Genomic DNA, 142,914 nt, shown 5'->3' on the forward strand with positions numbered 1-142,914 from the left:
GAAGCACAGCGCAGCAGCAGAATCAGAACAGCTGTTTTGAGATGATAGTAAGATGTGGGGTTCACCATCTGTAAATACATGATTGTTAGAACAGTAAGTTTGAATGAAGCTTTGTTTCATGTGTTGTTGACTTGTACATGTATGCATTTATTGTGATGCTAACATTTATACATTCTTTTAATCATTTAGACCCGTTTCTTGTTGTCAGTAAATAAAATATAAATATTTTATCTATTCGTGTTTTAATTGCTTGACTGAAAACTGATGCATTCACATCAACTGCATTAGTGTATATTCATGTATAGCTATGTCACGACAGAAAATACATTTTGCTTCTTTTACTAAAATGTAATTTTAAGGAAAAAAATGTATATAATTATTGGTTGGCATTTATCATTATTATTGCATGTAAGTGTTGGGGTGGGCAAAGGATGCAGTTCATTATGGGGTAATCTTCATTTTTGAGTAGTAATACTTACATTTTTAGAGTATAAAATCATCAGTCTTCTCCAAAGGTGAGATCTTCGAGCAGTTGTTCGGCGTGTGCAGACATTGTAGAGTCGCTGAGAGAAACTGTACTGGACTGTGGAGTTAGTGATGCTGTAAAGTGGTAGTGCACCTGTACCTCTTTTTATTATTATTGCCAAACTTATAACATAAAAGATCAGGGTAAGACGGTTGTATTTAACAATAACAATCATAACGCCATAAAACAGTAAATAAAAAGGTAATGTGTTCATCATATGAGATCCTATACAAGAAAAAAAAATCACATAAAATAATTGAAAAAATATTATAGAGATAACGATTTGGGGTTTTTCTAATTCTATAGAAAAAAAAATAATAACATTAGTGGAGTTAAAAATATAAAAACTTCAGGAGCATTGAGCAGCAAAGAGCGCCCTCTCGTGGCTGTAGACGGTCATGTTTTCTCTTGGTTCATGTCAAATTAATTTTGATAAGTCGCAGGACCAGCCAAACTATGAAAAAAGTGCGACTTATAATTCGGAAAATACGGTAGTCATTATCACGATAATACATGTCCAAGAGTCAATTTCCTCGGATGAGATGATTTTTATTCGTTCCTTATTTAACACGATGCTATAAACACACACTGACCTCATCGAGCTTTTATTTTGGCACTTCCGGCATTTTGAATTTGCATATTAGCTAAATATTTAGTTTCACCCGAAACATTTAGATTCAACATTTAGATTTAACATTTAGATTTAACGTTTAGATTTAACATTTAGATTTAACATTTAGATTTAACATTTAGATTTAACATTTAGATTTAGATTTAATATTTAGATTTAACATTTAGATTTAACATTTAGATTTAACATTTAGATTTAACATTTAGATTTCGATTTAACATTTAGATTTCGATTTATATTTAACATTTAGTTTTAACATTTATCTTTAACATTTAGATTTATATTTAACATTTAGATTTATATTTAACATTTAGATTTAAGATTTAGATTTCCTAATTAATACTGTCCAGTTGCTTTGACACAATCTGTATTGTAAAAAACGCTATATGAATTATGGTGACTTGACTTGACTATTTTCCAATCTTATTTGCATAATCCCCACCTTCCAGCGAAATATGAGCACTCTGACCTGTCCACAAACACTTCCTCTGGTTAATGTCTTTACATCAGGTCGAGAAGACACTGTGTTTTCAGCCACACTGGGCATACTAACACAGTTCCCACACGTGCACCTAAAATAAGTAATTAATAAGAATAATGAATGTAATAAAACTGCTGTGACATCACATAAAGTACCACATACAATGTTTAAATTTACCATTGAGAAACGTTCTGATCAAGTCGAGCTTGCGATGGAGTTTCTGGTTGAGTAACCTTATAGTGGGGCTGCACGATTAATTGAATGCAATTGTCATGCACATATTTTTAATAAAGCCAGTTCTGTGATCAGCAGTAAGTCATCATCACGTGCTTTCAGATGGAGCAGCATTTACTACACAGAGCATTAGTTCACTGACAAGTTACGTATAAAAATCACAGACAATTTTATGATTAGGAAATTGAATAAATCACTCGCGATAATGACAGCTGTCTGCGTAGCTTCTCACTGAACTACGGCTCTGTGTAGTAAATGCTGCTCCATCTGAAAGCATGTGAAAATACCACATTTAATGACATATTTTTACTTCAAACTCACTTCATAACTTCAGATATAAGGCACACAACATTTCATAGTATTCTAAGCAGTGATAAAGGCATTGCATTATAGATATACTTTATTTTAATGAAAATTATAATAATAACTCATATATAAGCATATATTGTCATAATTGTGTGTTTATCAGACAAGCTGAATCAATAAAAGCAGTTAATCTTCTGTTTAGCCAGCTACCTCTATAGGCATTTCCTGGGTTTCTTCTGCAAGGTGTATTTGGAGTGGCATGAGAGGGCCCTCTGGACTTTGGATGGTGATTTACTGCTGATCACAGAACCGTGCTTCACTGAAAGATAATGACAATCGCAGCTTCTGTCAAATCGCGATCTCAATTCCTTTTCGATTTATCGTGCAGCCCTACCTTATGGCATCTTTGTTTACAAGTAACTCTGCTGAGCAAAAAAATAATAATGTTAATGGGTGTTTCGTTGTCGACATTTATTGTATACGGAAAGACCAATCACAACAGACTTGGCCAGCTGACCAATCAGAGCAGAGTATGCTTATGGAAAGGAGGTTACAGACCTTAAGCTCAGAACTGTTTTGAACAAATCGTTTCGAAATCATTGAAAAATTATTGTAATATTAAATGTATATTCTGAGAAAATTACAATGTTTTCTGACCTTAGATGCATTTAAACATTTTGTAAGGGACTCCAACACAAGATTATGACCTGCTCTTTAATACTCTTTAATGCTCACATGACCTCATTTTGGGTAAAAAAAACAAAACAAACACATATAATAATACTAAAGGACTTTATAACGCAGTAACTTTCAGCAAAAGAAAATTTGCTCTAACTTAACTCATATTATTTTTACTTTTATAAATACTTTTTACTTTTACTGTACTCAAGTAAATTATTCCTTCATTAGCCATACTCTAACCTAAAGAGTTAGTTCACCCAAAAATGAAAATGAGTCCATGAATTACTCACCCTCAAGTCATCCTAGGTGTATATGATTTTCTTCTTTCAGACAAATCCAGTCAGAGTTATATAAAAAATGTCTTTGATCTTTCAAGTTCTTTAATGCCACTCAACAGGTGTCGCATGCATCAGTCCAAAAGAAGTTACATAAAAAGTGCCCATCCATTACAAAAAGGGTCTCACATGACTGTGTACAAAGGGTGAACAAAGGTCTCCTGTAGCAAATCGATACGATTTGTAAGAAAAAATGTTCATATTCAAAACATAATAATCACTTGAATGTATCTTTAATATCTTATATCATTGGAATCGTTGGCTTGGATTCAATCGTCAACCCAGTTAAATTTTGTATTTTGTATTTTTTGAAAAACCTACTTTTGCGAAGTAGTCCTAGGTTTTTCACCCAATTGGAATCAAACCAGTGCAGAAAGATTCCCTGGAGGGTGAATGTAAATCATTATCAAAAAACTTTGTAGGCTACTTTTGACTCGCTGTCACGATGGGACATCAAAAAGTTCATAAGAGGCGGAGGCACTTTTACTAAAACTCAAATTCTTCTATCAATCAATTGTTTGTAAAATGTGTTATATTCTTGTTATAGAAATCATGTCTAACTCAAGACAAACTAATTTTGCCATGTCTCCAAAAGTCAGACCTCATCTGTGCCTGCCACCAAAACTTCAACCAGCCAACATGACTCGTTTGTTTATATGTCTTAGATCTGTCCACTAAAGTCTTAATAATATTGAAAAGTGTGCTTACAATTTTAACACAACTCATTCAAACACGCCCAAACAGGTCTACGTCACTATTGCCGCGTTTCCACCGAAATTACCCAGAACATTTGTACCAGGACCTTTTTTTCCCAGGAACTTTTTTCCCCCCAGACCTGTTGCTTTCTGCATTTCCACCGCGGTGTAAAGTACCGGGAAGATTAGGCAAATAGACTGGTGACGTAGCTCTGCGCGCGTTTCTCAATACAAAGTACGCTGATTTTGGATGTGCATCCTCCTCGGTAGTTCAGACTTTGTGCATTCGTCTCGGGAGTGTGATGTCCGCGACGAGCAAGTCCGGTAAATCTGTAAACAGCAGTGTACTTGATAACTTCAGTCAGCTGACCATGGCTACTGCAATTTTCCTCTCTGTATATTTACAATAAAAAGAAATAGGATATCAAATATCACTGCCTCCTTTCGTTTTCATTTTAACATAAGAACAGCTGCAGAAATGTACTTAGTTCAGGGATATGTGTATATATATACAGCCATTACAATGAAACGAAATATTATATAAATTTGCCTTTATTATTTTCATTTTAACATATAGATAAATTGAATACAGACCAAAGAAAACCTGTTAGATTTACCCCGCAGCTGAATTATATTTTATGTTTAACCACTAAAGAGAAATCAGAGCCAGCGGCACACATCAGAAGGTCTAGCCGAGGTGAGGCTGCTTCTCGGCGCATAGATGATCACTGAGCTCTCGCTGATTGCGTGGAGCTGATCGTCTCTGAGATCGGCGAAAATAGGCGCTGTCTTTATAAATAAACCACAGATTTGAGTTTTAAACAACTACATTCTCGCCTGAAATACTTTTAAAATTACATTTCATGACACAATAACACTAATATTTTGAAAATGATCCGAATAAATGCTGCTTGAACTCAGCTACATGGCTACTGCAATTTTCCTCTCAGTATAAAACGAAATCGGATATCAAATACCACTGCCTCCTTTCGTTTTCATCTAAACATAATAACAGCTGCAGAAATGTACTTAGTTCAGGGATATGTGTATATACAGCCATTACAATGAAACGAAATATTATATAGATTCGCCTTTTTTATTTTCATTTTAACATATAGATAAATTTAATACAGACCAAAGATAACCTGTTAGATTTACCCAAAACGAATTATATTTTATGTTTAACCACTAAAGAGACATCAGAGCCAGCGGCACATATCAGAAGGTCTAGCAGAGGTGACGCTGCTTCTCGGCGGATACATGATCACTGAGCTCCCGCTGATTGCATGGAGCTCAGCGTCTCTGAGATCGGCGAAACACATTTTTAAATATGCGCTGTCTTTATAAATAAACCACAGATTTGAGTTTTAAACAACTACATTCTCGCCTGAAATACTTTTAAAATTACATTTCATGACACAATAACAGTAAAATTTAGAAAAAGTTGATCCGAATAAATGCTGCTTGAACTCAACCAATGCTGCTTGAACTCAACCAATCAGGATGTTTAGCGGCCAAGTCCCGCCCCCGAAAGTTCCGGAACTTTGAAAAAGTACCACCTCGCCAGCAGGGACTTTCTGAGGGGCATTTTTTTACCCGGAACTTTATTTAGTTCTTGGTTCCTGCGGTGGAAACACACCGAGTACCAGGCCAAAGTCCCCAGTTCCTGGGTAAAGTTCCTGCGGTGGAAACGGGGCATATGTGGAAATATGTACATAATTCTGCCCAAATGTTCCACAAAGAAAGAAGGCGTGGTTTCAGTACCCGCAGTTAGTGTTGAAGCAGCAATGTTAGGGAGATGCTTTGTGTATCTAGGCGAAAGCAAAAGCACTTTATTTGGCCTTCCAAAAGTAGATGCATTTAAGAATCTTTAAGATTGCATACAACAGAACATCAACGCATTTCTTGGACAACCGTTTTGTGAGCTAGGAGAGGAGGTAATTCTGAATTTTCTACAACAATCTGGCACTTCTGAATCAGCTATTGTAAGTATGCTTTGTTATTAAAGTATTTGAATGTTCAAATGTGGAATTTTGCGTGTGTTTGTGTGTGTGTTTGCATGCATGCTTGTGCTTGAGAGAAAGAGAGAGACGGTCAGACAGTGGAGTCAGCTGTCTTAACCATCAGTGGCTTGTGTACTGCAGTCACATATGAGCTTCATCACTGTGACTATCACTTGACTCTGTTCCCCTCTAGGGCTTGAACTGATGGTAAAACTAAGGACATTATTAACTGCCTTTACATTTATTTTGAAAGATGTAGCTCGCAATTATGGAAAGGGGTTTTACATTTTTGATGTGTGCTTGCAATGTTTGGCCAATAACAATGCACTGGGTCAGTTGGCCAATCAGAGCAGTCTGAACTTGTCCGAAGAAGGGACGACACATTTGAAAGAGTACAGTACAGTATTTTAAAAAATAATGTGTTTTGTGAACGTTAAAGGATGACAACATATTTTGTTACACCAAATACACAAAATAATGATATTTTAAAAAGCATCATATGACCCCTTTAATATCCATTGCAGAGTTGATGATATACGGCCCGTTCATTGAATTGCTGGCCGATTCAGTTGATCAGCTGTAAAGCAGTGACTCCAAATTCCCTACAAATACAAACCCGATTGCAAAAAAGTTGGGACAATGTACAAATTGTGAGTAGAAAAGGAATGGAATAATTTACAAATATCATAAACTTAAATTTTATTTAACATCTAAAATGTTGAAAGTGAGACATTTTGAAATGTTATGCCAAATATTGGCTCATTTTGGATTTCATGAGAGATACACATTCCAAAAAAGCTGGGACAGCTAGCAATAAGAGGCCGGAAAAGTTAAATGTACATATAAGGAACAGCCGGAGGACCAATTTGCAACTTATTAGGTCAATTGGCAACATGATTGGGTATAAAAAGAGCCTCTCAGAGCGGCAGTGTCTCTCAGAAGTCAAGATGGGCAGAGGATCACCAATCCCCCTAATGCTGCAGCGAAAAATAGTGGAGCAATATCAAAAAGGAGTTTCTCAGAGAAAAATTGCAAAGAGTTTGAAATTATCATCATCTACAGTGCATAATATCATCCAAAGATTCTGGGCCAAGGCTCATTTAAAATGGACTGTGGCGAAGTAGAAAACTGTTCTGTGGTCAGACGAATCAAAATTCGAAATTCTTTTTGGAAAACTGGGACACCATGTAATCTGGACTAAAGAGGACAAGGACAACCCAAGTTGTTATCAGCGCTCAGTTCAGAAGCCTGCATCTCTGATGGTATGGGGTTGCATGAGTGTGTGTGGCATGGGCAGCTTACACATCTGGAAAGGCACCATCAATGCTGAAAGGTATATCCAAGTTCTAGAAAAACATATGTTTCCATCCAGACGTCGTCTCTTTCAGGGAAGACCTTGCATTTTCCAACATGACAATGCCAGACCACATACTGCATCAATTACAGCATCGTGGCTGTGTAGAAGAAGGATCCAGGTACTGAAATGGCCAGCCTGCAGTCCAGATCTTTCACCCATAGAAAACGTTTGGTGCATCATAAAGAGGAAGATGCGACACAGAAGACCTAAGACAGTTGAGCAACTAGAAGCCTGTATTAGACAAGATTGAGACAACATTCCTATTCCTTAAACTTGAGCAGCTTGTCTCCTCAGTCTCCAGCCGTTTGCAGACTGTTATAAAAAACAGTGGTAAACATGGCCTTGTCCCACTCTTTTTTTAGATGTGTTGATGCCATAAAAATTAAAAAACAACTTATTTTTCCCTTAAAATTATACATTTTCTCAGTTTAAACATTTGATATGTCATCTATGTTGTTTTCTGAATAAAATATTGAAATTTGAAACTTTCACATCATTGCATTCTGTTTTTATTCACAATTTGTACAGTGTCCCAACTTTTTTGGAATCAGGTTTTTCCCGATTAACATATAGATAAATTAAAATAAAGGTAATTCCCTTTATTAATTCATTTTATAGAGGATGTCATGGATTTTTTGGAACTGGCACACCTGACACAAATGGACAAGGGCTATCTGAGCTGCTCATTTCATTTATGTCTCTGTGGCATCCTGACTGGACACTGGAGCATTATATTACCATGTACTGTAGCTGAGCGGTTCTGCATTTATACTGTGGGAATCATCGAGGAGGAATGCAGTCCTGCAGCCTCTGCACTTTCAAGCCCCACAGATAGTTGTCCCATCAAAGCCATGGAGGCAGTGCCTAAACCCTCAACCTGCCCTGTTACAACCACAGAGGATGTCCTGGAAAACTCTGCCTGTCCTGTCACAGCCATGGATGTGATCATTGGACCCTCTGTCTGTCCTGCCTAGGTAAAGGAGGTCATCTCTAAACACTCTGCCTTCCCTGCCACGACCAGAGAAGCCATCTCTGAGCTCTTTCCTGTCTTGGCAAAGGAGGCCATCCCTGAACCCACTGTCTGTCCTGTCATGGTCAAAGAGGCTATCCCTGAACTTTCAGTCTGCCCTGTCATGGCCAAGGAAGCCATCCCTGAACCCTGTACATTTTAAATCAGACCAGCCTCTCATCACAACACTGTGCAGTTTAAATGTTTTTTAGGAAGACAAGAATAAATAGAGTAATTTCTGAAAGCAAGAGGGGCATGTCCTAAAAGTTATAATGATTTGCACACCCCTCAGTACAGTCCAAATCAGGATCACTTACTTCAAAACGAGCAATAAATGGCTCAAATGAAAGATTTAGTGAAAAGTATTGTGAAAAATGGAAACTTGTATTGTAACTCCTATTCAACAATTACAAAAAGAAAAAGAAATTCAGTATTTCCTAAATGGTATATTACTGGAGAGACTGATAGTTGTGATTAAAGGATTTAAAATAAAGTTTTGTTGCTTATAAGGACTTTTCTTTTTTTTTTTTTTTGAGCAAAATGTAAAAACACAAGTGCCACATCCTGTCTCTCTTGAAAAGGAAATTATACTCGTTTTTTCTGCACACAATAAATAGCCTACATCTTAAATTTGGATAATATCAGTACCAGATGTTTATAACAAATAAAAAATGGCCAAAAATCTGAAGTACTATATAGGATTCCCATATGAAGCACACATTTGTTTTGTGTTTTGGTGTGAGGATCAGAAACGGTTGCTTCTTAGCAACTTGTGGGCACTGAACCACAAGAGGTGCACATTCCAGATCGAACCAGAAGCACTAAACAAGAAAGTTCAACCAGTTAAATATATCTTGCTTAAAAATGCAAGTCTTTTATCAATTATTATGTTTTTATGTGTTATCACATTAACAGTGGAAATGCAACATGATTTATTTTGGTTTCATTGTTTACATTTGGGTTTTACAGCTGTTGCATACTGTAACTATCAACTCTGTTTCATGCAGCTATATAAATTATGTACAAATGTATAAAATAAAAGTATATAATACAGGTATATCATACAGGTGATCTAAAATACTACAAATAATACTTGTTAAGCCAACAGTGACACACTGCTCACAAAGCTGTTAAAAAAACTTTGTGGTTAAAAGCAATGAACCGGATTCTGGTTAAAGAAGTCAAGCTCACATGCAAACATCCACACAATGAATTTTGGAGAGATTTCACAACACACATAAGACAACAACACTGGAGAGTGAACAGCTGGCTTTGAATAAAACACCTTACAGCTACAGTATTCTTATTGCTTTTTCAGGGAATGTTTGTTGTGGGTTTAGAAGTTCAGCATGGAGACTGCAGATTGCTGGTTTTATAAAACACCACCAAGATATCCAGGTGAGCTTTACATACAGCAAAACAGTGCCTATTGTACAGTATGTTTGAGTAATTTTATGTGTGAGCACTTTTTACTATTACTTGTATACGTTTGTATCTTTTTAAAATTAGTTTGCAAGTACAACTTAAAATGTTGTTTACATGCAAATATTTGCAGTTTGATTTAAAAAGGTGCTGCAATTTTGTATTTAAATAAGATAAATTCATCATAGATCGATAAATAAGGATAAAAAATTTACATGAATATACAGCGTGATATAGTTCATGTATCCCAGCATTTCAATACAAAATGGTTTTCACTTTTTAAAGCCCATTGTGTACTTATGCAATGTGAACTTTGGGTTTGTTTGTATTTGGAAATATGATATGTTTATCAACCTGTACCAATCCCCCCCAATGTATTACTTGTGTGTGAGAAATGCTGTAGCTCTTGCTGTAGGAAAGGCCAGACCTATGTGACTGTTTTTTATCTTCATGCAGAATCAGAGAGAACATGTCACTCACCTGAGCTGAGAATTGTGCTGCTAGGTGTTTCTGGTGTTGGAAAGAGTGCAACAGGAAATTTAATACTGGGCAGAAAGGCTTTTAAAGAGACAAGAACCAGAGTGAGTGAGATACAGAGAGGAAGAGTAGAGGACAGAATCATCTCAGTCATTGACACTCCGGGATTCTTCACCACTGAACTGACTGATGAAGAGCTGCATCATGAAATGATAAAGAGTGTTTCTCTCTGTCACCCTGGACCTCATGTGTTCCTGCTGATGATCAATCTGGAGAACATGAAAGAGGGGGAGAGGATCCTTGTGGAACAAATTGAGAAGAACTTTGGACCACAGGCTTTTAAGTTCACTCTACTTCTGTTAATTGGAAGAGAACAAATGTCCAACAAAGAATGGATGGTCTTTATGCTTAGTACAAAATTTCAGGAGCTAGTCAGACATTGCAGGGATAAATATCATGCAATCAACAGTATAAATGAAATTAACGCAACTCACATCTCAAAGCTTCTACAGAAGATTCATGACATCGTCAAACAGAATTGTGACCAGCATTACAATACTGACATTTACTTAAAGTCCCCAACAAAGATTAAAAAAGTAATGCAAAAATTGGAAGAAAAAAAGGAGGACCCAAGAAAACACACAGAGAGAGACAAAACAAGAACAAGTAAAACTGTGTGGAAGACGTTTAAAAGTGTAATACAGGAACACATAACACATAATTTCATCGAACCAGAAAAGGAAACTCTTATTTCTCATGTGAGAAAAACTCATGAAGATGAAGAATGGGTTTTTCAAGAATGTAAGAATGTTAAAGTGGGTGATAGTGGATCATTAGTAAGATCAGTGAAATTCTCATATGAACAAATGGAAGAAGTAAATGAGATCCAAAAACAAACAGAAAGCTGGGAAATAAGCTGTATAGGAAAATGTGACTTGAGAAACACCCAAGCAGGTGAGAATCTAGACAAATGTCTCTATATCTTAATAATATAATATATCTTGACCCAGAACCAAAGAATTCACTACTTTGTGTATGTCACATCTATTCATAAAAATATTATTGTTGACAATTATAGAATATGTGACGTTATATTGAAATTACAGAGGCAAATAAAGTAATGGGCTAGTTGCATATCTCAGCCATCTTAGATTTCCGGTCTTGCGAGTGTGTGCTTTGCAGAGAACCGGAGAAATCCAAATATTACCTTCTATATAGGTTTACAGGATTTATAATATCACTTCCAATGCAAATAAGATCTACACTGCTATTATTACTATTCTATAAATGCTGAGCCAGTGCGTTTGAAACTGTGTATGTTTGGGTCTGGTGTATGAATTAAAGTGTAACTAAACCCCTGGTCAGAGCCTGACTCCACCCACTGGCAATATTTGAAAAATGCTGAAAAGTGGGCAGAGCACAGCGGAGACAGAGGGGACGAACCTAGGGCGGGGCTGAGCGAGTGTGGCGTGATCCTGAGACTCGCAGTGACGGATTGATTGACAGCTGCTGTCAGAGTCGATAAAAAGGGGAGTGACTGTAGTGACGCAAGTAGCTTTGCAACAGAGCATTCATTTGAAGAAGAGGAGTTTTCTCCCCCACCTTCACCTGAAGTGGAAGATGTCGAGGTGTCTGTTCATATCAATTCGAGCCGCTGGCTCAAACTGCGGTCTTAACTCCCGCACTGCGTCGCTTTTCAGAGCGAGCTGTGTGGAGAAGCCCATTTCCACCTCCATTGCGCTGGAGAAGCAATCCCGCGTAAAATGCAGTTTGCACACTCAAGCAATAGGCGGGAACTTGTGGTCTTCCAGCAACACTACACATACGTACCATCCTGACCACTGTACTAAATACAGATAAATCTACGCCAACTTGAAGCTATCCTAACTGATGCAATACTATGCTACTAACTGACTATGCTTCAAACAATACTAACGTTACACTAACAACTATGCTAATTAACTACATAGGCTACACAAAATAATCTAAATTACTATATAAATGCTATGCTAAATACATGCTATAATAGTTTATCCTGGTCGTTTTGAATACTCGCAATTCCAACTCCTGACTACAGTGATTTCTTCTTCTTCTTCTGTTGTTTTAATGGCGGTTGGCAAACCACTACAGTGATTTTGACGGAACAAGATGGTTTTATACTGCCAAGGGTGTGGTAGCTCATAGTCATACCAAGGGGCATGGTGAGCTGGAAACTGCTTAGGTCACCTGCCACCGCAACATCCAATAGGAAAAATCAACTGCAGTAGCCACCGTTCAACCTGAAGAGGGCAGCACTCAGACGTTTTTACACCATATATTGTAGAATCAGAATCAGAAATCAGAATCAGAAAGAGCTTTATTGCCAAGTATGCTTGCGCATACAAGGAATTTGTTTTAGTGACATAAGCTTCCAGTAAACAGAGACAACAACACACAGACAAAAAAAAAAAAAATTTACAGGAGATTTACAAATTGGCAAATAAATAAGTGTATAAACAATTGTGCTATAAATGATAATGGAATAGGATTGAGTGAGATGCAGGAATGTTCTAGGATGGAGGGGTAACAAATAAATATAAGGATATTGCACATTTTTGCATAAGTTTAAGTGGGAAACATTTAACTGTTCATGAGGTAGATTGCCTGGGGGAAGAAACTATTCTTGTGCCTTGCTGTTCTTGTATTTGCGGCTCTGAGGCGCCGGCCAGATGGCAAAAGTTCAAAGATGGGGTGACTTGGATGTGAGGGATCCAGAGTGATTTTCTGAGTCCTTTTCCTCACTCTGGATGTGTACAGTTCTTGGAGGGTGGGCAGGGGAGCACCAATAATCCTTTCAGCAGTCCGAACAGTTCTCTGTAGTCTTCTGATATCTGATTTTGTAGCTGAACCAAACCAGACAGTAATTGAAGTACACAGGACTGACTCAATGACGGCTGAGTAGAACTGTTTCAGCAGCTCCTGTGGCAGGTTAAACTTCCTCAGCTGGCGAAGGAAGTACAACCTTTGTTGGGCTTTATTCACAATGGAGCCAATGTGATTGTCCCACTTCAGGTCCTGAGAGATGGTGGTTCCCAGGAATCTGAATGACTCCACTGCAGTCACAGTGCTGTTCATGATGGTGAGTGGGGAAAGTGCAGGGGGGTTTCTCCTAAAGTCCACAGTCATCTCCACTGTTTTGAGCGTGTTCAGCTCCAGGTTGTTAAGACTGCACCAGACAGCCAGCTGCTCAACCTCCTGTCTGTAAGCAGACTCGTCACCGTCCTGGATGAGGCCGATGACTGTAGTGTCGTCTGCAAACTTCAGGAGCTTGACAGAGGGGTCTTTAGAGGTGCAGTCGTTGGTGTACAGGGAGAAGAGCAGAGGGGAGAGAACACATCCCTGAGGGGCACCAGTGTTGGTGGAGCAGCTGTTTGACATGAATTTCCCCAGTCTCACTAACTGTTGCCTATCTGTCAGAAAGCTGGTGATCCACTGACAGATAGATCTAGGAACAGAGAGCTGGGTCAGTTTGGTCTGGAGGGTTGTTGGGATGATGGTGTTGAAAGCCGAACTAAAGTCCACAAACAGGATCCTCACATAAGTCCCTGTTTTGTCCAGATGTTGCAGGATGAAGTGCAATGCCATGTTGATTGCATCATCCACGGACCTGTTTGCTCAGTACGCAAACTGCAGGGGGTCTAGTAAGGGTCCAGTGATGTCCTTCAGATAAGCCAGAACCAGTTTTTCAAACGACTTCATGACGACAGACGTTAGAGCCACAGGTCTGTAGTCGTTAAGTCCTGTTATCTTGGGGTTCTTTGGAATGGGGATTATGGTTGAGCGTTTGAAGCAGGAAGGCACTTCACACAACTCCAGAGATCTGTTGAAGATCTGTGAAAAGATGGGGGCCAGCTGGTCAGCACAGATTTTCAGACAGGCTGGTGTAACGCCATCTGTGCCTGGTGCTTTTCTTCTTTTGTTTTTCTTGAAGACCTGGCGCACATCATCTTCACAGATTTGAAGAGCAGGAGGTATGGAGAGGGGGATTGCAGGAGGTGTTAATGGTTGTGTAGGGAGATGGTCAGAGTGGGTGTTGGGGGTTTCAAATCTACTATAAAACTCATTCAGGTCGTTAGCAAGTCGTTGATTAGCCTCAGTGCAAGGGGATGGTGTCTTGTAGTTTGTGATGGCTCTCAGTCCTCTCCAAACTGAAGTAGAGTCGTTGGAAGTAAACTGGTCTTCCAACTTTTTAGCGTAGGTCTTTTTAGCCGCTCTAATCTCTTTGTTCAGTGTGTTCCTGGCCTGATTGTACAAGACCCTGTCCCCATTTCTGTAGGCATCCTCTTTGGCCTGACGAAGGTGTCTGAGTTTTACTGTAAACCATGGCTTATCATTGTTGAATGTTAAATAAGTCCTGGTAGGAATGCATATATCCTCACAGAAACTAATATAGGATGTTACGGTCTCTGTGAGTTCGTCCAGATCGGTGGTAGCAGCTTCAAAAACGCTCCAGTCTGTGATGTCAAAACAAGATTGTAAATCCTGCTCTGTTTCGCTGGTCCATCTCTTCACAGTCTTTACTACAGGTTTAGCAGATTTAAGTTTCTGCTTGTAGGTCGGTATAAGATGAACCAGACAGTGATCAGAACGTCCCAAACTGCTCGTGGAACAGAGTGATATGCATCCTTTATTGTGGTGTAACAGTGATCCAGTATATTACTGTCTCTGGTGGGACAGGTAACATGCTGTCTGTATTTTGGCAGTTCACGGGAGAGATTGGCTTTATTAAAGTCCCCAAGAATGATTAAAACAGAGTCCGGGTGTTGTTGTTCTGTGTCTGTGATCTGATCAGCGAGTTTCTGTAAAGCCAGACTTACTTGCGCTTGAGGAGGGATGTAAACACTAACCAGAATGAACGAGTGAAACTCCCGCGGCGAATAGAACGGCTTGCAGTTGATAAACTGCGTTTCTAGATCAGGACAGCACATCTTCTTTAATACAGTTACATCTGTACACCACCGTTCATTGATGTAAAAGCATGTCCCGCCGCCGCGCGATTTCCCCGTTGATTCTGCTTCGCGAATTAAAACACTCAAACTTTATACTCAAATGTCAAAAAAGTTACTCGAATCAATGAACAGCACTAATAAAGCCCCAATCTTACAGATCATTAACTAAAAAAAGTTGGTTTAGGGTTTAGTTACTCTTTAAATACACTAATGTTCTCTACTGTTCACGAAATGAATGGTGTGTACACACAGATAAATCATTTACTTTTACCTTACCAATTATGTAAATGTAAAAATTACTTATTTCTCGAAAATGTTTGTATTACATTGATTATTATTTTTTTGTTTAATGAAATATTCACCTTGTGAGACATATGGGCTGTGATTTATCATCACATTTCTCAATTGTGCACATTAGTTTGTTTCATCATCATTTTCACAACATATTTTATTATTTGACATATTCAACTTTGCATCAGACATTTTGAAATGAAAAAAAAAACGGGCTGTAAAATAAAACAACTAATACATGACTAATTTTAATATTTGTTTTATCTGAAGAATTCGTAACAAAATACATGCGCTGCTTATAGACAAAATTATTTATGCTGCATATTTTACAAAATAGATAAACATTGATAAAAACACACATGAATGCAAACAGCGATCTTTTAATTAATGCAAACCTACCATAATAGCATTACGTTAAACTGTACACAGTTATAAACTGTTATAAAATAAAGTTAATACATACTTAATCAGAAATATCTGTCTGTCTCGTTTGACAGTCAGAAACCTTATGATCTTATAGATAACAGTCAGAACAAAATCAGCTCTCCGAAAATGTAAAGTATTGCATATTTGAGTGGTTTGTGTTTGAATGAAGAAATCCCTGTGGACCTGACGCTGATCCGCATAATCAACAGAAGAATAAAGCAATCTTCGCGTTGTATCTTGATGAATTTCCACAGAGGTACGCAAAAATCTAGGGAGGATGTTTCCTCGTGTCTTTGATATACCACTATTCGCTGTTAAATTTGAAAATCATTAATTATATCCATCTAGTCAAGTTTAAATGCGAGCGTCGGAGGACCGGAAATAAGTATGCACACACTCGCGTGGCTGAAGCTCACCCGCGCCATCTTGTGCACCTAGCCCATTGTAATAAATTAACTTCAGAAATTTATTTAGACTCCAATATCTGTTCCTTGAGTTTAAAGTCATTGACACCATGACAGAAAACAATAACAATGCATAACTCTGCAAGCATTGAATAAAAAAATAGTGGGCAAATCAATTAATTTTAATGCACATTGCATTTGTTTACACAAGTTATCTTCTTCAATCACGTCAGATCTCAGAATTGTGATGGTGGGGAAAACTGGAGCTGGAAAGAGCGCAACAGGAAACACCATCCTGGGACAAAAACCTTTTAAAGAAGACTTTTGTTCTGAATCTGTGACTGGAAAATGCCAACAGTATCAGGGGAGGGTAGAAGGTCGAATTATCTCAGTGATTGACACTCCAGGGGTGTGTGACACGTCAATGTGTGAACGAGACTTGAAGGTCGAAGTAGTGAGATGTGTAGAAATGTCTCTTCCTGGTCCTCATGTGTTTCTATTGGTCATCCGATTGGATGTGAGATTCACAGTTGAGGAGAAATACACAGTTAAATGGATTCAGGAGAACTTTGGAGAAGATGCTTTACATTACACCATCATTCTTTTCACTAGAGGGGATCAGTTGAAAACATCTATAGAGGAGTTTCTGACAACAAACAAGCAGATGAATGAGCTAACCAAACAGTGTAAAGCTGGTTATCAGGTTTTTGATAACACAATTGAAACTCAAGCACAGGTTAGTGAGCTGTTATGGAAGATAGACACAATGGTGAAGGACAACGGAGGAGAGCATTACACAAATCAGATGTACCGGGAAGCTCAAAGGAAAATCTGGGAAGAAGAAGAGAGTCGGAGAAAGGAGGACAGGAGATTAAGGCAAGAAGAGGAGACCAGTATAAGGAAGGATGAACAAAAGAGACTTGTAAAGACTGCTAAAATGGGAGCCTTGGTGGGAGCAGGTGTGGGAGGAGTGATTGGAGGTGTAGCACTGGCAGCGGGAACTGGATTGGCTCTACCTGCTGCTTTAATCACAGGAGGTGCAACCCTTGCAGGAGGAGCGGGTGCAAAACTTATCGCAGACACAATTAACAGGAAGCAGAGTAAAACAGCAGCAAACAAGAAAAGTTAGTTATAGCAACACTTTGAATGATTTTATCATTTTGCGTGGTTTAATGCAGGAATACAGGTACAGTATATCACGCAGAACGGGTGAAGAAATCTAAAGCAGCTTAGTTTTATTCCAGCTTTATTTGTGGTTAGTAAAAAGATATAAGGATCTTGACTAGAGGATATCCTTAATAATAATAATTAAAAGTTTAGTAAATCACTGATGTTAACTGTAGGGAAGAGTTCTCAATTCTGCATAAGCTTAACTCTGTGCCCTTTTTAAAATAAAGGTTCCAAAAGGTTCATTGTATTGCAATAGAAGAACCAGTTTGGGTTCCCCAAATAATCTTTCTGTTAACAGTTCTTAAAATATTTTTTTTTTATACTTACATTAATTTTTGGACTGGAAAGGTTCCATGGATGGTAAAGGTTATTCATAGAACCATTGATGCTAATATATTTGTGTGTGTGTGTGTGTGTGTGTGTGTGTGTGTGTGTGTGTGTGTGTGTGTGTGTGTGAACCATCATAGCCAGCATCCAAGATTTGCTCAGTTTCTGACTTCCCTTTCTCTGGTGCACTGGTCGCAGAATTTCTTGCCCAGTAATGTTCCAGTAATGTTCCAGTAATGTTCCAGTAATGTTCCAATGGGCCTAATCAAATTCCTTGAGCCTGGAACAAAGCCTGCCTGGTCCCATAGATCTCTTTCTATGACATTCCTTGGGTAGCTGTGATCAGACTGACCTTGTTCATAAAACAGTATTATTAATAATTTAAAAAAACAATACAATGAAAAAACAAGTAATAAAGATAATTTAAACAGAGGATAATATCAACAGATAGTTGCATTCATTCAATAGTAGTGTTATCACAACGGGTTGTATAAATTTTGTAATTTGTCAGAGAAACAAAAAGAAATTTCAGAAAAGAAGCACACATTTTTGATTACTGTCTTTTTACTGGCTTTAATGGCATGAATGAAGATCGTTATAAATGTTTTGTTATTCACTAGAAATAAAACAATTTAAAAGGCACACCTTTCCATTTATAACAAAATGTCTTTAAATTAAATTCTCTTAAACACAATATGTAAAATACTACTGCTAAAAATATATTACAGAGATTTTCCTTTTATAATACTTTTCAAGAAAACAAATGTCATCATTATGAGGTGATAAGTAACAAAACTTGTGTTTGCAACAAAAATGTATCAATAAATATACAGGGTTAATATGATTTAATTTTACAAAAACACAATATAAGGCAGTCATATGTAGTGCATCACTTTAAAAAAACTGCTCATTCAGAGAGCTGAGGTAAAACATTAACTTGATCTAATGTTCACTGCACACACACTCCATAATCTCACTCACGTGTGCACACACATGCACTCACACCATGACTCAGTGTTGGGATCCAGGATGTTTTGTGATCAATTCAGTTTTGTGATCCAAATAAATGGTCCACACTTATTGCAACAAACAGTGCTGCAATGCAAGAAAGAGGAGGAAAAGGAGAGTGTGAGATATATAAAGAGTAAAATATAGTAAATAAGTATGCAGGGTTTGAGTAAAGGACTGCCAGATGGACCTGGGACAGTGTCAAAGATGCGAGGGACAGTTGACAGAATTGTCAAGGGCCAGATTGGCCAGTGTTTTTAACTTTTGCTAGTTTAAACACTCAAGCAATTTTAAACCACTTCAAGTGCACGAAGACACTCACACGCTGTCTGAAAGATGTGCAATCAAAGTGCACATAAAAAGTTGCCTCAACAAATTCTCAATGCATTCTTTTTCTTATCGCTTCTGAATAAACAAATCAACTCAAAAATCCTGTCTTGGCAAGTATGCTCACAAACACAGCTGGTTATATCTTAAGTGAATTTATACAGTTGGTATAAAATTTGATGTGTTTCATTTTATTGTATCTGTGCACCAGGTCACAGCAGCCTAATATACAATAGTGAAGTGAAGTGAAGTGACATTCAGCCAAGTATGGTGACCCATACTCAGAATTTGTGCTCTGCATTTAACCCATCCGAAGTGCACACACACAGAGCAGTGAACACACACACACACACACACTGTGAGCACACACCCGGAGCAGTGGGCAGCCATTTATGCTGCGGCGCCCGGGGAGCAGTTGGGGGTTCGATGCCTTGCTCAAGGGCACCTAAGACGTGGTATTGAAGGTGGAGAGAGAACTGTACATGCATCTCCCCACCCACAATTCCTGCCGGCCCGGGACTCGAACTCACAACCTTTCGATTGGGAGTCCGACTCTCTAACCATTAGGCCACGACTTCCCATACCTGCTGTGGAATATGTCATTAATATTAATAAAACAGCAAAATAAAAAGTGAGAATCATTTACTGCTCTTGACTGAATAACTTTTGTAGCTTTAACAATGATTTATTACCATTTCACTTATAAAGTGAAGATTGTGAAGTGTTGTTTCACATTTATTTGTTTTACATGAATTTATACCTACTGGAAAAATTAAAGGCACCAATTATTTCAGTTTTATCTTTGCTACATTATTTTACTTGTAATGTTTTTATTTGTTTATATTTTTCATTGACTGTACACTTTTATTTAATAATGTTTAAACTTTCTATTGGTAAGGTTAGTCGTTTCAAAGTTTTGTCAAAATTGGAAGGTAAGATTACACAGGACAAAAACAATAATACAAATATAGCTGCAAGCAGCAATAACGGGGCCAAGCACTACAGAAGCAAGCTTCAGACGAACAGCAGGAATGAGTAATTAAAAATGTTTTAAGATTATTTTAGGCAAAATGGCTTGAAAACAATAAACACAACAACTAGTAATAGGATTTATTGGCTTATCACGTGTAACCAATAGGGGGCGCTGTTACCAAATTAGTGTGGAATGGTCAGTGTGAGGTGACCATGACACATACAATGTTTGGTGCAAAAATGTCAAAGCTTTGCTGAGATACAGCCTCAAATGCATTTTGGCATCCTTCCAGCAAATTCGTTGATGCGCTAAATGAGAACCATTTCGTAAATCGACACGAAATCCATAACTTTTAGTTGGCTCAGTCTGAAGATGAAATGATTCGATTTTGGTGAAAATCGGACAAACTGTCTAGGAGGAGTTCGAAAAAGTAGGTTTTGAATGAAAATCAAGATGGCGGACAGGAGGTTCGGCCAAATAAGGAAAACTTGGCATCTATGTTCTCGGCTTGACCCAAGGAATCTATTAAGATACATTCAAAAGTTATAAGCCTTTTTGCTAATTTTGTCCTAACTTTTCACCACTAGGTGGTGCTGTTTCGAAATATTTTGAGTACCTTCAGGGAATGATGTTGTTGGCACATTCTGAGTTTTGTAATATTACACCAATGCATTTGTTTAGAATAGCATTTTATTTCACAAAACTGTATTGAAGTTAATGGGAATTTCATATATTGTTCTATTATAGCGCCATCAAGAGGCTCAGTCCCACCATTTTTTTTTTGTGTCCTTAGAATGAGCCCATACATATGTGTGTCAATTTTGGTGTAAATATCTCAATTTACAATTTACTTCAGACATTTATATGAAAAAACACGTAAAAAATGACTGACACATGAGTTTGATTGAATTTTACTACCCCTTACTATCAATATTTTTGCATTTGGGCATTAAAGTTTAACTATCGACCTATGTTTCCGAACTTCTGACGGTGGTTTTGTTTCGATCGGAAAAGCGGTTTCAAAGATATAGCTAAATGTTTTTTAAGAGCTAAATCACAACGCTACACAAACCGTAAGGTAAAACCTAGCATGTTTGGTATCGTAGGACTCGGTAAGGTTTCAGGAGTCTAATTAGATGAGTCTCGTGAAAATAAGACAACCACACCCAAAGTTATAAGCATTTAAAAAAAGAAATTCACCACTAGGTGGCGCTGTTTCGAAACTTCTCATGCTCCTTCAGGACATTGTCCTGATGACCCATACCATGTTTCGTAACAATCCGTTGATGCGTTCTTAAAATACAGCATTTTAGCACAAAATTCAAAATGGCTGACAGTCAAAATAGCAAAATTGGATTTCAGTCGACTCGGCATGTTGTCCTGAATCTAACAAGACCAATTTTATGGTTTTTGGACAAACTGTTCAGAAGTTATAAGCAAAAATAGCAATTTTTCATATCTCCGGACCAGTAGGTGGCGCTGCGCATGTCGTAGCATGTAGCCTCAGGTCATGCTTGTTATGACATGTACCCAGTTTGGTCTGAATACGATAAATCGTTGCAGAGATACAGCCTTACGACTGTTTTTGCAAGCTCTATGTAAAATTAGTTTGAGCGTTTATTGAAAACGGTTTGACGAATCAATTCGAATTCCATAACTTTTGGTCAGCACTGCCTGAAGATGATCTGGTTCAATTTTCGTGTAAATCGGACCAACGGTTGAGGAGCAGTTTGAAAAAGTAGGTTTTCAATATAAATCAAAATGCCAGACCGGAAGTTCAGCTTAATCTGGCATATTAGGTACCTATATTATCGGCATAAACCAGGGAATATTTTAAGACCAGTTCCATTGCAATAGACTAAAGCAATAAAAGGTTTTTTAGCATTTTAATAAGTGTGATTATTAACCGTTAATGAATGGTTACTACTCTTGACCAATAGGTGGCGCTGTTACCAAATTTATGTGGCTTGGTCAGTGTGAGGTGTCGTTGACACATACAAAGTTTGGTGCAAATATGTCAAAGCTTTGCAGAGATAAAGCATCAAAGCATTTTGGCACTCTTCCAGCAAATTCGTTGATGCGCTAAATGAGAACCGTTTCGTATATCGACACGAGATCCATAACTTTTTGCCAGCATGGTCTGAAGATGATTCACGTCAAATTTGGTGAAAATCAGACTAACGGTCTAGGAGGAGTTAAAAAAAGTAGGTTTTCAACATTAATCAAAATGGCGGACAGGAAGTATGGCCAATTTTCGCATAATGGGTATTGATACTCTCAGCATGACGCACAGAATTTAGGCAGACCATTTTCATTACAATTGTCTAATTTATTCAAAAGTTATTAGCATTTTTGTGATATTTCATTATAACTCTTGACCACAAGGTGTCGCTGCCACCAAATGTTTTGAGTACCTTCAGGGCATGGAGCCAAATATTTTTGTAATTATTATTGTAATGATACGATGCTGCGTTCAAAAAATATAGCATTTTAAAACATAATTCAAAATGGCCGACGCCTAAAATTGCTGACACAGAAAAATTAGATATCATTCGACTCAACATGATTCGCTGAATCTAAAGAGACCAGTTTTGTGATTTTTGGCCATACCATTCAGAAGTTATAAGCAAAAATAAGATTTTTTCATATCTCCTGACCACTAGGTGGTGCTGCATCGAAACACTGCAGGTAGTCTCAGGTCTTCGTTATTATAACGCGCACCAAGTTTGGTCTCAATATGCCAACCCGTTGCCAAGATATAGCCTCACATGCATTTTTGCGTGCTTTCCGTCAAATTTGTTCACGTGTCATTGGAGAACGGTTGGACGAATCAACTTGAATTCCATAACTTTTTGCCAGCATGGTCTAAAGATGATCTGAGCCAATTTTCGTGAAAATCGGACTAACAGTCTAGGACGAGTTCGAAAAAGTAGGTTTTACGAACAATAAAACATAGCAAAAAAACTAAACCTTGCGATTTTGGAATTTTGGTGTTAATTCGACTTGGCATAAGCCAAGGATTCAGAGGAAAAATAATTGTACTTTTGTGGCTTACGGTTCAAAAGTTATTAGCATAGAAACTTTTAATCTTTGGACAAGTGGTGGCGCTAGAGTGTTGGAGTCAGAGTCTCTAAACATGCTGTGGTTAATGTTGATATTGTCTTCTATCAGTGTACCAAATTGCACAACTTACCCGCAAGCGGTTCTATGGGCTGCCATAGACTTGCGGCGGAAGAAGAAGCAGAATAATAATAAGAATCCTAACGGATACAATAGGTGCCTACGCACCTTCGGTGCTTGGCCCCTAATAATAATAATAATAGGAACAATTACAATAGGTGCCTACGCACCTTCGGTTCTTGGCCCCTAATTAAAAAAAACGTGATAAATTGGTACCAGCATGCATAAGGAGGGCAAGAAGTCAGGCTACGAGGACGTTTGCATCATGTGGTTTAAAGAGATGTTTTCTTACAAACATACATAATATTCATAGGTTTGTGTGTTTACGTTCTCTACCTGTGGCTTCAGTGTAGAGTTTGGACTCATCAGTGCTGGTCACTTTGCAAGTGATGTATTGTTTCTTTCTCTCTATCTGATCCAGAGCACTGTGGATTAAAACCACACTACCCAGAGGCATTGGACTGTACAGGAGAATAGAGTTCAACAGGTGAGATCACAAATAATCAAAGCAAGTCTCAACTGGAAAAAAAATTATGTAAACCGCCTTTAAAAGACTTAAGTATCATTTTATCTCACTTGCGGTAGTTGATGTTGAGATTGGCAGTCATAATAGGTCCTGAGAGGAAACCGGCAAGAGTGCCTGTCACTGTGTCAATCATGGTGGCTATAGCTCCACCATGTACATACCTGCCAAAAAGGAAACAGGTGTAACATCATTTCCTGTTCTCCCATTCTTCACAAATGTAAATGTGGCATTTAATTTCAGGTATACTTTCAGGCAATAAATGTAAAAGAGCAACTCCTTACCCAGGTGCACCTTCTAGTAAATGTCCTGCCTGAAACACACAAACGCATCTCTTCTCCTCCTTATTGACAAACACCACATACTCAAACGTTGCTCCCTGCTCTTTAAAATTTCTTGTGAAAAGTCGAGCTTGAGCCTTGATCATTTTGCTGAGGTGTATGCCGCCTACAGGACAGAAGCAATGTGTCTTTTGCTTTTACTCTAAATTGCATTATCACATCATTTCACTGATAACGACTAGAAGAAACTATGCAGATACAAATTTATTGCTTACCAGTAGCATATTTAATGGAACGATTGTAGCTGGGCAACTTCCTCCAAGGCACCCTTTTTTTCTCTCCATTTTCGGTGTCAGTGTCACACAGTGCGTTATAGTGGTTGTAAACCTTGCACATCTCTGGACTCCATGTGGAGTTGGGCTGGCTGAAGTCCCGTGGCTGCGATGATAACGGCCACAGTGGCATCATCTGCATAAAGAGTGACATTAAAACATTGTTTACATTAATATCCTATTCTTTTAGTTTAGAACGGTGTTATTGCTTAAAACTTAAGGGTAACACTTTAGATTAAGGTTCCATTAGTTAATGTTAGTGTATTAATTAACATGAACAAACAATGAACAATACATGTATTACTGTATTTTTTTTTTATGTTAGTTAATGAAACTACAGTTATTCACTGTTAGTTCATGCTAATTCACAGTGCATTAACTAATGTTACCAAGCACAACCTTTGATTTGAATAATGCATTAGTATATGTTGAAATTAACATTAACTAAGATTAATAAATGCTGTTGAAGGATTGTTCTTCCTTAGTTCATGTTAACTAAAGTTGTTAACTAACATTAACTAATGGAACCTTATTCTAAATAGTTACCAACTAAAGGTATTCAAAACTGTTATTGTTCATTTAAATTAAGCTGAAATAAAATGAAATACAAATATTAGAGGAAAATTGAAATGTTGCCTTGACAACTAATTGAAATAAGTTTACATACTAAACTTATTAAAACGGAAATAAAACTGTTAAAATGTAATTGTTAACTAAAACTATTCACAATTGTTTTCATTAAATAAAACATAAATTTACTTCAAAAACTATTGCCTTGGTAAAAATGTTTGGACTAAAACTGAAATTAATAATAAAAAAATAACAAAATCATATAAAAAATAATAAAACTAAAATAAAAATAATTATAGGAATTATAGGAGTGCATGAGCCTGGTAAGATTGCTCAGTCTTATCTAGAATTAGTTGAAAAGGATTTGATACGCCTGACACAAATGTAGCCATACCTTCATGGCAGCTCCACACAGGACCTGCCTATTAACATGACTACAGAATGAATATGAATGAACAGCAATGTAAAACAAATGAAAGTGATGAATCCTGTACCGAGACGGGTCTGATGGAGTGGAGTGAGGACTGGAGCAGCTTGGGGCGGCCGAGGCTTCTCGCTATGTGTCCCAACATGATGACCGCACACAACTGTCTTCACTGACCTTCTTCTTCCAGAGGAATGCTGTGGCTGACTCTCCGAAAGCAAATGCTACATATGAACGTTTTTATTGATTAACTAACGAAAGAATGTTGTATAAAATTATAGCCAACTTTAAGGTGAAGTGCAAGATCAGCCGGTGAACAGCGTTACTTTCAGATTCACGTATGTCATCGGTGATTGGCCGATTCGTGCACGTGGCGTTGAAACGCGTGTTCATTCTAACCACGTGACGCAATACGCATGCATGCACGTCAAGACCAGGGCCCACAGCAACCTCATGGTTCCAGTATTTTCAGCTCACTGCTGGAATTTGCTTTTTGTAATTGTACTTTGAGTAGATAGCGGATTTAGATTTAGCGGCACAATGTTCGGTCGAGAGGCATAGCGTTCAAAAAACAAGCGCGCAGAGAGGGACAGAGTAAGGGTACAGAAATGCTGTTTATCTTTTATAACTGTACATTCCCTTGCTTAGTACTAGTAACTTAGAGTCAATAATAATAACAATGTACTTTTTTTTTCAGCAAGGAAACATTCATTTGATCAAAAGGGACATTACATTCAATTATTTATTTATTTTTTGTCAGAAAAACATTAGGCAGCTCAACTGTTTTCAACTGTGATGATAAAAATAATGTTTTTATTGAGCGCTAAAACATAGTAACATAGTAGAATGCAGTAACTAGGGGAAAGTTACTTTTAGAAGTGATGCATTACAGTATGGAAAGTAAGGCATTGCGTTACTTTTGTGTTACGTTTTGTCCCCTGGCTGGTCTTGCTTATTTGTTATATATATATATATATATATATATATATATATATATATATTGGCAAATGTAGGACAGAAGTGAAATTAATACGTTTCAGGCTGAAGGAAGTGATTTTAAAATGTAAAATATATATTTTGTAGTACGTTACTTAAAAAAATAAGTAATCTGATTAAAGAATTCGGGTTAATTGTAATGCATTACTCCCAACACTTAATAATTTCTATAGGATCATGTGATACTACAGCTTTGCCATCACAGAAATACATTACATTTGAAAAAATATTAAATTGAAAAACACTGCTTTCAACCGTAATAATATTTTGCAATATTACTTGATTTCTAGTGTGCATACTTTTGAACAGTATATAGTACATAATTAAATGTTTAATTCAAGTTAATTTTGATTTATATCTTACTGTGAAGTACCTGCACAGTTCCCCAGGTTAAAAACTCTTTTGTACGACTGAATGTGTATGCTTATGTTTAACAGCTTCCCCTTTTCTAATAGAAAGATGAAGAGATCACTGACAGAACTGCTGAACTAGACAGGTGTGCTTAACCTGATTTACAATCTTTGCTTTTGAGATTGCATCAAATTTAAAATAAAGAAACATTATGACATAAAATGAATAGGAAATATTGCAGTATTTTGTGTATGGAGCATTTCAACTCTTACATTTAGTGTTGCAACGTTGAATGCAGTGAACTAATACTATGTTCTTGTTCCAGAGTCAAGAGTGTGATGTTGAAAGCTGAATTTGAGGGTCTTGGCCTTAATTATTATGAAAAAGTCCTGAAACGCAGAGAGAGGACCCAACAGAGAGAGATTGTGGAACACCTCTCTCACTGAGATCAGTACAAACATGACTTTCCTATAAATAACTACTGTTTGACTGAAAACATTGGCATTTTCATTGGGAATATATGATTTAAATGAGTGTGTAAACAAATGGCATGTCTACATATGAACTTTTATGATACAGTTTATTAAGAATGACTTTGTTCCTTTCGTTGCAACAACAGTATTTCATCTGTAGGGGGTTGTATAAGAACATGAGTGTGTAAAAATAAAATTTAAATGGGAATACAGGAGTTTCTTTGGGTCTTTGAAATTCAAAGGTGTCTTCTTACGGAAGCCGTATTTTGCAAACGTGTACAGCCTCAGGTTCCTCAAATTAAGTTTCAGTGATCAGGTTTATTTAGTCCTGCTATAGAGAAAGACATAATACATACTGTAGGCTACACAGACACAAGAAACCCTGCATTTCCGTCACAAACCATCAAAAACATCCAAACCATCACATAAGACAAAGAGCAGCTGTCAAATGAGTAACAATGTTTGGAAAGGATGATCGTTTGAACGCCAGAAGGAAGTTAAAGATGATCCCGACAGAGCCCTCAAGTGTATTTAATGCTATCTCTACACTCTTAATTCCATAACAAATAAAGTTATCTTGAGGGTTTATCCTTATAATACCAATCTAGCTCATATGATGGTAAACTCTCAAGAATAACTGAAAGAAAGGAGAGCTCGAACAAATGGAATGAAATATGTCACATATTTTGAGTGGAATGTTAAATATAAAATAAAAATGTGGAAAATATGGAAACGTATAAATACAAACGCCACTGAATTATACTATATGTGAAGAAATGTGAAATATGGTTACAAAATAAATAGAAGCATAAACCTTTAAAACATAAGATTTTATCCAAAACAATATTTCTTGAAAAAGGGATGTCGAAAGGGATGCCCCCTCAGTCCCACTCTTTTCGCCCTCTTCATAGAGCCTCTGGCACAGGCAATTAGAGAAGACAATGATATAACGGGGGTAGTAATAGACACACAACATAAGCTATGTGCATATGCGGATGACATACTCGTGACACTTACCAGTCCTAATGGAAGTTTGCCTTAATTAGTATCTCAAAGAATTTGGTTCATATTCCGGCTATAAACTAAACCTGATTAAAACTCAAATGCTTACTTTCAACTATGAACCACAATAAAATATTTAAAAAATCTGTCAATTTAAATAGAAAAGTAATACAATTAAATATTTAGCGGTACAAATACCTAAAGAGGTCTCTGCCATTAATGATCACAATTACATTCCTATAACACAGGGGTGGGGAACGTTGATCCTGGAGGGCCCGTGTCCCTGCAGAGTTTAGCTCCAAAAACCTACCTGTATCCTGAAATCCTTGATTAGCTTGTTCAGGTGTGTTTGATTAGGGTTGGAGCTAAACTCTGCAGGGATACAGGACCTCCAGGATCGACGTTCCCCACCCCTGCTATAACAGCTGATATTAAAGCAGACTTAAACCGTTGGTCATTATTACCAATTAATATGTACAACAGAATAGACGCTATAAATATGACTATACTATCCAGGCTGCTTTTTCTTTTTCAATCTTTGCCTGTTGAAGTGCCTCCCAAGCAATTCAGTGATTGGAATAGAACCATCTCATGTTTTATTTGGGTAAAACAAAACCAGGGATTAGATTTCAAATATTACAACACCCCAAGGACAAAGGTGGTATGGCTCTACCGTGCTTGGAAGATTATTATAGAGAAGCATGGTTACGTTCTCTGGTCTGTTGGTGTGACACTATGTGTTATGCAAAATGGAAAGAATAGAGCAAAGTCAAATAAGCATACCTTCCCAATCTATACTGGGTGGGAAAATCTCCTGAAAAATGATCTGATAAAATTACGTAATTGGATGGCAGTATCCCTTAAAATCTGGCACAAGCTACTTAAAAATAAGGAATTTGAAAGAAATGTACGAATATTACGTTGGGTGAAATATGATACAGAATTCGCACCAGCTGGACTGGACGTTAGTTCCAAACATTGGACTAAGTCAGGCATCACTTCGTACTGTATAATATCCTCCACTGACGGTTTGGATACTTTCAAAAAACTTTCAGATACCTTCAAACTGAGACACCACTTTGATAAACATATTTAAACTACCGGAGAGAAGGGAAAAGACCCGAGTGTTCATTGATGCATATAAGGATAATACTAACAGAAAACTGATTTCCAGGTTATAGTTAGACAGGGGATTTTCAACAATATATGTAAAAAAAGAGGTGGGAGAAAGAAGCTAAGATAAAGATAAGCGAAGATGACTGGTCCAATATATGCAGGAAACAATCTACCACTTCTCGCTCAGGTTTGTGGAGGGAATTCACCTGGAAAAACACTTTAAGATTCTTTATAACACCTAATATAAAAAAGACACAAAGTAACAATCCTGAACATGGTCAGTGTTGGAGAATGTGTGGTAATATGTCTGATGGTCACTTCGATGTCTTTTGGGAATGCTCTATTATTTCTTTGTTTTGGATAGAGATGAAGGTAATTAGGTCAATATTCGGATCAGAGCTCGAGTTTAATTTCAGTGTTATATATTTAGGAAATCTACCAAAAGGGCTGAGAAAGACAGATATGTATCTGTTACAAATACTTTTAGCAAGTAGCAAGGAAGCAATAACTAGGAAATTGCTAAGTAAAGATTCCCCGACGATTGCTGAATGGATAGAAATAGTTTATGGAATATTTGACTTTCTCTCTGAGACATGCCGAAAAAAAGATTGGGGAAAAATTTATATTTTATCCGAATACAAATTGAGATGTATATGCCTTTTATTTATTTAAATTTTTTAATTTATTTTTTCCCCTTTTCATTCCCTTTTCTGTTTTACATGATGTTGAGCACTTGTTAATCTATGATGATTTTGCCTGATGTCCCTTATGTTACCGTTTACGCTGCCGGATGGAACACGGAGCCGAGGATACACGAAATAAGGCTTTTATTAAATCCAACACATGGAGCACAGAGGTAGACACACGTAAGTTGATAGTGAGTAGACCCGACAACACTGAACTCAAAGGACACAGTTTAAATACATGGGATAATGGGGAAACACAGGTGGATGGAATCACTAAATCAACAGGGACATGGAACACATGGGGAATAGAATAAACACACCTGGGAACTAATCCAACCAAACACGGAAGACAGAAACTGGGTCACAGGGGCAAAAACACACTAAAAAAGTCCAGGTATGTAACACCTTAGTCCCTTAGTCTAAATTAAATAAAGTAAAAGAAAAAAAACAATAAGATTTAACCAGTACTATTTTGATCAATGGGAATTATCGTTGAATAGTATGTACTTGGCAAAGTTAGCATATCAATCTAATTTTGTTTAAATGTTTTTATTGTTATGTATTTTATTGTTTTATATATGATTTGTTTACCAGCATTCTAAATCCAATAGACAACATAAAAATACCTTTGGGTTTGTTGTGAATCAGCTTTAGTCATCCAGTTGGACCAGTGTTTCTCTGTGCTGACAAAAGCTCCATTATATGCCACACCTCCTCGGTAGTTGTCTCAGCTTTTCTGTGGTATTTGCTTTAAAAAAAGATTCAAATCTTGCTTTGACTTGTAAATGTTGTTGATATGGCAGCAGGTAAAGGTTGTTATATCATGTTTGTTTTTCAGGTCCCGTGAGAAGGGTAATGCAGGATGCTGGAACAGGACAGACAGCTGCACATTAGAGAGATAAGTGAGATCGGCAAAGCCATTTAACAACAAAGATCATAAATCATAAACCACTGAAACCATTCCAGCACTGAGCCTTCACATTCACAGATTTATAATATGGTTTATACAGTATGAAGTTCAGAATAGTTTAGTTATTTTATCCTGAAGGTCACTTTGAAATTGATTCATAAATTATATGAATCATATAAACAACTCATGTGGACATTTTTGGTAGTTCCTAGGATAGTCCACTAAAGGAGGTAGAGCTTTTTCGCACGTGGCTCCCAAACTCTAGAATAGCCTTCCTGATAATGTTCGGGGTTCAGACACACTCTCTCTGTTTAAATCTAGATTAAAAACACATTGCTTTTTCCAAGCATTCGAATAATGCATCTCATAAATTGTGGCTGCAGTTTTATCTGATCAAATGTGCATTCTTATTCTTTAACTTGGGTTAAACTAATTAATTTTACTTTGTTGGATCAGCAGCTATGCTAATGGTGTCTCTAGTTGTTTCTATGTTTTGCCACGGGATTTACACAAGCTCCAGTCTGGATCCAGAGCACCTGAGAAGAGATGATGCTGACCCTCAGAGGACCCCAGATGATGCTAACCCTGAATCAACAAACAGAACTAACAACTATTGCTACAAGTGTGACTGCATCATATAATAATTGCTGTTAAAAATGTTCATCATCTGGCTGACTACGTCTTGTATAAATTTTTCTGAAAAATCCTGTCTTATGCGCATATTTTTTTATTAAGCATTTCTTATTAATATTGAAAACCATATAGTACTACTTAATATTTATGTAAATTTTATTTCAGGATTCATTGAAAGTGCAAACATTTATTTAAAAATAAAAATATTTTGTAAATGTCACTTTTGATCAATTGAATGCAAACTTGCTGAATATTAATTTCTTGAGAGAAAAAAATCTTACTGGTTTTTAACTTTTAATTGGTAGTGTAAACCCAAACTTTTAAACATATATATAATAAAACTACAATCGTTATACATCACATAATTCGTTTTCACAAATTAATAATTAATTTTAGGCTACTTAGTGAAAACAGGAAAGGGGGGGGGTATAAAAAGATTAATGAATATGAAAAACTAGACTTAAAAAAAAAAAGCTAAATCCTGAATAAACAGGAACAATGATCATTATAGAGACATATCAATTACCCCAAATTAATTTTTCAGAAATGAATTCAAAGTTAACTTGAAACAAGTATGGCCATCTGAAAATGTTTGTTTTTAATATTCAGGTTCCTCTTGTTGGAAAGTCTATTATAGATATTATTTTAAAAGGGTGGGTAAACACTGTTCACATTAGAGCACATTTCCTGTTCTAACAATCCACAGTTAAATTAGCTGTCATGAAGAGAGATAAGATCATTTGTACTGTAAATATGTACATACTCCCACCTCGAAGATCCCTATAACTGCATTATGCAACTTCTACAATCATAAAATTAAAGGATGAATTTCAAAAAATCCTTAAAGAGTGACGTAGAGACTGACTTGGGATTAACAAGTTAACAAAACTGAAGAATGGGACTATGTGGCACCTAGACAAATACACATTACATTTAGTGCTACTACAAAGCTCACACATCAAGTAGCTGCTAATAATTCAATTAAATCTGCCAAATACATGGCAAAGACTAATGGTGGTTCGTACTGTACATGACCTTTAACATTCTGACAGTAAAACATTGCTTATTGTCTTTTTTTAATGATCAGAACATACAAACACACCCCATCCTCCAACCCTCACGGATCCAGTTTAGCCAATTGTGTGCAGAACACAACACTACACACCTAATTCTCCAAAGAATCTTTAGTTTAAGCCACAGATAATTGCTCAAGTTAAATGATGTAATACATCAAACTTAGGTTTAGCACGCTACAAGGTTGAATTACATTGTATGATGAGCAAACAGACAATTCCTTATGTCTGTACAAGTATATATAATGGAGGCACAAAGTGAACGATGAATTCAAATAATAAAAGAATAAAAAAAATTCCTTAAAAAAATTTGAGTTTTTGCAAATGTGAGAATTTTTATAAAAAAAAAAAAAAGAGGCTTTTTTCACATCTGTCTTCATTACACATTTATTCTGTGCTTTGTTTATAAGGAAGCGTGCCTTATTTTTTGAAATAACATATTTAACAAGTCAAAAGAGGGGTGTGAAGAAAAAAACAATTCCATTCAGTTCCATTTTTCCTGAGCACTCCACTGGAGTTCAGAAGATCCTTCAGATGGCACCTGCGCACAACTTCCTGTAAACAGACAAGCAAAATAACTTGTGAAAAAGATTCTGATTTGTGACCTTTGACATTAAAAACTGCCAAACTATAGACCCTTTTCACATTTCCAGGGATCTCAATAGCAGAAATCCTCATAGTTAACTTCTATAGTGGTGAATGGAAACAAACAAAAAAGCAAAAGAAGACAAGTCCATGATTAGGTTTAATTGGGGAGAAAGAGGGAAATTTTATTTTCATCACTCTCTCAGTCAATATATTAAGGTGTATTTACAGTATGTGCCTGCTTGAAATTCAGTGTAAAGTTATAATGCCGCTTAAAAGCCAGACTAAATTATGCCTTACTTCAGACCCGAAGTAAATACACCTAGGCATAATTAAGTCTGGCTTTTATGCAGCATTGCAGCCTTAAAGGCTTTGGAGTGTTAAGCTCTTGGTGCATAAAGAAGATCTGTAAAGTTGCAAAGACTAAAGACTCAAATCCAAATAGATATACTTTATGAAAGTTAAGAGTCATCCACTCCCCCCTAAAACTGCTCATTCAAACACGCCCCCACATGTCTACGTCACTATGTGGGAAGATTTGCATAACGGCGCCCAAATGTTCATGCAAAGAAACAAGGCATAACTTTTATTCTCGCTGTTGCCGCCGTTTTGTTGTAAAAGCGAAGCTACTTTGTTTGGTCTTCCAAAAGAGGACACAATTAGAAATCAGTGGTTAAGTTGTATTTACAACACTGTTCCAGAACCGTTCAACCCAAATATTCAGATGTGTGCAGCACATTTTAAAGAAGACGAGGACTGTTTCCTGAACCAGCCTACAATGTCTGTGTCTGTTTCTATAAAGTAGGGCAATTCTAATTTTGCAAGAACAGTCTGCCGCTTCTGACTCACTTCTGTAAGTACATTTTCATATTTAAAGGATTTGCCACTGACGATTCAAACGCAAGTTTTGAGCAGTGTAGAGTAGCGGTTGCTTGTTTGTCCTTTCTCAGATCACAAATGCAGACATGGTTTTATGTTTTATGTTTATGTTTTTTTTGTGTGATGCGCACAGGGCTGAGGAGTAACGAAATACATGTAACGGCATTACGTATTTAAAATAGAAAATACGAGTAACTGTATTTTGTTATAATTACATTTGAAATAAGGGGTAATCAAATTACAGTTACATCTGAAAAGTATTTTAGATTACCAGTGATTACTTTTATTTTGATGTCATTTATTTTTTTATATTTAACTAAACAGTTTGGGGATTTCAACCAATAGGCTAACGCGACTGATTTTCCATTGAAGCAAAAATAAGCTGTGTGCAGCAGCCTGTTCATTTAGCAGCTCCTGAGCGTGCATACTTGCTCATCATCACGACACAATATTCTCCTAGAACTCACACTTTACATTCAGTTAACAGATCCATACGAATCATGCATGAAAAAGTTTATGAAGTCAAACGATTGCTTTATGTGCTTTACAGATGAACTTGAAGTCTTTATTCATTCGAAATGTTCAATAATAGATCATCTTTGACTGGGTAATGCAAGTCCATGATCCGATTCGTGAACACGTGATTCTTTTGAGTCAATCTTTTAAAATAATCATTTATTTTGTTTAACGAAACCAGTGTGGAAACCAATTCCTAACTTGATTCGCGTTGTTCACTCGCTTGTAGGGGTGAAACGGATCCTAGTTGATTGTTTGCACTTGTTTCTAAATCGTGCCAATTAAAGCACATTCTGAGCTTGCGCGCACACATATAAAGCACGCACTGAGAGCAGCGTTTCAGACAATGCGCTTAAACAGAATTGATTCCTCTTTTGCGTATCCTAGCTTCTGAATGAACACTTACACACAAAATTATTTAAAAATTATTGTCTCTGCAAGTATCCTTTTAAACACAGTCGGTTATGTCTTAAGTGAACATATACAGTGGAAAAATAAATCTCCTATGCATTATTATATTGGATCCGTGAATTCGGTCTTAAAGGGGCAGCAGCCTTTAAATACCTGGAGTTCCAGTAGTGGCACCTGCTGTCAGAGAGTGACATCGGACCATTCTGTTTTTATTTTTTTATTTTTATTATTATTAAACATCTTTTTTTGGAAAGTAATTCAAATGGTTTCCTCTGATTTAAAATAGAGCACATTTTTGAGATATTTAAGTTTGTGGATTTTTTTAATTCAAATTGAATTAATATTGATTTAAAGATTTAAATGAAATAACAATAGTGTGTTAATAGAAATTCTGTGGAAAATTGTTCTTAAAAATAAAATGCAAATAAAACAAATCTTATGGCTGGTAGATATCAGAAAGCGTAAAAACAAGACAAAGTTAATATGTTCCTTTGTGTTGCAAAGCTTAAGTATTTCAAAGTATTCTAAAGTATTTAGATTAAGTTACTAAACCTGAGTAGTCTAACGAAATACATTACTGGTTACTTTTTAAAGCTTGTATTTTGTAATCTGTAGTGAAATACATTTTAAAAGTAACCTTCCCAGCCCTGGATACGCAACACGTAATAAGACAGTATAATTCATTATAATCAGTAATTATGTCCCCACTGGATGTAACAAATCCCTTGTTTGTTATAGGTTTTATTGGTTTTGTGTCATCATGCCGGGACACACATTACAGTATGGTGAGTGGTGTAACATTTCCGTTACACGCTTGAGGTATTTGGCCAATCAAAACGCACTGGATAGCTGGTCAATCAGAGCAAACCTCACTTTTCAAAACAATGAGCTTTGTAAAAAAAATCTAAACGTTTTAGAAAGGCGGGGCATAGAGGAGAAACAATAATGTGCAGTATGTGGAAAATAATGTTTTTTTAACCTTAAACCGCATAAACACATTGCATTACACCAAATACATAAAATAATGTTCTTTTTAGCAACGCCATATGACCCCTTTAACACAACTATGTAAAAATACTTTCATTTTCTAAAATTTAAATGGCAAGACAAGGTAATTAAAAAAATTATAATGTTATAAATGTACTAGCCTGGTAATACCAAACTCCGCTACTTTGCTTTGCTACGTAGACAGAGTCTGGAAGGGCATAATTGACCAGCGTTTACTTTCTCGTGGGGGGGTGGTGCTTGTCTGAAGTTTAAAATCATTGGTTACCCGTAATCACATAACGTTTGGTTATGACGTGTGTTATGTGCCGGCTTAGCCGCTTCGAACTTCCACTCTAAACACAGGAATGCTGCGAAAACAAAACCATCGAGCAAGTTTTGCTTCCTCCTTAACCTGATCCTGCATGAGAGCAACCAGGGGGAACACAATCACAATTATCGCCTTGCCGGACTTTGGCCTCCCCAGTTCCTCGCTGACGATCGGTAACAGTTGATAAATTAAACTTTTCCCAAAACCTGTCGGGACTCAGGAGTAGGGCCACAACTTCACCTCAATTCAAAATGTGAAACAAACACTCTTCTTGTTCGGGCTTCAGTTGGCAAATGCCGGGAATATTCTCCACAACTAAGAGAATAGCATCCTGTGTCTCCATGTCCACTGTCGATTTCCCTAACCTAAACTACAATCTTACATTCAGCGCTTAGCGTCTACGTCGCGGCTCTCAGCCCCCCCTCTGTTCATTGATTGGCCGTCTGTTTTGAGGCTGGAGGAAAACTGGGAGATAGTTCGCTAACTCAGACGGAGTACAGAAGCTAACTGAAATTGAGCGGAAGTACGAAGTCTGAACTAGTCAGGCTATAAATGACCATTGATACAAAAAACTAAAATAAAAATAGAAAGACTTGCTAGATTAACAATGTTAATAACTGTGGAAACATGTCATCACAGTTTGTGAAAACAGTATTAGGGTTCATTTAGGTAACCATCATATTCAAAGGAATAACTTCAAATCAACCACTCTTACTTTGGCTCATCCAATGTAACATCCACATATTTGCAGATCCTTAAATCTCTCTCCAGAACCTGCCGTTTCAGACCCTCAATCTCCTCCTCAGATTTCTTCCTCTCAGCTTCTTGGCTTTCTGCAGAACAACATGAGAAAGCAGGAGAAAAAATGATGGCAATGAGCATTAATATCCACAAACCTTCTGCCACTAGATCCAACCCAAGAAATAAGAGTAATATTTACCCTTTAGTTTCTGAAGTACATCTTTTGCTTCGTTGTTCGTCTTCTCTAATTTACCCTGAGACAGAAAGAAAGAGAGATAGAGACAGAGGAAGACTGTGTTAAAGCACTAACATGCTCGAGGGATACATCATTGGGCTCAGTTTAACAGAGAACACTGTAATAGATCTGTCACAACACTTGATTTGCATAAAAGCAGTCAAATGTCCACTGCAGGAATGTCAAACAACACTGTAAAGAATCCTGAAACATTGTTTCATAAAACTCAGAAATGAAAGGAGTCATATACAGAGCAAATAGAAACCTAAAATCTAAAAACGGTTCAAAATTGTGTGGTGGATACATTTTTTGTTATTAATGCTATTGAAAGAAATCTCTTACACTTAATAAGGCTGCATTTATTTGTTCTGTATTAATAATATTATGAAATATTATTACAGTTTAAAATAATGTTTTTCTATTTTAACCTAATTAAACATGTAATCTATTCCTGTGATTTTAGCAGCCATTACTCCAGTCTTCAGTGTCACATGACCCTTCAGAAATCATTCGCTGATTTGGTGCTCAGGTAACATGTCTTATTACTATCAATGTTGAAAACAGCTGTACTGACCCAAAACTTTTAAACGCTATGTGTGTGATCAAACTAACATACTCTAATAAAAATATGTCCCCCTTTTTTAAGTAATACTTCCTTACCTGTCTACTGGCAACCGGTCTATTGGTTCTTTATTACTCATGAAAAGATGCAAAACTGGAATAACAATTTTCATTTTGCTTCTGGTACAGTGAGTGTATCTTTTTAATGTTTCCTAATCTTTTTAATCTTTTAGGGAAAACTTGTGTTCCTAAAACACTGTTTTCATTGCTTATGTGTAGGGGTGATTGAATAACTGAAGCATAGATTAACATTTATTTGAATGTATAATCAAGTTTTTCATCATTTTACCTTTTGCATTCACTAGTTCATTTTAAACAGTCCAGTGTTTGACAAATTAATGATATACTACAAGCCACACAAACACTACTTTTCAAATTTGTAAAAAAGTATTTTATACTTATATTCAGCAAGGATGCATTAAATTGATCAGAAGTGACAGCAGAGACATTCATAATGTTACAAAAGATTTCGGTTTCAAAAAATGTTCTATTCATCAAAGAATCCTGAAAAATACCAGTTTCCACAAAATTTTAAGCAGCAAAACTGTTTTCAACATTGATAATAATATGAAATGTTTCTTGAGCATGCACCAAATCTGCATATTAGACACTGGAGACTGGATTACTCTTTGAAATAATGACATTTTAAAATATATTAAAATAGAAAAAGGTTCTTTTAAATTGAGATATTATTTGACAATATTTAATATACTCTTGATCAAATATGTGTAGCCTTGATGAGCATAAGAGACGTCTTTCAAATACATAAAAAAAAAAAAATATATATATATATATATATATATATATATATATATATATATATATATATATATATATATATATATTTTCAACTCCAATTTTTTTTAACTAGTGTAAAGTAAAATTGAATGGAATATAGCATGTCCCGTCACAGGATCAAACTAAACAGAGTTTGTGATCAATCGCAAATGAATGAATATGGAATATGGAAAGATGATCAATGTATAGTTCTACTGCTTTGAGATTCACACTACTGTACCTTGTCAGAATTACAGGTGCCTAGCTCCTTTTCAGAATCAGCATTGCCTTTCTTAAGCTCGTCCTTCTGCTTTTTGAGTTGATCCCTCTGTGCGATCAGAGGATTTAGCTGTTTATTCATCTCTTCCACTTTCACCTTGGCTGCCATGATCCCATCCTCCTTCAACTTCACCTGTTCACCGGAAACAATAATGCGTGTTTTCAGGGTGCGGATGTTGAGCTCCTGCTGTACGGCCTGGTAGATTATAACCAGCAGGGCACATAAGGCCAGGAAAACCATTGCCGATATGGCTCTCATCCTGAGGGAGGAAGAAAGAAGTAGAGTAGACCAAAGGAGCTCCTCAGGGAAAGGTTGATTTTGTTTTTTCCTTCTTTTTTTATCTCTACTCGATTCTCATAGCAGCAGCGTCTATGCTGTTGACTGAAACAGACTTAACTCCGTTTCCTGTCTCTCTGAAAAGCTATTGCTTTAAGGCAGTAACAGGTAAGCCTGCCTTACCTGTACAACTGGATGTCTGGGTTAAGCAAACAAGAACGTGTGTGTGTGTGTGTGTGTGTGTGTGTGTGTGTGTGTGTGTGTGTGAGAGAGAGAGAGAGAGAGAGAGAGAGAGAGAGAGAGAGAGTGAAACTTGAACTTCCTTGATAATGTTGCTGTGATCTCTGACCAACTTTTCCACTCTCTCCACCCACCTTTGTTTTATCAAAGCAAACTAGAAAACCAATATAGCAGAATACACATCAGCTCTGAATTTAGGAGGCAGTTCTTTATCTCTTTCACAAACTCAACTAGGGGACTGAAGGTGTGGCATTATAAAACTTTAAATTCGTCAGTCATTAAAAGGTGGTTAAACAGGGTAGACAAGGATATTCTTATTTGAATGACACAGCCAACATGCCGTGAAAGTGCATGTCATCTTAGCATTGAAAAAAACCTTATCGACCCATAAAAAAAACCATATCGAACAGGTAGCCTATACTCACTTAGTACGTTGAGGTTTCATTGCCCTACTGTGAAGGCTTGGCTCGACAGATGTGAAAATGATTTTGTCCATCATCGTACTTGGATTTAAATTCAAGCTGAAAGTTTCAAACGTAGCTAAATAGAATTTCTTCGATGTCTTTCAATACTTGCATCATTGGCGACGTGAACGTGCGACGTGATGGTACCGGGTTCACAGAACCAGTCGGCTCGGCACCCACGTCTCGAGTCCATTTTTAATGAGCTGAATCATAGCTTAACTTAGCCACATGAAATTGATGAAAAACTTTATAAACAGTGACGTGGCCGCCTACATATGGATACTGTAGTAGGCTAATGATGTAAAATAATTGCGGAAGCATTTTAACTTTTTTTTTAAATGAACCGTTCGAAAGAACCGATTCAGAGGAGTGAGTCAGACGCACGTCATACGTGTTCGTAGTTTGACGTCAGTGCAAGTGTACACCAATGATACACCTGAATGAGCGAGAGAGAAAAAAACACCTGAATGGGCGTGGTTTTCTATAGTTGTGCTGTTACCTGTAGCTACATTTCTCTTCACTCTTTCAAGCACCGCTCAGGTGAGCAGAAAAAAAAACAGAAAGGAAGCGAATTAACTTGTTTTAATTAAAATATTTTAAAAATCTGTGTTAATATCACGGAGAGAACACAGCGCTTGCTCTTCGACATAATGCTAGAGTCTTGTAGGATGTGTTAGTTTCAGCGACAGGTAACTGATCATCTGTACACCTGCACGCGAAAGACAGTTTGTGAGTGTCCGGTCCAGTCCTCCATCATGAAGTTTCCTGCACTGCTGTTGGCTTTTTTCTTGGTGTGTAGTCTGGGTATCGCTGGCTACATCCATTCCAGACGGAAACCGGAGCTGCAAATAAGTAAACAGGCTTCATTTCAAGATATTAAGTTCAGAGTGACCAGAGATGTTCTGGAAGAATACAAGGATCAGCTGATCCAGGGCAATATACTGCTAAATAAGACTAAAACAGAGGTGGACACTCTAACCAAAGACGTGTCCGTAGACAAGACATTTGCAGAGAAGAAAAAAGGTGACGTTGATACATGTAAAGGAGACAAGGTGAGTTATAGAAGGTGAGATGTTTGATGTTTTTATGTACTCTCAACTATTTACATCCATCATAACTTTTAATATCCATCTGAGACCTTACATAGCCTAATTGCTTCATTGTATTACCACTGGACTTAATGGTCCAGTGATTGTAACTGACTGAATGCCTTCAAATCCAGTGCCTCAAATCTATATGACACCTGTGATTATCATAACTATTCTTCCATTTCACTTCTTCAGAAACGATTAACAGATGAAATAGCTGCTGCAGAGTCAGAGAAGAAACATATCGAGAGTGAGTTTCCATATCTTTGTCTTCACTTTTAACAGGAAGACCATTTTTAAAAACCATATTGACTAAGAAGTAATTATGGAGGTAGAAACAGAGCCACTGACTGTAACTCATATTAGCAAGATTTATAATAAAGCCCATGAAAATATACTGCACCTCTGTGGCAATAAATGCAAAGCCTGGATAAAAACAGCTAATGATGCATATTGTAAGTCATTAAGTATTGGAATTGCACAACTGGGGTGCAAGATGTTACATATAAAATTGCACATTGTTACTTGTTATTTGCTTTGACCTCCTTATATCGCTGTACAAGAAATCAAATCTATACTATAATAATAGTATAATACTAAAAAAAAAAAAAAAATATATATATATATATATATATGTATATATGTGTGTGTATATATACCTTTTTCTGTTTGCAGGTGAGTTTGTCAAGGAAAAGTCCCATTGGGCAACAGAGGTTGATTCTCTACAAAATCAACTGGTGCAGCTGAGCACACTTTGCAAGTACATCGACAAGACCTCCGAGGAGGGAAGGTGAGTACATTTGTATAATAGAACTATTTGGTATGGATCTCCAAACTCATGGAACTGTCAGATAATGTTAGTTGTGATTAAATAGGTGCAGAATCTGTTGTTAAAGCTCTGGATGCTATGTACTCTGTATGCTGAGGTTCTGGGTTAATTTATGTATTTAAACTTTTAAAATGTAAAATTAATACAAATTTTTAATTATTTAATTTAAATGGAAAATAAAGAGTATTTATGCTGAGCATTACCATTTCTTAACAATACTCCTTTCCTTTTCCAAGGAAACTGTGTAACATTACCCAAGAGCCACAACAGCCAGAGGCAAAGCCTAAGGAATCACAAGCAGAAAAACCCAAGGCAGAGGAACCCAATGCTGAACAGCCGAAACCTGAGGAACCAAAAGCTGAACAGCCAAAAGCAAATGTGCAGTGAAGAAAAACTGAGTGGATGAGTATGTGTGTGTTAGGAAAATGGAGAACAATACCACATCAGCGTCAGCTGGAGAACTGTATTTGATGATTAACTAACCTGAAACTCTTGCTTGGGTTGATCTCCAGCATTCCACAGGCGTCAATTGAATGAGACACTTTGGGCTCAAGGTTTGACTGACAATGTCATATGTGTGGTCTGTCATAATGTAAATAATTGTGTTTGAGTAATATGGGATAATGCATGTATCAATCAATTACAATTTGATGTCAAATTTACCCACAATAAAATGATGAAATTTAGGGGAAATATTTTTTTATTTTTTTTTATCAGGAAAAAAAAGAGTGTTAGGTTTATTTGCCTTCTGGGAGTGTTTGACTTTTTTTTATAGTTCTTTATTTTTTCCTCCCTGTAGTTTACGTTCCCTGTGATAGTGTCATTCTGACTCTCCCTCAGGCTCATGCATAAGTCCCGCTTGTATCGACCAATGGGAAATCTCTGACCCTCTTACTGTCACTCCTAATCATCCTCACTCTGTTACCCCGGTTACTATTATTATGCAGTCATGAAGTTCTAAGAAATTCTTGCTCTTCTTTGTTATAAGTTTTGGTTTTATGCTGAAATATTGTGATTTATGATGGAAAATAAAAAAAGTCAGAGTACGGTTGGAAACTTATGTATTCTTTCATTAAATGGGCATTTACCACTTTGCAGTGTAAAGCCTAGTCCATCTAATCTGCACTTAATCTTTCTCAAACACAGGAGCTTGACTGTTTAATTTGACTGGTTAAAGGCTGTTTAACCAGTTTGAAGGATATGTAAAAATAATGTTGGGTGTTTCAGGGGCAATGCTTTTTGAGACAAAACGCAACAGCAGTTTTAATATTCTGTACAGCACCACCTTCTGACAAATCCATCACAGTATATTTTAGAAAACATTACATTTTATATGAATATTATAATTTTATAAAACCACTGGGTTAGGTTTGTCTGTTAATTTGAACTGGACAGTTATTTAAATTAACAGTTCACCAAAATTGTACTTATATTTTCTTCTGTGGAACACAAATATTGAGATGTGTCTAGTGTTAAGACCCTAACCCTAACAATGAAACCAAGAAGTCTTCAAAATCTGTTTTGCAGAAAAAAATGCATACAGGTTTGGAACATTAGTTAACATGAACTAACAATGATAAATACTTCTAAATCCTTTATTATTATAGTTCATTAATTCCAAAATTTGCTAATGCATTATATATGATAATCTAATGGACCAGAGCTGATGCGAACTGACATGGACTATATGTAAAGTGATTTAAAAATAATGTAACAAATTTACTGCTTATTGTTAGATAATATGGGTTAATGCATTAACTTTAACTAATTGTAACTTACTGTAAAGTGTTAACAAATATCCATTTAAAACATTACTTTTATGGTTGTTTTAAGGTTTACATTATTATGCAAGAAATCTGCACCCATATAAAATTGAATATACACAAACCTAATACAAAAAAGGTTAGTAAGCTATTTTTCATTTTAAAATCATATTGTATATGTCTTGTGGCTACACTATTGAAACAGTGAGTGTTATAATGTTTACGAATTGGCTGGATTAGCTTTCAATGTAAGTGCCTCACAATAACCCAATTTTTTGCATTTTTTAGAAAAAAAGAATTAAAAAGGAGAGAAAAGTGGAAAGTAAGTGCATATGGGATATTCTTGTAACATTGCTGGCTTTATGAACTTTTTATTTTAAGTTGATTTTGAAATGGTAAAGATAACGAGAAAGCCTCTACTTTCTACTTTTCTACATTAAATCATGCATGCTGCTCACTTGCTTAGTACCTCCCCTCTCTTTTTTTCTCTTTCTCTCTCCGTGATTTCTCTTTCTGTTGCCCCTCAGGCTCACAATTAGGGAAAACAATTTGTGCCTCTCTTCCGCCCCATCTGGTTCAGAAGGTCACCGCATACAGCAGGACTCGGAGGGAGGGGGCAGAAAACCGATCATCTGCTTCACTCCTGAATTTCCGATGACCCAGTAGATTTTTTAAGCTTGTCTTATGTAACCTATTTAATGTGTTTGATGTGAAATTTATCAATGGCAAACATGTGGCATTAAAAATTAAAACGGAAAAGATTATATTTTAATTGATTTTTCCTTAATTTCCAAGAAATTGGAAATAGATAGATGGATGTAAAATGTGTAGAGAAATATTAAGCATATGTCCAGTAAAAGAAAGAAAGGGAACATGGGTTTACAAATCAAAATACAAATATCTAATATGATCTCAGGTGTCAAATGCACAAATAAACAGGATGTGATCACGAGAACTGAACAGATGGTTTGTAGAGAGCCGTGTACTGTATTGGGTCACCTTGAGAAGTTACAGTATGTCAGTGACAATGCAAATGAATGTCAAATTAGAGTGGAAAGGACGTTTAACGCTCAGTGTTCAGGGTCAGGTCAGCAAAAACGGCTTGGGTGTCCACTGAAATTAGCCTTTATATTTATTTTGGGGACATTTAATTATGATAAGTCAAAGAGTTGTGCACAAGAACGTCTCACTTTACAAAAAAATGTCATCCCATCCAGTCATAAAAGAAGTTCTTAACCATTTACAGCCTTTAAAGCTTGCAGCTCTATCAACATCATAAGCAAGATTTCACCAGCAGTATTGTATGCTGACCGGCAGGTATGATTCACATCAACATTATAAATATAACTAATCCTTTTATTTATTTTTTTGATGATGATGATAATGCCAGACCATGTGTTACAAGGCATTTGGAATATTATTTGCATTAGTGTAAAAGGCTTCCTTGCAGTAACTTTTTATTTTACAACAATGTTCTCCATGCTTCATAAGGACACGTCTGCAAGTATTTCAGATTGGTCTGGAGTTCGATATTTGCATTTATAGTATGGTTTCATGTGATTTGAAAAAATACATTTACACTGATACTTTTGATCAAATTTATACTACATATTTTTAATTATATACATTTTTATTCCATACACTACTGTTAAAAAATAGACATGCTCACCAAGATTGCATTTCATACTGTGAAATATTATTACAATTTAAAAATAAAAGTCATTGCTCTCAGAGTCACATGATCCTTCAAAAATAATTCTGATTTAGTCTCATATTTTTTTTTTTTATTATCAATGTTGAAAACATATGTGGTGCCTAATTTCAAAGCATTGAAGCATTTTTTCAGGACTCTTTGATGAATAAAAAGAACAGCATTAATTTTTAAAGAGAAGCCTATTCTGTCACTTTTGATCAATTTAATGCCTCCTTGAATAAAAGTACTGACTTCTTACTGAACTCAGACTTTTGAATGGTAATGGTAAAATCTTAAATTTGAAATGTGAGGCACACAGTCAAGTAACACAAGTCAGTAATTGACTGAAACATGTTTTCTTCAATATTTAATACTCCCCATCACTCTAATAAACATTAAAGCTGAGCATTTTGGATTTAAAACCTTTTTTTTTGCAATCACGTAGATGATTGATGATTTTGATAGATATCTTAAACAGAACTATAGGGAAGTAGCTTGTTTGCTTGGTTGTCTGACTGACCTCCCTGTTGCCCTCTGTGTGAGTGTATGTGTGAAATCACATCTATTGATCAGCCTAATGCAGGAGGAAGAGCCGGCGGCATGATGATCAATGCGCTCTTAATTAACCCCTGTGAGAGAGTGTGTGTGTGTGTCTGTATGCTGGGGTTTAGGAAGGGTGCTAAACTTTGGTTGGGGGTGTATAAATACACTCATCCCAACTGAAACTTGTGACATTCATACACACTACATTACATGCTACATTACATGCAACAGAACACACTCTCCAGCTAAAAATTTCTAGCTGATTTCAGTCTGGAGTCTCAAAACAGTGAGTATTTTGTGTGAGTCTGTGTGTACTAATGCTAAATGTTGTATGTTTATGCATATGAACATGTTCTGGCTGTTACATGAACAACCTGAATGACTTCATTTTAGTTTAGTTTATTCTTTGGAACTTCTTAATTTTCCCTATGTGTATGTTGGCCAGGCAAAATATCTTAATATTACTAAAATGAACATACTAAATGATCGAAATGTAAAGAGTGCATTTAGTTGTAAGTATTGCCATTCCACGCTTTTTCCTTCTATATTGTCTCATATTTTCTAACTTAATTGCCATTTCAAAACATATCTGTGTTATCTTACAGATGCTGTATGAGAGGATGGTGAGGTTCTGACAGGTCAGGGACTGTGTGATATGTTTGATATTCGGTTGCTTTCCTTATATCATGTCAACTAAATATCAGACATATTCCTACAGAATCTGGCACAAATCTTCACATCCGTGGCCTCTCTTCATTCACCACCTGGGTTCATCAAAGATTTGATTTATTATTTTCTTGATTGTTTCTTGAATACGTTTATAGCATTTGAGCAACATATAAACGTTATACATAGTAAGACGTCCACTAACAGATTAATTTGTTTTTTATGTATTTGCTCTCATTTCTTTGCATGCTGATGGTAAATCTTTTTGATCATTTATGTTTTAACAATTCTTTATGATATCTTTTCAAAGTTACTTTAATTCTGAATAAAATAAAAGTCTTGTACAGTTTATGTAAAGTTTAGTCTAATCAAGTAATTAATTATCATAACTTTGTGTCATTTGCAACTGTGCAGGTTTAACTGCTCAGGTATAGTTTGAAAGAAGGTTTTTTTTTTTTTGCAGCAATGGTATGAAAAAAACTATTTTAGTTTCCCTAAATAACCCTTCAGTGAAGATTTCTTCAAAGAGCCTTTTTTTCTTTGTGAAAGCAATTTAATAATCTAAAGAACCTTTTCCAAAACAAATAACATTTTGTGGAATGGAAAGTTGAAATGAAAAAAAAGTGAAACCAATAAAGAACCTTTGTTAATAAGATTGTATTTTACAGTAAGTCCTCAAGATCCAGTTTTGAATTAGGTGTTCTTAATACTTAATGCTTTCTGACTGCAACTAAATGGCTAATGGCGTTGTAAAAACTTGCATTTACTCATTAGTTAGGCATTACAAAGACACATTGTCACACGTATATCAGGCTTTAAATGGAGAAACTCAAATAAAATACATGACACAAAAATATTTGACAACTTTTTGGTCTACTCATTAACAAAAAGAGTAAAAACAAAACAAAAGAAACATTAAATAATTGTTTAATATAATAATATTACATTTAAAAAATAAAAAATCAGGGTTATTCAACTTGATTTCCACTCTAGCAAAATAAAAATAAAATGATAATCGACGGGCAGGCAGACAGACAGAGATTTTCACCTAATTGGCTCTGTCAGTTTAATAGGTTTGGTCTAATTTAACAATGCTCACACTATTGGCATACACAATTTAACAGGAACATTATCTTATACCAACACTCATCAAATTTCACAATACATAGTCTGACTCAGATCAAGGGTAGTGACTCTCCTTCAGACAATCTTTCGTTGGTTCTCAAATCATTTGTATCACGATCAGATTTGGTTTGTATAAGGTATAACCAATAGCCAGTATTCACGCGCTCAAGTTACGTCAGCTATATGCTTTTATAAGGAAACGGAGTTTGATTTCGTACTATTTCAATCTAAATAGTGTAAATACATGACACAGAACGTACTGTATATGCCTCAAATTAGATTGGTCTCTGCTATTTTGACATCATGACTGTAACGAGGAAGCTGAAGCCGAGTGAGAATCCATATGCAGAAGTTTATTTAAAGGGCAATCCAGAATCAGTGTCAGAAAACAAGCAGTTGTCTAAACAGTCAATAAGTCCAATCGGCAGCCAAAACAGAGCGAAAATCCAAGTCATTAGTAGAATCAAACAGGCAAGAAGTCATACACAACATCAACAGGCAATGGTACTAGAACACTCTGTAAGGCAGTGAGACTGGCAATACTTCACACACAGAGAGTGTTTGGGCAAGCCATGCTTTAAGGCTGCCAAACAGGAAGTCACCAACTAGGCAGAAGAGGGAGCCCTCGCACAAGGATTGACTGTCATGCTCCCTCTGCTGCCTCATTGGTGACTTCCTGTTTGCTGGCCTGGCATTACAATGAGATCAGTAAAGATTATTTAATCATTTAAGGTCTTTTTTGCCAGTTTTACTCAGCTGTCTGCACAAACATGAGACTGTAAATAATGATTTGCATAAAGCAGCATGTTTAACCTGTTTAAGGTCCCATTTTTCTTGCTTTTTTGAAGCTTTGATTGTGTTTACAGTGTGCAATATAACGTGTTCATGTTTCGTGTGTAAAAAAATACAGTTTTTTCACACAATTTGTATACCGCTGTTTTCACTGTCATAAAAACGGGCTGATGACTTCCTTGTTCTATAAAGACCCTCCTTCAGAAATACATAACGAGTTCTGATTGGGCCAGCGGTTCCTGTGTCGTGATTCGACAGCAGCTGAGCGCACGCTGCCCTCCTGGAAACGCGATTGGGCTAGTTTTGAGAAGCAAGTGGGTAGGATTTGTTTTGAAAACCTGGCAATCCTGATCTGAACGCACATGCTGGAGATGTACTTCTAATCACAGGAGCGTTTTTACTGACGAGATGCGCATGAAAATTGCATTCGATTTTTTGCACAGCCCTAACATCTTAACAAAGCTAAACAGCGTTGCCCTTTGTGTAATAAGTTACAGAAACTGTTAAAAGCACCAACTTAAATAATAAAATACACTTACCGGTTGTGGTCCATAAACAACGCCTTCTCCAGACAAAGAGGGAACTGCTCCATTTTTCAAGAATAATCTTTGTGCGAACCCGGCATTAAACTGAGATTGAGGAAGCTGTCCTCAGCAAAATGTGCTGCACATAGTTTTACATGTGGATTATAATTTTCGGGAACCGAGTTAAACATGAATTGTAACCATTAATCTCTAAGTACAGCGTCCCAAACAAAGGTGATTGGACTCCGAGATGAAAATAACGCCGTTTCGACAAACACTAACGCAGCTTAAATAAATAGATTAAAAAATCTTTTTGTTTAAAAAAATAAGTAATTCTAGTATGTTCCTAAAATGTCTTTACTGAATTTTTACTGTTTTTGGGATTATTAAATAATATTAGGTTTTAACCCTGAACATAGGTGGACGAGGCTGTTAGAAAAGGATCTGTGCAAGTATTTGTTATTGATAAACACAAAGCTGAATTTATAATCTGTTAAATCACTGCTCATGCAAACAATAAATAAATAAATAATAATACACAAAAAATGGGCTTCCTGTCATTTAAATTTTATTTTCATTGATAAGATATCAATGTATCAGTTTTGACTCCAAGTAAGAATTGCCATACCATATTTAGCAAGCTTGATTTTTCATGTGTTCATGTCCACAATTTAACTTGAAAGCAACTATTGATATTTGTTTAACTACTGTAATTAAAAAAGCCTTTACTCTTATACTTTTATTGCTGCAACCTCCAGTTTAATGTAAAAAATTATATAATATAATACACACTGTTTCTTGAAGCAACATCCATTTAATGAATTTCAATGCAAACAAATAGCTGTGTGTATAAGATCATGCTTAACCTATACGTGTGTGTTACGGTCAAGTAGGACGGTAAACTGCACAGAAGTTTAAATATCAGAATCATATTAGCACATCCTCACAATAAAACTCAAGGTACTCTTAAGGAAACCACAGGAGAAAACCCACAGAAAACAACACACTATACAAGACAAGATTCACAGGTAAAGGTCAATTCTTTATTTCATTTCAGGTCTTAAATATGTTACCTAAATATGTTTTACTTTAAGTTATAAGTTTTACTGTACAATAATAATACAACTAATACCAAAAACAAGATTCAAAGGTAGAACATTGTACATTGTATATTTGTAGTATAGAGTGGCGCTTTCCAGTTTAATTATATTCATATTAATTCACTATAAAATTTAACAAAAATAGTTACTAAGTGAAAAATTTACCATTACTATATTTCAAGAGAGATAAAAGAAACAGTTAGTTATGATGTATAATATATTCTTTCTGATTAACATCATGCATGAATTCTTTCTAAATACTGTGGTGTTCAAAACATTACAATTCATTCATTCATCCACAAGATTTAAACAAAGCTTTGAAACAAAGTGATGCATACTAACATATATTTGACAAAATAATAATTCATGAGGTGGGTTTTTACAGATGGGTTCAAATGTCCACACTGGTCATATACTGCTGATTGCAGCCTGTGTGCTGAGCACAGTTGCTATAAGTCTATCAGTGAACAGAGGTGAAGGGTGCACATTCAACACTGCACTTGGTAAATGGCCTTACTTATATGTGGCACTAATGTGTAAATACATAAACCGTAAGTATTTGTGGTACTTATAGGCACCTGTTTATATCAAGGACAGGTCTTCTGCATTGGAGAGAGGTTGCTGCGATAAGTAAGTCTGCACTTCTGCGCCTACAGGAAGTAATTTTTTACATTTATAGTTTTTATGGAACCTTTCCAAGCTTGTTTGAATGTTCTGGAGCATATATGCCTGCTAACCTGCACATATTGAGTGTGTGTTTTGGGGTGGTGTTGGCGCAGTGGATAAGACACATGCCTTTGGTGTGAGAGACCTGGGTTTGAATCCACTGTGAGACACCAATGTGTCCCTGAGCAAGACACTTAACCCCTAGTTGCTCCAGAGGCGCGCGACCTCTGACATATATAGCAATTGTAAGTCGCTTTGGATAAAAGGGTCAGCTAAATGAATAAATGTAATGTAAATAATGTGTTTTCTCAACCAGACAGCAACTCCCCACCAGTAGAATAACCTGAGTGGTGTGAGGTCATCAGAAAGCCCAACTCCTGCATCAGTGTGGCTGTGTTGAGAGCCAATTACAGACTCCTTTGTCTTAATGGGAAGCAGGGCAGGAAGCCACCTGAGACATGGAAATCGGATAACGATTTAATGTAAATATTAAATTTTAAATATCACTAATTCAGGTTTGCAATAAATGGTCTTTTCTTTTCTTTTCTTTCTTTTTGAGGAATTAAAAAGGATCTGGCATTGTTACCATTCTGCTTTGGAGAATAATTGGTTCCTGTGTCAACATATAACTGTGTGTTCAAACACACTAAATGTGCTATGCACGTCATTTACTTCATGATATAATTCTCAGCCGAGAAGGTTTGCTTATTAATGGAACATACCACTTTATAAAACTGCATATAATAACAATTATCATTGTCATAATCATATCTTTATGTTCTCAATATTGATATTGGGAACATAGTAAACATACAGTAATTAGGATGGACCTTTAGTGTATGATTCCATAACTGTTGATGCTTGAAAATTTGAATAATTAAACAATTGATTAATTTAAAGTGTTACGTTTGTATTGTTTTCTTTTGGCTGGTATTCATTTTCTATTTTTTTTAAAATGGTTACCAAATTTGGAAAATGTTTAAAACGGTTTAGCATTCAACAGAAAACAAAGTATAAACTGAAAAACACCGCATTTTTTCATGAATTAGTTTAAAACCGAAGTTTTAATGCAATGAATTTTAAGAAGAAATCTTTTCAAACTCTTGACAGCTGTTGTAGAATTGTTGAATTTGTGCCAACAGTATTACATTGTACCGTGTTCTCGTCTTGAGTCGGTGTCTTCTCCTTTCGTCAAGCAAGCATGTGGTGAAAAAACCATAGACAGTAAAGGAAAAACTGAGCCTGTCAAGTACGTGCCAACGTTCAGCTTTTAAGAAAGTTCTCGTTACCGCCCCCTCTGCATCATTATTGGTTCCTACTCAGCGCTCTTCTTTTTGATAGGTCCAGACTGTCGTCACTCAAATTGCTGGCGCTCTAGCCACGCCTTCTCCTTTAAACTTGTACTGGTTTAGAGTAATTAATATCGTTTCGTACGCGAAGGGCTTGGATTTCATTCGTGTGAACTCATAGAGATGCTGTCCGAGCCACAGTAATGCTTAAAGGTGAGTTGATAAAACTGCTAAAACCACAATAAATAGTCGTTTGCTTGTAAAATGTATAGTAGTAAGTGTCAGTGCAGGCAAAGGCAGACAGCGTTGAAGGTGTTGCCGACGTCAAGTTATTTATTTTCTGTTGAATATGAAAGTTTATTTTTGTGTTTCCTGTTTACGTGGTAATGTTTGGGTTTGTCTGAGAGACGTGTTGTCTTCATGGGGCTTTAAATATGTTTGTGTTTGTATATGCATGTGTGTACAGTAGGCTATGTGTACAAATTAACATGACGTTGTTATATATTGGCCGATAAAAGGACTTATTCACTAGCTTATTCACTATTTAGGGTGAACTAGACTTAGAGTGACAATAGAAAGCTGTATAAAAAAATAGTACAAAGAACAAGCATTACATTGGGCGAATTAAAGAATTTAACAACAAAAAAGGTTAAACTGTATGATGTTAATGTTATTTTTAAAACATTCCATCTAAAACTGCAATCAAACATATTTGAGCTTAACATAATTTGAAGTAGTTGAGTAAGAAGATGGACACGATTTATGTATGTATTTTAACTGGTTTCTCCATTTAATGGTTTGCTTAAATAGTCCATGTAGTCTTGCTGTCAATATGGAAAAAATAAAATAACATGTATGCATGACAGGCTGTTCAAAATGGTTTAGATGTACTACTAATGCATGTTTCTACCCTTTTTTTCCACCAAAATGGACACCAAAACATCTCCAGACATGAACAGCGCCGACTAACCCCAATGACTTCGGTCAGTTTAGTTTTTGAGAATGAACGTGAAACAGAAGACAAGAAGCATGGAAGAGGGGGAATTAACTGGAAATACCAAATGGCTTAAGAAAATAGTTCTGTTTCTCTTGTAGTCATTTATAAGAGCAAGAAGAGATGTTTTAGTATACGCGCAAGCTGTCACTAACACACTACCACATTATTTTCATGCTTGTTTTGGTACACACTGAAACCATTTTAAGGTAGTGAAAACAGTGTGATAAAAAGGAAGAGTTTTGTGTTTAATATCAAAGTTCAGCGGCAAGACAGCCAGAGAAAGAGAACTGTGAAACATGGATTATGGTGAAAGTGCTCTTTGTGGAAGTGGAGAACTGGAGCTGGATCTAGACATTGTGAGCGAGGAGGCGGGGAAACTGTACTCAGAACTGCAGGTAACCAATCAAGATTATCCACGTTTATTCAACCACCAATCAAAAAAACCTTAAAGCTTTAAGGCCTGTTCACACCAAGCATGCTAACTCTCATGGTAATGAATAAAGATAATGACATGAAGGAATTATATTGTTGGAATCACTTTTAGAATTCTTTTTCCAGCTGTTAAGCAATAACAGCCAATCAGAATGCACTTGGCTTTAAGGAGCTCACTAATATCATTATACAGTCGTGGCCAAAAGTTTTGAGAATTACATAAATATTGGAAATTGCAAAAGGTGCTGCTTAAGTTTTTATAATAGCAATTTGCATATACTCCAGAATGTTATGAAGAGTGATCAGATGAATTGCATAGTCCTTCTTTGCCATGAACATTAACTTAATCCCAAAAAAACCTTTCCACTGCATTTCATTGCTGTCATTAAAGGACCTGCTGAGATCATTTCAGTAATCGTCTTGTTAACTCAGGTGAGAATGTTGACAAGCACAAGGCTGGAGATCATTATGTCAGGCTGATTGGGTTAGAATGGCAGACTTGACATGTTAAAAGGAGGGTGATGCTTGAAATCATTGTTCTTCCATTGTTAACCATGGTGACCTGCAAGGAAACGCGTGCAGCCATCATTGCGTTGCATAAAAATGGCTTCACAGGGAAGGATATTGTGGCTACTAAGATTGCACCTAAATCAACAATTTATAGGATCATCAAGAACTTCAAGGAAAGAGGTTCAATTCTTGTAAAGAAGGCTTCAGGGCATCCAAGAAAGTCCAGCAAGCGCCAGGATCGTCTCCTAAAGAGGATTCAGCTGCGGGATCGGAGTGCCACCAGTGCAGAGCTTGCTCAGGAATGGCAGCAGGCAGGTGTGAGCGCATCTGCACGCACAGTGAGGCGAAGACTTTTGGAAGATGGCCTGGTGTCAAGAAGGGCAGCAAAGAAGCCACTTCTCTCAAAAAAAAACATCAGGGACAGATTGATCTTCTGCAGAAAGTATAATGAATGGACTGCTGAGGACTGGGGAAAAGTCATATTCTCAGATGAAGCCCCTTTCCGATTGTTTGGGGCATCTGGAAAAAGGCTTATCCGGAGAAGAAAAGGTGAGCGCTACCATCAGTCCTGTGTCATGCCAACAGTAAAGCATCCTGACACCATTCATGTGTGGGGTTGCTTCTCATCCAAGGGAGTGGGCTCACTCACAATTCTGCCGAAAAACACAGCCATGAATAAAGAATGGTACCAAAACACCATCCAACAGCAACTTCTTCCAACAATCCAACAACAGTTTGGTGAAGAACAATGTATTTTCCAGCACGATGGAGCACCGTGCCATAAGGCAAAAGTGATAACTAAGTGGCTCGGGGACCAGAATGTTGAAATTTTGGGTCCATGGCCTGGAAACTCCCCAGATCTTAATCCCATTCAGAACTTGTGGTCAATCCTCAAGAGGCGGGTGGACAAACAAAAACCCACTAATTCTGACAAACTCTAAGAAGTGATTATGAAAGAATGGGTTGCTATCAGTCAGGATTTGGCCCAGAAGTTGATTGAGAGCATGCCCAGTCGTATTGCAGAGGTCCTGAAAAAGAAGGGCCAACACTGCAAATACTGACTCTTTGCATAAATGTCATGTAATTGTCGATAAAAGCCTTTGAAACGTATGAAGTGCTTGTAATTATATTTCAGTACATCACAGAAACAACTGAAAGAAAGATCTAAAAGCAGTTTAGCAGCAAACTTTTTGAAAACTAATATTTATGTAATTCTCAAAACTTTTGGCCACGACTGTAGTTACCTTTATAGTTATTGTTCTTGGTGTGAATGGGCCTTTAGAGGCATTTTTATCATTTGGCACTTGCTCAAGCACAGCATAAGTTGAAGTTCAGAGAGCAGATGTTTTGCTGACTTTTCATAAGGGAAGTCAACCGTAGTATCTATACCCTGTCAGAAGTGCAAGTCATACATATCACGCTTCCTGTGAGTGCAGCTGCCCATGAAGATAAGAGCATGAAATGTGATGAGAGAACACCACTGGAAACAAATACAATTCAAAGTTTTTCTTTGTAGTTGGTGGTGGAGACCCATGGAGCTGGTGTGGTGGAGTCCCTTCTGCCCATCCTCGTCTGGGTTCTGGAAAGGCTGGCGAACTGCAGGGCTCAGCTGAGAGAGAGAGAGGAGAAGGCCGAGAAAGACAAAAAAGACAGAGAAGAACTGCTGGAGAGGTATCAGAATGAGAAAACACTGAGGAGAGAGAGCCAAGAGGTGAGAAAAAACTGTGTGATGAATTGAAGGTCTTGAATTTTTCAAACCTTTTAAATGTGGGTTTTTAAAAAATAATATACAATTACATTTTTTTCATATTTTTCCTCCAAAAATATTTCAACTTGAAATGTGAACTCAGGTGCGTGGATTTTATATTGACACACTTCGTGCTCCTGTGCTGTAGAGTTATCGGTTTATTGGAAGCTTAATACTTAATACAGAATTAATACAGAATTAAACTATGCTCTCCAAATGAATGCTGCAAAACAGACAAGCTATTGTGCAGCTCAGTGAGCTGGATCAGTTGTTCAAATTGGTCACATTCCCACTTGAATTCTCCTGAGATTTTTATGTTTTTAAATATCCGTTTCCATCCTTTAATTATTTAGTTCAATTATTATTTTATAATTCGTAATTATTAAAACCCTATTTATTTAACTCATTTGGGTTTAACAATAATAATAATAAGTGTTCTTGTTATTTTTATTATTTAAACTATTAGTATGACCTTTTCTGCAACATTTTGACATTTTGGCTCTTCTTTGAATTGCCACAGCTGACACCTGTCGATTAGGGGTGGAATGGTCCACAGATGTCATGGTTCGGTACATACCTCGGTTCGGGGCTCACAGTTCGATACGATTTAGGTACAACAGCGGAAAAAAACAAATCTACTATGCTCTTTTTTTTCTCTCATTTATTTTGAACAGACAGTAGTACAAAAAAAAAAAAATCCACCTAGATATGAAAATAATAAATATGATTACATTGTTAAATATATGTAATATGCACTACATATATACATACGAGGAATAAATTCTTGAAATATATTTGATTTAGTTTACAGCTAAACAAGGGAAAAAAAGTGCCCTATATATGCTTCAGTTCAACATGCTTAATTTGTTCACAGAAAGGAAAAGCGACATCCTATTTGTTTTCTTTAATTTACAAAAGCCCAATATTTTATTTAGATTGTGAGTGTACAGAAATAAAAGCAGAACTTTTTACAGTGATGCATTATTAAGACAATAAGTGTTTAAAGTTGATTCTGTGGGTATAAGGAAACAGTTGAAGTGATTGCGCTGGCACACACACAAACACACACACACACACATACAAAACACATCAGTTCCAGCATTGCTAACTTAACAGTGCAGTTTGTAGTTTATCAAACTAAAATACAGTAAACCAAACATCAGCGTGCCCGCCTCTATGTCACTGTTGGAACTGAAGTGCAAAGCCTATAATTTACATAATAAATAATAGTTTAGCATTTTGCTCTGTTACATCGCAAATATGGAAATATTATGGAATATTTGTATTTGTGCTGAATGAGAAAGGTAGGAGACATGAACACAAAGCTCCATTTCACAAACAGTTGAGAGCATAAGCCCTTAAAGTATACTCTATCGTCAGTCTGTGAGAGACGCATTTAGAGTCAGTACATGGTCACTGTCTAGTGGGCTTTGTTTTCAAGTCTGCAACTTACGGCATTCACTGTTCTTCTGCTGGCAGCTGGTTATAAAACAGTGTTGCATTAATGCGGGCGCCCCTTCTGGATTGGGGGAGAATTGCCTGTATCTGTTGTATTCCTCATGCACCAAAAATTGAGATGTCCGTTCAGTGTACATGTATCCTTCCACCCCTACTGTCAATATGCAAACAGATATATTCTAAAGCAAATATTTTCAGTTACCTATGCAGTTGATCCTTCGCAAACACCCACCCCATTTCGTTACTGTCGCTGTGTCCGACAAGACATGGTGCTCTCACGCCACACATCATGATCTCATGCAGTGGAAAATACATTGTGGAGCAAAGTGGAAACTTACAGACGAGACAGAGCAGTATACTTCCGGCATGAAACAAAGTCTTGGCTTTCAAATTTTCAAAAGACTTTTTTTTTTTTTTTTTAGAAATTCAAACAATAAATACTGGTAAATGTCTGGTTTGTTTGTGGGACAAAAATGGCAGATTCTGCATTATGATCAGTTGTAAAATTGCAGTCAGCCATGAGTAACGTCATCTTTTGCGTGTGTGCATGATTTTAAACATATTTCTTATGTATTTCTTTATGTACAACCTTTGTAATGAGGAAAAAAGTTGCTATGTTGCACCTTTTAAATGTAAATACCTTTTTTAAAATTAAACTTGTCTACATACCAGCGCTATTTGGAGTTGGATGACCAGTTTGAGCAAGAGAGAAGGGCAAAGCGTGCAAGAGAAATGGAGAGAGAACAGAGAGAAAGAGAACTGGAGAGAAAAGCCAGGGAACAAGCTGATCAATGTGAGTCTGAATAAAGCCTTTCACCCTTCTGCCCTCTCTCTGCCCGTCTAGTCTGGAAACACATTGGCACAATATATATAAATGTATGTTTTAAATATATGGCAATGGTCTTTTCTTTGTAGTAATGATGTTGGAGGAGCAGAAAGCAAATCTGACACGAGAGCTAAACTCAATTAAACAGACACATAACAAGGTCTGTCACCTCTCGAGTGATTTAGTTTAGCTTTAGCTTGTTGGTTACTTTAAATTTCCCTTTTTTAAAATCTTTTTAAAATCTTCTCTTTTAATATCCAGTCAGTACTGACACATCAAGTTCTGCTGGAAAAGAAAAAGGAGATGGAGAGCGAAGCCTTCACTTTGAGGTAACCCACACTTCCCATTTTTGAGTTAAGCTGAGAGGAAATTGAAGCCTGTATTGTGGTACATTTCTTGCTTAACAGCTTGTAATAACGCCTATAATTTCTTCTGGATTTGAGAAGTTACATTTTACAGTATTACTCTTTGTTTGCAGGAATCATGTGCATAGCAAACATTCAGAAGCTGTTTCTACACATGGCCAAACAGAGACCTCCATCACTGAAGAGGTGCATTTATTATTAATTCAGCGGACACAAACAATACTCTTTCCAAAGATTACTTTGCATATATATGCATTAATGTCTAGTATATAACAATAAATATGAGTTTTCACAACAGCATCTCTTTTCCTCCCCCTTCTTTCCACAGCATGATCCAAAACCTTGCAGTGCCCCTGATTCCACTGCATCAGAAATTACTGTAACCAGCAACAGCAAAGTGACTGATGCTGAAGTTAACCATAATAACGATCAGTTCTTTATCAGTGACATCATAAGCTCCACCCCTGAGCTGGCTCATTTGAAGGGCTTTGTTGAAACAAGGTACAGAAATTTATCAGGAGGTACTGTAATATCACATTGATTTGTCCGAGACCAACTGTAGCAGTTTTGACAATGTTGAATATGAATTTTCAATTTTTAAATTTATAGAAAACAGTTTTTTTTTAACAAAATACATAGTTGTTCTTCATAGTGTAAAGGTACTTTAACCCTGTGCTTTTGTTATGCTAATTATTTTCTATTTTGTGAGAATTTAATGATACTAATTCATATGTATGCAATATTTTCCCTAATATTGTTATATTGCTTTTCAAGAATGCCAGTATTTCATGTTATAATGTTGACAATGCCTTTAAAATCAAATTTTTTGTTGAATTTTTTGTTGTTGTTGGTTTGAAATGTCAGTTTTTGTACTACAGTCAAACCTAAACACAGAAAATTAATTTTGTTACAACATCAAAATTCAACAAAAATGTAAAAAAAAAAACAATAAAAAAAAATGCTTTGAGTGTGAATGAGTGTGTCTATTTTAGAGTGTCACCTCTTCATTGCTGTGCACTTTTTTTATTGTACACAAAATAGTCTTGGCATTTTCGTATTTTTGCATATTTTCCATTCATTTCCATTTTTGACCATGAACAACACAAGTGTGACTTTTTATTTTATTTTTTCAACCATTTAGCTTTTTCGAGTCCACAATTAGTTTTTGTATTTTTTTGTGTGTGTTGTGTTCACATGGTGACTCCCATTAAAGTCATCGGTTTTCATACCAATCCAATGAAGTAGCGATTTTTTACATTTTAAAAACACTTTTTTTTTCTGGTCTAAAATGACCGAACAACACCAGAGGGTTAAAACTTAAGTAACTTCATATCAAAAGCTTTCTGATTTTCTTTTCTTTATTTTTCTTATCTTCCACTTTTTCTCCTACTGAGTCCAGGCAGTGTGTGTAACATCCTGTTAATGTTCTTATATTTGATTATTTTAAGTCATGTTAAATGATTCATTGTGATTTTTTTTCTTCATGGAAAAAAGGGAAGAAATAAAATCCAAGTAATTTTTTTTTATGATATTTGATGTATTTCCTTAATACAAGTAACTAATGTATTTCCCATAAACAATTTATCTTTGTGTTTTCTTTTCTGTTGATCTGTCTCTTTGTCTATCTCCAGCTCCCCTGTTTGTTCAAAGACAGCCTCTGAATTAAACTCCAGTTTGTTTGATGAAGTGAAACAAGCCCAGGAGGATGAGAGCGAGGTGGTTGAAGACCAGAAGGTGGAAGATGGAGAGAAAACAGAGGAGAAGGAAGAGATATACAATGACTCTGAATGCTTGGAGTGGGAGTTGAGGAATACAGACTCTGTGTTTTCAGAGTTATCTGAACTCAGCAGGGAATATGTGGAAAACGTTGATCATGGGGCCAGTATCAGAGGTATGATCATGTATTTTATTTGAATGTTTGTGTGTTGTTTAGAAAAAATTGACATTTCAATGAAGGAACGGGGAAAAGAAAAGCATAAAATCCCTATTAACCACAAACAAAAATGTTTTCATTCAGATCATATTACTTCAGGTTGTAACCACGGAGAAACTTATTATCAAATCTTTACTCCGATGCTAAATGCATTTATTATACAAGTGTCTGGAACACTTGATTCTGATTGGTCAAATGCAGCTGTGATCAAATATTGTTGTATAGTTAAACTGTAAATTTGACCGTTGCTCTCCTACACTGTGCTAGTTTCATTTATCACTCCGCTTTCCCTTTCTTTTCATATAATAAAATGATTTCATCCCAAGCTAATATTTAATACATTTAATATTGAATACATATTTCATGTCAAATCATTTTTTTTTTTGCATTAAAATGTACAGTCGTGGCCAAAACTTTTGAGAATTACATAAATATTGGAAATTGGAAAAGTTGCTGCTTAAGTTTTTATAATAGCAATTTGCATATACTCCAGAATGTTATGAAGAGTGATCAGATGAATTGCATAGTCCTTCTTTGCCATGAAAATTAACTTAATCCCAAAAAAACCTTTCCACTGCATTTCATTGCGGTCATTAAAGGACCTGCTGAGATCATTTCAGTAATCGTCTTGTTAACTCAGGTGAGAATGTTGACGAGCACAAGGCTGGAGATCATTATGTCAGGCTGATTGGGTTAGAATGGCAGACTTGACATGTTAAAAGGAGAGTGATGCTTGAAATCATTGTTCTTCCATTGTTAACCATGGTGACCTGCAAAGAAACGCGTGCAGCCATCATTGCGTTGCATAAAAATGGCTTCACAGGGAAGGATATTGTGGCTACTAAGATTGCACCTAAATCAACAATTTACAGGATCATCAAGAACTTCAAGGAAAGAGATTCAATTCTTGTAAAGAAGGCTTCAGGGCGTCCAAGAAAGTCCAGCAAGCGCCAGGATCGTCTCCTAAAGAGGATTCAGCTGCGGGATCGGAGTGCCACCAGTGCAGAGCTTGCTCAGGAATGGCAGCAGGCAGGTGTGAGCGCATCTGCACGCACAGTGAGGCCAAGACTTTTGGAAGATGGCCTGGTGTCAAGAAGGGCAGCAAAGAAGCCACTTGTCTCCAAAAAAAACATCAGGGACAGATTGATCTTCTGCAGAAAGTATAGTGAATGGACTGCTGAGGACTGGGGCGAAGTCATATTCTCAGATGAAGCCCCTTTCTGATTGTTTGGGGCATCTGGAAAAAGGCTTGTCTGGAGAAGAAAAGGTGAGCGCTACCATCAGTCCTGTGTCATGCCAACAGTAAAGCATCCTGACACCATTCATGTGTGGGGTTGCTTCTCATCCAAGGGAGTGGGCTCACTCACAATTCTGCCGAAAAACACAGCCATGAATAAAGAATGGTACCAAAACACCATCCAACAGCAACTTCTTCCAACAATCCAACAACAGTTTGGTGAAGAACAATGCATTTTCCAGCACGATGGAGCACCGTGCCATAAGGCAAAAGTGATAACTAAGTGGCTCGAGGACCAGAATGTTGAAATTTTGGGTCCATGGCCTGGAAACTCCCCAGATCTTAATCCCATTCAGAACTTGTGGTCAATCCTCAAGAGGCGGGTGGACAAACAAAAACCCACTAATTCTGACAAACTCCAAGAAATGATTATGAAAGAATGTGTTGCTATCAGTCAGGATTTGGCCCAGAAGTTGATTGAGAGCATGCCCAGTCGAATTGCAGAGGTCCTGAAAAAGAAGGGCCAACACTGCAAATACTGACTCTTTGCAAAAATGTCCTGTAATTGTCGATAAAAGCCTTTGAAACGTATGAAGTGCTTGTAATTATATTTCAGTACATCACAGAAAAAACTGAATTCTCAAAAGTTTTGGCCACGACTGTACAGTCAGTTGGTCATTTTTGTAAAATAAACCATTTCAGGATCATTTCAAGACCCCTTGTTTATTTTAATGGGTTTATTTAGCACTAATAACCATTGACTAACTATACATTATGCTTTACTTACTTTTAAACATTTAGCAGACGCTTTTATCCAAAGCGACTTACAAATGAGGACAATGGAACCAATCAAAATCAACAAAAGAGCAATAATATGCAGGTGCTATAACAAGTCTGTTAGCTTAATGCAGTACACGTAGCATGTTTTTTTTTAACTCGTATAATAAATAGAAAACCGATAGAATAGAAAAAGACTAGAGAAGCTAGTGTTGTTGTTGTTTTTTAAAAGGGTCATATGACGTTGATAACATTATTTTGTGTATTTGGAGTAATGCAATGTGTTTATGTGGTATAAGGATAAAAAACACATTATTTTCCTTATATTGTACATTATTGTTGCTCCTCTATGCCCAGCCTTTCTGATACGTATTGATTCTTACAAAGCTCAAAATTGTGATAAACAAGGTGTGCTCTGATTGGCCAGCTATCCAGTGCATTGTGATTGGCCGAATACCTCAAGTGTGTGATAGAAATGCATCCAGTGGGGACATAATTACTCATTAAAATGACTCATACGGTCTTTTTATGTTGCGTTGCATATTGCGCCATGTAAACATAAAACCATGTTTGCACTTGCGATCGGAGAAATGACAAACAACAAGCGCTACTCTACACTGCTCAAAAATTGTGTTTGATTAGTCAGTGGCAAATTCTTTAAATATAAAAACTAGGGGTGTACAATAAATATTGGCCAATAATTAATGCGCATCTCGTCAGTAAAGCCGGTTCTCTAATCAGCTGTAAATTCCATCACGTGCATGATTTCACATAGAGCAGCGTTTACTACACAGTGCTGTCGTTAACTGACAGGCTGTGCAAATCACAATATCTCTTTGGGTTTTAGCGATGTGGTTTAAGAAATACAGCTGATCATCAATCATAACTCCAAGGTTTCTGGCTGTTTTTAAATGAGTTATGGTTGATGTGCCTAACTGGATGGTGAAATTGTGATGAAACAATAAGTTTGCTGGAACCACAAGCAGGTCTGTTTTGGCAAGGTTGAGTTGAAGGTGATGGTCCGTCATCCAGCAAGAATTGTCTGTTAGACATGCTGAGATGCAAGCAGCTATTTGATCATCAAGATGGAGTGGGAGGTAGAGTTGAGTGTCATCAGCATAGTAGTGATATGAAAAGCCATGTTTCTGAATGACAGAACCTAGTGATGCCATGTAGGCCGAGAAGAGAAGTGGTCCAAGAACTGACCCTTGAGGCACCCCAGTAGTTAGATGTTGTGACTTGGACACCTCACCTCTGAAAGATATCTTAAAGGACCTATCTGAGAGTTAACACTCAAACCACTGGAGTACGGTTCCTGAGATGCCCTTTGTCAGTAGGGTTGACAGGAGGATCTGGTGGTTAAACGTGTCAAAAACGGTGAACAGATCCAACAAGATAAGTATTGAAGATTTGGAATCTGGTCTTGGCAGTCTTAGGGCTTCAGCAACTGACAGCAAGGCAGTCTCGGTTGAACGTCCACTTCTGAAACCAGATTGGTTGCTGTTGAGGAGGTTGTTCTGTGTGAGAAAGGCAGAGACTTGGTTGAACACAGCTCATTCAAGTGTGTTTGCAATTAAAGGAAGAAGGGAAATCAGTCTGTAGTTCTCTAAAAGTGATGGGTTAAGGGTGGGTTTCCTAAGTAGTGGGTTTATATGAGCCTGTCTAATAGCTGAGGGGAAAACACCAGTGTTAAGGGATGTGTTAATGATGTTAGTGAGTGCAGGTACAACTGCAGAAGAAATACTTAATATAGTTAAGTTGTTTATAATTAAGTTGTTACTTAATATAGATTCATCACTGTCTAAATAATGGCTGGCATGTGTGCTTGAATCTTTTTGTGTTTTTGTTTTGTTTGCAGATAGCACAGGCCAGTTTGAGCAGATTCTTTCTCAATATGAAGAACTAAAACACACTCAGTAAGATAGAATACAATTTTATATATAAATCTGTTTATTGTCATTGTTGAGTGTTTAATGAGCCTCTGATCATGACTCATATCAACAATTTAATTTTATCTCTATCCATGGTGTATCCCTCTCTCTGTGCCTGTCTTTGCCTCTGTCTCAGTGAAATGGTGGATACTGCTCGTAAGGCCCTTATATCCCGTGTTGAGGAGCTGACCAGTGAAAGATCTGCCCTGAATATGGAACTTTATTCTTGCCGTGAAACCATCAGCCGACTGGAAGGAAAAACCAAGGAGATGGAGGATGAAATCAAGCGGTAATGTGAATTACAGATTTTCATGTAAAACCTGGAATTTACTCCAACTTATTTCAGTTTCAGCAGTTTACTGAATACTTTACGAAATCGTTTTTATATAGCATTGGAAATAACATAGTTAAAGGTCGAACTTGTTTACATAAAATTACACTGCTTAGTATGTTTCTGGAAAAAAGAATGATGAACATTTCAAAGGATTGAGATTAAGAAAAATATTCACATTAGCATTCAAAAGCCTTGGATTGGAGTTGGTATTTGGTCAAAAATTACAGTAAAATTATGAAATATTACAATAAAAATCTGAGTTGAAGCTGAAAAGCTGAATTTTCAGCAGCCATTAGTCTAGTCTTCAATGTCATGTGATTCTTCACAAATCATTCAAGAAACATTTCATATTATCATGTTGAAAACATTCATGATGATTAATATTTTTGTGGAAACAATGGTACATTTTTTAATTCTTTGGTGAATAAAAAGTTCAACAGAAACAGCATTTATTTTTAAACAAAAACACTCTGTACCATGATAAATGTCTTTATGTTTCCTTGCTGAGTAAAATGATTGATTTATCAAAAATAAATAAAAAAATAAATAAATAAATGAACCAAAGCTCTTGAATAGTAATTTTAACAGTTCAAGTTACTAGACAACAGTTTGTGTGTGTTTGTTTGGTTATATATGTATATGTGTGTGTGTTTTCTTATTAAATAGTTTTTTATACTTTAAAACAGATTACAAAAACAGCTTGAGAAAGTCCAGTCCCTGGACCCTGATGTAAGTCTTTATGAAAGATTTCAGTTGCAAAGCATATTTTCAGAGATGTTTATGGAAATTCTACTTTACTGTTTCCAAGAAACACTGAAATCAGTCTGAAATTCCTGCCTCATTCTCTCTGGTTCTCTCCAGGCTGTGCTACCTACTTCCCTCCGTCGCTTCTCTCGTTCTGAAATGGCCCGGGTGGTCATGGAGAAGAATCAGTACAAAGAGCGACTGTTCGAACTGCAGGAATCTCTGCGGCATGCTCCGCTTCAGAAGTGTGTTAAACTCCCTCTCCCAAGTCTTTAACAGAAATGTTCATGTGGCTTGTCTGTTTATTTGCTATTATGATTTAATCCAGTAAATAACTTCGCAACAAAATCTCATAGCATTGCGCTAAAAATGAGCACAAACACATTTTTGACCACATTGTGACACATACTCACACCCTAGGATTGTGACTTGTGCACAGACCAAATTTTTTTTATACAGAACATATATATATATATAAAAAAAAATCTAGTATACACACTGATCAATGTATTCTGTCCTGCTCTAGAGTTATAAAAGAAGAGCAACCCCCTGTGGAAGAGAAGGGTAGTGTCTGGAGCAGGTGAGGTTACTGTGCAACCAGTCTCTAACAGTCAGTTTGTGGTATTTTCTACTATGAACCACTTTTTTTTCTTGCAGGTTTAATAATTTTCTAAGTCTGACAAAAGGTCAGTTAGCTCCAGCCACAGCTCCAGCAGTAACCCTCTCTCCTACACCAGCTTCTGCACAAACACCAGTGGTGTCTCCACAGCAACTCTCTACAAAATCACCCCAAACAGAGTGAGTCCTCTTGCTTTTAGCAGTTTCAAATACCTGCTAATTGATAGTCTGTCTGCTAATTTTCCTTTGTATTATAGTGTTACATGATAAGTGGGGATTACTGGTCTCTAAGGGCCATCACATAGTCAATGCATCGGTACGCGTACGCGTCAGCAAGGCTACGCATTGCTACGCTTCGGCCGCCATTATGCATCGGTGCGTAGCCAAATGTGTCGTCCTAGTTTTTGATACGCGACGCGCCGATGCACGCAACACTATGAGTTGTCGGTGGATGCGACATTGTAAGTATTGTACATTAATTCAAGTATATTATGTTTACAGAAGAAGGTTTGAATACAATGGCGGATGAAGAGGAAAAATTATGTGAGCTTATACATACAGTATACATCCACATTTATATGATAGTTCATCGCAATTACAGCCCAATAAAATAGTGTTGGAAAATGCCTGGAGAGAGGTTGCAACCGCGATGGGTAAACCCTTAGATAAAGTGAAAACAGACTGGAAAAGTGCCAGTGACAAATTCACTAGGGCGCACAAAAAGTGGAAGGTGGCATGCAGAAGTGGTGCGGGGCAGCTAAGTTTCGACATCCTAAAGTACTGGAAATGTCTCTCCTCGTCCAGGCTTCGAATGGGAAGCAGCAGAGACACAAACTCCCCATCCTGATCTCTTCATCCATTTAAAGGGTGAACATACCACCGCCTATTTTTGCGCTGCCTTTGTTGCCGCCGATGTAAAATCAGCAATAGAATGCACTCCTCTTCAGTTGCCATTTTGATCTGAATATCACGTGACCCGACTCTGCTAATATCACCCGACTCTACTACCCCCTGTTGCGTGAGCTGTGTATTGCATACACGCATCACCCGTGACTAGAGATCGACCAATATCGTTTTTTCTATTGCCGATGTTTAGAGTTCAGGGTCAGCCGATGGCCAATATGTGCTGCTGATTTTTAGGGCTGATATCTTGAAGTTTTCCCCTTCATTTGCATGCTAAAATGTCACACTAATAATAAGTGGATGCACAACATTTCTAAACTTATCATCATTTATTGAGCACAGACAGAAGTCAATCAGAAAGTCAATCATTTACAAAAAAGTTTTAGAGCATTTATCAAGCATAATTTTTCAAGTTTGTTGGAACATAAATGTAAACTTAAATATACATTTAAATAAAATAAATAAAATGTTATAAATAAAAATCTAACTGAAAAATATAAAAGATATTAAAAAAAAATAATAGTAGTGCTGCAAACACACTAGCAACCAGCAACATTTGTGTTTGGTATAAATGACACAGAACATCTAAAGTGCATTCTAATTTCAAACTTAGATCGCAGTCTGTTCATTATTAAAATAAAGTACAGTCAACCAAACATATAAAAGGTTACACTGGTCAGTTTAAATAGACCGTAGTATACCGGTCCACTCTGCTGTTATGCCAAGGACGTTTTTGCTCATGTGAAGAGGATGATCTTTTTCATCTAGTTTACATTAAAAAAATAAAAAAATATTATAGTTTAACATTCAGATGCATTGCGAATGTGGAAACATTTGGATATGCGCAGAACCAGGGGCATAGCCATCTTTTCAGAAGTGAGGGGGACAGAAATCACACACACACACACACACACACACACACACACATACAAATGTTATATATACACATATATATATAACATTACGATATAACATTTCCGTTATCTATATAGCCTACTAGTCAACAGTTTTTTAACAGTAAGATTTTTAATGTTTTGAAAGAAGTCTCTTCTGCTCACAAAGCCTGCATTTATTTCATCCAAAGTACAGCAAAAGCTGTAATATTGTGAAATATTTGTACTTAAAAATAACAGTTTTCTATTTGAATATATTTGAAATGTATTCTTGTGATCAAAGGTGAATTTTCAGCATCATTCCTCCAGTCTGCAATGTCACATTAATCAGAAATCATTCTAATATGAGGATTATCAATATTTAAAACAGAAGGGTAATTTTTTTTTCAGCATTCTTTGATGAATAGAAGGATCCACAGATCAGCATTTGTGTGAAATAAAAAGCTTTTGCAACATTATACAGTAAAGCTTAGTCAGTGTATATATATATATTTTTTGTTTTGTTAAATAAATGATAGAAATTTATACTTGTATTTAGCAAGGATTCTTTAAATTGATCAAAAGTGATGATAAAGACATCATTTTACAAGAGATTTCTATTTCAGATAAATGCTGCTCTTTTGAACTTTCTATTCATCAAAGAAACCCTGAAAAGATTATACTCAGCTGTTTTCAACATTATCATAATACGAGTTTTTCTTTTTTAGCAGCAAATCAGAATATCAGAATTATTGGTAGCACTTTATTTTACAGTCCTGTTCCTCATGTACATACTATGTACTTATTATAGTAATTACAATAACTATGTAATAACTAGGTACTAACCCTGAACCTAACCCTAAACCTAACCCTACCCCATGTAGTTACCTTGTATTACCAGAACTTTCTTAGATAAATACACTGTAAGTACACTATAAGTACATGTTAGTACACGTACTGTAAAATAAAGTGCAACCGAATTATTTCTGAATTTTTCTCTAATTTCTAGCTTTTAATTGGCTTAGAAATCTATAACTGCTGGACAATAACAAATAATAATGATTTGTTTATATACTACAAACACTTTTTATCACATAATAAGGCAGAATAGTTTCTATACTGTAATAAATGCTATGTCAATTAGCACTGCAATTAGGGCTTGGCCTTAGTGCGCTCCCTCACTTGGAGCAGAGTCTCGCGGGCTCTGGTCCAGGTGCGGTGTTACCACTGGACAAACGCGTGAGCGGAGGGGACCGCGACTTCAGATTCCAGATTAGGAAAAACAGGTGGCTGGTACCCTATACTACACTGAAATGGAGAAAGGCCCGTGGCTGACACTGGTAACGAGTTATGAGCGTACTCAACCATAGAGAGTTGTTGGCTCCAGGAAGAAGGATTCTTGGAGACTAAACATCGCAACGTTCTCTCTTAATCCTGGTTGGCTCGCTCAGATTGACCGTTACTCTGAAGGTGATAACCCGACGTAGGGTGACCACCCATCCCGCGTAGCGCGTGCGCGCACAGCGTTTGAAGCCCAATTCATGCGTCCCGCAAATTGAGACTGTTTCACGCATAATCAATGCTTGCTCAAAAAAAGTTGGTCGCTCTATATCCTCGAGCCCCAGGCAGCCAAACGAACTTTACTTGACAGTTCAGCACGCTACTGTTGCCACACCCACCCCTCAGTTGAACTGCTGACTAGGTTGTTGTCAACTTTTCCGTTGTTGTCATGACAGCGCACGCACGTGCATACTTTAGATGCACGCTTTCCATTCAAAAAATGGAGAAAGAGACTCTGAGGCACCGCCATCATCAATTAAAAAAGAGAAGGTGTGTCCTGTTTCAAACTTTTTTTTTTATGCTCCTGCCTTTACTAACATGCGAGTTCACCATCCTTCCTCCCCGTGAACCTCTGGAGTTAACTGTTCCTGTGGTGTTGAGCAACTACAATTCATTTTAATCCTATAATTTTATATTATAATTGATTTAAATTGAATAAATTGTAATGAAAAATAAATAAAATGTAATAGCTAAAGTAAATCATAAGTGGAAGTGCATCTGTCAATTCTGTCATGAGCATACATCAGCAATTACACATGTTCAGGGGAATAGGGCATTATTAATATACCATGTAAGGTGGTATGTGCTAGAAATGGATAAACCACTATCAGTGAGTCTGCCCATGGGGTTGGGGGGCAACGCCGCGCAAGGCAGTGTCCTAGATTGTCCCTCAGAAACATACCCCTTGTCCCCCCTTGGGCTTATTAGCAGGTGGTCACCCTATAACCCGAAGACAGACTAACCGTTGCTCCTAACAATTTACAAAATTCCATCAAAAATTTGGATATAAATTGGGATCCCCTGTCAGAAACCACGTCTACCGGGAGGCCATGTAACCAAAAGACGTGATCAATAACAGTGACTGCTGTCTCCTTGGCTGTAGGTAATTTGGGCAAGGGAATGAAATTTGCTGCCTTCGAGAACCGGTCCACTACGGTCAAAACGACCGTCATGCCATTAAAGGGCGGGAGGGCGGTAACAAAATCTAGAGCAATATGTGACCAGGCTCTCGAAGGGACAGACAGCGGTTGAAGAAGCCCATCCGGAGGTCGGTTAGACGACTTAACACTTGCGCAAACTGAGCAAGCCAAAACAAAATTGTGATCGTCGCAAGCCATAAGTGGCCACCAGAATCGTTGCTTTACTAAACCCTTGGTGCGGCTTATCCCTGGATGACAAGCTACATTAGAGCAGTGACCCCACTGAATAACGTCGGACCGTAACTCCTCCGGCACAAATAAACGATTCGGTGAGCATCCGGGTGGAGGCGTTACCCCTTCTAAGGCCGTCTTGACCTTCGATTCGACCTCCCATATGAGTGCTGAGACGACTATATTCTCAGGCAAAATACACTCGGGAGTCACCGGGCATTTGGAAGGATCAAAAAGACGTGACAAAGAATCGGGTTTGATGTTTTTGGAACCCGGGGGGTACGACAGAGAAAAATCAAAACGACCGAAATAAAGTGCCTGGAATTGAGTCTTTTGGCAGTTTTAATGTACTCTAAGTTTTTGTGATCGGTTCAAACAAAGAAAGGTACCCCTGACCTTTCCAACCAGTGACGCCACTCCTCCAATGCTAATTTGACAGCCAACAATTCACTGTTACCAATGTCATAATTACGTTCAGCAGGAGATAAACGATGTGAGAAAAACACGCAGGGATGCATCTTGTCATCTGAGGCAGCACGTTGGGAAAGAACTGCACCTACTCCCACCTCAGATGCGTCGACCTCCACCACGGATCAGGGGCTATTAATATGGGAGCCGAAACGAAGCGGCTCTTGAGGTTGGAAAATACAGTTTCAGCTGTATTAGACCACCTGAACGAAGTACTGGGGGGGAGGTCAAGGCGGTCAGATGCGAGACTAGTTGGCTGAAATTACGAATAATACATCGATAAAAATTTGCGAACCCCAGAAACCGCTGTATGGTCTTACGGGAATCTGGACTTGGCCAATCTATCACAGCCTTAACCTTGTCAGGATCCATATGTATTCCCTCAGACGAGACGAGATATCCTAGGAAGGGAACCGACTGTGCATGGAATACACATTTCTCTGCCTTGACAAAAAGACCATTCTCAAGTAATCGTTGGAGCACTCGTCTGACGTGTTGCACATGTTCCTGGAGAGATGAAGAAAAAATCAGTATGTCATCCAGGTAAACATATATAAACTGATCTACCATGTCTCTCAACACGTCATTCACGAGTGCTTGGAAAACCCCTGGCGAGTTGGAGAGCCCGAACAGCATCACCAAATATTCAAAGTGCCCTCTAGGGGTGTTTTCCAATTATCCCCCTTCCTGATGCGGACCAAATGATAAGCATTACGTAAATCCAATTTTGTGAAGATGGATGCTCCCTGTAACCTCTCGAACACTGAAGACATCAACGGCAAAGGATAACTATTCTTTACCGTGATGTTGTTTAGTTCTCGGTAGTCAATACAAGGTCGCAGAGAACCATCCTTCTTACCAACAAAAAAGAATCCCGCCCCCACTGGAGAAGAGGAAGGACGGATGAACCTTGATGCCAAAGAATCAGAAATGTATTTCTTCATGGCCTCCCTCTCAGGAATAGAAAGAGAGTAAAGCTTGCCTTTAGGCAGAGACTTACCTGGAACTAAGTCTATGGCACAGTCATAGGGATGATGCGGAGGGAGAGAAGCAGCACGGGACTTACTGAACACTTCCTTCAGGTCCAGGTACTCCGCGGGCACGTTTGACAAAACCATGGTCTCCTCCTGAAAGACAGAAACAGACACAGCAGGACAAGCAGAAACCAGAAAAGACTCATGACAACTTATACTCCACAATGTGACAGTGTTGGAACCCCAATCCACTCGTGGATTGTGTTTGACCAACCAGGGATGACCTAAAATGATGGGAGCTACAGGGGAGTCCATGAGGAGTAATGAGAGGGTTTCGGAGTGATTGCCTGAGGTGAGCAAGGTTATGGGTTCAGTGGTGTGGGTGACGTGTGGCAGTTCCTGGCCATTGAGTGCGGTGACGTGGATCTGATGGGACAGAGGAAGGACAGGAAGGTTCAGGTGACGTGCAAGGACAGTGTCGATGAAATTACCTTCGGCTCCAGAGTCCAGAAGGGCGTGACAGCTGTGAGTGTGGTTGTCCCACCTCAGTTTCACCGGAAGGAGAGTGGAGGATGTAGTTGAGGACTTCCCGGCGGAGATCCCACCCGATAGTAGCCTCAAACTTACTACCAGGCTGGCTCTTTTACCGGACACGTACGAAGGATATGACCCGAGCCACCGCAGTATAAACATAGTTCTCGGGACCTCCGCCTCTCTCTCTCCTCTTGGGATAGTCGAGCTCTACCCACCTGCATGGGTTCGTGATCGATGAGGGGACCGACCATGTTCTCTCGACTCGAGTTACCACTCTCCGGAGAGTTGAGAGGACGTTAATGACTGGCCTGTGCCCATGCAGAAATCGATCCCACTGTGCCTCCTCCTCACGAGGTACAGCAAGGATGGTGGTTCCCCCACACCGCCGTCCCCCATAACGCGGCCCTGCCGGAGAGTAGAGTGAGAGCAAAAGCTACCTTGGACTCTTCCGTAAGTCCAGAACAATTTGACATGGAAAAACTAAACAACGCTCTGACAAACACAAGACGCTAGACAGGGCAATATATAGGGAGAGGTAATGAGTGGCAGCTGGCAGTTTGCAAATTTTTTTGTCGCAAACGTTGATCTTCCTTCAAAACAGCCAGTAAAAGAGTCGCACGATAACGTGCATCATCACTATGACACGGCATTAGATCTGGCTTTTGATCTAGTTTGTACAACATGTTCCTTTTCATGTTGGTTTTATATATGGTTTTATTTTTATTTAAAAAATGTTTTCTTTTTTTATTTATTTATTTATTTATTTGAAACTTTTATTTGTAGTACAATAAATTTGTATAGTTTGTAAATATAGTTTAAAAATTTGTAAGTTGCTTAAAAATTTGTTGACTTTGATGCACTATAATGAGGGTGTCTGTCATTTCCTATTTTATGTATTTTTTTCCACATGGTGGTTGCTTTATTTCTCAGAATTGCAACATTATTTCTTAGAATCGCGAGTTTAAATCTCGCAATTGCGAGTTTACATCACACAATAGTAACTTTATTATTCGCAACTGCAAATTTATATCTAGCGATTCTGACTTTATAACTCGCAATTGTAAAATTATATCTTGCAATTTCAAGAAAAAAAGTCAGAATTGCGAGAGAAAAAAAGTTGCAATTACCTTTTTTAAATTTTTATTCAGTGGCAGAAATGGGCTTCCATACCGCATGACCTTGGAGCTTGCTCTACTTGATTGAACTTTTTCATGAACGACCAAAAAAATAAATAAATCAAAATGTTTAATAATTTTGAAATTAAAATAGAATAATAACAACAGAAGAGATGTATATAAGTAATTGTGTGTGTGTGTGTGTGTGTGTGCTCTTGTTTTTGTGACATATCAGGACACAACTCTGTATAATGACATGGGTATGACACAGGTATTACAAGGAGATGGTGACTTATGAGGACATAACCCATGTCCCCATTTTTCAAAACGCTTATAAACCATACAGAATGAGTTTTTTTCAGAAAGTAAAAATGCACAAAGTTTCCTGTGAGGGTTAGGGTTAGGTGTAGGGTTGATGTAGAGTGATAGAATATACAGTTTCTACAGTATATAAACCATTATGCCTATGGGATGTCCCCACTTTTCACAAAAATAAACGTGTGTGAGTATGTGTGTGTGACTAGCATTTTTAATATACAGTCATGTTCAAACAATTGGCACCCTTGGTAAATATGATCCAATAAGGCTGTCAAAATTAATCTGCATTGTTAATCCTTTTGATCTTTTATTTAAAAAAAATCACAAAATGCTAACCTTTCATTGGATCATAATAATTTAAAATGGGGGGAAATATGAAATAAATGTTCTTCTCAAACACATGTTGGACACAATTATTGGCACCCCTAGAAATTCTTATGAGTAAAATATCTCTGAGGTATATTCCCATTCATATTCACAATTTTGAGCACTCCAGGGTGATTATGAGCATGAAATGATCCAGCCATGGATAAAAGAAATATAAATAGGAGGGAAAACAAAGCCAAAAATCCCTTAATCATCCATTACAATGAGAAAAACCAAAGAATATATTTCTGATGTGCAGCAAAAGATAATAGAGCTTCAAAAATTCGTGAGCAGTGAAAATTCTCATTTCCACCATCAGGGCAATAATTAAGAATTTCCAATCAACATAAAATGTTATGAAACTGCCTGGAAGTATGTCTATATCGTCCTAATACACGGTGAGGAGAGTTTGAGTGGACAAAGACTCTCAAAAGACCACAGCTGGAGAATTGCAGAAAATAGTTGAATCTTGGGGTCAGAAAACCTTTGACAAAAATTGTCAAACAACACCTACATCACCACATGTTGTTTGGTAGGGTTTCAAGAAAAATGATCCTAGCTTATCCAAAAACAATCCCCAGCATATTCATTTATCAGACATGACTCGAACATCAAATGGGACTGGCTTCTATGGTCAGATGAAACAAAAAAATTAGCTTTTTAGCAGCAACCACTCAAGATTTTAGTGGGTTTGAGATGGTTTTGGTGCACACAAGGATAAAAAGTAACCCATGTGTAAAACGAAATATACAGCTGTATTTTTGATGTGGGCCTATATTTCTGCTGGAGGTCATGGAAATCTTCATGACATCTTTGGTACATGGCATCTATCAAATACCAAAAAATAAACAAAATCAAAAAGGGAATGACTCTGTTGGAAATTTCATAATAGGCCGTGTTTGGATCTTCCAACCGTACAATAATCCAAACACAAACCTCAAAAACAACAAAAATGGGTCACTGGGCACAAAACCAAGCTTCTGCTATGGCCATTCCAGTCCTCTGACCTGAACCCTAAAGAAAGTGGAGTGGAGTGAACTGAAGAGGAGAAGCTGGGAATCTAAAGGGTCTGGAGTGATTCTGGATGCAGGAATTGTCTCTGATCTCTTGTGAGCTGTTCTCTAACCTCATCAGGCATTATAGGAGAAAACTCAGAGCTGTTAAACTGGCAAATGAAGGTTTCAAAAAGTATTGAATAAAAGGGGGCCATTAATTGTGTCCAATGTGTATTAGAGAAAAACATTTATTTCATAATGATATTTCTCCCCATTTTAAATTCTTATTATCCAATGAAAGGTTAGATTCTTATAAATGTTTTAAATAAAAGACCAGAAGGATTAACAATGTAGATAAATTTTCACAGCCTTCTTTTCATATTTACCAAGGGTGCCGATATGTTTTGCCATGACTGTATATTAGTGTCAATTTTAATGTAAACTTATTCAAATGTTTGACATTTAAATTTAGTCATTTAGCAGATGCTTTTATCCAAAGCGACTTACAAATGAGATTGACAATCATAATCAACAAGAGAGCAATGATATGCAAGTTCTATAACAAGTCAGTACATGAAGCAAGGTTTTTGTTGTTGTTGTTGTTTTTGTTTTAAATTATATAAGAAATAAAAAGAAAACCGATAGAATAGGAAAAGAATAGAGCAAGCTAGTGTTAAAGACCTTTTTTATTTTGTTAATTGTATAATAAATAAAAAGAAAACTAATAGAATACAAAAAGATTAGAGAAGCTAGTGTTTATTTTTTTAAAGAATAGAATTACAATTGTTAACAGCTGTGAACAATCGTAATAAATACCAATGAATAGAAATGTCATTCACTCAAATAAACACTACCATTCAAAAGTTAACCCTCTGGAGTCTAAGGGTATTTTTGGGGCCTGGAGAAGTTTTGTCATGCCCTGACATTTGTGCTTTTTTCAGTTTCTTATAAATATCTAAATGGCTAAAGTTTAATCTCACTGTAATCAGCACAAACTGGGCTATAATAATATGTGAGCAGCATGTATGTACATGATTGTGTTTTTGAGAAAAAAAAATGTTATGCATGGTTAGTGAAAAAAATAACGAAGGTAAAGAAGGTTGGTAAGATCTGTTAATATTTTTGAAATAACTTTTTATTGTTGTTGCACGAATCATGCATGCATTTATTTGATACAAAATACAGTGAATCAATAACATTATAAAATAATAACTTTTATTTTACATTTTTTAAATATAATTTATTCATGTGATAGCAAAGCTGAATTTTCAGCAGCCATTCCTTCAGTTTTCAATGTCACATCATCTAAATATTTTTTGCTGCTAAATATTTTTATTACATTTAGATTTGATACATTTATATTTTGATATTTTTGTTTTCCAGATTTGTCAATGAATCGAAACAGCAGCATTTCTTTGAAATATTAAAATTATTAAAATTAGTCTTTACTCTGACTTTTAATCAATTTAATTTACTAACCCAAACTTTTCAACGATAGTGTGTATTAAAAGGACTATGTATAGCATTGGTTACTTTTGCTTTTTGTTATTACTCTTTGCTCAAATGAATAATTTTATTCTCACAGAAGTTCTCCATCTCTCAGCTTAAGGAAAAGAGAGTTGTACAGGGAGATCCGTACTCATGTGTGGACTGCTCTGGGTAAAAAACAGTTCAGTGGCTGGAGCATGCCCCTCGCTGTTACAGACATGAAGGTAAACACATCTATATTTTGTTATCTTTAGTAACAGGTAGTGAGCCATCTACACCTCAAAGTGCATCTGAAACATATATTATCCTAGAGTTCTTATAAACAATATTTACAAATATCTATGACATTTGCACATTTAATATTGCTTAACTAAAGTCCGCTGAGTGTAATTATAAATCTGTGTGTATTTGTGTGGAGCAGGACTCAGAACTCCCTCCTGAGCCCAAAGACGTGCCCGTCCTCATCCAGCTGAGACTGCTGGACCAGAGAGATGCTACAGCGAAGGTGAGAATTCCTGGCCAGTCATTCCATGTTGTTTTAGTATTTTTTTTTATATACTATTATAGTATGTATTATTATTTTGAATTAGCATTTTTTATTTTTATATTTTCATTTTTTTTATTATATGTATATTGTTTTTTTCATTTTCAGTAGTTTTTGTTTGTTTTTGTAAATATTTATATCAAGCTATTATTTATTTTATTTCAATTTAGTCTTATTAATTTTAATATTTCAACATTTAAAGGGATAGTTCACCCAACTATGAAAATGCTATATTTAGCTGCTTACCCCCAGGACATCCAAGATGTAGGTGACTTTGTTTCTTCAGCTGAACACAAACAGACGTTTCAGTCTGTCAGTCTTATAATGAAGGTGAATGGAAATCACGCACACACAAATAAAACTAAATTAAACCCTGCGGCTCGTTACGATACATTGATGAGTAAAGACAAAAAACATCAGTCTGTGCTAGAAACTGAACAGCATTTATATAATTTTTTACCTCTGATTCACGCAATGTCCGAACTATTAGGAAACTCTCCTGAGCACATCTTCTTGAGCGCGTTCTCAGCAGCTCGTGAGGCTTCTTCTTCTTGCTTTACTGTGGATTGCAGACTTAAGTTCAAACTTAAGTGCATTACCACCTATCTCTCAAATGGACCATTGACACTATCTACAATCTCAGTTAAGAGTGTCAATGGTCCATTTGAGAGATAGATGGCGGTAATGCATATATAAGTCTGCGTTTCCACAATAAAGCAAGAAGAGTTGTGTGTTTAAATGATGGGAGTTTTACAAGGATAAATCATTATACAGGTAGTGAGTCAAGTTTAAGCTTAACATTAGTGTCACAGTCATTGGCAGGTATTTGTTTTTGGGGAGTCATGAAACAAACATGTTATTTAGTAGTTCATCTACTATTCACTTTTTATTTTATTTTAGCTTTATTTCAATCATCAATGTTTTTTGATGGTTTTAGGTTTAGTTAACAATAAAAACATTTCACTTCATAAAGTTACTCTGTGTCCCAGTTAGAAAAGATTAGAAGGTTAATTCAGGTTAGGATATGGTCAGTAATTCTACTTGTGTTTCAAGTTGAACATATTATAATAGGTGCTTAATTTTTTACGTTGCCATAATTTCGATTTTACTTTGTTTATTTTACCAAGAGTCTAAGTAACCCGAAGAGGAAGTGATCTTCGTTCCTCTGCTATGCATTTCCACTGAGTTTAGCCAGTGGAGATTAAGGTCAGGGATCTAAAAGATGTTGATTAATAAATATTTAATCTTTCACAGCTCATTTGTGCTGCTGCAGTTCCTCCAGAGATATCAGGAGAGCAGACGGTACGTTCAACAAACCTTCACAATCTTTTACAGCTAATTAACATGTATGGTTCCCACACCATCTGACCAATGCATTTCCATGATTTTTTAAGTCATTTGTGACTACTGGTTATTAAAAATAATTTCATACATTTTACACTCATGCAACTTTTAGCCGATTAAGCAATTAATCAAGCAATTTTTTAGCCGATTAAATATTTTAGAGCAAAGCATAACTAGTAGTGGTCGACCGATACATCGTTCGAGGTGGGACCTTTATTTTGACGGCGCTGAGCACACATTGCTCACACTCTCCCTCTTGTTTACTGTCATTGTTAACAGTTCTGTCTAAGGATAGAAGTCTGTCTAATAATCAGATAGAACGGTAAAACAAAGGAATGAATGTTGGAATATAATTGAATGAATTAGGAATATAAAGGCAAACATTATACTTTCGTGTTTGCCTTTAGCATTAAGCAAATACGCATTTATATCATTTAAACTTTAATTAAATCTTTGAATGACTAATGAACATTTATTTTCACAAACCTGGCAAACTTAGTCTAATCCAGCTGTGAGATATTGTGAAGTGTGCATTTTTGTCATCTAAACTATATGTTTATTTTACACACTATTTTTTAATCCATTGTCAAATGATTTCAGATTTCTTAAATATTCATTAAAATATAAAATACAAATTATATCGGCTTTATATCGGCTATGGGCCGGCCACCCTGCTTTCCAAGATATCGGCATCGGCTGTCAAAAAAAACAATATTGGTGGACCACTAATAATTAGAATTAAATGGTACTCACTATAGAAATTTCCTCATTTTCAGGTTTTCCTTGAATGTGGGAAACTTGTATTTCAAAACAGGTTGTTTTCTTGTACAAAAATGCATTTAACCTCCACCTTCATCTGATTACCACGTTGCATCATGTCATTCATTGCTGTAAACATTTCACACCCCGCCTCCCATCCTCAGTGTTTTGTGTGGGCCATCACTGGACCTGCTTCCAGCAGTGAAGTCACAGTGATTGACCCGGCTCGCTCCAATACCATTCTGGATCAGTTCAACCTTCCACCCACATCCCCTGCATTATGCATCTGTGCTGTACCCCCTACTGGTCAGTCTGAGCACTGCAACTTTGTAGAGTTGACTCTGGTGTTCTGATGTCAGAGGTGAAATGAGTAACAGTAATTAAGTATTATTTTAATGGGATAGGTCACCCAAAAACGAAAATTTCCCCATGATTTACTCAGCCTCGAGCCATCCTATGTGTATATGACTGGAGTTGTAAAACAAAAAAAATGTCCTGGCTCATCCAAGCTTTATAATGGCAGTGAATGGTGGTTTAGATTTTGAAGCAAAATGAAGTGAATCTGTCCATCATATAAAGCACTTCACACGGCTCTGGGGGATTAATAAAGGCATTTTTAAATGAAGCAATGCATTTGTGTAAGAAAAATATCCATAAATACAACTTTATAAACTGTAATCTCTAGCTTTCACTAACTGTCTTATGCGTGTTCATGAGAGAGCAATGTTCCAGCAGATCATGGGGTAATATTCATTTTTCGGTGAACTATCCCTTTAAGTATAATTTGATATTTTCTTGAGTATTTCTCAAACTGAATACCTTTAAAATACTCGTTTAAAAAGGTATTTCCCACCTGTTTACAAGGTGGGAAAATGCTGCTTTTTACTTCTTGTGGTTTCAGAGTACACTACCATTCAAAAGTTTGGGGTTGGTAATGTATTTGAAAGAAGTGTCTTATGCTCGCCAAGGCTGCAGTTACATGATAAAAAACACAGTAAAACAGTAATATTGTGACATATTATTTCCATTTTTAATAACTGCTTTATATTTTAAGATGTAATTTATTCCTGTGATGCAAAACTATATTTTCAGCAGTCAATACTCCAGTCTCCAGTGCAGAGTTTCCGCTAGAAAAAAATGGTGCCGGAGTCAGATAATCCTTTAGAAATGATTGTTGATTTCGTTCTCAAGAAACAATATATATATATATTGTTTCAAAAAAAAAAAAAAAAAAAAAAAAAAATATATATATATATATATATATATATATATATATATATATATATATATATATATATATATATATATATATATATATATAATTTTTTTTTTTTTTTTTTTTTTTTTTACAATTGTCAATATGGAAAACTGTTTTTGCTGCTAAATATGATAATAATGAACACAAAACTCAATTTGATCATATTTTCCAGATCATTGTAACTTAAATCGAAAACATACTTGGTCTTACTGTGATAAACCAATCAAATAATTTTATATAAAGCCAGCAAAATCCATTTTTGTGTAAAATGCACTTGACCACAGCATGGGTCAGCGGACCTCGTGAAGAAACCTCTCATCACTTACTGCAACATAGTATTTGACGATGAATTAATAACTTTATATAATGCATATATAATTTATATAATTTTGTCAATGAATTTATTTTCGTCTTAAAGACATAGAAAATCTGGACAACTGAGAAAACTGATCAAACTATTTTTTTTTTACAGAGTTTACAGTTAAATGAATGGCAAAATCTCCTCTGCCTCAATTTCCAGTTGAGGAAAATAAAATTGCACTTTAGAATGTATTTTAAGTATCTAAGCTAGACCCTTTACCCATAACTTAAAATAGTTAATAGTTTAATATTTTCTTTATTACATTTAGCTGCATTATTTTTTACGTTTTCATGGCATTTTTCTTCAAATTCTAGTAATATTAACTAATCTAGCAGTGGGATTTTCTAAGAGTTACTGAGTGTTAATGTGTTTCACTGAGTTGTGTTTTAACTATATCTCCACTTGTGTTAGGAGAGACTCCGGGGACTGTGTGGATTGGAACCCAGGATGGAGGGTGAGGGCATGTCATTTTTATTCATTTCATCTTACTTTAGTAAATGGGCTATTCTACAGAACTGCTCCAAAGTCAGAGTTTAAAACGTCTTGAATTTTTCTTTTCTTCAAAATATTTGTATGTATGCAAATTGTATAATAATCCAAGGTTCACATTTCTATTAATTGTGCAGTTAATTCTAGTATTGTATTTTCAGAAGGTTTTGGAATATTTTTCTCTCCCTAACCACCCTTTTCATTTAAAACCGATTTTTTAGGTAGCTTTGCAAGTAGGTTTCTTCAAAAATCTTGGAGACGTTGCCACAGTAATAATCAGTTAATGGCAAAAAGAATGTTTGGAAATGTAAACTGATGTTACTGACACATTACATCAAAAGATAGAAATAACTGGCTTATTTATTTATTTATTTTTGTATTTATTTATCTATCTTCATGGGCGTATCATCTACTCGTGTTGTCCTCTTGCAGTGTGCTGATTCATTCATCCTCCAGCTCCAGGTGCCGCTGTTTGCAGTCTTTCAGTCTTTCTGAGGGGGTTCACTCTCTGACGTAGGAGTATTTTGATTCACTGTCAGTTTGTCATCTTTGATGTGAATGAAATTCCTGAGGTTTCTGTTGGATTCCTCCTATATGTAAAGGTATTCTGAGGGCGAGGTGATCGCTGGCTTGGCCAATGGGATCTTTGCATTCTTCACCCATAATTCAGGTGTGTTTGCGGTTTAGTCTGCTTGGGTGTATTTTTTTTAGATATGAGTTGTACTTATGGCTTGTAATGATAATTTTTCTAGGCATCTGGAATCTCCAGTCTCAAGAGATGCTTTCGCTTGGCACACCACCTTTGCAGCCCATTCGCTGTTGCCTTGTTAAGGATGGCTGTCTTTGGGTGGGATACTGGAATAAAGTTTACATCATCAGTGTGAAAATTCGGAAAGTAGAGGTTGGTCTCGGATTGAAAAGGTGTCATTGATTGTTCATCTCGTGCTTCAGAACCCTCACTGGTTTACATTTCCCTTTCTGTCCATTTAGAAATTGTTCACAGTGTCTGAGCGAACTGAGCAGCAGGTGCGTTTTCTGTGCGCAGGAGGAAGTGGCGTTTGGGCTGCATGCCGTTTGGATCCCATTCTTAGGCTTTTTGATTGGACAACTGGCCGCCCTCTACAGGAAGTAGATTTATCATCCATAGTGACTAAAGCTTTAGGTATTTGAATTGTATTTATTCATTAATATGGGTAATCTATGGAATTTTATTTGCATGGGTGTGTATCATTTAAAATCTTTTTTTTTTTTCTTGAAAATAAATGAATAAATGTATTTAACGAGGATCCGTTAAAAGTGAATCAAAGTGACAGATGATTATAGGGATGCACCAATATGAAATTTTTGGCCAAAAACATTAACTGATAATTCTTTATATTTGAAAGTTGGTAACTGATATGTTGGCCGATAAATCTAAATCCAAATTTGTATATAATTTTTGAGACCCTGATTACAAAAGTCTCACTGTTAAAAGCCATGTCCCAAACACTTTAACATACATTACAGCAGCCTATTACCGATATAGATAAACTGAAATGCTTTGCTATCAGCTTATTTAACTAAAGGAAACACAACCTATATTTATACAACATCACATAAAATTACAACTTTGTATATGTACAAAATGACACAAATCCACAAGTGAACAATAACTACTTGTTACCATAATGTGTAGGTTAACTTCTGTTGTGGATGCAATCTTCCTGTAACAACGCGCTGAAACACAGCAACTAACCCAAAAAATTCATAGCGTTTTATCATAATCGTGTTCTCATTATAATGTTGCATATATAAGACAATATCTCAATCATAGTTTTTAATGTTGTGCACTGCTGTTTGAGCTGCATGAAAAAAAATTTCCAGGTAAACTGAAGCCATCCATTAACTTAACCAAACGCATTCTATGTGAGCTAAATCAGATATATATGCATAAAATAAGCACAATATTACAATGTACAATTGCACAAAAGGCCGCAAGTGCTCAAGAAAACGAATCTGTGCTAGTCATGAAGGTGTAGCTCCATTGCGGATGCACTCTTCCTGTAACAATGCCCTAAAGCGGGCTAAAAAAGATGTCATAACATTATTTAACAGTAACGTTCTCATTATAGTTTTATATAGCCTATATGACAGACTTCCTTTTTGAAGTGATTCCAGTCATATTTCAAGCAGTTTAAAACTATCATGGCGAACAGGGCGCATTTGGAAGCGTCTCTGAAGGGAATAAAGCTTTAAAATATTGGCCAGATTTTCTTATTAGGTTGATAACGATAACAGTAAAAATTTACATTTATCGGGCCAATACTGATATGGTGGCTGATATATCTTGCTTCCCTAGATGATTTTATTGTATCAGGGTTTCCACAGGGTCTTAAAAAGTCTTAAATTTAGTTGTATCAAATTTAAGGCTATAGAAAAGTCTTCAATTGTACAAGAAAGAATTTCAGGAGGTCTTAAATTTGGGGACAGAAAGACCAGAATTGCGATATGGCTTAATGTGACGATTGAAGTTTAAAAGGCTATGATTTCATTAAATAAATACCAGCGCAGGTTTCAGAGTCTGTTGGTTCAGAGTCGGTGTTGCATGGCTTTGTGTTCTGCTGTTACCGGGAAACAGTTTTATTCCTGCCGTTCTGAAAGCACCTCCTGCTGGCAGAGAATGAATGTGCATTTTCAATAAGCCTGTTTTATTGGGGTAGGCAGGGTATTCTTACACACACACACACACACATATATATATACAAATGAGTGTTTATTAGTACATTAATAAATGTAAAATAATTCAAATCCTAGTTTACAATATCCAGCAGCACAGTGAACTGTTTTGAACAGCTAAATGTGGTAAATGGAGCTTGCTGACATCACCTCACACATTCAAGTTCATGCCAGCTCTTACATTAAAAATAAGATGGAAAGAATGAAACTGCAGCCTCTGGTATAGAGTGATGGAACTAAGATGTCACTTTGTAGGTAAACCTTGGAAGCGAGTTAGCCTTTTATCACTTCCGGCTCCATCGTCCCAGAGTCAATGGATATTTTGAATGGGTTTTTGGTTAAATCCCTTAAATAAGGTCTGTGGTTCACACAGGCTCAAGATACACTTTTTATTCTACGACATAAAACACACCAGTTACATCCCTCATGATTTTTTTTTTAAAGCTGTTACGTTTCTTTAAAAAGTCAGTTGCTAACAAGTTGCTAAATGGGACGGAGACATTAAACATCATCACGCCGAACAGTTTATCAATTTACAGTTTTTTCTACTTGTAGTATAATTTGTAATACAATTAATTAAAGAATAACCAATTAATAACTTAAACGATGCATAGTGCTTAAAGCCACGTTAAATTTAAATTTTTACAGCCACATGCGTTTATGGAGCATATAGATTAAATAAACCCCACCCCAGCAGAGCTAAAACCTGTTACTTTATTCACTAAAATAAGTTTAATCTTACCATATCCAAAAACTTGCTGTTATTTAATAGAATAAATGCACTAGGATTTTATCGAATAGTTCATGGAGATACGTTTTTAATTAAAATATTCATAATAATCAAGGATTTATTTACTTTTAATGCACCTTATTTCGAAATGTACAGAAAAACTTGCTTTCATATGTTCTTTAGTTTTGATTATTTCATTTACATGTGAACTGGTGGATCAATAAGAACAAAATGCATTATAAAAATCTAAACAGTAAAATATGTAAAATATTTTATGTTAATATAATAATTTATTGATATTAATTGTTTAAATTTATATAATACACATTTTTGACTCGTCCATTCTATTAAAAATGATTTAAAGGCTGAAATGTGAAGTGTATCATTTTATAAAACTTTTTGTTTTTGTGAAAACTTGTATCTGAACTGTATATCATGCATTTCACTGTCATTTCATGGTTTAATATTAAATTTAAATGAAATTAAATTTATGCATTTAGCAGACGCTTTTATCCAAAGCAACTTACAGTGCATTCAGGCTATCAATTTTTACCTATCATGTGTTCCCGGGGAATCGATACGATAGACATTGCCCTATACCCCTCTCATATGGAATTAATTTTATTTTTGCAGGTCTTTAAAAAGGTCTTAAAAATCCTGCTGAAACCGATGTATTGTGTATTTAATGTTTATTTATCCGTCTCAATTGGCAGGCTCTGCGTTCCTGTCTCTCTCTCCTCTTCAGATCACAGCCTTGTCTGTGGCCAGTGGGCGGTTGTGGGTGGGAACAGGAAGTGGTGCAATCTTCTCAGTTCCCCTGTCCCTCAGTGAGTGCTGTTTTCCCCGCTAAGAGTAACTATCCTTGAGTGGTTTTGAATCGTGACACTTCTACTTTTTTTGGATATACATTGTCTTGTTTTTTGGCAGGTTCAGAGTCCCGCTCTATACCATACTGCTCTCTTGCTTCAGCTCAGCTCTGTTACCATGGCCATCGACAAGCAGTTAAATTCATAATTTCTGCTTCAGGTTCTAAACAAATATTGTTTACTTTCAGTAAGAGTAGATGGAAGACCAGTATTGGCAACAGTATTGGGAAGAAATGTATTTTTAACTGCTTTGTTTCTTTTTGCTATTTTTGTAATCAATTCAGGCTGCCGTAGTTCCTCCAGTTCACCAGATGGCGCTGTTACTATCTCTCAGCTCATTCTCAGTGGCGGAGAAGGATACATCAACTTCCGAATTGGTGTGACTTTCCTTTTGGCAGTTATTATACTGTGACTTTATATATTTTTTTATTCTCCCATTGAGAATGTTAGTTTTTTTTTTTAAAGAAAAGCAGATAATTCACTACTTTTTTCCTCTTTAGGAGATGATGGAAGTGATGGGGCCAGTGAGTCTGTCCTACAGAGATCAGAACGAAGTCACATGATTATTTGGCAGAGCCCCACCCCCTCCGTTCCAAGCCCCGCCCTCTGAAAGCACTAAAAGCTGTTCAATCAAACAGTCCTTGAGCTTTATCAGGATAAGATTGTCATGCATAGTACAATGGTATTTCATTTATAAAGAACTGCTCAACAGGATCTCTCCAGTGTTAGTCTTAATGTATGTTTTCAAATTCTCTTATTCTGTATTTGATCAGTGATTTTTTTTTTGTTTGTTTGTTTTTGTACACAATTATCCTAAATGCCATAACAAAGACAGGTTTTGATTGTAATGCTAGGCCAGAAATTATTAATATAGTTTTTTTCTTATTTTCAAATCATGAGGAGTGATGCATGCAAACTGATATGCTGCTGGTCATTACATTAAGTATTTTTGAACACAATCAGTTGGTTGCTTGTCGTGCATTAGATCAACTGGAAGCTTGCACAAAGATAAATAATTTCAAAATGACAAGAAACTGACCATGTTTGACACACTACCTACGTTGTAAAATTTACATCTATAGTGCATATACTTCAATCTGCATTGTTTATTGTGAGGTTTTATAGTAAATTTTTTGTTGTAAAATGAATATAGTCTTCTGTATGACATTTTTGCAGTATTTTTTGAATGGGGGAATGTGTGGCTCTTCCTATTTAATGAGTGAGAGAGAAAGTGACTAAAGTTGCGTTAATGTTTTGTCAACTGGAAGATGTGTTATGAAAATATGCAACTTTGTAAAATACATTCACGCTATTATTATAAATTGAGTTTTGATCTGAAAAGTGATTCAGTATTATTAAAATAAAGCACTAAAGTGGCATTAAATTTTAAAATACGAAAACTGTGTCAGTGCTTGAAATTTTATCACCCATGTTTTGTACAACAAAATGTTCTGCTGCAAAGAGAAATACAGAATTGTATAATAACACATTGTATAGTCGAGGTGTCAGACAGTCGACTGCAGCCATCGCTATATCGTCCAGTACGGTAGGTGGCGCTGTCACGAAAAACTAGAGTCCTAGAACTGCGGTCCTGAATCTGCAGCCTCCGGTTGTGCAGGAACATACTATTGCTGTATTCTGCGAGCTCAGTTCATCTTCAGTTCTCGTGAATTCAGTTCATAATTCATTATTATTTATTATTATTATTTTATCTTGCAAGCACCACTAGCAAAGAATCGGCAGGATTAATAAGCTCTGCTGTCTGCCGCTTCTCTGCTGTTGAAGATGAACTGAGCTCGCGGTTGCCGCCTGTCGGTGCAGTACAGAAGCAAGAAAGGGGCGTTTCAGCGCCGCCCACACATTCAAACAAATATTAAAGCATCATCTCATCTTTTACCCACAAACAAAAATACGAAAAATCCAGCTACATTTTCGTTTTGCGTTTCTTAAACAAAACGAAAATCAAACCGTTTCTCATTTATCTTTATTTATTTTTAAATAGAAAATCAAATGACCAAAAGATACACGGACCCAATGCATTCAGAATCCACGATCAGCGAAAACGAATCTTTGAAAAACATTAACAAAAATGAAGCATATTTGAAGAGCCTGTTACATTTGTGCGACTGAGTTCATTTTTTTCATTTTCGTTTCTTTTACTTTTGTAATGGCATATGTTTGATAGTTTCAGAAAAAGTTACGTTCAGTTTTATAAAGTTACGTTCATCATTATTGAACTAAATGTAATTCCATACGTTTTAGGCTAAATTAATTTCTATGAAAGTTAAGCCCCATCCTCGCGAGCTGCGACCCGTCATCAAGATTCTTAACTTGTCGCGAATCGTCCAAGCCTGGCCCGAGGGGCTCTAGTTCTGCTACATCAGAAATACATTTCTCAGTTATGAGGAGAATAAGAAACTGGCTCTGATCTAGCACACATTATGATTAGACTGAACATTTGTCAGAAGAGATGAAAGAAAAATAGTGGTCATCTACACAATTCGGGAAAGAATTAAAACGCTGCATATTATATTAAAACGTTGCATAGCCTATTATATTAAAACGTTGCATATTATATGTTTATTGTATATAGTATATGTCATTTACGCGTTCATGAGAAGGCCCTGGTAGTCTCTAAAAAATGCATGGTTTAAAGGCTCAAATTTGAGGTTTATTATTTTATAACTTATTTTGTTTTTGTGAAAAACCTGTATCTCAGCTGTAAATCAATTGCTATTTCGCCGTCCCAAACATGAAAGAAACCCATTATACACTGGACACAATTGGGGCACTATTGTGCAGCAGCAAGCATCACAACAACAGAAAAAGGATCCTCAAAGTTGTTCCAGGTAAATGTGTGTAAATGTAGAGCCCCATTCCAATATTTTGCCCGGGGCCACAATTCACTAAATCCACCCCTGGTTATTTGCCAAATTCTCTGAAAATGCCATCTGTAGCAGTCACACTTGTCTGAGCTTGTGCGTGTGTATGTGTGTGTCTTACATTGCCTTTATGCAATACCATTTATGGTGTGGAAATTTTCAGATTTATAATTGATTAATTAATAAAAAAAATATGATATAAGTGATGGTTTTTTCTTTTTTCGAGCAATCAAATCAATACAAAGTATTGTGTGTGAAAAGATAGCTACTGTTCACTTATAATATATATATATATATAATAAAATAAAATAACACCCTTGGTTTTACTACGATTAGGGAAGTCGTGGCCTAATGGTTAGAGAGTTGGACTTGCAATCGAAAGGTTGTGAGTTCGAGTCTTGGGCTGGCAGGAATTGTAGGTGGGGGGAGTGCATGTACAGTTCTCTCTCCACCCTCAATACCATGACTTAGGTGCCCTTGAGCAAGGCACCGAACCCCCAACTGCTCCCCGGGTGCTGCAGCATACTGCTCCGGGTGTGTGTTCACAGTGTGTGTGTTCACTGCTCTGTGTGTGTGCACTTAAATGGGTTAAATGCAGAGCACGAATTCTATTCGAGTATGGGTCACCATACTTGGCTGAATGTCACGTCACTTTCACTTTCCATGGTATTATTCCATGGTAACCACAAATTACCCATAGTTAAACTATAGTAGGATTCGTGTGGTTATAAAAATGGTAAACGACATGCCAAGCACGATATAGTTATTTTAAAGGGATCTATTTAACGATCGAGCAATAAAGCTTTTGAAAACAATAAGTTAAAGCCTGAATGCAATTGCTAATTACCTAACAAACATGTAGGCTAACGCTGACGGAGATAAAGGTATGGGTATAACATTATAAACTTTCCCCAAAATCACAGCAAGCCTTAAACATTAGCGGATGTGACGCTGGGTTTTTTTTGCGGTTTCATTCCACACCATTCACTCCGATTCAAGAGATTTCCTGAAAACCAGATAACGTTTCTCAAAACTAAAACCAAAATTATTCACGTAAAAGTGTACGAGGATTAACTCACAAAACACTCATTGACTCATTCAAAAGTGTGTGAATCTCAAGTCAAGTTTCAGTTAGGCTCTTGTTTGAGGAAATAGTCTTTTTCAGGAAATTATGAAATGTAGGCCTAGTTCTTGAAAAAAAAGAAGCTTTTTAACAAGCTTACATACAGGCTAAATGAACACTAAAATAAGAAAAACTGTATCAGTCAGAAATAAATTTTTCTTTCTTATATTGAACCTAAATATTTAGACTATATGGCTATAGTATAGGCTATTTGGAGCTCACACCTGAGGAGGAAAAAAACATTGCTGTTTTATGTAGCTAGATGCCAAATCTGCAGAAGAAATATACACGAAAAAACATGTAAATATCAGTTTACACTCTTTATTTAAAAAATATATATGTATAATGCAATGGATTACAAAGATGAGTGACATATGTACAAACGTTCTTCACAATTCTTTTTTTATCATATTCGATACATTTTCAGTCAACTTTTGACCATGTTGATAATTTAAAAACTCATTTAGGCCTATTAAATATATGACATTGTGTTTTATAAGGCAACTTCAAACATTCAGCTGAAAATAATGGGAAAGTATAGCCTAGTTCCCATAGGATCCGGACTCATCTTGCCTCAAAAAGAATCCCACTTCTGTCAGAGGTATTTGTTCATGCTGGAGGTAGATCTGTGATCTCTAGCAATACTTCAGGGTAGCATTCTCATAAGGTAAACTAAGGTTTCCCTGGCTGTCTCAGTGTGTGTGTGTGTGTGTGTGTCTGTGTGTGTGTTTATGCCAGTTCACCTTACTATATGTGTGTGGACCATGGCACTAAATACATTTCTCCAGTAAAGCATAATGATTAAGGTGGAGGCTCACACAGCAGCCTAGGGGCACCTGACCACCTTAATCCACCAATGCATGCCCCCCTGTCCCCTACATTCCTGACTTGTGTCCGTGATAGCAGCTTACTTCATATTTTACTTTAGCTACAAACTCGAGCCCGACCCGACCCGACTTGAACCTGAGCCCAACATGGGGCTCGGGCTCGGTTTGGGTAGCAGAGCTCTAATAGCTACAGAAACAGTCCTCTTAATGGGCACACAATCCCATGAAATTTGATCAAAGACCCTTTTGTAGTATCCAGGCTGACATCCACAAACTGTGTTTTTTTGGGGTGTACATGGTGAAATCACCACAGCATCTGTCAGAGAAACAGCCCCAAGAAAAAAAAAAAGAGTGAAGATCTAAACAAGATCAACACAGCAAGATATGCATATACCTAAATGACATTTTAAGTTCATCACTGTAGCTGTCAAATGGAAATTAAATTGTAATATGCTTACTCCGCTTGGTGCATTTCTCGCATCTGAAGCAGTTTGGGAAATAGTTCATCTTTTCTAGGTATGTCCCTTCCGAACATTTCTCACATTGTGATGCCATGATGCTATCGCATTTCCTTATCAATTTATACCCTGAAGAATAATAAATGAAGAGATTAAACAGTATATTCCTCTGAAAAGCTGTTGCTCCGATGCTGATTCAACATTTCAGACATTGTACCTGGAGCACATTTGTCACAGCAGAGCCCGTTGTTCCAGTATTCGTCTTTAGAACAATCCCTTTTGCTGCTGACACTGCGCTGCTCCGTCAGAACGCCTACGATCTGTGGTAAAAGATTAAGAGTTTACAACTGCAGTTGAACTTATGGCTTGTTATTGCTTAACTGGATGATGTCATCACTGAGCTAACCCTTGAAACTGTGGTTTAGCCTCAAAACAAAAGCCAAATATCTGTTCTGTGACTGATAACAGAATCACTATGCACATACATGGGAAATCTGAAAACTGCTCACCAATGATAACAAAACACAAGGCAGGAGTTTCCTCAAATGTTGTCCTTGGCTGTGAAACATGGCTCTTATAATGTGTGTAATCAACCCTTCTGGTAAAAAGATAACTGAAATTCTGAAAGAAAACCAGTGAAGTATATATTTCATTGAATTGTCATAAACAAAACATACAAGATACATAGGCTTTCAGTACATACAAATGTTTAAAATCTGTAATTATATATTTTTTTAATCAAGTTAAATGTTACATTTTGTGTGAGATATAGTTAGTATATAACTGTATCTCAATATAATATGAATATATTTGTAGAACTATAGAAATGACATAAAGAAGAGCCCATGACTTTACCTCTGTCCACCAGGATCTAATGTAGAGTCGCTCCTAAATGCCTCAAATGCCTGAATGGAATGGAAGACCTTTCAGGTTTTTATATTAGACGACAGCATTAGTCATCGTTTTACTATGATCATGCAGTTTGGAAAAGATTTCACAATAACAAAACAGTAAAACCACTTCTGATTTAGACATCACTGCTTAGAAATTGAATGGGAAAAAACCTTCCCTTTAAAAAAAGAGGAATTTAGCACCAGTAATTTAAACTTTCAGTGAATCACGTCTAGTTTTTATGTGACTTAAATTGTGTAAAAAGGAATCATGAGCCATCAAAACATTTCATTGTAAACGTTGTGAGATTCATTATTGTACACTGTTGCAAATTAAGGATAATACATTAAAACTTCTGTTCCACTAACATCTCTGTAACGATAAAAACTTCACAATCATCGGGAAGAAGGAGGCGGGAACCGGCGGACAATCCAAATTAAACTTTTAATAATCAAAATAAACACAAAACAGCGCACAAACTAAACTAACTATTAAATTAATAAAGAGATGTATAGAAACGCTAAGATTTGTATTTATTTTGACCCCATGATGGTTTTGTATTGTAACTGGCCTCAGACATTTCATTCCCAAAAATGCCATACATTTTCAGTAAATTTTTTTTTTTTTTTTTTTTTTTACAAGTTTTGGCCAAAGGGAATGTACTGAATATGCCATATACCAAATGTGACTTCTTCCAGTAAAATGACGTTTGAAGGAAGTCAATCTCTCCAGCAATACCACAAAAGTTCCTGCTCAGAAATGATCACTTTTCGTCAAGATCTTTTTGTCAACAGTAAATACTAATTTGTTTTAAACTAAAGGCAGATCTTGAGACATTGTGGATCATTGGTCTCATCATATTCATGAAAATTAAAAAAATAAATTATTTTCATTGACAAGAAGCTGCATTTTTTCATTCATTTGTGGATAGACCTCAAAGTCACATTAACATTTATTTTTCTAACATAGCTTATTAACTGACATTAATCTTTTTTCTTTCTCTCTCCATTATTAACATCAAATAGGGTATTTATATTTTATATTTTAATTTTTTTGCCATAGTAGCTTGCACACTAGGGGACTATATAAAATATTATGGCATGAATTTCAAAACTTCCTGTTTAAAGATATCTAATGTGCTAAATGAAACAACGTCTATTGTGAAAGGTGCTAAACAAATAAAATGGACATCACAATAAAACATCAAGATTGAGTGTGATACAGAATTAATAAATTGTTTCAGAAATAAAATATAATTGTAGCGATTTTGCTTTTGCCACTTTTGAGGTCCACTAGTGTTGTCAGAGAGGGACCCCAGCGTAAACTGGGCCCTGGAGTCTGCTGTTAATTCACTACATCATTTTAGAATTTACTAATTTTACATTTTTTTTATTTAATAGTGTTGAGTTTTTTTAAACTATATATTTATTGATTTTCCACACATTACAAATCACAAATAGACAAAACCATCAACAACATTCATTAATTTGGAACTTAAGAATAGAAAAAAAACAAGAACAAGCAATAAATAAATAAATTAAAATAAATTAAAATAAATTAAAATAAATTAAAATAAATTAAAATAATTAAAATTAAAATTACACAACTCAACAAAAATATAGTCCAATTTCAACAGAAGTTCTCATCAATTAAATCCAAACAGTATAATGCTGGCCACCCCAAGGTCCAAATAAACAACAACAATAACAAAAAATAATAATTTAGAACCTCTTTTAAGTTCCACAGAAAAAAGAAAGTCACACAGTTTTGGAATGACATGAGTAAGTAAATGATGACAAAAGCGGTTCTGTTGACTGTTTTACTGTATACTGTATGCCTGCAGGGACTGTAGTGATGTTGTGATCCATCTTTTCACACTGAAGACAATTAAGGGACTCAAACACCGGTTCAAACATTCACTGATGCTCCAGCAGAAAACACAATGCATTGACTGCTCAAAAGAGCACTCACTTTGAAGATCAAGGTAAATTGTACTTTATTTGTCTTCCCGGGAAACATACAATCTTTTCTGTAGCTTCTGATATATATATATATATATATATATATATATATATATATATATATATATATATATATATATATATATATATATATATATATATATATATTTATGTATGTAAATAAATCTAAATCTAAAAAAATGTAAAAGTTAGGAACATGAATAGTGTGGATTTAGTGTACGTTAAGGGCACTGTGCTTTGGCGTTTTTAAGATCCTGGACAGTCTTGCGCACTCATTTCCTTTAGTTCCCTTGATTAGTGTCTGTGTATATAAAGAGGTCATATGATGCGATTTCAATTTTACCTTTCTCTTTGGAGGGTTACAAGCTTTTGGTGAATAAAGAAAATTAAGGGGTGTAACATTTCCGTCACACGCTTGAGGTATTGGGCCAATCACAATGCACTGGATAGCTGGCCATTCAGAGCACACCTTTTTTTCAGATCAATGAGCTTTGTAAATATCAACGTGTTTCAGAAGGCAGGGCATAGAGGAGAAACAGGGACTTATAGTTGTGTATGCTGCTTGCGTTAAACTGTGTTTTGAAAAAATCTTCATCATCTTGGATAATTTAAATGTTATTTGGATTACCTTCATCTTCGTCATCTTCAAACTAAGATGACAAATGGAAAGAAACTGCGCATAGAGGTGGATTTATGACATCATCAGTCTACAGCAATTTGGGCTTGACTTAGTAACCTATGTTTATTTACCATGACAATGCCATGACAATGCCAAAATACTATATAATTACTAAACCAGAATCCGTCATTTGGATTAATGTCTTTAGTTTCCAGACATCCTAAAAAAAGCACATTTATGTTTTCTTTGTGAGAATACCTAGTGAATGTTGCATAAAGCTCTGACAAAGAATGTTTTAGCAGACGTTTAGTATGTGTGCATTCAGGATGATAGCACCTTTTATTTCACAACTTGATGCTGTTCCCCCTTTTCATAATTTACTTTAATGTAAAAACCTGACCATGGAGAGGGGATAAAAAGTTACAAATCTGCTGCATAAAATGTATTTTACCTTTTTTTTTTTTTTTTTTGGTACAATTTTCACAAAAAGTTGTACATGTCAAAACTTTTATCACTCATCTATCTACTCTCACAAAAGATAAAAAATGCACTTTTTTATTCAACATTAGCGATGGTTCTAAATCACAAAGTATCCCTTTGACAATACAAAGTAAGTGTCTTATCTGTCTGACTGATCTTAATGGTTCATCAGTGAATCATTTTGTTAGTCTATACATTTCTGTAGAACTGCACCTTTTTCCGAAATGGATAACTAAGTATAATAAATAGAGTGACAGGGCGAAACTACAGACTGTGCCAAATGTACAGCAACACCATTTACTGTATCAGCAGCAAAGTAATCTACAAAAAACCTCATGGCTGTGTCATTCCCCATCTTACACACTAGATTAGGCTCGTACTAAATTGAAAGAAGATCATACTGTTGCGTTTCTGTGATTAAACCAAAATTGTCCTGATTACATATTACAAATATCTTGTGTTTTGCAACAATGGTTATTTGGACAGACGTTTCATCAGTTATTAGCTATTGCTATACACAGTGTTGGGTAAGATACTCTAATAATAATAATAATAATAATAATATTAAATTAATTACTAGCTACTCATCCAGTTCATAAATTATTCTTGAACTGACCAAAGTATTTAAAGATAGATGTAAAATTCACTATTGTTTTACAATTGTTCTATATAATGCAAATGCTAAATTACTATTGTGCATTCAGTGTGTGCACTTCAAAAAAAAAACACACACTTGTGTGTGACTTCCCAAAAAAAAATAGTAATAATAATAATAAATAAATAAATCCTCTAGGCTTTTATTTTGAACGTGCTGGGCGTACAGTAATGTTGTCTTCCTTCACGTTGTTTTTAGCTCTGCTGCTGAGAGGGATTTAAATGTTATTGTTAGTAGACAAACACAGACAGATGAAAGTGCATTAACACACGCTTCAAATACGTGACGAGGAAGCACGTTCACAAGTGAGCGACGGTTTGTACGTGTTTCATGCTACCACGTTACAGCAATGCTGCGTTTATTTGTCTTTATTTTGGTACATTCTGTCTTGGAAAGGTCTAAAGATTAGCCAGTTTGCTAGTCATCTCAATTCAAATAAACAAATGGTGCATTATCCTTCCAGCACTATACCGACCATGAATACTTTTCATTTTAAGAAGAGCACAGCTCATGTCATAACGTGTTTATGTATGTTAGTTGTTATCAATGTTTTGGTTGTGGATGGCTGGTGTTGGGGTGATAGAAAGATAGTGACAGTCAGTTCTCAAGGAAGAGAGGGACATTTGATCTGATAAATAACGCTAGCTATCAAATTATGCTGTATTTGTATCCTGTAAGGGTTGGGATAGGTGTAGATGTTAATAAAGCCTCAGACCTTATTAATATCACGCTGGAAGCAAGATCTCTTTGATAGCGCTTTTAGCTATCGAATTATGCTACCATCTGTTTTAATGGGAGGTAGAAAAATCTGACGATGCCTCTGTTTATTTTGTAACGTGTTGCCGCATCTGCATTCGATGCTCTGCAGAGACACGAAATAGATGTTGTGAGTATTTTTGGGGTGACGGCCGCTCTCTGTCTCGATCCAGATCAAATCTGAACAGGCGGAGATATGAACGATGCGGATTCAGCCTCGAGGAAGCATGCGAGCTCCCGAGAGCTACAGAGTGAGTGCGCGCGCACACGCTCTAATCACAGCACAATCAGAATTGATCCTGAAGTATTAATCAGTATAAATTTATCATCTTTCTTCAGCTCCGAAGAATGAGGATGCCTATGAAATCTCCATTCCTTTTGAAGACAACCACTTTGATCAGCAGGGAGGCTTTTACAACCAGAATGACCAGAACTTTGATGGTCAGTTGAGTTTACATTAATGATCAACGTATGATTATTTAATTTAAATTGAAATTCAGTTCATGTGATCTTCATTTGTTGGTCTTTGTTTGTTGTGTAGACCTTTAGTTACAGATCTTAACAAATAATCTGTTAATCAGTTGTTCATGTTTTTGCAGCACCCAATCTAAAGTGGAAACTATTCATTGTTTGCAAATGTTTATAAATGTTTACTAATCATTAATACCTTTATTAGCATTCATCTCAATAGCAGAATAGTCCCATAAGACCTGAACTGACCCTATTCACACATTCACACTTCACTACTCATTTATTAATCATTTGTTCATGTTTTTGCAGTAGCCAATTTAAAGTTGAAACTATTTATAATTTATAATGTTTATAAATGATTACTAATCATTTAATATCTTTTTGGACTTATGTAACAAGGTTTGTGTAAACGGTGGCTGGTTAAGTTTAGCTAAATGCTTGCTAGATTGTAAATTGGTGCAATTATTAATTCATCGCCTATCATTAATTGCTATCATTAAACGGAATATTCCTTAAATCATAAACCTTATTCCCTTATAATAATGAAATTGATGTTATTGATTAAATTATGTGATGTTTAAAACATTTATTACAAATATTAATAAGCACATTTTCTCACATTTATATATATATATATATATATATATATATATATATATATATACACACACACACACACACACGTTAACTAATGATCTGATAAGCATTATATAATGTTTGTTAATGATTTATTAATGAAAGTTATTATAAAGTGTTACCTTATAGTAGCTAGGTTTGAGGTATGTGCAGAAATGATGAGAAGATATTTAAAATATCTCAATTTTGGTTTTAAAGATCAACAGAAGTTTTATGGGTTTGGGACAACATGAGGGCGGTGAAATATACAATATCATTTTTGGGTGAACTATCCCTTTAAGTGCTGTATTTGTCAACACTTGATGATATTTGCTTGTGTTGTGATACAGGTAGTGATCCGCCGGCACCGAGCAGCTCGTACTTGTTGATCACTAACTTGCGCACACAACTGCAGATCTCACTGGAGAAAAATTCATGGCTGCAGAAACGCATCGAGGACCTGGAAGAGGAGAGGGACTTCCTGCGCTGCCAGCTCGATCGGTTCATCTTCTCAACCAAGAGTCAGGAAAGCAACGGTGAGAGGAGAGGAGACAGAGAGTGAGCGAACACTGGGCTATCAGAGGATATTTAGTGACACGAGAAAAGTTAGTCAATGCGTTCATTTGAGAAACAGCGGAATGTTTGGGAGAGCTCTGTCATGTTTCATTTTAGTTTCTGCCTTTTCCCGTCAACACTATTTAATTTACATAGTTTCATCAGTCATGCATACTTGTGAAAGACAGGAAGTTGAATATCTAAATTTATCAAATAAAATCAGTACTGAAAGCTTATAAGGGCATATTCAGTAAACTATCTAACAATCTGATTCCAATCTACTATTCAGCTGCTTACTGTAAATCATGCCCTATTTCTATACATATTAAGTGTATTATGGACTATGCTGTTACCGTCCACAGAAAGAAAGGTGATACGTTTTATTTTTAAAGATTTTCTTGTTCATTTTCTTTTGATTGTGGCGGCAGTAAATCATCAAATGATGCAGATGTCAGGCTGGGTATTAATACAGATTGCCCACAATACAGATTGATGGAAAGACAAAAACTGATTTTTTTATTTTTTCCTGCAGGTAATGATTCCAGGAGTTTTTCTTGGAGAAGGAGAAGAGAAAATGATCGAGGTAAATTGATACTTATATTCACTTTCTACATTAGACTCATCTGATGTATAACCAGTTTTATTTTAATATTATTTCAACTGTTATAGTTTTTATTAATATCTTGATTTAGCTTTTATTTTTATACTTTCAACTTTCATTTTAGTTTAATTTTTAGAAATTGTATGTTCCTTCGTCATTTTTATTAGTCTTTATTTTATTTGTTTGTTTAAATCTCACTATTTAGGTTAAAAAAAATTTTTTTTTTAGTTTTAGTTCACATAAGCTCATTTATTTGAGTGTTTTAACTTACACTTGTTTCAGTTATGACGACAGTCTTTTAAAACTAGTCTAAGCCTTATGCAACCGGCCACAGAAATAACTTTAATCATTAACATTTCAGATCAACAAGTGGAGAGTCAGCGTTCGGCCAGCCGTCAGTCATTCCAGCAGAGGCCAGCCCCACAGACTTCAGCCAATCCCAAGGCCCTGAGCTCTGTTCCTGGTCCAGTCAGTGCTCAGATAAATCCCATGTATGGATCACCCCATCCTCAGCCTCTTTTGCAGGGCACCGGCAGCAGCTGCAGTACAAACAACAGGTCCCTCAATGAACTGCAAGGTGGGTCTCAAAGTTGACTTTTTCAACCTCTATTTGCAGTACATTGTCATTTTGGTTTACATTATTTACTGTATGTCTACAATAAGCATATTTACAGTTGATCTACAGTTTTTCATCATTCTTCATAATTTGAGCTCATGTACTGTAGTTACTGTGTAGTGTGGTCCACCAACGTGTCTGATGATCATTGATGATGGTGATCAAATCTTTTGATGTAAAGGCTCAAGCTTAAATGACAAAAATTCTAAAATGAAAATAGTACATAAACATTCAGCAGAACTGAAACAAAATACAGAACTAGCCAATTTTGAAATAAGTTTGATTGCATCATGTAATAATTGCTATTAATAGTGTTATCGCCTTTTTGATTACGTCTTTAATTGATTTTTACGTACATTTCTGCCATATGCACATAAACTGAAAATATGAAAATGGTCTTACATTAACTGATTACGGTAATCAAGATTACACTACCGGACACAATGCAGGACACAATACACTACTGTTCAGAAGTTTGGGGTTGGTACAGTTTTATAATCTTTTCTCATGTGCATCAAGGCTGCCTTTATTTGATGAAAATTACAGTAAAAAATTCAGTAATAATGTGAAATATTACAATAATAATAATAATAAAAAAACATTTTCTGTTTCATGTAAAATGTACTTAATTCCTGTGATGGCAAAGTTGAATTTTCTTCAGAAATCTGTCTAATTGAGTGCTCAAGAAACATTTATCATCACATTAGTGCTTGAGTACATTATCTTGTGCTGCCATAGAATCCCTCTCTCTTGTGGGAGATGAAGAAGAGGATGACTATCTTGAGGATAGCTACCTTGAGGAAGAGGAAATGATGTCAAGAGAGGATGTGATGACAGACAGCATGTCACTTCGGAACATTGGCACAGCTGGAAGATCCAGCAGCAGTCATCCGGCTCTGAAGAGAAGGAGGGTTTTCAGAATCGCCAGAGGGAGAGAAAGACAGAGAGGTGAGTGTGACAGCTCAGAGTCAGCAAACATGACAAGCAAGTGGTTTTCTCTTTCTTCATCTCGCTCTCCTTTCTGCTGTTGTTCTAGTGAAAGATGCAGCAGGTGTGTTGTTCCGCTATAAAAAGATCCTGCTAACATACCAGAGGTTAAAGAACATGTCCAAGGCCTTCCAGATCCACGGTGTTGATCGTAATACGGTGGCCTCTACCACACCCATTGCTGAGCTTCTGCTGGTGGCTCCAGAGAAGGTGGCTGAGGTGGGCGAGTTTGACCCGTCTAAAGAGAAGCTTCTGGACTACGCCCGACGCTGTTACATCGCCCTCGACCCCCAGACACTCAGCAAAGTGCAAGCTCTGAAGAAGAACAATCTCCTCCTGCCCATCTCATACAGGTACATACAGCAATCATTCAAACACTTTGTTTTTAAAGTTTGTCACTCTTCCAGGAGTTAGTCAATTTACATAATTTAGAAACTAAGTAGTTACAATTTACTTTTTGTTTGTATGTACTTCTGGATTATATTGGATATATAGTTTAATCAATATATTATTAATAAATATACTCTCTCTAATAATCAATATTAAATAAGGATGCACGGATATTAACATTCATGCCGATAGTGATAAGCTGACAAAAATTGGTTGTTTTAAATGGAAACTTCAAATTTACAGTTTGAAAAATGAATATTCATTTTGAAATTGGCTAAACATTACATTTATCGGTGTTGTTAAATAACTGTTTGCGATTGTGAAAGTGTGATTTTAAAGATTAGGTACCGGTATGTGTTAGATGACAGCAAAAATAATTTAAATGAAATGTGACCCTGGACCACAAAACCAGTCTTGAGTCGCTGGGGTATATTTTTAGCAATAGCCAAAACACTCTATTGATCAAAATTATAGATTTTTCTTATATGCCAAAAATCATTAGGATATTAAGTAAAGATCGTGTTCCATGAAGAGATTTTGTAAATTTCCTACCGTAAATATATCAAAACTTAATTTCTGATTATTAATATGCATTGCTAAGACCTTCATTTGGACAACTTTAAAAGTGATTTCCTCATTAATTAGATTTTTTTGCACCATCAGATTCCAGATTTTTAAATAGTTATATCTTGACCAAATATTGTCCGTTCCTAATAAACCATTTATTTATTCACTTATTTATTCACTTTTCAGATTGTGTATAAATCTCAATTTCGAAAAATGTACACACACACACACACACACAAACACACACACACAATATTAGCTTACTATTTTTCCTACTCTTGTTAAAAGCCTCTGGTTTTTATGTAGCTTTAAGAACGAGCTTTATTTTTATCAATGGGTTATAAACGATGTGTGTAAATCATTCATAAAACCATTCTTACGTAATCTGTTGCATTTTATTCAATGTGGCAATTTAGATAAAAACTAATTTATGAATGATTCAGAACTATACAGTCTTGCATAAAGCACAAAATCTTGTATTGTGACAAACACTTCCAACAACAACAAAAAAAAACCTGACCGTTTGATTCATTGTTTTTTTTTCATGCTTCTCCAGGTTGAAAGGAACGGATAATCGGTAATTGGAGGAATAAGTGGGGTGATTCTTATCCTGCTGTACAGCGAAACCCCTTCGCTGTATTTTAATGTACCATAGAACACACGTCTCCTATTTTAACCTCCACATAATGCTGTTCAGATCCGCTGTACTCTGAACCAACTCTACGATTACCTCTGTTCACTCACTCATAGAGCTGGACGCTCAAAGCTGCGGGTGGACTGCACACTTATGCTTTCAGGTTTGCCATTTTAAAAGAGAACTTGGTTCTCAAACTCATTATTTCATAACAGACATCTTAGTATCCTCTAATCGTTGCTCCGGTTAAATCTCAATTTACACTTTTGAAACCAGTCCAAAATGTGCAGCAACAGCATCAGCCCTTTGTGCTGTGTAGCTCTATAGCAATGTGTGCTGCTCAGAAGTTCTTTGTTGGGTCATTTGATCCTTTCAGTTGTCCCGAGTGTGTGTCCCGGTTCTCCTTATCTCATAGCACTTACTTGACAGACTGAAAGACTTTTGAAATTTAGGTCCTTCTAAAAAGTGGTGCACATATCTACACATGCACTCCTCCCGTTTTAAAACTGTGCTACTCTTTGCAAGCGGCACCTGTATGTTCTCATTAGAACCTCACTGGATATGATTTGTGGAGTGTTTGTGCATGTGTCTCCCTTAATCATGGCCTGTCTCCTATTAGATGACACTGACTGTTCAGCATGTGAAAAGTTTTTATAGTGTAAATCAGTGATAAAACATGTTAAAACAGTTGGTAGTGTTACTTGTCTAGTCTAGTCCCGCATAGTGCAGATGATGTAATGTGAGGGAGTGAGTGCAGACATGTTCCTGTTCTTCCTGGCACTGAATTTTCATGAGTGTGTGTGTGTGTGTGTCTTTGAGAGTGTGTGTTGGCTAAATTCACCGTGTATGTCTGAATGCATGTTGTGTGTTTGTTAGGATGCAGTGTGCTTGAGATTAGACTATTCATGGCACATAGTGAAACTTCCAAGTGGCTAATAAACAAACAGCAAGCTTTTCTTTACATCACAATCTTCTTCTTCCTTACTATCAGATAATGTTTGCGGGAACACTACAAATAGTTTTCGTTTGTGAACATTAGTTAATACATGAAGGGCCCTATCTTGCACCCAGCGCAATTGACTTTGTACACCGACGCATGTGTCATTCCTATTTTGCACCCGGGCAAAGCGCGCTTTTCCCTCCACAGAAGCACGTCGCTAAACTAGGGAATGAACTTGCGCTCCCTGGGCGGTTCAGCGCAAAAAAGGAGGCGTGTTCCGGCGCAAACGTATCTTCTTGCTATTTTGCAGGTTTAGAAAACAATTGCGCCACTAACCAGGAAAAAATAGTTTAAAGTCAGTGGCGCGTTGCGCATGTTATTCATATGCTATTTTAAGGGCGCATGCTTGGCCATAATCAATGTAGCGTGTGCACAACGCGCACGATTCTCTCATCTACACAGAAGCAGCAGTTATCATTTTTGCAAATCATACATTATTACGATAGATAGATAGATAGATAGATAGATAGATAGATAGATAGATAGATAGATAGATAGATAGATAGATAGATAGATCGACAATTTATTATAAAAGCATACATCTAGCTTACACATTTACCCAAATTATAATACGCCTTTTTAACCGAAGTTATTTTGGGTGGGTTTATCCATCCCCAACGTCCCTGACGAGAGCGTTGCTCTCCTTGGCTGTGAACCGCTCCTGGCGCGCGTCTGGCAAATCCGCCGTTATAATAGGAATCCGCTTTAGAACAAGCGCGCCTGCTCTTAAAGGGAATGTGAGATGATGCTCTGATTGGTTTATTTCACGTAACGCCCAAACCACACCTATGAATAATGAAGCTACTTCAGACCAACCCATTTTAGATTTGCGCCCGGCGCAAGAGCCGTTTATCCCGCCGGGAAAATAGCAACAGCGCCGAGACACGCCCATAAAGTTACTTGCGCTTTGCGCTTTGACACTTGCGTTTCAGATCGTTAAAATAGGGCCCGAAATGTCATAAACTAAAAATCAACAACATTACTATTGTTCACTGTTGATTTACTCCCATTAAAATGCATTATTTATTAATCTAAAAATGTATTAGTCCACTTGATAAGACTAAAACCCCCATCTGCTAAACCATTAAATGTTCTTTCAGGAAACTAATTATCTGTTTATTTTGAAGGCAAATTACAGTTATAAGCAGAGATGGAATTATTCCATGAAAACAATACTTTTAGCTTTTATGTTAAAAACCTATATTATGTACATTGTAGACAACCTTGGGTATTGTAAACCTTTTGGTTTTATAAAGTCGCCATCCATAATTCATGATCCTAAATAAAATTTGCACTGTGTTAAAGTCCAAGTTTTTGAGAATTGGTAATAATTTTGTCCTTTGCATCGTGTGTCCTGGTGCACAACAAAATCTCCTCTTCAAACGGAATTCCCACGAGGCTGCAGTCTGACAGCATTTATATTCCACACTGAAGGGGACCTGATGTTTATATATAACAGAGAACAAGTAGTTTTGCTGCAGGTGTCCTATATCCAGATTTCTTGGTTCCTCAGCTAGACAGCTTGCTCATAATAAGGACAACAAAATCTAGTCCATAGTTCTGCCCAGGAGTTTCTCCCCACTTCCAATTCATAAAATAGTCTTATATAAAAACTATGGAAGCTGCATAGAAGCTCAGTTGGAGCAGGTTCTGTTTATGGCTGTATTTGCACAAATTGCAAGGTCCATTTTTGTCCATGGGATATCTAAAGAGTTCAGTTGCCTTAATACAGCATCTTACCAGACTCTTTCGCAGGGCGTGGAGTAGTACCCTGACATGGGTGAGGCCATAACACCCACATCACCCTTATCAGCTTAGGTGTATACACAAAATAAATAGAAACTTCCCATGAAGTTAAGACATAAACCCTTGAAGTTCTTGAAGACCTTTTTGCTTAAGACTTTAAAGTAATACTAAAAAATAGTGGTTGAAAAAGTCCACTTGAGAACATTGATCGCTTCACATTGCCGCTGTAGCAATTTTCACGGTGTCCAGCAGGTTGCGCTTTCTTGCTTTGTCACTGACTATTGTCTCCAGGTGAGACTCTGGGGCCCAACCACGTTGTCTGTCTGACAGACGAGTCCCTTCCACCCAGCCTAAATAAAAAGGAGAGAATCCTGAATGGGTTTTTGCACTAAAAACATCCATTAGCAATTCTTGAATTCAGCTTGTGACATAACAACATTAGTATCTACTAGGAACTTGTTTTGTTGACTAGGAACTTGTTGAATTGTTCCTTAGAGACATTTGCTAACTAGTAGAGTTCATTTATTAGTACTATAAGGAAACTTAATTAGTAATACAACTCTATACAGTATGTGGGAAAATATGTCTGTTTACATAAACTTTGGCAACTAGGAGTGAAATGCCCTAGTCATGAAAGCATGGTTATCAATCTTAAAAAACCTCTATGTGTGCATTGTTGATAATACTGGTTCAAATAATGAATATAGAGTCTATTCAGGGGGGTATTCCAGAAAGCAGGTTATGTGACATACCCGGGTATGTTTAAGAGTAAGTAAGCGGATAACCTCAACTTTCGGTTCCAAAAACGGAGGTAACTTTCAGGGTATGTTAGTATTCATAGCAACTCACCTTCTGAACTTAACCTGCTTCGGAGCAGGTTTTGTTCCAGGGTTTGTTCACAGTGGGCATGGGCGTGACGGATAGCGCACAACATTATATAATATTACAATATGTAATATAGCCTATATATATATATATATATATAGCCTATATATATATATATATATATATATATATATATATATATGTGTGTGTGTGTGTAAGTAATATATAAGGTAATATTATTCTAATATTATTATTTTTTTATTGGCATATATAAGAGTTATCTGTATAAATTATAAAACACTATGACAAGATAATGTTTAACTTATATATTTATTTATTTTATTTATTACATTTTATATTATCCCACAAATGGATCGGCATTTTCTATTATTTCGAAATTCTAAATCAAAATACATATCTGATATAACTTAATATATAATTAGCATAAAACAAACAATATAATTCACATTCTCAAGGATTAAAGATTAAATGGAAAAAAAAATTAAATGATTGCACAGCCATCAATTAGGTGGCGCTATGCACTAAGCATGTAAACAACTAATGAGCAAAAGAAGAAGAAAGAAACAGATTGGCGCGCTTTTTCTTAGCGTCCGTTTCTATAGTGACTCGTCGATTCGTCGCTCTGTTGAGAATGTCTTGAGTCTTAATCAGGAACATACTCTCAGTTGAATGAACTTACTCCCGCACGCGTTTTTGGAACCACATACCTCGAGTAAGCAAGGTTTGGGGTTAATCAACCAGAGAGTTCAGGGTTTAGTTCACGGTAAGTTAACCCTGCTTTCTGGAATACACCCCGGGTGTAGCTGGAACATCCAGCCTGAATATTGTTCTTAACCTTGAAAGAGTCACATGAATTTGACATCTGATGACAGAAGAACCCTCAAGGCAAGTGACAAAAAGTCTTGATTCAGAGCCAAATCCAACCGCTTCTGAATATTAGCATACATCCTAAATTTATAGTGTCCAATCCTGCTACTGGAGGGTCACCTTCCACCAGAATTTAGCTCCAGCCCTAATTACGAATACCACAACTAGCTAATCTAGGCATTCAGGGTCACAAGCATCTTCCAGGGAAGTGTGTTGGAACAAGAATGTGGCCCTCCACTTGCAGGTTTGGCCACCCCTTTTCTACAGACCTAAAACAGGGATTCCCAATCCTGGACCTAGAAAACCCCCGACGCTGAACATTTTATAGGTCTCCCTAATCAAACATGCTTGATTCAACTCTTTAGTGCACTAGTAGACACTCCAAGACCTGAAATTATGTTCTCCTGGGGTTACTGAGGACCAAGGTTGTTAAAGACAGACTTTTTACACATTGTACATTTACACAGCAATGACTGTATTAAAAACGAAAAAGAAGTTTTTCTGGAAAAGTTTCACATAAGGGCATGAATGTTGTCAAAACGATTGCCCATTTACACGAATCTGTGATCAGGATTAAAAACGCTGTATAATGCATGCTAGGCCAGTAGTTGATGTCACTTTATCAAGAAAAACGACGCACTAGGACTGCACAATTAATTGCAAAGGCAATAAATCGTGATTCGACAGAAGCAGAGATAGTCATGCATATCTTCCAGTGCAGCACGGTTCTGTGATCAGCAGTAAATATCCTTTCAGAGGCCAGAGGATGTTCTCGCACTGAAAATCCAAATATGCCCGAAGAAGAAATCCAGGAAATGCTTATCGATGCAGCTGAGTAAACAGAAGATTTAATGACTTTATTCAACAATTCCTTTGTCAACAGTCTCTTCTGTGTCTCTCCACATCACTCAAACTGTCAGCCATGCCACAAGGATGCACTGTTTCTGTATGCATTTATGCTTTGATTTGAAAGAAAACAGCACATCCTTGTGGCACGGCTGACACAGAAGAGCTCAGGCAGTTTGAGTGATATGGAGAGACACAGAGGAGACTGTTGACAAAGGAATTGTTGAATAAAGTTGTTATTTTTGTTTTATTTGCATATAAAAAGTATTCTCGTCGCTCCATAACATTACGGTTGAACCGCTGATAGCAGATGGACTATTCTGATAATGCTTTTCATACTTTTCTGGACTTTGACAGTATAACTTACTTGACAGTCTATGGGACCGCCATAAGCCTCCCAGTTTTCATCCAAAATTTCTGAAATTGTTTTCCGAAGACGAACAAAGCTTTCACAGGTTTGGAACGACATGGGGGTAAGTGATTAAAACCTGATAACCGTCACCCGTCCCCTTGGAGGGACGCCTATGTGTACTTCACTATATTACAATTAAATCCTAATCTAATCATGACAAACTATATATATATCATTGGAAAGGTCTAAGACTCCTAAATAGATATTTTACCAATGTTTTTTGTTAAAAAATTATGTAGGAAAAGTAATAGATTAATTTATGGCAAGAGTGCACCTCAAAAACCATACATCATAACATAAGTTTTGACCTTTGTCAAAAAAAAAAAAAAAGTCTTCTTTGTTGACTTTTTCTCTATCACACTTTAGAAATCATTAGAAATTATATATCACTTGAAAACTTAAAATCTCAAAATTCATCCTTTGAAACCCATTTTAAATTCAAACATTAAATTGTCATGAAAATTGAAAATGTTTTCAGTCATGAATTATAAAAATTTAGGATCATGCACTTTCAAGTCTACAGTATGTTCAAATATGTGAGTGACAGTTAACAGGTTAATGACAAAATTTCATTCCTTTAACTGCTTTCATTTATTCAACGTGTCTAATAAACATAAGACTACGGCAATATATGGTTTATCTGAGTTCTTCTTATTATAATTTGAATCATAATAAATATATCTATAATGAAATGCTTATCGACATAGCCTCTATTACTGCTTAGAATACAGTGAAATATTGTGTGCCTTAATTTTTCTGTTTAAGAAGCCACATCATCTCACAGAAGGATTTTAGTTTTTTTCTAAGCACTGTTCTTAACCTTGTGATTAAAAATCTGAGCTTGTAACCACAAGTTTATAGGATCCTTGAACTATAACTATTTTACCCTTAAATAAAAAACATAACCTTTGGTCATTTCACAAGGACTGGTCCTTTAACTGTACGGTGATTTAAAAAGTAGTTCAATAGTGACATTGTGCATGTAGCAGTTTTCTGTTGCAGAAACAAAACTGAAGTGACCTCATGTATTGCGATATAAATCAATAAATTCTATTCATGACTGGGGATCTTTCCTTGTGTTCATGTGATTGGGCTTAACTCACCATCAGTACTCTGCTGGTGAACTAATAGAACATCAGCTTTCTCTAAACTTAGCTCATCTGGTTGCTGTGCAACAAAGGCTCTGATGCACTGCATTTGTGAGTCTGCAGATGGAACAAGAGAACATTTTAAATTATAAGCATTAGAATATTTACTTTGACTCTACAGATCTTTTAAAGCAGGAAGTGCCCTTACCCTGAACTGCACTGAAGTCGATCTCAGGATAAGGTCTAGAGAGTGCTGAGATCCAGCGCAGTTTATTGGCTCTGAGAGATGATGCAAAATGAGAGATGGGTACAGATTCATTTAACACACTATTCTGCCCAACCAGACTACAAAACATAAGACTGAGTGGCTGAAATCAATTTATGCTGCCCAATATGGTTTTCCAAGTGAAAAAGTTTGTAAATGGGAAAACACTACATTAGGGGTGTCCAATCCGGCTCCTGGAGAGCCAATGTCCTGCAGAGTTTAGCTCCAACACACCTGCCCGGAAGTTTCTAATGATACTCAAAAGCTAGTCCAAATGTGTTTAATTAAGACTAGAGTTAAACTCTGTCGGAAGGTGGCTCACCCTACAGCCATTGCATGTTTACAAGATGAACAGCTTTTGACTCCTATATACACATACACAATGACATACTTACTGTGTATCTGTCCGCAAGAGCAGGGCTTTTTGCGGCATGTGCAGATGGAACAGGTTTTTTTTTAAGGAATGCAGTTTGAACTTGCAGTTCTCAACCCGCAGCTCGGACACAGGTGCATGGTCGATAACTGTAAACCTACCCCCTCTGCAAACAGGAAGTTAAGCTTTAATCGCACCATAAAACAGGATCATTTACATTAAAATAAATGAGAAAAACCTGATTGTATTTATTAACAATGGATGTAAAGAGAGCCAAACATACTCTTTCCGCAAAGAGACCAGGAGATAGTCATTGAAAAGGTGCATATAAACATTCCTCTCTTCTTCCCTGTCTTTTATAGAAAAGTCTCTCAGTTCAGTCACAGGTCCCTCTCGTACCAGTCTGCGGCACTGGCTGATCAATGGAAGAGTCTAAGAGACACAAAATAAGTCATTATACATTTTTTATATTTTTTAGATGGCATACAGTATAAATTAGATTCCCAAACGTGTGTCATGCTCACCCTGCACTCAAAGTCAACTTTGGCATTGAGGGTCACAAGTGACTCAATGTTCTTCATTTGAGAGATACTTTCATTACTGTCCTGGATCATCTGTTAAGAAGCAAGGAAACATTGGACAGTGGTGAGAGTGAAAACTGATAAGAAATTCCAATGTGTGGGTGACATTCCAAGATGTGGGTGATATAACTACATTGCTCCAAATACATAAAGAGAAGTCTCACCTTCTCAAGTAGTTTCATGGCCTTAATGGCCTGTGCTTCATCCTTGGTTTTTGGAGCAGTTCTCTTTACAATATTCTACCAACAAAGACAAGAGAACAGAGAGCATTTTAAAATGTAGCATGTTATATTCTTGTTGACAGGAGAGAGATGACATCTAATATCATGTTAATATACTATTGGCAAACACTCCAGCATAGATGAAGAAGGCAGGGCACAAATTTCAGATGTCAAAGTCAAGGGGAAGAACTTCAAGGAAAGTTAGAGAATGTGACATTAAACAAATGTGCATGGCAGAAAATGACAGAGGAAGACGGTACCTGCACAAGCAATTTCAGGCGTGTGATTCTTTGAAATGGCAGAATGAGGAAAGACCGTAGAGGCAGTCGTTGACAAACCGGGTTGCGCTCTAACTTTTCCACAACTCTGCGGAATTCTTGACTCTCCTCCCTATGAGAGATGGGATAATGAAAAAGAAATCATATGGACAAAAATAAAATAGGAAAAGCACTTTTCTGCTTCAGATGAGTGCAGACAAATACTCACATTAGTCTTTGATATGTCTTGTCCTGATATGATTGGTTGGTAAGGTATGGCACATACACATTTCGGAATCGTGGACAGTGTTTGATAATGATGTCACAGACAGTAAAGCGCGTTATGTCCTTCTCCACTGCTTCCTCCAGCTTAGAGAGAAAACTGAATGAAAAGAAGCATATGTTATTGACATAATTCAGATTCAAGAGAAGTCGTTTTAGGAAAGAGTCCATGATGTTGTCAAAGCTAAACCAGAACATGATTTGATTTCATACATATATCTAACTTAAAGTTATTTCTTATGGCGTCAGCATCACACATATATTTATCAAAACGAAAATGTATTTTTCTTTCGTAATTCTGTATGTTTAATGATTCTAACCTGTGACTGATGGCTCTAACGTCATTTAGCCTGGAGAACAGCCAGTTTTTGTCTTGTGAAGACAGGATAACGTTGAGCTGTTTGGACATGACGAAGTTCTCCACTACGATGTCCAAACTGCGACAGTATGATGCCTCAGAGGTCACGACCTCAAACCTCACCTGAAAAAGACAGAGACTCTTCATGAAGCTGTTCTTATTACTAAAAGCAAATCTTTTGAAGCACAACATCTGTTTATTGCAAGACAAATCGTACCATCAAAACCTGTTTCTGTTCTCAACATAAATTGCAACTATATACTGTACAGACCAAAAGTTTGGAAACATTACTATTTTTAATGTTTTTGAAAGAAGATTCTTTTGCTCATCAAGCCTGCATTTATTTGATCAAAAATACAGAAAAAAACAGTAATATTGTTAATATTACTCTTAGCTCCGGCACCAGCCCCAGTAGAAAAGCTGAAGGTGTTGTATGCAATGTTAAGTTGGGGACACTGAATAATAATTCTACCTCCTGCAGACGCCTCTCATCCTCAGTAAGTTCCTCCAAGTCTGGGCTGTTCCTCACTCCGGGGAGATCCTGCCACAGTGAGGTTGAGGAAGCAGAGATGGACAGGCGAGGGGACGGGGATCTGTTTACGGATTGCTGAGGCACCTCAAGACTTTTAAAGGAGTTGGCCAGAGTGGGGTGTAGAAAGACCTGAGGGAGAGGTGGGAGAGGTCTGCGTGATAGTTTAGGGGAATGATTTGGAGAGGAAGATGCACTTATTGATAGAGAATCAGAATGAGACAGCAGGATCTCTCTGTTCTGGACCACCTCGCTGTATTCCTGATACAACTGAGAGTCTACAAGAGAAAGAGACAGAGAGATCATCAATATGGTTCTAGAGCTATGCTATTCAGTTAGATCCAGATTTTACTATGGATAAAAAACTCAAAAGTAAACAAATGTATTTGATATCAAGCAATGGCATTAATTAATATTAGCATAAACTACATAAGTAACCAATCATTTGCACAAAAAAATTAATAAAATCAAACAACAGAAACCAACCATGTTTACTCTCATTGCAAGTGATTCCGTATTTAATTTTAACCTTGGGTAGTTTTGTTCATGGTTTTTGAGGATAAGTGCAATTTGTCTATGCTGGCATCTGGATAATTTGGCTAGATAAAAAAGAAAAAAATAAGACCTTGCATGAAGATCAACAAATAGTGTAGAAGTGTAGTCACTTCCCTTAAAAACTGTAATAAGACAATAAAAAGTTTGTTTGCTTTAACTATGCATGACTTTAAAATAACATTAAACTAACCATAAAATCCATAGTCAATAATAAAATTAAACTAACTCTCAAATCATATCTCATTAGATACAACAAAAAGAGCAGAAAAAAGGCAAAGCCAGTCTTACTACCAGTTGAAAATCTTTAAATTAGACATAACTACTAGAGGTCAGACAGAGATCAAGTCAGAAGGAAGCAAACAAGTACAGCAGGTCAGTGAATCAACAGGGCAAAAATCAGATGTGCAAGCATGAACATCCACAAAAGCATTTTTAAGTGAGCATTTGCAGCTGTTTTTCTGCAGTTACGAGTGATGTGCAAGCACAAACCTGTTCCGTGCCTGAAGGTCTAGAAGTAGCACAGTCAGGAATGACAAAACTTTACCTGCTCACATCAGAGCTGTAACTACCCATCTATTAAGAACCATGTATTTCATATATTTTACAGGCATATTGTGTACACTACCATGTGTACAGAAGTGTGTGTGTGTGTGTGTGTGATTTGTATGACTGGGAATTTTATTTGCCTTAGTAATGTTTTCATGAATTTTAAAAATTTTAAAACAGAACTTTTTTTTGTCAGTTATAGCTATGTACAAAGATCAGCAATGTGTTCCAGATAAAGATAATACAAAGACTTACTAAAGAATTTAGAATTCCTCTTTTTTGTCCTCCCAAGTTTCCTAAAAGAAAGAAGGAGAGAGAGAGAGCAAATGAGATCTGTGATATAATGGCCATTTGTAAGTCTGCCAGTGGTCACTGAATGCATATAATATATAAACATTATGAAGTCAAACTGAAAAGAAGCTTGCTATTGTCATGCTATCATTCCCATTTTTGTTCTTTGAGATATACCTCCTTATCGGAGATATAACTTAAAAACAAATTGAATTTTCAAGTGTATTATATTAATGTCCTAAAAACCCATTAATTCAGATATTAGCAATTATAAATTGGAATCATAGTACATAAATTGAGCTGTCTAAAATGTCAGTCACTTTAAACCTGGCAGTGTGCCTGCAGTATAAAGCAAACGGTATTTTCCGTTACAGACACCGTTGTAGAAATTCACTATTCATAATCAGCCACAGCTAATTCATTCTTCCAAAAATATCTCTGCTCTATGTAAAATAATAACAGCTTTTATTACGGTTGATACATCTGGAGTCGTCATGTCATGTGTATGTACATGAGTTTAAAATTTCAAAAGTAAAATGTATTTCTTTACATGGACAACATTTATAATGAGGAGACCAAATGTGGTTGTGTTTTTGAATATGGAACCCCTTTTAAAAATTAACCATGGTTTTATTGTAGTAAAAGTTTATAAACCATGTTTTTTGGAATATTGGTTACCATTTGTATAATCATAGTACACTACAAATACACAGTGTTACTACGATTACCATGGTTAAACTATAATAGCAAAACCATGCTAATTTTTGGTTACCGTGATTGTTTGGTTTGATTTGTAGTAAAACAATAGTTAATATTCACAAAGGACATGCAGTATAAAGGTTGGTTCTCCTACCTTAGATCCATTTCACTCCAGGTTAAACATAATTCATCCTCTTTATCATCTATACAAACAAAACACAGCAAAATCAGCACACATCACAATGTTTTTTGTTTTTATTTTTACAACTTAAGCTTCCTTTAACCAAGATAAGTAGCACATCATCTCAAGCAAACCATATGGGGATGATTCTACACAGCCATACACAAGCTGTACACAAGAGAAGTGCCTCAAGCTTTGCAGTGGATAAATAAGAAGATAGACTAGACCGCAAGATATCTGGGAGTGGAGCAATTAGCAATAGCTCTGAAGAAAATGTGGCAATAAATAATAACCCTAACGCAATTAAAAATATGATGAAAAAACAACTTGGAAATGTGCTGGGGGAGGGTAAGAATGGTTTGTGAAACAAAGGAAATCTGGCAACTCAAAATTCTCTCTCTTCCAAGAAATTATGCTGTTTAAGGAGTCTTCAGCGGGTCATGACTCCAACCCCCACAAGAATCCTCAGGAGCCCTCTGGAGCTTCCAAGCTATTAAAATGAGACTACCAAAAAGCTGAGGGAATACATTTTTAGTTACTACGGTGGTATGAGAACTTAAAGTCTACTGTTTTTTGTGGTTTCAGATTTCTTTAAAGTCCTGAGAATGGGTCTCTTAAAAATTATAATTTTTTGGATGGAAATATTTACTATAATATATTACTGTAGAAGGGTAAATAAACTGATGAAATATTTTAAGGATTGTCCATAATATCATTTACAGTATGTTTATCTCTTGTTGTTAAATCTATCATTGACTAATTATGTTATACTCAGTCAATATGAATGAAAACTGAAGCAAAACAATAAAAATTGCTGGGATGTTTCATGCTCTCTTCATTCTTTAAAGTGTCTATGGAGAATTTAAACATAATCAACTTGAACATAAAGCATATTCAACAAGGAAAAAAATTGTAGTGTAGAACTTTTCATCCATGTACTATTCAAAAACATGATATACAGTCCTGAAAACCCTGGAGATAATGATGTACCTCAATTGCATAAGAAAATAAACCATTTAAACACCCATATTGACACTTATATAGGCGAAGATGACTCATGGAATTCTGTGTTACATTCTTGCATAAGCACATTCAGACTCTCTACGTGACATTACACCACTGGCATTTTAACTTTGATAGGATAGGTTCAATAGATCTTTCAAGACACATTTAGTTCTCTTATCACATGAGTGGAACTTAGGGGAGCAAAAGTAAAAAAAAAATGTCCGATTTAACCTTCCTATATTAATTCTCTTCTCACCTGAGTTGTTGAATATTCTTGTCCTTCGATCCCTTCCAGCTCCTCCTCCCTCTTCCTCATCCTCTTCCTCTTCTTTGTTTTTTTCAGCTGACTTTCGGAACCCTCGCCTCCTTACGCGAGCTTCATTCCCCAAATCATGAAAACTACTAGAGCTTAGAACAACCTTCTCAATACTATCTTTATTCTTAGATACTTCTACTACCATCTCCTCTGCCTCTCCTTCTGAGGAAACCTGGTTGTGGTGGTTAGAACTAGGATCCAGCCAGTCACATTTCTCATTCAACTCTCTCTCTATCCCTCCCTGTTGTTCTTCTCCTCCCTCAATTATTTCTTCCTCTTTCCTTGATTTGTCCATTTCTCTTGCACCCTCTGTTTGTGTGTTGGTTTGAATGTCTATGTGTGTCACACTACCTCTTGTATTTTCTGTGTCCGCTGACTTTTGACCCAGGATCTCGCTCACCACGTTCTTGGCCCATTGAAGGTGAGGGGCAGTAGAGCATCGCTTTCGTTCCTCGGGTGTGCTCCATGAGTCATCTAAACCTAAATGCTCCACCGTGTCTCCGGTAGGTTCTTTTTCTCCTCTTTGCATCGTGGCTTCACTATGAGTCTCTGTAGCCCCATGACCATTATCCTTGCATGGCCCTGAAGTTTCAAAAGGCTCTGGTAGAAAAATTTGGTTTTCTTGTTCTGATCGCTCACTAGGAGGAATCATTTGGCCTTCCAGTGATGTTACACCCTCTGTTGCCTGGTCATTACTTCCTGCACCCTCCCCTTTGTCCTCATTAGAAGAAAGACTGAGGTCATCCATCACTCTTTCAATGTCCTGCTCACAATGTTCAACCCTTTTAAATGTTTCATTTACAGTGCATATTTCACCGTGGTTGTCCATGTTATGACCTGAATGCTGATCGGCTGCCTCTTCAACACTAGGATGTATATATGAATTCTCTTTGGTTTGTGAATTGGGAAGGGTCTGACCAATCACACAAAAGACTCTTAGGGGTCCTTTTGGAGCCATACAATCTGCGCTTTCATTCACGGTTTGGTTTTCCATTTCTTCATCTGCCCCAATTTCTCTGTCATGAACATTTACTGAGTGTCCAGAGACCGTATCGGGAACTCCACCTTCCCAGAATTCTTTGCAGTCTTCAAAATCCTCTTCCTCTCCATCCCCTCCACTGGAGACCGTTACAAATCCATCATCTACTGCCATCATTCTTTTCTTCTCTGCTTCTGACTCTCCCTCACTTCCTTTATCTTCCTCCAAGTAGTCATATCTATTGTTGCTTATCTGTTCATCTCTGTCATTATCTTCCATGTTATTGGCCACATTCTCTCTGTTCATCTGCCACTCTGGATCCATGTCCTCTTTATCAGAAGCCATGTCCTCTTCCATCCTCTTCTCCACCCTTTTTCTGCCCACATCCAAAAAAAACTCCCCGGCCCTCTCAAGTTCTCTATACTTGTCCTCAAGATTTTTGCTCTTGCTTGCTTTCCTTAACTCAGGCTCTTCTTCATTTCTAGTTATCATGATTTCTGTGTATCTTTGACTGTATATCTCTCTTGCTATCTCTCTCTTTGAGTCCTCTTCTTTCAAACAAGATTCTTTTTTCTCACTACGAGGTTCCAGCCACATTTTCCTTATCCAGTTTTTAGGTTTCTTTGTAACTGCTTCCTCAGCAGCAAAGATTTCACTCTTCTCTCCTTCCTTCAGTTTACTCATTACTTCCTGCTCATCCTTAGTTCTTTCCTTCAATCTTTCTATATCAGTCTCATATGCGTTTTCTCTGTCTCTGTCCTCAAGTTTATCTCTCATTGCCCTCCTTTTTTCACTCTCAATATCAGTTCCTGAAATCAGTTCTTCACTACTTTGTCCACACTTCTCCACCTTACTACTCCCTGTCTCTCTGTCTTTCCTCCGCCTCTCCCTCTCGTCAATCTCTCTTTCAGTATACCTATACCTCTCTCTTATCCTTTCTCCATCTCTATACCTTTCTCTTTCAGCTGTGTATAAGTAAGCATCTCTGTCTGTTCTTTTCTCTTTGGAGTCTCTTGTTCTGTCTCTTGGTTTATCTGTCTCTCTGAGTCGTTCCAAATTGTCCCATTTTGGATCATGATAATCTTTCTCCCGATAATCTCTTTCTCTAGGCATTGCCATGTCTCGCCATCCCTCGGACTCTCTCTCTCTACATCTGTCTCTCTCTCTAACTCTGTCTACCCTTTGCTCTGCGTCACTGTCTCCTTCACTCTTGTAGTGTTTATGTCTATGTTTAGCATCTTCTTCTCTCTTCCTTTCCTTACCCCTGTCTCCATCACTGTCTCCTTCGCTTTTTGTATCTCTTTTCCTAGATCTTTCTCCCTCTCTCTGTCTCTCAGTTCTCTCTCCTTCTCTCTGTCTTTCAGTCCTCTTTTCCTTATCTGAAAAGCTGTCTGTCCCTCTGTCCTTGGGTCGAGGATAATATCTGCCCTCTCTGTCTCTTTGTTGATGTCTGTCTCTGTCTGTCTCTCTTTCCCTCATGCCTGAAAGGTCAGTGACCCCTGGATAACTTTCTCTCCTTCTTCCTCTCATTCCTGAATCAAACTCCTTCACTCGTTCCCTCTGTCTATCTGGCTCCTCCTTTATAAGCCTTTTCATTTCATTTCTCCTCAACTCCTCCCTGTATCTTGCAATTTCTCTTTCACCCTGCATGTCCATGTCTCTGTATCTCCTCCTTTCCTTATCTCTTTCATTTTTATACACCATGTCCTTCCGTATTCCCATGTCACGTTCTCTTTCATAATCTGGATTTGGTATCCTTCTGTCTCTCACTCTGGTTGGTTTTGTCATCCTAGGAAAAGTGTCCCCTTTTCTCCTCTCATTGTCTTGACCTCCATATTCAGCCTGCTCTGACATTGATGAGCTTCCATTTGCATGTCGATCTTTATTTCTCCGCCTCTGTCTTTCTTTCCAGTCCATCTCTCCATCTCTTTTTCTGGTTGCAGGAAATCTCTCCCTCTCCCTAATCCCATCACATGAGTCTGGTTCCACTTCTTTTTCTCTTGTTCTGTTCATCTTTTGGTGTTTCCAAGTCTCTTCTTCACCTAGGTCCCCTTTGCCAATTACCTCAAGATAACAGTTTGCACTTGATTGACAACCTAGTGCACCTTAAGAGGACTGTACGTGCACAGTGTATTTGATGGCCTGATTAATTTGACTGGTTTCCATGGCAACATAGAGAACCTATAAGGTAAGTCAACAAATAAAGCAACAATATAAAATTCATATTCCAAAGAGGAAAGCTGTCAAACATATTCTGGAAAATCTTTAAAACTGTGGAGTATCTTGTTGAAACATGTCAGGTATATGTCTTTGCAGCCTAGACAGTTGTGACTAACGTTTTCTCTCTTTCTCTCTCTCTCTCTCTCTCTCTCTCTCTCTCTCTCTTTCTCTCTCAGTGTGTCAAAGTCAAATGTCTACCATTAATTCATTTGGCAGTATAACTTATCTGAAGTGACTTGGATAGATTCAAAGTATACATTTTATCAGATTTTTATTCTCAGACAATTGAAGTCATGACCTTGGTGTTTCTTGCACTATACTCCACCAGATAAATTACAGCAACACAAGACAAATATACTGTTCGTCAAACATGTCACTTTATATTCAGTCTAATTTTCTGGTATGCATAATACACATTGCCATTTTTTTTATTAATTTTTTTATTTATCTACTACTCTTAAAATTCATGACAGAACTGTCATACTATAACATACTTATACATACATGCATACAGTTGATATGCATATATAGTTGATATTTGTCAGTTCAGCAAAATAAAAAGTTCAGTTCAAGAATGCAGTTCAACCAACCACTGCCCTGTGCTATTCTTGTTTTGTGTTCAGAGGCACTTCAAGTAATTCATGCCAATGAAGAGCCAAAGCACTAGGGGAGCACTATTAAGGAGCAAGTCTTCAACATAGCTGACTCGTGTCAAGATGTAGTGAATCATGACGCACAACAAGTTAACATGACCAAATTCATTAGAAAACGACTGCGGTGAATAGCTTAAACCGATATTTATTCTCAAGCATGACAATGCAATTTTTGCCTATTACGTGGACATGTTTGTTTACAAGAATTGTTTCGTTTTTACAAGTTAAATCAAAAAGGAAAGAATGAAAAGTTTTCGGAATAATGCAGAGGACTCACCTGAAAAGTGTCTTGGGGGACGCTTCTCTGTCTCTTTCCAAGTTTTTCTTTGCTTTATTGACAAAGTGAAGCTAGCAGGAACGGCACAACTCTCAGACATTCCACATATCAGTGTTTACCCATTAAGACAACCAAAGTTTAGTGAGACAAATGCTCTACTGAAAACACTGACTTAACTATCCAGCTTGCCTCTGTCCTACTTAATGTGAGAAAAAAACTGTTTTCAACAAAGTAAAAAGATTCTCACAAGTGTTCCTCTCTCTCTTTCTCTTTCGTCCCCTCCTCCCGCCTTTCTCAAATTCCCAAACAAGTTTAAACAGATTGACACTTATCTTCCTCCCCTCCTTCTGTTTCTGTTTTCCTTTTACTTTCCCCCTCCAGCACTTTCTTTAAGAGTAGTCCAAAAGTTACCGTCTGTTCAAGCTCACACGCAGCTTTTCTTCTCTTCTCATGAACTAAACAGACCCACAGTGATTGCGCTACAGCTTGCTCCAGTAATTCAGCCTTTCACTCACCTCACCCTCACTGGCACTGCATGCTTCTCTCTCACAGAAACAGGAAGTGAACACATCTGTGCTGTGATTGGTGGGGTTGAAGACGCTGGGTGTGGCTGTTTTCTCAGGTAAAGACATGAGAAAGGGTTTGATCAAATGGGGGAGGGGCGAACAAGAAGGAGTGTGTCCATACACAGTAATGTCATCTACAGCTTACGTAACACAGAATGTTCTCAGAAAAAGCTGTAAAAAACAGTGGAGCGCAGATGACACATTTGCACATTACGAAAGATAAATTGGACACCCTGAACAATGCATGTTTTTAAACTTTAATAATATGCTCCTTTTAGATATTTTTTGCTCTTTTTGTGCAAAGCCTTTCAAAGTATGTTTAGTTTTGTATATTTTTGGTATAAACTTTTCTTTAATTTAAAATCAAAATAGTTTAAGTGATGATTAAGCAATATTGGAAACGTATTTCGAAATAGGACGCATTTTCTTTGTAATCTAAAATGCTTGAGTTTAATTGATCATTTTGTATGCTGTTATAAATAGCCTAGTTTCCTGTCCTCATATTGAATCGCCTGAACAAACTTAACTTCAGAGTGTGATGTTATCTGAACGCAAACAGGTATAACATAATCAACACAAAACTGACACAGTCAATGAAATACCCAGGACAAAGGTTAGGAGAAATTATCAATTATCCTCAAGCATGTTCTAATGTATGACAGGCTAGAAAGGACTTTTATGGGAAGGCTGCAATAAACTAATAAGATATTTCTAATATAATTAAAAAGACAAAGGATATTCTGAAACCCTAAAAGAAGTGCTAGCTTCATCGCCTTAGTCAGTTAGCTAACTAATAGTCTTTCCCAAAGCCTCATTACAAGAGAACTTTGTCTAAAACATGTAATACCAAAACACATCTCACAAAATTGAGTGCACTTAGATTATTTTGTTATTAATACAAATCTGATATGATAATTAAACTTGTCATGTCATGTGAAAACCTGAAATTCAAACACATAATTTAAACTATGATGAGAATCTTGCCAAACTCTGCTTGACAATGAAAAACAGTTGTAATTTTCCAATAAGTATGCACGAAATAGGGCCTAAAACTCTTACAATCTGTTTCTTTTGTCTTTTTCAGCAATTTGTCAGTGAATATACGTGCTTAAATTTAAGAGACTGTTGCTCATTTAGACAAACAAAAGAGTAAACTCTTGATTTGTGAAATTTTGCATATATCTAGCAATAAACATACAATGATTTGAAACAGATGGGGTCTTTTTATTTTATATTTCATAATTATATGGATGACCAAACACATCTAATAGTTATCATGACAAAAACATTATTAGTGCATCTCATGCTTTACATATATACAGTAATATGAATAAAACTGTGGGAAAAAAGTATGATGCCTTGGTGGTTTTCAAATGATCTGTGGTCAGCAACTAAGCTAGGCATGTTCAGGCAGCTGAGTGAGAAACTGCTGATCAGCAACTAAACATGTGCAGTTTACTTTCAGGATAAACTCTACGTCGAACAGGACAGTTGACTGAGGCTTATCAGGAAAAATACGTCTTGTTTGACGAGGAACTAGATCTACAGCAACAGACTGTAACTAAAGGCAGAACTCACGCTTGTTTAAACAGCACTCAAAATCCCATGTTCATGTGCAGCACGTCATCTTCCGCCTTCTGCACAGTCACATGTGTGGCGCCTGTTTAGTTTTACTTCCGCGTTTGAACAGAAACCGTTAAATCCTTTCAATAATGCAAGCGTTTTAATGCCATTATAGTCAGACGTTTGGTTTTTCAATGTGTGATCGTCGATACCAGCGGATACTTTGACGTTATGTCGTTAAGTGTTGTTTAAAATCACCAACGCGACAGTTTGGGAAAGAGAAGATCCCAGGCTGGCTGGACACAACTAGACAGCTAATTAAGATCTTTACTTTTATTTATCTACAGTAAACAAGGTCATAGGAATTCCGAAAGGTGCGTTTAAGATCAACTTGCATTTGTGCATTTCTTTCATATCATGCATTTTAAAGATGACAGTTTATGCCAAACAGTATGTTTATCTGGTTTCTAACTGAAGTTCTTCCGTTTTTTCATTGCTTGCTTCATCTTGGATCCATGCAGTAAAACGTGTGTTGTCTTTCCGATACTGTGTTCAGTCATATAAAAAAACATCACATCGTTATTTGCATTACCACCAGCCTTTTGTAGTTTTGCCGACAATTTGTAAACATACAGATGCACTTCCAGCGAGTTTTAGAAAATTCTATTTGCACAACCGTTTTGTCTGTAGACTTTACAAATATGATTATATTGAAGAACCACTGATGACTTATCAATTTTGACCAAAAATATTTTACATGACTCAGGAATTACTTGTAAAATATAACTTACGTGTGTGTTAAATATATGCACCATTCAAAAACTACATATACTGATTAGTAGCAAAATAAAATGTGAGTTATTATGAGATACCAAAAGTAAGTGGAAAAAGTACACAGTTTGTATAATTTGTGTCCAAGTGATCTTCTCTAATCATAAAATGCTCTGTGCATAATGTATAGTGAAATGTGTATAATATGCATATCCTGTGACAGGCTGTTGTCACACTGCCCACATTTTGTATGCATGCACTGGTCAATCATTGGATCAATTTACTGATTATTATTATATATATTTTTTTTTAAATGTAGTGCCTGAAAGTCATGTTGCTGTCTCTGAGAACAATTGCTCCTCTTTTCATACTACTTACTGGAGTGCAAGCTGCGTTCATCACGGACAACTGCAAGCTGATTTCAGATAGCGAGTCTGAGAAAAATGCACTCCATTTACTGGAGCCTCTAACCAATCAAACGTAAGCCAGGTTTTTTTCCCAAGTTAATCTAGCATTCATTCGGTTTGCAGATTGTGCTGGTATTGTCATTGTAAATAACTGTCCTCATATTCATTCTAAACAGCTTCACCACGGAAGGAAAGGAGCAGGATTACTCATATATTTTTCAGGTGTGTGGAGATGCTGGTGGATTAAAGGATGCAGGTCTTGTGCAGAAAGAAAAAAAAGGAGAAAAACTGGTCCGAATTGGGAACTACACCAAAACACGTGCTATCAGAGGAAGTATGTTACATAGCTTAACCTTTAGAAGTGACGTGTTACCATTGTTTCTTTTTGCTACACTTTTCTGAAACCATTAAACTCTTCAATATCACTTTGAATTAATAATAAAATAACTGTAAATTCAGTTTTAATTGTTATCAACATTAATTTATAATAATGACTGCTGAATTGTGGCAGGGATGCATTGCAAGAGAACATTGTTAATGCAACCCGCATTAAAACACACATCAAATTTCACTAAATTACAGAGCTTTTTCCAGGTGTTACAGGAAGCCTCATTTTTGACCTTGGTTCTCCTTTTGTCCTTTGTCCAGGTGACTGGGTTCTGCTCTTCTATGAAGGGGGAGAGAATTATGACACCCACTGTTCACAAGAGCCAAGAAGAGCAATGATTATGATTTCATGCAGCACAAGCACAAAGGTATGACATTTTTAATGCTTTCGAAAAGACACATGGCATTTTTTACCTTATACGCCTACAATATTGAAATAAAATGCTTCTACTATTATATATATATATATATATGTATGTATCTTTAAAAAAAATTAGATCTAGAAAAGAAAAAGTTTAATGTTATCATTTAATCTTCATAACAAAAGTATTAGAGGTATTTCTGTCAACACGTGATCCATTAGATATATTGTTGATGAAAATTGGCTGAAAAGAATGCAAAAATCGATACCATAAACAAATGAGTAGCATTAGTGCTTTATCATGCTTGGACGAAATTATCTCAGCTATTCAAGATAGCATAGTAGCTTTTACCCTGACAATAACCAGAATGACATCATCATTTCAACTCGCTATTATTTCTTAACTCTTATTAATTATTAATTGTGTGTGTGTGTGTGTGTGTTTTTAGAATGAATTTACAGTGGTTTTGGAGGACAATCAGAAGCAACAGGACTGTTATTACCTGTTTGAGCTGGACTCCAGTGCGGTCTGTCCTCTAATCCCATCCAAACTCAGTGCTGGCTCCATATTCCTTATAATGTGAGTGCTCCATATTCCTTATTAAGGAGAGTTCTAATGCTGTTTCATGCTTTCTGACTTATTTACACTGTTACAGTGTTGGATTCTCGTACTAAACATGACCAAAGTCTCAAAAAACAAGTTGGGCGTATGACAAAATATTTCTGTGCCAAATACACTCCTTCAGGGTTTGTACAGGTTTCTAATTTTTTTTTTCAATCATTAATCAGAACGAGTGCAAAAGCACACCATCAACACACTTCATTCATTAATTCATGAACAATATAGTTAATTTAAGTCAATACAATTTTTTTGTCACAGCTTGCAGATGATCGTTATGCAAAAGCTGCAAGTGCTTGTGACACTTTAGCTGCGCTCTACTCTAGTCTGTGGCTACTCAAGATTAACATGAGATTAGCAGAAACTGTGAGTTATGTTTGTTTTAAAATTCTCACATGGGTCATCACACCATTAGAGACTATTAAGGAGAAAGATGATCTTTTGCTCATATTTTCTATGTAATTATGTCCCTGTTTGCTCCCCATAGTGTACTCTGCTGCCTGGCTGTGTATCTCACTGGTGGATTCCTCTATCAGCGACTGGTAGTTGGAGCCAAGGGAGTCGAACAGTTCCCTAACTATGCCTTTTGGTCAGAGATCGGCAACTTAAGTGCTGTAAGTATAATTACATATATATTTGTCTCAGTTTATCTTCTGTTTTGGTCTTTTTTTCTCTCTTTTATGAAACCAATATAACTTTTTTAAAATCCTAACAGGACGGATGCGATTTTGTCTGTCGTTCTCGTGGCAACAGAGAGGAGCCACCCACATACAGAGGTGTAGGTACTGACCCACTTGGGGAGGAGCCAGAGGCAAGGGATGACCACTTACTTCCCATGTGATCAAATCACATCAGCCAATGAGAAGAGGCTGAGCAGTTATTATACGGTTTTGGATCCCAAAGAAAGAGATTCAGTTTAGCAGGCATGTTCCTATTTCAGAAGTGCTGCTGTTTTTTGTTTTGTTTTGCTTTTTTCAAAAAAAAATTTAACTTCCCAATGGCATTCATTCTTTATCTTTTAAATTGCTGATTTGGTGTTTGTTAAATGTAAAAGTTTGCTAACTTGTTTTCCAAAATCCAAAAACCCACAATTATATTTGCTGATTAGATATTAATAATAATCTGCTTTACATTCCAAATGAGCAGCTTGTGGAATGTTGTGTTCGTATAAAGAAGTTAAGAATCTGATGAGGTCTGCCTCTTCAGCCTGTTACAGGCTATAGGTCATGTTTCTGGATGATGTTATTAATGATAGATCATAAAGGTTATTAATAAGATACATTTGAAGAAAATTATGCTGTCTAGAAGCTGTTCTGGGCGAGACCCATTTGTGGCACATTACTCTTGATAATTAACAGTTGAAGTGAAACAGCATGAAAGGAAATGTGTTTTCATTTGGTTGGTTTTCTTTTCACTTTGGCTACTTGATTTCGCAAAAGTTTATAATTCTTTGTCTGTGGGATCTATTTCATACAGTATAGATTACTGTAAATCCTCACTGGAAACCACAGGACGAATTCCAGACTATGACAGAAGCACCATTATGTTTTTCTTTCACTGCTTTTGTACTGTGTGTTTTGTTTGAATGCACTGAAGCTTTTTTCTGTTTAGTGGAGTCATATATTTTCCCTAAACATAACCATGTTCTTGAGGAGCCAAGATTATGAATGAGCTTAAACACTCCCGTTTTTTGAGGTATGTAGATCATAACCTTTCAACTATTTAAAGAACCAGGAGAAAGGGAGCTGATGGTTATAAACCCAAGCCATACAAGGTGCTCTATTATTATGTTTTAGCGAAGTTTTGGTCTGTGTATAAATGTCAGTTTGAGGCTCCTTAAAAAGCTGGTTTAGCTTCTGCTTTATTAACTAAAGTCCATATTAATTGATGAAAGGTATGATGCATTTGTCTTGATTCTGATGTACTGTACTTCATCAGATACATGCCTGTGCAAAGAGCTGACTTCACTGTTCTTGCTATTGCTTTATTCTGTACAATTTTAGTATGAAAAAAATATGAATTTTGTTTGCTTTGGAATTATTGAGGAGATATTGAGTGTGAATAAAGTGTTTGATTAATGGTGTGTGTATGCACTTGTGTAGTTCTTCACAGAGTTAACTATTTGCTGGATATTTTGCTGTCCTAGAGAAAACTGGTGGCTTCTGGATTTCATTAAAGCTTTAGAACTAACAGGTCTCCACAAAAGCTGGTTAATTACACATTCTCAATCATTTCTTCATGGCCTCTATTATCGGCATAAAGTTGCAGCTTATGCAGTTTATTCTAGTGGCATATATGCCATGTTGGGTGAAAAAATTTATTTTATTACATGTAAAATCTCTTAGATTATTTTCAGTGCCTAAATGAGACCACTACTACAGACTGTATTTCAGCATTTATGTATCTCTGCCCATGTACAGTTGGGCTGGCAAATAGTTATTAATACATAAATTATTGTAAGTGTAGGTTTATCGCTGAATACTGTACCATACTTTGTCTACTCCTTAAACAGCATTAATGTTTAAAATGGAAAATTTTGGCAACTTACTGGTATGAGATTCAGGGTTGAGCAGAAGGTGCTCCCCATTCCTTTTTTCCCATTTATCTGACGTACTGTTTAACTGATTGAATTAATTTTTATTTTTTCTATTGACCTTAAACTTAAGTAAGGTGCTAGTTGACTTCTGTAGTCAGGTACACCAATTTCTTTTTTTGCTTTCTACCGTATAGGCGGGTAAGATTTAATGAAAGCCCATTTTCCCAGGGATAAATGACCCCTTTAATAGTTTTATATTTAATATAGTCATAGAAATGTTACTAAAAGGTGTGAGAAAATGTGATTTATTTACATTTTCTTTGCAGATTAAAAATATAGTGTCTTGTTTTTTTATTGTTCGTGTGGCCGAGTAATTAACATTGCATTCATTTTTTAACAAATACAGTACATCAAAAAATTGCAGATCCTTAATGATTGGCCATTGACTTTGCAATAGTTTTCTTTCTTTTAAAAGAATCTAACCGCTGGGATACTGGTGATGATTTATGGATCACCAGAAGAGGAGGGTATTTGTAAATCTAAACTTATGAAAACTGTAAAAGCAAATATCACACATGGTAAAAAAATAAAAATAAAAAAACTGAAATGTTTACCTTGCTTTTAGTGTTCAGAAGTGGGTATAAAATGTCATTTAATTTCAAAATGTCACTTTTTACAATGCCAGTCCTTATAATAATTGCACATTTCCTTGGGTGGTTTTCTTTCTTTAAGAGAATGTCACGGATCATAAGAGGCGAAGACTCAAGTGCAGGCAGATGAGGATTCTTTATTTATAAATCACCAAAAATAAACAAAAACACAACTTAAACCACCCCGAAGGGGAAAGAAACCAGAGTAGCATTCATGGTTACAACTAGACATACACAACCAGACTGAACACAGGGTAGCCAGACATCAAAGGCATGCACCAATACATACGTGAGATGTAAAGTCCCCATGAAATCAAAATTTAAGTTTTTTTTTTCCTTTTCCTTTTAGTATGAATATGTTAGCCTTAACGTTATCTATAAGCTAGTGTGCTCCAAAACAATAACAAAATTCACATTTACAGGATGTTAAAATAAATATTAATATAACAAATATTCAAAATCTCTCAAAAAGATTCTCTCACTTCCAACAAAATGGATCAGTGATTTTTATGACACCACACTGCACTTTTTGAGGACCATCTGAGGAATACTCACATTTACTGACATACATTTCTGGCCACAGAGCCGTGTCGTGGACGGTGCCCTTGCCTTAAGAATGGTGTTTCTTACTCTCGCTAGGAGCCTAGCAGACTCCTGTCGAGGCACTAGACTTATAGGCTCCATAACTCTGGCTGGGGATGCCAAATCATGCCTTTCGCCTGTGAGAGAAGGTCCCTCCTCAATGGCAACAACTGGATCTTGCCTGGGTTGATGACCAACCCGAGGCGCTCTAAGTGACTGAGCAGCAGCTCTTTGTGAGTGTTTATTTCCCATTCTGCTCTGGCTAATACCAGCCAATTGTTGAGGTGGTTCAATACGCGGATTCCCATCTGCCTGAGAGGGGACAGAATCGCGTCTATGGACTTCGTTAAAGTGCGTGGGGCCAGGGACAGTTCAAATGGAAGGACTGCATACTGATAGGCCACTCCCTAGAATGTGAATCTCAAGAACGGTCTGTGACGGGGGGGTTTGTGGATTTGAAAGTAAGCATCTTTCAAATCCATGGTCAAAAAAACAATTCTCAGGACAAATATGCTCAAGAATTTTCTTGACCGTCATCATCTTGAACAACTAGTGCATAAGCGAGCTGTTCAGATGTCTGTGATCTAGAATGGGTCTTAGCCTGCCGTCTCTCTTTTGGACGAGGAAATAGCGGCTGAAAAAGCCTGACTCACTGTTCGCTGGAGCACTATTTCCACAGTGTCTTTTGCAAGCAGTGCTTGCACCTCCTGCCGGAGAACAATAGCTTTGTTGTCCAGGACAGAAGTTTGAACAACGCCTCTGAAGCGTGGCGGTCTGCGAGCAAACTGCATTGAGTAGCCTCATCATATTGTTTCCAGAACCCATCTCGAGATTCCCGGAATGGCTGCCCAGGCCATATAATGGGAGATAAGAGGTTTTCTTGTCTTGAACGATAGCTGACCTTGAAAAAGCAGGTAGTCTACGTTAGTTTCAGTGATTGCGAGAGGATGAAGAATTTTGCTTTTTAAAGTATGTGGGTACCCTATCACAGCGGTAAAATATTCGGGCACACGCTGCACCTGCAAGACATGACCCACTGAAAGCGAAACTCTAGCACCTCAGGATGGCTTCGGTGGTTCAAGGTCCAGCACAACTTGTGGGCAGGAACGGGAAGCATTTCGCCAGCCTGGATTGCTGTTTCAGCCCAGGCTTCATCTTCTACCGAGGCTGATGCTGTGCTGGCTTTGCAAGCTGAGCAGCGGGGTTATTCTGGTGGCCCACAGCCGTGGTGCCCAGGGCACTTAGGGTGGAAGTGATGCAGCACCTGCAACGACTTCTGAACCTCCAAAAACCATTCAGTGAACCCATGAACAGTGAAGCCGAAAAGCCTTCTTGACGAGACTGGTGAGTCGAGGAAGGCCATTTTCTCACCCTCCCTGATCTCTGTCAGCGTTAGCCAGAGGTGACGCTCCAGAACCACCAGGCTGGCCATAGTCTTGCCGATCGCTTGTGCTGTGGCCTTTGTAGTGCACAGAATGAGATCTGTTGCTGTGCACAGCTCCTTAAAGGCCTTGTGGTGTTCTTGGCCAGACTCCTCCATATTATGGAGAAGATTGGCTTGAAACACTTGAAGGAAAGCCATTGTGTGAAATGCCGAGTTGGCCTGTCCCGCTGCTGCGTAAGACCTGTTGGCGATGGCCGAGGTGGTCCTGCAAGGATTGGATGGGTGTGTTGCATGGACCTTTAAGCCGTGGGCAGATAGTGGGCACAGATGTGTGGTGATCACTTCCTCCAGGGGGGACATTTGGTCTATCCCCTTTCATCAGCACCATCAATGGTGGTGAGAGCTGCTGCAGTAGAGGGGTTCACCTGTGCCGAGTAGGGGGCTCACCATGGACTCGTCATGGACAGCTGGCAAGAACAGGACTGGGCGCTGGCAGGTCTCTGGCAGGAACCATTCGTCCAGTAAGCTATGGGCGGGCTAGTCTGGAGCTGACCAGTCGAGGCCCAGATCCTCCACAGCCTTTGTGAGGATGTGGATTAGCTTGGCGTCTGGCTTTTGACTTGGCACCTGAGGGGGAGGGGCTGCTTCAGGCTCCATGCCGGAATCACCCTATTCCTCTGTTTTTGATGCCACCAATGACACAGAGTTGTTGGCGGTGACGTCATCTGAAGAACAGGGGCACTGATACTGAAGTGGGGCGCTGGTACTCATTTGCAAAGCACACTGGCGTGAGAGGATATTGGGAGGCCAGGGCATGCAGGCACTGAGCCGATGTGACACTGCCAGGGCCCGCTGGAAAAGATCCGCTGCCCAGCTGTTTTCTCCTCTTAAGGGAGGAAAAAGATGGGAGGGCCTGGCAGGGGGTAAACCTGCAAGCGTAGACCAAAAAGGCTCATGCTCTCGCAAAAAAAGCACAAGTCATCATGATATTTGAAGCAACGCGTGCTGAAATTTGTTCTAGGAAATTCGCTCTTTTGCTCCGAATGCCTGCAGTGATGCTTACATCGCTGCTTTCAGCTTCTTCCATGACGGTGAGCAGAGCTGGTTGCTTCTTCACGGTTTCTTGCTTGCAGAAGAGTCAGCAAACAGATGGTCCTCATCGCTGAAGGAGAATAATCTGATGAATGGCGCTATGGACTGACTTATATAGCGGTCGGTCCCGCCCCTTTTGGCGGGCTGAAGCGCCATTGGTTTGTGCAGCTACACAAACGTGAACAAATCATGCTTTTTCCCATACATAATGAGAGTGAAAGTTCGTAAGGGAACCGCAGACTTGGCAACACTGTGACAGATAATAACAAACGCTGTCGCGACATGCAAGTGACGTTTTAGGTAGTGGAGATTGCAAGTGGTGATTACAAGTGACATTGTAATTTAGATTCTTTTTTCTTGTCTTCAGCTAGCTACTGTTGTAAAAAGTTGTAAAATTAAAAACGAAAATGATTGCAAGTGACATCACTAGCGGAACTGCGGGTGTCTGAGACATTAGGTAGGCTTGTATGAGATGAGCAAAATCCATGCAAAGATGATCACCGGTGATCACCGTGAGCTGCATTCCAGTTAGAAAAGTGTCTGAGTTACATTTAGCGGCCACGATACGTAAGCCATCTGCCTTTTTTAGAACGGTTGTGAACCGTTGAGCACGTTGACTATGTACGTCTACCACAGCAAGTTACATGCTTGTATTTCTTTGAATATTCATTTATTATTATGGTGAATGAAGTCAAGTTTACCGTTCCAAAATGGCGGACATGTCAACGTATCTGGAATGGTCGAATAGGGCATCTATCTATACATATCTATGTTCTGAGTGTGCAAGTGCAAGTCTAACCGCTGCACCGCACACACAGTCTTGAGTCCAGAGACCCCAAATAGCATTGAGTGGATCATATGCACGAGTTGGCGCAGGACACAAAATGTATCAAATACATTTGAATTCTACACAGAATGCTATTTCATAGCAATACGGATGAGATTTTCATACCGTCATACCTTCCAATATGGCTTTATTGAGCTTTACCCGTGTTTCCTCTGCTTACTTCTACTTATCTCGCCATTGTGGCTCTGTGAGTATTACTGAAACTTTTATTTTTTTTTTTTTTTTTTTTATTAATAGTTTGTGATGTTCCCCATTTGTGAAATGCTTTGGGTTGAAGCATCTGCTGAATGACTAAACGAAAACCTTAATTTCAAAATTTTGTTCTTTATTTATTTCCTTTATTTGGAGCTTGTAGACCAGGTACCAATGTCAGCAGCACCCACTGTGGCCAGTGGCGCCCCCAGAAAATTTTAACAGGGCTGGCCAGATGAGGCCACAGTAAATCTTGGGGTGGCACACCAAAATAAAGAGAAAATAATTAAGGGTTTCCAATATTGACAAAAAAAAAATGGTATCCCTGGTATTTCTGGGATTTTTTTCGATAACGATAAATAGACAATAATGTCACTTTAATTGTGCTGATATCTTATTTCTAATTGTGCTGACAGATGACTCCTGAATTTTTTATTTTTACCTTTACGGCATTTTTCTAGAAGTGTGCACCATCTTTTAGGTCAAATACTTGCATTTGGGCTGTTACCAAGCAAATGCAATCAGTATCAACAAAAATGATCTTTGCAATGCAGAGAAAACAGAATCTGCATCTGAAGTGCCATTGAGATGTTTTTACACACTATGCAGCTCTGTGGGACATGGTAACTTTAGCCTGCAGTTATAAATTAATAAATAATGTTCTGATATTTTAAAAATAAAACATTGAAAGCTGATGTTCGAAATTATTTAAAAAATAAGAAGGTACCGTAAATATGAAATTAAAACCAGCAGTAGGTGGCAGTGAGTCACTATTAATAAGTGAGTCATTGCGATTGAACCGAATCATTTAAACGGTTGATTTATTCAGGAACGAATCACTGTCATGTTGCTCAGAGACGCAAAACAGTGGCTGTGTTTGGAATGATTTTTGTTTGAACTGTTGTATAAAAGCAATGTCACACTTGTAATTATGCTGACTTTTAGAGAAAAATGTAACTCTTCGTGTGATAATAACTATATGAAATTATATAAACTATATAGATCTATAAATTTTCTGCCCCATATCTTGAAAAATGTGATAATTCTAAATTTCCAGTGAAAGAACGCACTACAAATGCGTATGTGAACCAGTCTAGACTATTTAGAGATGTATGTGCACACTCTGTGATTTGTTTGGACGGGGGAGGGCGACGGGGGGAGGACTACTCTGGTGCTGCCAATCTGCAATCTTTTTTGGTGGCTGCAGCATGTGCTGCATTTTTATTTATTGTTTCCCCCACTTCTTAAACTATTACGAATTTGCATTCTGCATTTAAATTTATAGTAGGTTACACACTGAAAATGATCCTAGGGGTGGCCACAGGGGTGGCCAGAGTTTATTCAGTGGTGGCCGTGGCCACCCCTGGCCGCCCCTTGGGGGCGCCCCTGACTGTGGCTGCTATAATAGCTTTTTAACGTCTTGTGCAGCTTTTGACAAGAAACGTACTCGGTTACTAGCGTAACCTCGGTTCCCTGAGATGAGGGAACGAGTACTGCGTAAGCTAGCTTACGCTATGGGAAAAGGTCCCCTTTTCTCGAGAATATGAAGCCAAAAATTATCCTTAATTTTTAAATAATGTAAAACGCAGTGCTGCAGCACAGCAGACCCAAGCCAAGCGGCTCGCGCGCTTATTGGCTGTGCTGCGGCAACTGCAGCAACCTATGGTGAGGCGGCAGAGAGGAACGAACCAATGGGGGCGCTTCGCGCCCATTGGACGTCAGAGCGCGCCAAAATAGGCGTGGCTGGAACTATATAAGCCACCGCTTCACCATAGGGATCAGGTTTTAAATCGACTGAAGCGATCACCCGGTCCGAGCACATAGCACGGCAGGTTACGCAGTACTCGTTCCCTCATCTCAGGGAACCGAGGTTACGCTAGTAACCGAGTACGTTCCCTTTCGAGAGTACTCTCGTACTGCGTAAGCTAGCTTACGCTATGGGAACACAATGTAAAACGCCGTGCGTGCTCGGGAACTTCGATTCCACGCCCATGACGAGGCCATACCTCGGGTGGAATGGGCTCTGATGCCGAACGGGCAGTGAAGGCCTTTAGATTTGTAAGCCAGCGAGATAGTGTCTACTATCCATCGATAGGCTTTGCTTCGTGGTGGCGAGACCTCGGGTGCGCCCACCAAAGCATATGAAGAGCTGGTCCGACCTCCTGAATAAGGCGGAGCGCGCAATATAGGTTTTGAGAGCCCTGACGGGGCAGATGAAGCTCGCGTTGCTTTCGTCGCTTTGCGAGGAAAGGGCTGACAGCGAGATGACCTGCGCTCTGAACGGTGTTGAGAGCACCTTGGGGACATAGCCGTGTCTTGGTCTGAGAATGACTCTGGAGTCATTAGGCCCAAACTCGAGACAGTCAGCGCTTACAGATAGCGCATGTAAATCCCCCGCTCACTTGACTGAGGCCAGAGCCAGTAGAAAAGCGGTTTTGAACGAAAGAAGCTTCATATCGACAGACTGAAGCGGTTCAAAAGGGGGGCCCTTTAAGGCCTCTAGGACCGTAGACAGGTCCCAGGAAGGGATTGAAGGGGGTCGGGGAGGGTTCATCCGACGAGCTCCCTTAAGGAAACGAATGACCAGTTCGTTTTTTCCCAGTGATAGGCCGGCCACCGGAGCATGAGAAGCTGCAATGGCTGCCACATACACTTTGAGCGTAGACGGGGATCTGCCCGCATCTAAACGCTCCTGTAGGAAGGAGAGTATCTCCGTCACGTCACATAAGTGAGGGTCTAGGTTCCGTGTCCCGCACCAGGTGGAGAACACTGACCATTTCTGCGCGTACAGGCGCCTGGTTGAGGGCGCTCTGGCTTCCGTAATGGTCTTTAACACTCCCTCAGGGAGGTTCCCGGGTACCCGTTGAGGGGCCATACATGAAGGGCCCAAAGTTCGGGGTGGGGATGCCAGAGAGCGCCCTTCAGCTGCATGAGGAGATCTTTCCGCAGCGGTATTGGCCATGGGGCTGTACTGGACAGCTGCATCAGCTCAGAGAACCAAGGTTGGGTCATCCAGAGTGGGGCTACTAGCAGCATAGCACATCTGCTCTTCCTGACCCGATCGATGACCTGCGGTAGCATCGCGACCGGTGGGAAGGCATAAAGCGGGCGTCTGGGCCAATCGAGGGCCAGCGCGTCCCTGCTCTTTGAAAAATATATTGGGCAATGAGCGTTGTCTTCTGAGGCGAAGAGGTCGACCTCTGCCCTGCCGAAGATGCTCCACATCAACTGAACCGTTTGTGGGTGAAGAGACCACTCCCCAGGGGGAACATTCGCCCTGGAAAGCATGTCCGGGCCCCGGTTCAGGATGCCAGGTACATGCGCTGCCTTTAGCGAGCGCAGATTGTAATGTGCCCATGTCAGAAGACGTTCGGTCAGGGTGTGCAAGGTTTCTGACCTGACACCACCCTGGCGATTTATGTAGGCCACCACTGACATGCTGTCTGATCTGACCAGAACGTGGTGGCCCTTTAAAAATGGGAGGAAAGCTTTCAGGGATAGTTCGACCGCTATCATCTCCAGACAGTTTATGTGTAACAGTCGCTCCGGGCTCGACCAGAGGCCGGAGGCAGACCTGCCCTCGTACAGGGCGCCCCAACCGAGGTTGGATGCATCTGTCGAGACTACTTTCCATTTCGAGACAGCGCCCGTGCTTACGCCTAACTGATACCAGTTGGCTATTTTCCAAGGGGCCAGAGCTGTGATGCAGCCGTGGGTCACCCTGATGCGCGCGCGGCCGGAAATCCAGGCGCGCGCTGGAACACGGTCTCTCAGCCAGCGCTGTAGTGGGTGCATGCGCAGCAGGCCCAGTTTGAGAACCGCAGAGGCTGATGCCATCAGACCTAGCATTTCCTGAAATCGTTTGAGCGGGTAAAGAGACCCGGCTTTGAACGACACGGCTAGATGCTGAATAGTGAGAGCGCGCTGTGACGTCAGACGCGCTGTACATGTCACAGAGTCTATGTCTATCCCCAAAAAGGAAATCCTCTGGCTGGGAGACAGAGCGCTCTTGACAGTGTTGATCGTGAGACCCAGGCATTCTAAATGGCTGAGGATCCAGGATCTGTGTGTCGTCAGTAGTTCCTCGGAATGGGCTAAAACTAGCCAGTCGTCGAGGTAGTTCAATACTCGCACTCCCCGCATTCTCAGGGGTGCGAGAGCGGCATCCATGCACCGTGTAAACGTACGGGGCGCTACGGAGAGGCCGAATGGAAGAACCATGTACTGATAAGTCTGCCCCTCGAAGGCGAATCTCAAGAATGGCCTGTGATGGGGTGCTATTTGAATGTGAAAGTAAGCGTCTTTCAGATCCACTGAGAAAAACCAATCCCTCGGGCGAATTTGCGCGAGTATTTGTTTGGTAGTTAACATTTTGAACGATCGCGTCATAAGCGCTTTGTTCAAACGTCTGAGATCTAGGATGGGTCTGAGACCGCCATCCTTTTTTGGTACGAGGAAGTAGCGGCTGTAAAAGCCTGACTCGCGCTGCGCAGGGGGGACAGTTTCTATCGCCCCTTTTGCAAGAAGGACGTGTGTCATTTCGCTTTTCACTTTCGTTTCGACCACGGCGCGAAAGCGCGGCGGTCTGCGAGCGAACTGGAGCGAGTAACCTCGTTTTATTATATTCAAAACCCAATTTGATATGCCGGGGATGGCCTGCCATGCAGCGGCTCGTGCGGCTATGGGTTGAATGTGCTTCGGGCACTGGCCGCCTGTTATGAGGGGACCAGTAGCTCGAGTATGCTGTGCTTGTGACACTGTGGTGACAGCGCTTATTTGTAGGGTTGCGCACTGAGAAGTGGGCACGCGCGCTACATTTAGAGCACCTCCGGCGCGAGCGGGAAGGTGGGCATGAAAGGAGACCCGAGTGTGTCTTTGTGACACTTGGGGGAGTGTGTATACATGTAGGGGTGCCTACTGTGTAGTGGGCACACTGCCTACATAGAAAAAGCTCTTTTTGTGCTTTATTGAGGTCGCCGTGAAAACGGCGTTTGTGTGCAGGCGTGCGTGCATTGTAACAGGCTCGTTTACTGCAGTATAAACATCTCCAACCGCCTTTAGTGAGGGGATTGGAGGAAGCATGTGAGGTTTCTTGTGTGGTGGTCCGGCCGCAGCGGGACTTAACCACGGTCTTTTCAGCCCGAAGGTCAGGAGGGCTTCGGAGGCTCGGGGTTCAGCACAATCCTGGGCCGAGGTCCCAGTCTCTCTGGCGGTTTGCGGCTCGTAGAGCGAGAGCGGTGCTGGGTTTTGGTCGCTGGGCGAGACTGTAAGTCTGGCTGCGATGGCTTCGAGGTCTGAGGGGGCGGCGCATTTCTACGGCGTCCCGCAGCAGAGCTAGAGCGTTTCGGCAGGAAGTGTCTCATTGCCTGTGACGTTTTCTGAGCCTCAGTGAAGCGTTCAGCGAAACCCTTAACCGACTGGCCAAAGAGGCCGGAAGGCGAGATAGGAGAGTCAAGAAAGGCGGATTTGTCGGCGTCTTTCATCTCCGTGAGCGTGAGCCAGAGGTGTCGCTCTAAAACAGCGAGGCTTGCCATGCTTCGGCCGATCGCTTGTGCTGTGGTCTTTGTCGCACGCAGGGCTAGATCAGTAGCGCTGCGGAGATCTTTAAAGTCATAGGTATCTGGGGCAGACTCGTCCAGGTTACGGAGAAGTCTGGCCTGAAAAACCTGCAGCACAGCCATGGTGTGTAGAGCCGAAGCAGCTTGACCAGCGGAGGTGTAAGCTCGGCCAGCGAGAGCTGAGGTGGTGCGGCACGGCTTGGATAGATGCACAGGCTTCGACCGCCATCCTGCGGCTGAGGGCGGGCAGAGGTGTGCAGCAATAGCCTCCTCGAGAGGGGGGAGGCTCTCGTAACCGTGGTCTCGGGCGCCGTCAACAGAGGAGAGCGCTGACGAGACAGAAGTCCTCAAGCGTGCGGAGAATGGGGCTTTCCACGACTTCGTGAGTTCATCGTGAACTTCCGGGAAGAAGGGGGCGTTTCTTTGCGGAGGGGCCGAAGGGCGCCCCTGCAAGAACCATTCGTCCAGCCTGCTTTTAGCGGGCTCGTCTGGAGGAGACCAGTCAAGCTGAAGGTCGCTGACAGCCCTTGTAAGCATGCGAGTAAGCTCCGCGTCGATATCAGCGCGTTGTCCGGTGCAGCTGGGTGCTGTAGAGGGGGGGGGGGTCCGCAATGGAGCCCGACCATTCCTCACTACTGGACGCGGCGAGAGAAAGGCTGTCGTGTCTGTCCTCTTCCGCCTCAGGCGCTCCGAAGGAGAAGGGGGCGCTGGTGAGCAGGGACTGGCGCTGCTCGTCCACGAAGAGGACAGGCGAAGGAGAGAGAGCGGGCGAGGCACGCGGGGAGTGTTCCGGCGTGAGCTCGCGTGTAGCAGTGTGCTCAGGCATTCTCTGATCGCGGCGTTTCTTACACGGCACTTGAGAGAGAAGAGGCGGAGCGGGTGGAGCATTGTGGCTGGTTTGAGCTAATCGAGGCAGCAGGGTCGATATAGCCATGTTGTCACACTCAGGGCAGCCGCCCTTGGAGAGTGCGCTCTCAGCATGCTCGCGGCCCAGGCAGGAGACACAGATGATGTGGCGGTCCTCGCTGGGCAGAGGGCCTCGGCAGGAAGCGCAGGCCCGAGGCATTTGAAACAACGCCTCGAATTCTGGAGAAAAAAGTGTGATGCAGCGGCAAACACACTAGCTTTGTAAAGGATATAGTCACGCCGGATGGCGCAGCAGGAAGCGAGTGCTGAAGGCGGCGTCGAGATGAAGCACGAGCCGGCGTCCTCAGATCTGCGTTGCAGTGCTATCCCGCTGAGAGGCTTTTCGACGGCGTGTAGAGGCTTCTCCGGAGAAGACAGCGAAGTGCAGGTGAGATCGCTGAAGGAGATGAAATCTGATCCCTATGGTGAAGCGGTGGCTTATATAGTTCCAGCCACGCCTATTTTGGCGCGCTCTGACGTCCAATGGGCGCGAAGCGCCCCCATTGGTTCGTTCCTCTCCGCCGCCTCACCATAGGTTGCTGCAGTTGCCGCAGCACAGCCAATAAGCGCGCGAGCCGCTTCGCTTGGGTCTGCTGTGCTGCAGCACTGCGTTTTACATTATTTAAAAATTAAGGATAATTTTTGGCTTCATATTCTCGAGAAAAGGGGACCTTTTCCCATAGCGTAAGCTAGCTTACGCAGTACGAGAGTACTCTCGAAAGGGAACCCTGGGTCTGGACAGACACACTATGGAGCTCGGAGACCAGGGTTGCTGAGACGGCTATCTCTGGGACTGAGATGTTCTTGGGTGCATAAAAAAACAGAGGAGGTTTGACTTTTTGGTTCTTTCTCATGACTCATGAGGATATTAATTCTTTATAGCTGATCTTAGTTTCACTACCTTAAACCAGTTGTGGGACATGATTCGCCCCAGACCTAGTCTCCGACTTGGCTTCTCGTGCAGGAGAGCCCTGAGGAGGTCACAGCATTCTGTGCAGGAAGATACGAAAGACATCTGATTACTACTTCACACTTCACATCTGCTCTATTTGATCATGTTAAGCTCTGAGATGTTTTGTATGATTCTTAATTATTCATTTTTGGAGATGCAGATTTCACCTTTTGACAGGCCGGATTTGAACCATTGTGAACATCACAATCCCTAGTGACCAGACTGTCGCCGGCCCGCCGTAGTACTTCCCCCTGCTGTGGTACTCTGGAGGGGAGTACACTGCTGTGCCTGGAGGAGAGAGGAGATTGTATGACGTGTAAGTTTGCTTCAATGCAGCATGATTGTTTTGTATCTATTAGAAGAAATGAATTATTTTATACTTACCACAGTATGACCTGTACGGTGTCCTCCTCAAAATATCCCCGCATCCGAAGTCAATCAGACTGACTTCTGATGTCTCCCTGTTTACTAGGATGTTCTCTAGTTTGATGTCACGGTGGAAAACTCTGCGGAGGTGGCACCTGTTTGCGGCTTGAGCCGCCTGCCACATGATCTGCCGTGTTATTTCTTCATCAAGGCTTCCAGCGTGACGCCTGATGAACTCCACGAGATTCTCACAGGGAGAGGGACATTCGAGGACCATGACGAAGTGGTCAGGGTGGTCCGTCCAGTCCAGCAGCCTGATTATCTCTGGCACACTGGGACCTTTGTTTGCGAGGATGGTAAGGGCGATCTCTTTCGGAAGAGGTTTTGGATGATCAGGCTAGAAGACAGACAGTCCTTATGATGGTTAGATGGAGGTGGTTTCCCAAATAGGGATTTTTGTTCAATTCAATACAATTCAATTTATTTGTTAATATGAGATATTTTATATTGTTTAATGTGCAATGTACTTACAATGAATATACATTCCGTGTGCTGGGTCTTCGTCATATATTTCAAAGCCACCTGAAGAACAAACAAAAACAATGAACTTAAGGTACACTAAAATAGTAAAGGATGAGGATAATACAGGGCAAACATTTTCTAGCTTGATAATGTGTTATTTATATTAACTTACTTTAAGATCATCATTTAAACGCCTGCCCTCATATACAACACCAAAACCACCTTTCCCCAGCTGATCACCAATGGTTTAGCGACTGAAGATGTAGTCTGTTAAAAGAGAAAATAACAGGAACTTTCAAAGTCACAGCAGTGCATTTAACTTATTTCCCCTAAATCCTATTTCATATGATTACTTTTTTAAAGACTGTATTTTAACTAATACAGACTATATTTACTCCATTTATCATATTTTAGTACATATAATTTGAGGCTATGATTTAACATGGAAAGGAATAAAGATCTAATCATGGCCTTGGTGTAGATTTTGGTATATGTGCTGGTGTGTATTTTTGATATTATGTTGGTATTCATTTTCATAACATGGTTGTGTCATGTACCATCACTATTTTTTCCTGCCCATGCCATCTTCTTTTTCTGTCCCTCATCCTGCTGCTGCTGCTGCTCTCGCTGACCTAAGCTGCTCTCTGGGTGTTTTTTGGCAGCTCTGAAGAAAGAGCTCAACCTCCGCCACCACTTTTTGCTCTTTCTTTTCTCCTTCACTCTCTCTGCCTCCTTCCTCTCATTCTCCTCCTCCCTCTCCTCTTCCTCCCCTCCTTCCTCTCCTCCTACTCCTCCTTCCTTTCCTCCTACTCCTTCTTCTCCTCCTACTCCTCCTTCCTCTCCTCCTTCCTCCTCCTTCCTCTCTTCCTACTCCTCCTTCCTCTCCTCCTCCTCCAGCACCAACAGGGCTCTCATCACGGGGATGAGGATGTTGAAGCTCAGTGTTGGTGCTGGGTTTTTAGGGGTGTACTAAGATGTTGATTGTACACCTCTCCAACCGTCATCAGACTCACTTTTGTCACTCGCTGTCCCATCGCTGACCACTACAACAAACCCACAAATGGGCGATTCTAGGATTTTTTCAACTGGGGGGCACAAGAGGGGCCACGATTAATACAGAGGGGCCAATCTTGTGTTGTTTGAACTGTATATCCAAATCATTTCAAGAGTTCAGTAACCTTTAAACAGTGATACCCTATTATATTTTAATAGCAGTTATTCACTGCTCTAAATCAAAACAATCAAATACAATTTTTCTTAACTTTTCACTTTACAAAAGTGAAAGAAAAACTGTAATAAATAAAAGAATCCAATGTATGAACAGTGTACAACTCACAAATAATAATAATAATAGAATTTATTTATCATAGCCTTATATAATATATATATAATAGCCTTATTTATATAAATGCAGAATACCATTAATAATTCATAGAAATAAATACACAATTAATGAATTAATAGAACTAATATATATTTAATATAATAAATTGTTTTTGTTTATTATCCACATCCCATTCAATTTGCATAGCAGCAGTTGCAGTAAATTTGCATTGATGAATAAACAAAATCTACTTATGTCAAGGCTAATTAATCTTGAGCATATTGATTTAAAACTATAAATATATCCATATTTTGTTAGATAGCTACTTGTTCAAAAAGGTAGCTTTAGTTTAACATGTAAAATATGTGGATCCTATAGAAACAGTTTAGAATAGCTTAATTAGTCCAGTGTTATTTTAGTATTAGTTATTTGTTTTGCTATTTAATCATGCATTAAATATTTATGTATGATATTTGCGGACATATGATAAAGCCAGGAGCTAAATTATTTTTTTTCATTTTGATTACACACAAGATGAAAAAAGATGTTCAGAGGGATTTCAGCATATTTATATATTTTCGGCATATTCTTTTATTTGTATTGAAATGTCTCATTAATCAGGCCAGTAATGATTTATTAACAAATCCCTCTGGAGATATCTTCAGAATACAGAATATAAGTGTATAACTGGAGAGTTTGGTGCACATAGCTGCTACATAGGCTAAGATGTTTGTACTGAAGAATGACAAAAAAATCATTTTGAGAAAACGGCATTTAAAGATTTGTAATGTAAAAGCGAATTATTTTTTTTAGTGGAAACAGCTATTTACAGACACAATATCTTGTCAAATCCTTAGCAATCAACAATACAAACCAACTAAAACACATCAAAACCTATAACTCAGCATTTATGGCCTTCAACTAAACAGAAAAACAGTCAAAAACACTGTGGAAATGTCAGAGCACGTCACGTGATGCGTCTGAACGAATCACGTTGTCGGAAATTGGCATCAGCCAATGAGATTTACATTTAGTGTTAAATGCCCCATGCATTGTACTTTCACAATTGGTTGCTGATGAAAAGGAAATGACCATATTTGGATCCGAGAACATTGTACGGGAGAGAGAGCTAGAGAGAGAGCTTCCCACGGTGCAGACAGCAATCGCGGAGCACCATGGTGATTTAGAACGCCAACTGAATTTATGAGAAATCTACAGACGCAAATAAAGGTGTAGTAAAATAAAGACCTATATGTGTATTTTGGACTTTTTTCACCCCAAGTCTGAAAGAAGACATGTTATTGAAGACAAACAGCCCCAAATCTCATAATTGACCAGTAAAAAAACGATGTTTTTGCATGTGTCTCTCACCCATAGACTGTAAAAAAAAGTCTCAAGTGTGGAGCGTTAGATAAACATCATATGATTTGTTTCGTCACCTCACTTAAGTGAAAAAAGTCACTAATCGACTGCATGATTCAATAATGACTTTATTAGAATTGCAATTATACTTTTTTTAAACCATTGATTTAAATTGCATTGTTGCCTATATCGGCGCGTTCGGCCGAAAAATAAGTAAATCGTAACGCAGTAAACCCCTTTTACATTCAACATCAGAGGAGCATAGTAAATATAATGATTAGCATCTTGGTCTGCTCTAGGAGATAACATCGTCATCGAACCTGGTCTGTCTAACACCGAAAGACGTTAACGTTAGTACCAAACACTTCTTGCACTGCAACAACTCGCTAATCGAAAAACATAAGCTATATAAAATATATCAACTTACCGTGTGCTTTTTTCGTTGGAAAACAGCAGCTCGCTATTCTTGGTACTCGTTGAGAAGCATCGCGACGCAATCATGAGTTATTTACTAAACTGAAAGATTATGATTTGAATTTGTGAGTGACAGACAAGTAGAAGGGTGGGGGCACACTGGGGGGCCAATCAGTTTTCAGGAGGGGCCAGTGCCCCCATGGCCCCTCCCCTGGCTACGCCACTGCCCACAACGAATGTAAGAATGTCATTTGCTTTATATACTCCGCGAGTTCTATTCGGACGCGCTCTGT

The 142,914-nt window shown here is 37.7% G+C and overlaps 10 protein-coding genes and 1 long non-coding RNA gene across 16 annotated transcripts; 5 read left to right on the forward strand and 6 right to left on the reverse strand.

The window, feature by feature from the left end:
- The first annotated feature begins 9,491 nt into the window (after nt 1-9,491).
- Nucleotides 9,492-17,569, forward strand: LOC132102799 (GTPase IMAP family member 8-like). Its single transcript, XM_059507451.1, has 3 exons — nt 9,492-9,656; nt 10,137-11,111; nt 16,500-17,569. Exons 1-3 carry the CDS (start codon nt 9,608-9,610, stop codon nt 17,393-17,395), a joined length of 1,920 nt encoding a protein of 639 aa, XP_059363434.1. The 5' UTR covers nt 9,492-9,607; the 3' UTR covers nt 17,396-17,569.
- A 991-nt stretch (nt 17,570-18,560) lies between these two features.
- LOC132102800 (acyl-coenzyme A thioesterase THEM4-like) lies at nt 18,561-25,734 on the reverse strand. Its single transcript, XM_059507452.1, has 6 exons — nt 25,452-25,734; nt 24,331-24,523; nt 24,059-24,221; nt 23,828-23,938; nt 23,588-23,712; nt 18,561-18,858 (listed from the first exon to the last, which is right to left on the reverse strand). The coding sequence occupies exons 1-6, from the start codon at nt 25,527-25,529 to the stop codon at nt 18,809-18,811; spliced, it is 720 nt and encodes a 239-aa protein (XP_059363435.1). The 5' UTR covers nt 25,530-25,734; the 3' UTR covers nt 18,561-18,808.
- A 7,361-nt stretch (nt 25,735-33,095) lies between these two features.
- Nucleotides 33,096-40,125, reverse strand: si:dkey-87o1.2 (uncharacterized protein LOC796684 homolog). 2 transcript variants are annotated; one of them, XM_059508682.1, is made up of 5 exons: nt 39,923-40,125; nt 38,943-39,240; nt 37,268-37,322; nt 37,043-37,160; nt 33,096-33,176 (listed from the first exon to the last, which is right to left on the reverse strand). In XM_059508682.1, the coding sequence occupies exons 1-5, from the start codon at nt 39,994-39,996 to the stop codon at nt 33,152-33,154; spliced, it is 570 nt and encodes a 189-aa protein (XP_059364665.1). In that variant the 5' UTR covers nt 39,997-40,125; the 3' UTR covers nt 33,096-33,151. The 2 variants fall into 2 exon arrangements, with proteins under 2 accessions (XP_059364665.1, XP_059364666.1); XM_059508683.1 differs by lacking the exon at nt 39,923-40,125 and adding an exon at nt 39,441-39,524.
- A 481-nt stretch (nt 40,126-40,606) lies between these two features.
- LOC132103579 (uncharacterized) lies at nt 40,607-42,934 on the forward strand. The gene is made up of 4 exons (XM_059508684.1): nt 40,607-41,013; nt 41,245-41,299; nt 41,725-41,839; nt 42,115-42,934. The coding sequence occupies exons 1-4, from the start codon at nt 40,717-40,719 to the stop codon at nt 42,263-42,265; spliced, it is 618 nt and encodes a 205-aa protein (XP_059364667.1). The 5' UTR covers nt 40,607-40,716; the 3' UTR covers nt 42,266-42,934.
- Nucleotides 42,935-52,971: 10,037 nt separating this feature from the next.
- Nucleotides 52,972-86,434, forward strand: LOC132102801 (C-Jun-amino-terminal kinase-interacting protein 3-like). Of its 2 annotated transcripts, none has more exons than XM_059507453.1 (27): nt 52,972-53,431; nt 55,495-55,689; nt 57,856-57,976; nt 58,099-58,169; nt 58,271-58,338; nt 58,488-58,560; nt 58,703-58,875; nt 60,006-60,265; nt 64,180-64,237; nt 64,389-64,541; nt 65,273-65,315; nt 65,448-65,575; nt 65,857-65,910; nt 65,988-66,128; nt 76,790-76,916; nt 77,114-77,197; nt 78,491-78,538; nt 79,504-79,645; nt 81,370-81,412; nt 81,880-81,960; nt 82,050-82,117; nt 82,200-82,348; nt 82,438-82,609; nt 85,606-85,719; nt 85,820-85,918; nt 86,043-86,135; nt 86,259-86,434. In XM_059507453.1, the coding sequence occupies exons 1-27, from the start codon at nt 53,333-53,335 to the stop codon at nt 86,366-86,368; spliced, it is 2,967 nt and encodes a 988-aa protein (XP_059363436.1). In that variant the 5' UTR covers nt 52,972-53,332; the 3' UTR covers nt 86,369-86,434. The 2 variants fall into 2 exon arrangements, with proteins under 2 accessions (XP_059363436.1, XP_059363437.1); XM_059507454.1 differs by having other exon boundaries at nt 52,982-53,022.
- Nucleotides 86,435-90,083: 3,649 nt separating this feature from the next.
- LOC132103580 (tumor necrosis factor receptor superfamily member 1A-like) lies at nt 90,084-91,996 on the reverse strand. The gene is made up of 5 exons (XM_059508685.1): nt 91,904-91,996; nt 91,558-91,669; nt 91,266-91,368; nt 91,049-91,177; nt 90,084-90,906 (listed from the first exon to the last, which is right to left on the reverse strand). The coding sequence occupies exons 2-5, from the start codon at nt 91,615-91,617 to the stop codon at nt 90,692-90,694; spliced, it is 507 nt and encodes a 168-aa protein (XP_059364668.1). The 5' UTR covers nt 91,618-91,669; nt 91,904-91,996; the 3' UTR covers nt 90,084-90,691.
- A 3,857-nt stretch (nt 91,997-95,853) lies between these two features.
- LOC132102802 (coiled-coil domain-containing protein 106-like) lies at nt 95,854-102,649 on the forward strand. 4 transcript variants are annotated; one of them, XM_059507455.1, is made up of 9 exons: nt 95,854-95,994; nt 96,605-96,682; nt 96,771-96,872; nt 97,868-98,053; nt 98,605-98,655; nt 99,035-99,250; nt 100,028-100,237; nt 100,326-100,629; nt 101,790-102,649. In XM_059507455.1, exons 2-9 carry the CDS (start codon nt 96,628-96,630, stop codon nt 101,812-101,814), a joined length of 1,149 nt encoding a protein of 382 aa, XP_059363438.1. In that variant the 5' UTR covers nt 95,854-95,994; nt 96,605-96,627; the 3' UTR covers nt 101,815-102,649. The 4 variants fall into 4 exon arrangements, with proteins under 4 accessions (XP_059363438.1, XP_059363442.1, XP_059363441.1 ...); XM_059507459.1 differs by having other exon boundaries at nt 95,861-95,990; XM_059507458.1 differs by having other exon boundaries at nt 95,862-95,980.
- A 1,319-nt stretch (nt 102,650-103,968) lies between these two features.
- Nucleotides 103,969-108,787, reverse strand: LOC132102803 (uncharacterized). Its single transcript, XR_009423292.1, has 2 exons — nt 108,688-108,787; nt 103,969-104,963 (listed from the first exon to the last, which is right to left on the reverse strand). It is a non-coding gene; the product is annotated as an uncharacterized LOC132102803 (long non-coding RNA).
- Nucleotides 108,788-108,836: 49 nt separating this feature from the next.
- Nucleotides 108,837-119,462, reverse strand: LOC132103794 (zinc finger CCCH domain-containing protein 13-like). The gene is made up of 13 exons (XM_059508884.1): nt 119,261-119,462; nt 115,072-118,291; nt 113,784-113,832; nt 112,895-112,935; nt 111,482-111,816; nt 110,972-111,132; nt 110,599-110,751; nt 110,373-110,502; nt 110,056-110,130; nt 109,835-109,924; nt 109,594-109,742; nt 109,333-109,476; nt 108,837-108,951 (listed from the first exon to the last, which is right to left on the reverse strand). Exons 2-13 carry the CDS (start codon nt 118,121-118,123, stop codon nt 108,837-108,839), a joined length of 4,494 nt encoding a protein of 1,497 aa, XP_059364867.1. The 5' UTR covers nt 118,124-118,291; nt 119,261-119,462.
- Nucleotides 119,463-121,447: 1,985 nt separating this feature from the next.
- On the forward strand, nt 121,448-125,049 carry LOC132103582 (cation-dependent mannose-6-phosphate receptor-like). The gene is made up of 7 exons (XM_059508686.1): nt 121,448-121,763; nt 122,480-122,640; nt 122,744-122,901; nt 123,216-123,322; nt 123,765-123,895; nt 124,422-124,548; nt 124,650-125,049. Exons 2-7 carry the CDS (start codon nt 122,492-122,494, stop codon nt 124,773-124,775), a joined length of 798 nt encoding a protein of 265 aa, XP_059364669.1. The 5' UTR covers nt 121,448-121,763; nt 122,480-122,491; the 3' UTR covers nt 124,776-125,049.
- Nucleotides 125,050-138,796: 13,747 nt separating this feature from the next.
- Nucleotides 138,797-140,283, reverse strand: LOC132103795 (serine/threonine-protein kinase pim-1-like). The gene is made up of 5 exons (XM_059508885.1): nt 140,079-140,283; nt 139,694-139,788; nt 139,531-139,581; nt 139,018-139,396; nt 138,797-138,921 (listed from the first exon to the last, which is right to left on the reverse strand). Exons 3-5 carry the CDS (start codon nt 139,564-139,566, stop codon nt 138,797-138,799), a joined length of 540 nt encoding a protein of 179 aa, XP_059364868.1. The 5' UTR covers nt 139,567-139,581; nt 139,694-139,788; nt 140,079-140,283.
- Nucleotides 140,284-142,914: the final 2,631 nt, after the last annotated feature.

This window comes from Carassius carassius, chromosome 24 (assembly GCF_963082965.1).
Source record: "Carassius carassius chromosome 24, fCarCar2.1, whole genome shotgun sequence".
Classification (NCBI taxonomy): domain Eukaryota; kingdom Metazoa; phylum Chordata; class Actinopteri; order Cypriniformes; family Cyprinidae; genus Carassius; species Carassius carassius.

Bases quoted from the DNA above. Each gene is read 5' to 3' on its own strand.
- LOC132102801 (XM_059507453.1), top strand. From the start codon at position 53,333: ATGGATTATGGTGAAAGTGCTCTTTGTGGAAGTGGAGAACTGGAGCTG. The intron at 57,977-58,098 runs GTGAGTCTGAAT...TTTTCTTTGTAG, and splicing joins CAGGGAACAAGCTGATCAAT to TAATGATGTTGGAGGAGCAG. The intron at 78,539-79,503 runs GTACGTTCAACA...TCCCATCCTCAG, and splicing joins AGATATCAGGAGAGCAGACG to TGTTTTGTGTGGGCCATCAC.
- LOC132103579 (XM_059508684.1), top strand. From the start codon at position 40,717: ATGAAGTTTCCTGCACTGCTGTTGGCTTTTTTCTTGGTGTGTAGTCTG. The intron at 41,014-41,244 runs GTGAGTTATAGA...TCACTTCTTCAG, and splicing joins ATACATGTAAAGGAGACAAG to AAACGATTAACAGATGAAAT. The intron at 41,300-41,724 runs GTGAGTTTCCAT...TTCTGTTTGCAG, and splicing joins AGAGAAGAAACATATCGAGA to GTGAGTTTGTCAAGGAAAAG.
- LOC132102800 (XM_059507452.1), bottom strand. From the start codon at position 25,529: ATGTTGGGACACATAGCGAGAAGCCTCGGCCGCCCCAAGCTGCTCCAG. The intron at 24,524-25,451 runs GTACAGGATTCA...CTCTTTATGCAG, and splicing joins ACTCCATCAGACCCGTCTCG to ATGATGCCACTGTGGCCGTT. The intron at 24,222-24,330 runs GTAAGCAATAAA...TCTGTCCTGTAG, and splicing joins TTCCATTAAATATGCTACTG to GCGGCATACACCTCAGCAAA.
- LOC132103580 (XM_059508685.1), bottom strand. From the start codon at position 91,617: ATGTTTCACAGCCAAGGACAACATTTGAGGAAACTCCTGCCTTGTGTT. The intron at 91,178-91,265 runs GTACAATGTCTG...ATTATTCTTCAG, and splicing joins CTGTGACAAATGTGCTCCAG to GGTATAAATTGATAAGGAAA. The intron at 90,907-91,048 runs GTAAGCATATTA...TTTCTCTGACAG, and splicing joins CGAGAAATGCACCAAGCGGA to ATGCTGTGGTGATTTCACCA.
- LOC132102799 (XM_059507451.1), top strand. From the start codon at position 9,608: ATGGAGACTGCAGATTGCTGGTTTTATAAAACACCACCAAGATATCCA. The intron at 9,657-10,136 runs GTGAGCTTTACA...ATCTTCATGCAG, and splicing joins AACACCACCAAGATATCCAG to AATCAGAGAGAACATGTCAC. The intron at 11,112-16,499 runs GTGAGAATCTAG...CAATCACGTCAG, and splicing joins CTTGAGAAACACCCAAGCAG to ATCTCAGAATTGTGATGGTG.
- LOC132103794 (XM_059508884.1), bottom strand. From the start codon at position 118,123: ATGAACAGAACAAGAGAAAAAGAAGTGGAACCAGACTCATGTGATGGG. The intron at 113,833-115,071 runs GTGAGAAGAGAA...TTGTTTGTATAG, and splicing joins AAGAATATTCAACAACTCAG to ATGATAAAGAGGATGAATTA. The intron at 110,503-110,598 runs GTGAGTATTTGT...CATCTCTCATAG, and splicing joins AAGACATATCAAAGACTAAT to GGAGGAGAGTCAAGAATTCC.
- LOC132102802 (XM_059507455.1), top strand. From the start codon at position 96,628: ATGAACGATGCGGATTCAGCCTCGAGGAAGCATGCGAGCTCCCGAGAG. The intron at 98,656-99,034 runs GTAAATTGATAC...TTAACATTTCAG, and splicing joins GAGAAGAGAAAATGATCGAG to ATCAACAAGTGGAGAGTCAG. The intron at 99,251-100,027 runs GTGGGTCTCAAA...GTGCTGCCATAG, and splicing joins GTCCCTCAATGAACTGCAAG to AATCCCTCTCTCTTGTGGGA.
- si:dkey-87o1.2 (XM_059508682.1), bottom strand. From the start codon at position 39,996: ATGATGGACAAAATCATTTTCACATCTGTCGAGCCAAGCCTTCACAGT. The intron at 39,241-39,922 runs GTGAGTATAGGC...TTCCTCCCTCAG, and splicing joins ATGAAACCTCAACGTACTAA to GATGAGAGCCATATCGGCAA. The intron at 33,177-37,042 runs GTAAGAGTGGTT...GTCTGTTTACAG, and splicing joins GTTACATTGGATGAGCCAAA to GAAGTTGTGCGCAGGTGCCA.
- LOC132103795 (XM_059508885.1), bottom strand. From the start codon at position 139,566: ATGACGAAGACCCAGCACACGGAATGTATATTCATT. The intron at 139,397-139,530 runs GTAAGTACATTG...TCTGTCTTCTAG, and splicing joins ACACGGAATGTATATTCATT to CCTGATCATCCAAAACCTCT. The intron at 138,922-139,017 runs GTAAGTATAAAA...TCTCTCCTCCAG, and splicing joins ACCGTACAGGTCATACTGTG to GCACAGCAGTGTACTCCCCT.
- LOC132103582 (XM_059508686.1), top strand. From the start codon at position 122,492: ATGTTGCTGTCTCTGAGAACAATTGCTCCTCTTTTCATACTACTTACT. The intron at 122,902-123,215 runs GTATGTTACATA...TCCTTTGTCCAG, and splicing joins AACACGTGCTATCAGAGGAA to GTGACTGGGTTCTGCTCTTC. The intron at 123,323-123,764 runs GTATGACATTTT...GTGTGTTTTTAG, and splicing joins CATGCAGCACAAGCACAAAG to AATGAATTTACAGTGGTTTT.